Source organism: Fundulus heteroclitus, chromosome 20 (assembly GCF_011125445.2).
Source record: "Fundulus heteroclitus isolate FHET01 chromosome 20, MU-UCD_Fhet_4.1, whole genome shotgun sequence".
NCBI lineage: Eukaryota > Metazoa > Chordata > Actinopteri > Cyprinodontiformes > Fundulidae > Fundulus > Fundulus heteroclitus.
This window is the reverse complement of record NC_046380.1, coordinates 17,236,811-17,356,238: the sequence shown is the minus strand read 5'-3', so window position 1 is coordinate 17,356,238 and position 119,428 is coordinate 17,236,811. Positions and strand designations below refer to the sequence as shown.

At 40.8% G+C, this 119,428-nt stretch overlaps 2 protein-coding genes across 2 annotated transcripts; one reads left to right on the top strand and one right to left on the bottom strand.

Moving 5' to 3' along the window:
- Positions 1-16,405: 16,405 nt before the first annotated feature.
- mrps16 (mitochondrial ribosomal protein S16) lies at positions 16,406-19,933 on the bottom strand. The gene is made up of 4 exons (XM_012881367.3): positions 19,767-19,933; positions 19,537-19,567; positions 17,411-17,677; positions 16,406-16,757 (listed from the first exon to the last, which is right to left on the bottom strand). Exons 2-4 carry the CDS (start codon positions 19,547-19,549, stop codon positions 16,624-16,626), a joined length of 414 nt encoding a protein of 137 aa, XP_012736821.1. The 5' UTR covers positions 19,550-19,567; positions 19,767-19,933; the 3' UTR covers positions 16,406-16,623.
- Positions 19,934-44,096: 24,163 nt separating this feature from the next.
- Positions 44,097-104,630, top strand: pax7a (paired box 7a). The gene is given in 10 exon segments (XM_012881393.3): positions 44,097-44,683; positions 45,799-46,034; positions 47,076-47,205; positions 47,719-47,847; positions 70,767-70,942; positions 70,944-70,967; positions 81,915-82,080; positions 83,541-83,737; positions 98,660-98,909; positions 101,891-104,630. Coding segments are annotated over 10 exon segments (1,509 nt in total). The 5' UTR covers positions 44,097-44,598; the 3' UTR covers positions 102,007-104,630.
- The last annotated feature ends 14,798 nt before the right edge of the window (positions 104,631-119,428 follow it).

Sequence of the window (119,428 nt, the reverse complement as noted above, 5' to 3'; positions counted from 1 at the left end):
TATTGTTCTGAAAGCCACTTTTAAATAAAATGCATTGTTGTTATTTTATTAATAATATGCAAAGCAGAAGCGATGTTACTCCAATGTATTTTAGGAATTTGATAATAATTCACAAAGATTACAATAAACCTATTACGGGAAAAAAGCTAGTATGATGGAAAAAATATTTATATGGACTCATACCACACTTGAGATATCTGTTAAACTGTTTATTCTTATTATATTTGTATTATTTTCTTCTTATCATTCTTCTTCTTATTATTATTATTATTATTAATAATAACAATGATAATAATAATGTCTATTTCTCACAACAACATACATACAAACAATACTTAAATAGCTAGCACATACAGTAAATTAAATGTGTTGAATATTCAATAAGTTATAGTTTGAGCTTGAGTTTTAGAACAATTTTAGGACAATACATTTTAGAACAAGAAGTCAAAACTACAAAAAAAGTAATCATTTGCTGCGAAGAGCAAACAGAGTTGTACATTTTTGACCTGACATGAAATGTTACACGCTAAAATCTAATCAGGTATAAGAGGATAATTACATACACTGAACGCAAAGAAAGAAGCTGCAGTGGGTTGTGGCCACCAGATGGAGACAAAGATATTTTAATGTTTTCATTCAGATGTGTTTGTCCAGTCCTGCCAGGTGCAGTTTAAAGGTAATTATGCTTTCTCAGAACCCCCCCCTCACAAAAAATCAAAAACAAAACAACAACAAAAACTGTATATAATACATTTACGAATGCGTTTCGCAAAACTCAGGGTAACTGGATAAACAATAGCTAAAAAACAACAACAATGAAACCAGATGTTTTCATTCATGATCTTGAAGGTAAACAGAAGGATTTTAAATTTGGTTCTGAATTTGACCAGGAGCCAATGGGCGTTACTTTAGAACTGGGTTGATATGGTCAAATGAAGATGTTCTAGTGACGATACGAGCTGAGATCTGGACCATTTGGAGCTTATGGGGGAACTTTTAAGGGAGACCAAAAAGGAGAGAGTTGCAATGATCAGTACCGTAGGTGACTTAGCTGTGAATAAGAACTGAGGTGGAGTAAGAGGAAAGGACGGGACAGAGACAATCAAAAATGCCTAAATGAAAATATGACACCCAAAACATTAACTGAGAGAGGATAACTGTCTATTTTGGTAGCACAGATGCTGTTCCTATAAGGGATCTAAGTTTTATCACTGCATGACTTTAGCAAGTTTGAAGCTGACCAGGATTGTATTTCAGACAAACATGAGATGAAGGAAGAGAGTGAGAGTAGATAATCAGGTTTACTGGATCGGTAGAGCTGGGTAACTTTCAAGTAGCGATGGAAATTAATGTTATACTTACTCTAAATATTGCTATGGGGAAAAAGGTCAATGACGGAGAGCAGGGGTCCCAGGACAGAGCCCTGAAGCACACCAAATCTAATAGGAGAGGGGAGGGAATGGAAAAACTTGGACAAACTGATTGCAGTCAGAAAGGTAGAACTAAAACCAGTGAAGGGGGTGGGAGTGATGCCAAGCCAGGATTATCTTTTGAAGAGTAGGGTGTGAGAAATTATTTCAAATGCCGAATTCAGATAAAGAACAGATAAAGAAGTAAGTTAAATAGTAGCCATGCAGAAATAACGGAGCAGACACCTTTTAGTTCTTGTCTCCAGCGGCACAGACAGGTCAATGATTACTTCACACATGGGACACTTCAGGTCACAGGTTTGCCTTAAATCCTATTAAAACTGAATTAAATGCTTATAATTATTCTGAATGCTCGTGTCCTCCGTTTTTCTTTATACATGAACAAACGTCTCAGTAAAATACTGCCATCTAGTGACGGGAGAGTGTCATGGCCACTTGGTAAAGCCAGTGAAAATGTTTGGTTCAAATAAAATATAAATGCAAATACGTCAGCCCTAAATCTTGAACTTAAAATAGTAAGAAAAAAAAATACCCCTTCAACATAAAAAGCAGGCCTTTTTCGAAAAAAAAAAAAAGAAAACCTTTTCCTAAAGAAGCAGATACTTTTTTATTTAGATGCACTGATTTCAGGTTATAGGTGATAGTAGGTAGTTTATTTTAATTAAATTAATTTATTAGCATTTTCCTCTCTGCCTTTCAGATGTTTATAATCCTTATTATGATGACCCACAGCATAGGATTTTTCTTTTTAATTAGATTTCAGGAACACAGACTGATGTTTCTAAATACATCTTTCTGTTAATTCCTGTGTGCTATGCTGGTATTTTATTAGATGACAAGTTGGATAAAGACTCACTCTCTCAGTAATGAATTCCTGGTCAGCGTACACTGGCTTTTCTCTTAATCCCTCTTCTTATTTCAACTATAGTTTCTGCTAAGATTTCCTTTTTAGCTGCGTGAAAAAAAACTTTCAATCTCAGGAAAATACATTCAGTTACTCTGGACAGCAATACCTTCCCCTCCAGTTTGAACAGATTTTGTCCCTTAGCTCGAACATAGAACAGGGTTTATTGAATTGCCTTCTTTCATCTGCCTTTAATCATCCAAATCAGTCTTTTTCATTCGGACTTCTTATAAGACTGCATCAAAAATAATCTCAGGTCTACATGTGAAGCTCTCAATGAGTAAAATCAGCCATATCTTAAACACCCCACGGTTCCATAACCTTCAGTTTGAGCGCCCAGCTCACAGACTGCAGGCTTACCTCTGGATTATAGATTATCTGAGAGCAGAATGGGAGCAGAGGATTTAGATATCAGGCTCCTCTCTTGTAGTTCCGGCCACCAGCAAAGGGTTCAGATAGGGGACACACTTTCTGCTTTTAGGACCGGGGCTTGCTGTGGTACACTGCAAAAACAGAACTAAAAATAAGTACAATTTTCGTGAAATTAGTGTATTTCTCCTTGATTTGAACAGGTAAATAAGACTATTTGCCAATGGAAAAAGATTTTTCCACTTAAATTAGGAACAATTCATCTCCATAATCTTATTTCAAGTGCAGGATGTCTAATTATCTTATTTTAGGGGTAAAGATACACATTCCATTGGCAGATAATCTTATTTACTGGCTCAAATCAAGGACAAATACACTAACTTTGAGAACATTTTACTTGTTTTTAGATCCGTTTTTGCAGTGTAACCTGGAACCATCCATTTAGTTATAAGCCTTGGTTGCTGGGAAGACCTCCCGTGATGCTATCAGTAACTGTTTAGCTTGGCTCTTTTAGCATAAATTAACCAACACACCAACACCGCCTGGTTCTGATGGAGGTGTCCTGTTAAAGATAGATTTAATTTCTATAGCCCCCCCCCCCCCCTTCAACTACATCTATGTTTAGAAATGAAGATTGAATACAGGGGACAATTTAAAACTATTACTGTAAAATAGAAGATTATACAAATAGTGATTGTCAGAAGTTATCATTGGCAAGAGTGTTGGAAGCTATTACACAGGATCAAAATTATACATATGGGCTCAAAATGATCAACAGGACTCGGGATAAACCTTCTTCATATTTCTAAACACTTATGCACAATGCACCTCTGTCACTGCCAGCAAAGCAGACCCTCAGTCTGATGCTACCACCACCCTGGATAGACAGTGGAACACCTTCTCCAGCAGACATACTGTATTGCACCTCTGCTGTCCGAACTCACAGATAAAAGACAAATTTCCTGCCATATGCCACCACCAGTGCCAATAATTATTACTGACACTGGTCTGAAGCACACTGCTCACCTTCACTTGCACATTGCAACATTTGCTTGTTACTTTTGATTTTTGATGCACAGTTCCCTCTATGTAGCTATAGGATGCAAATACATGAAGACATTTTTTAGATCATACTTTCTACTTCATGTGTTTAGGTCTTACATAGACCTGGTCATTTTCTGTTTTCTGTATATTATGCTGCTGCCCAACAATTTCCCACTTCTGGGATCAATAAAGTACATCTTATCCTATCCTATCTTTTCTTATCCTATCTTACCATGCTTGTCTATTGGTGCATTTGTTTAATTTTTGTCTTGTGTGATCATAAAACTTTTCCTCATTTCTTCATTCAAGCTTTGGCTCAAGCTTGAAGGTGTCAGTTTTGGTGCAGAGATTTTTTTTATTCTGGTCGTCACCATCTAAATTCATGGAATTGTAAAACTTAGTTCATTGTGGGTGGTGACATTGGTGTTCCAGCAGCTTCCAGTTTATGAAAGACTTGGTGTATAGTATATTGTTAGTGATCTTTCTATCCAACTTCCTTTCATCTGAGGGTGACAGATTTGGTCAGATGGTTAAAACAATGGAGCTAGTTTGGCATCCCAAAAACAATGACCCTCCCATACCGGTTTTGAATTAGGTTACCGTGAAGCTTCTGGAATGGCACTACCAATGCACTGACCTCAACACTGCTGAAAATACATGAACTATGCTTAAAAAGGCCCGTGTCAGAAACAAGAAAACGTGAAAAAGTGGTCATGTATGTGCCAGAAGCTTGTTGATTGCTACACAAAAAATGCGCAGTTGCAAGGCTGAATATATAATTAAGATCATGTGTGGATTAGGGAACAACCATATAATCAAACTTGTCTGCCCAATCCTTGCTTTTAAAATGTTGTGATGTATACAGAGGTAGGTTGTTACGGCCAATGGCCTTGGTTTTTTTTTTTCTCTCATAAATTCAGGTGCAGTTGCTGCTTCCTGCCAGCTAGCTCCGCTATGGGATATTGATGTAGACCTTCTCTTGATTAATTTCTTGTATTTCCTCCTGCAGGACGGTCTACTGGCTCTTACAGAAGCTGCGGCAATTGTCACAGCTTCTGTAAGAGCTACTTGCTTTCTGAAAGTTCTGCAGGACTACCAGCCGACAAATAGCACAACAATGCTTTTCTTTAACCTACAGAAACAAAAGAAAAACAACAACTTTCTGATAGTTTATAACTTATTTAGGAGTACATATGTGGAAATAAGGAAATAATGCCTCACTATAAGGCGTTCTTGTTCTTATGGTATTCTCATAAAATATGAAAGTACTACTAATCAAACATGGAAATGTGGATCTAAATACAAAAGAAAGATTGACTAGTTTCTCCTAAATGTTTTTCTAAATACCCTTTCACAGGTTGGTGCTTTGACTAGCAAATTGACGATTCCCTGGAAAGAAACACTATATTTACATATAGGCCTTTTGATTTTCTGAGAAGCTTAATTTTCAAAAAGATTGGTGAATAGCCTAATGGTGCATTTACACTGAGCGCCAAAGAGGCGACCTGAGCGGGTGAAATTTGTTAGCTAAAATAAACACCTTCAATGCAGCAGTATTTGTCCCAAATCAAACCACACTCTTGTCTTACATTTATTTTATATGAGGCCACATAAAGGGTACACTGAATTACAGTTACCTTGAATAATATCGCAAAATAAAAAAAATGTATTAATTAAAACTAACATTTTGCAAATATGTTCCTTAAAGTGAAATACATTGTTTGCACCTCACAAAAATCTTCAGTTGCTTCCGTTTTTAAGGATAAAAAAGCTTACATTTCTTAAGTATGCAGAATAATTTTTTCTTTAACCTACAGAAACAAAAGAAAAACAACAACTTTCTGATAGTTTAGAACTTATTAATGAGTACATATGTGGAAATAAGGAAATGACGCCTCACAAAAAGGCGTTCTTGTTCTAACTTGCGGTGTTCTCATAAAATATGAAAGTACTACTAATCAAACATGGAAATGTGGATCTGAGTACAAAAGAAAGATAGACGGGTTTCTCATAAATGTTTTTCCAAACACCCTTTTGCAGGTTGGTGCTTTGACTAGCAGATTGACGATTCCCACGAAAGAACAAATTTATTTACATATAGGCCTTTTGATTTTCTGAGAAACTTAATTTAAAAAGAAATGTGGGGAATAGCCTAATGGTGCATTTACACTGAACGGCAAAAGAGGAGGCATTAGTATGTGATTTACATATTATCCCTATGCAAAAAATGTAGAGGTCAGGAACAGTGTAGCGACCCGTGATGCAATCGGCCCAATTTGTGCAGAACCAGCGTAACGAGAGGGAAGTAGAACCCGTGGTGACTTAAAGTTTAAAGACCTTTCTGTCAAATCGCATGGCGTCAACCAATTAGGGACAAATTGTTGTTGTGACATTCGGTGAAAGAGCACAGCAGAAAAAAAATAAGCTTTTTTCAATCAAAATAGAAGATAGGCAAATTTAGGTTGACATGGGATGAAGTAAGGAACCCTCGTTCATAGTTTATGGGTGGCTTTAAAAAAAGCTGTTTTAATTTAGCCCTCATAAGGGCTTAACTCATTCATCAGTCATTCTCCTCTTGTAGCTCCAGAACTGGGCCGGCCAGCCGCTGCTTCTGCAGCCGGGTCTGGTTCTCTGTCAGCCTGGTCTCTCGCCCTGCCCTCTACCACTGCTTCTGTCTGAGCTTCATATTAGGGCCGGCCAGCCCCCACATCTGCCCCGCACTGGTGCTCTCTCTGTCCGCCCTCTTGCTCTGCTCTCTCGCTGTTCATCCATCCCAGAACAGGGATAACAATTTCAGACTGAAGCACTACGAGAAGCGACCACGATCCCATCTCTGGAGGATCTGGTGGACCCACAGAGCTGCAGGCGCCGTTGTTCAGCTTTCCCCATTAAATGCAACAGCTGTGACTTGGTCGGTAAAATCCCAGTCCACCCGGGTGAGTTGAACGGACAAGCGGATAGAAGCTCCTCCTATTTGACGACACGGTGAAGCACAATAAAGCTGCTATCCTTGTTTATGTATGCGTAGAGCACAGTTAACAACACCACACAATTCAGGCAGAAATTTCACAGGAATCGCGTTTGGTGTGAATGCACCATAAAACATAAACATCACCGCAGCACCTACCTCTATTGGATAAATCAAAAAAGTCTTCCTCAAACGGCAGCAATGTGTCATTGGGATGGCTTGTTTGCCTAGAAAAAAAAAGAAGAAGGAGAAACATAATTGTTTACTCTTAATTATTACAGACAAGAAGGAAATTCCTACGCCACACCACTAGTTGTGCTATGTTGCTTAAAACTAAACATTTGACTGCATACTGCCCATAAACTAATAAACGTTTGAGATGGCAGAGAATAAAGTTTTCCTATATGGACAGATGATAAGGTTCAACTGCGGCTTAAGGTAACTTTTAATTATCCATGCCCAGTCGTGGTTATATTCAGAACAGTCAGCAGCCAAAATTGTATTCTGCTATAGGCCCGTTTCTTCTTCTTCTGTGGTTTTTAAGACTGTAGGCAGCCGTAATGATGTGCCTGTGCATTCATTTCTACTGATTCTCTGCCATACAGTCATACGCATGAGCCATGGGACTTGTAAGAAAAAAAACATTTGCCGTTCTCGTGTAAATGAACAGTACAAATGCAACTAAACTGTTCCGTTTTCAGCAGAAAACGTAATGTAAACTGGGCCTTAGTCCATGAGGCAGACACATTGTCTACTTTTAAGGCTAGGCTTGAAACTTTCCTATTTTGAAAAGCTTTTAGCTAGAGTGGCTTAGGTTTACCCTGCATAGGGATCTCTGTAGTTATCCTGCTATAGGGTGTGGCTGCTGAAGGACATACTGACCACTTTGATTTACTCTGCTACATTCTCCAACTCCTCTTCTATTTTGCATTATCTGCTGTTATTCAAACTTTTAAGAGTTTTTTTCTCTTTCTCATTGGAGATGTCTGGCCTGGCATTCGGTTGAGTTGTGATAACATCTTGGAGGGGTGCATCAGCTTCATCTTCTCCTATAGATGATACAATTGGCCCTGTCTTTCAGTGTTTGGCCTTTTGTCTCTCCTTGATGTACTGGGACCATTGGCTTAGCTTTTATTACAATTAAATGTATGAGATCTCATATCCTCTTGCCTTGAAAATTTACTTGGAGCTTATTTGTTTAGCCATGTGTCTTTAAAAGATGAAGCCATTGATGGAGTTAGTGCTGCCATTACCCTTTAACACTTCCCTAAGATAGAAAGTACTCCTGTGTCAGTGCTTCTGTGCTTCTTCTCAAACCCCCCTGTCGCTCGTGGCAGGTGGCAGATGGCCCTTCACACTGAGCTCGGTTCTGTTGGAGGTTTCTTCCTGGTAATCCTCTCCACTGTCTCTACATGCATGCTATCCACTACATGCGACAATCCTGTGTTGGATATATATATATATACATCCATTTTCCAAACCGCTTTATCCCTCATGGGGTCGCGGGGCTGCTGGTGCCTATCTCCAGCGTTCACTGGGCGAGAGGCGGGGTACACCCTGGACAGGTCGCCAGTCTGTCGCAGGGCAACACAGAGAGACAAACAGGACAAACAACCATTCACACACACACTCACCCCTAAGGACAATTTGGAGAAGCCAATTAACCTAACAGTCATGTTTTTGGACTGTGGGAGGAAGCCGGAGTACCCGGAGAGAACCCACGCATGCACAGGGAGAACATGCAAACTCCATGCAGAAAGACCCAGGGGTGTACTCGAACCCAGGACCTTCTTGCTGCAAGGCAACAGCGCTACCCACTGCGCCACTGTGCAGCCCTATATAATATATATATAATATATATATATATATATATATATATAGTATATAATATATAATATATATATAATCTATATATATATATAATATATATATATATATATATATCTATTCTATATATCTATATATATATATATATATATATATATATATATATAGCCAAATGATGAACTATAACAATATAAGCCACATTTGTTTGCCATCAACAAAGTAACCTAAAAACTTGAACCTGAGAAAAAAGAGTAGAAGAAAAACATGAACGAAAACAAAATTGGCAGATTTCGTTTTCCATTTTGGAGTCCTGGTAAACCAATAATGAAACAAAATATATGGTTAGAATTGCAGATACATGTTGAAATTCAATATTTCCTCAGAGCTTCTCCAAAAGTCACTGACTGCAAACTTTCAAACTAGTTTTTTTTTGTTTGTTTTTTTTTCCTGGGCAGTAATTGGATACATAACCCCCGTAGGCTTCTGCGTCAATCTATTCTCCCATTAGTAACCTGCTATTGGTTTTCAGTCCAGCTTTTGAAGCTAATATCTTTTATGTGAGTTGTCTTTTAGTATGCATGTCTATATCTGAGGGCAGGTATTTTTCACCCATCTCTGCTGTTCTTGCTCTACCACCTACATATGTTTGCTACAACGTAGTTATACATTCTATATTACCCATTCACTCTTGAGAGGATTATGCTAATTTTTGTCTTATTTCAGCTGCAATTTGGGAGTATAGAGGACTAAACCTATTTACATGCAAATTTGAGGTCCTTCTGCTTGCTGGAGTTTTCTAAGGGGAACGCACATCATACAATTTGACAATTTGACTAAAACAGAATGGTGGGAGGAACAGTACAGAAAAAAACAAGGGCTAAGCTTCAAACTCAGCTTTTAACCACATAGATTAGGTCTATCAACACATCCGAGTTTATGGATGTCTGCGTGTTCAGGAACCAGCCTTCTTCCGTACCCCTCCACCACCAGGCGTGTTAATCTCTAACAATGCGTCTGATTCAGGAGCTCAGCTATATTGTTACATTTCAACTAGGGACACTCAATTAATGCAGCGTTTACATTCATTACTGTCATGGAGGGGTGGAGTATACATTTTAGAATTTTCACGAGTTACATGTTCTTTTAAGATTTTTAATGTGTTACCTCTTACTGATGTTATGGAAATATATAATCAGTTGTTGTATTAAGCATGTGTTTTTTTTTTTTTATTAAAGCAGTAAGAGTTACCTAAGTTTTTAATAATATAGTTAAACTATGTGGCCTGAAGTCTACATAGGATGGGGTCTGCAGGGTCACTCGAAGTTATAAATTCACCCAACTTTCTTGTGGAATACAGTCACAGGATGTTTTGTGGTGGGTACCCGTCAAGAAGGTTTATGGTAAAAGCTTTTTTTAAATTTTTCTTCGATGTTATCTTGGTAGACTCTATGCTTTACTAAAAGGGTTTTTTTAGGATAGCGTTGTGTGTGTCTCCCCTCGGATTTTCAATTGTAATAAATATATGTTTATTCCAAGTGTTTTGTCTTTAGTAATTGTTTTCTTCCTTTGCTGCCAAATCTACAAACCGGGTGAGGCGGGCCTCAGTGAATGAGGCAGGAAGAGCGAGAGGACGCCTCGTCACTGACTTCCGCTAACTCATTACATGGCTTAAGGTATGTGGTTTTAAATAGTTGAACAGTTGGTATACACATTCAACAGACTGAAAAGATTGAAAAGATGTGCATAATTGATGCATTTTGGCCAGTCTGGTCCAAAATGCTAGGGCAGATTTTTTTATGTCCTGGTCCGCCTCTGGCTACAGCCGCGAGGAAGCAGTTAGATAAGCTTATCAGAAAGGGCACAGCTGTCCTTCAAGTTGCCTGCCACTTTGCTCCTGGTACACCTGTATTTCCCCTGTATTCAAATGGCATCTATTTTAAAAGAGTAATAATCACAGACTTATCTCCAGGGAGCTACAGCCAGAACAATAAGCATGGTGGAAATTGGATTCAATAGAACAAAACGTGAAACCCAAACTCAGAAGAAAACCTTCTACAGAGGGACTGGAAATGGAAAACAACAGAGACTCAAATATTTTATCACGAACGGCAAACAGGCTTAAATCGGAGACGTTCCAACACTTATCCGGGAGTCTCTGGTAATTCTGCCGGCTCATGCCTGAGCAACCTGCAGTTGGAGCGCTGCTGTTTTTAAGTACATTTTAAGCATGTTTGTCGATGCCACTACCCGGATAACTGAGAATTTCCACAGGCACTGTATCAATAACTTTAGAGAGGTGTGGATAAACAAATGCCCACAAACATGAACTCATTAAACAATGTTGCAAAGAGGAGGAGACCAAAAAGTCTTCAAGATGAGACAAAGCTGAAGAATAAAGAAAACATTTAGTTAAAGGTCATATTTAAATTACCTCTACAAGCTATGAATTAATGCAGGGTTCCAGTTTCTTTACATATTGCTTCCAGGATTTGGCTTTGTTCTTGTTTTTGTTTTATGAATAAACTGTAATGAATCATGTTTCTGCTCAGCAGGAGGCTGTATTTACCTTCTACCCATTTATTCACCCAATGCCAGAAGCATTTTTAACCTTTTACCTTGACAGCAAACACTGACTAAATGTGAGAAAAAAAAATAGCCTTTATGTCTTCAACAGCTTCACTGCATCGTGCTTCTTATAATATTGCAGCAGCATTGTTACTTCTGTCAGTGACAGACTTGTAAACTGTTTTGAGTTTACAAGTCTTGTCATAAGTCATAAGAGGTGGTTTCTCTTTTTAAAAACATCTTAAAATGGTTGAATGATTTTGCCAACACCCCCCATCTACAAACACACTTCGTAGCTTTGAACTGACATTTATCATAGACTCCAAAAGATTGAAAAGATGTGCGTTATTTATGTATTTTGGGTGGGCCTGGTCCAAAATGCGAGGACAGATTTTTTTGTCCTGGTCTACCCAGACTACAGCTGTGGGGAAGCAGTCAGATAAGCTCATTAGGAAGGGCAGTGCTGTCCTAGGACGCCCAGTCGGCTCAGCACAGGTGGTGGCGGACAGAAGGACGGTAGCAAAAATAACATCACTGTTGGACAATGCCTCTCAACCCGTGCATGAAGCTGTTGCAGACCTGGAGAGCTCCTAAATGCACCTTTCTTTTAACCTGAATATGCTATTTTGAATAATTCCACAGTATTTTCATTCTTATTCTGCAAATGTGCTTTCTGTGACTCTGCATGCTTCAACTTGCCTGCCACTTTGCTCCTGGTACAAATTTGTTTCCCCACTGAGGAATAATCAAAGATATTTTCTATTCTCGATAAATTAAACTGCATAATCATTCAAATGTCAACTATTATAAGAGGGTAACAGTAAATCATGGACTTGCCTCCTTTTTGAGCAGCTACTGTAGCACCTGGAATCCGCCCAGTGAGAGCTACAGCCAGAACAATAAGCAGGATGAAAATGCTCCTCCGGTTCCAGGACTCCACATTATGCATTGTTTTCATTTTTGTCTGAATTACGATCAACACGAACCACTAAATATATCTGGAGACTAATGACGTTCACCTTCAGAGAAGGTGCACAGAAAACTGAAGTTGAATACAACAAATGCTCTAAGTAGTTGAAGCCTGTAGCTCAGTTTGATCCTTTGAGCGATTGCAAGCCATTAAAATAATTCCCGTAAGTGTCAGATCTGCTCTGTCATTGGTGATGGCAGATGGTAAACACAGTTTGTTATTGATGTAGTTCCCACCCTGAGCAAACTCCTTCTGCATAATGCCGCTGCAGAGATTTTGCCAAAAGTACACTCACTCACGCCCTGCACTTATTTACAAAGTCAAATCACAAGAATAAAGGTGTGAAAGAAAGGTAATACCACAAATTATGTGTTGTTATACCATAATTTGTTCTCAGAGATGCTAATCGCTTGCGATGTAATTGTCAAACATTGGCTCAAACTTTCTATAGGCTAAATGCTTTTCAGTAAACTGGAGAAAGTTGGAATCTGATCGAAAAAAAAAACAAATAAAAATTGTACTCCTGGTAGTACGAACTCATCAGTTTGATTGACTTTGCTACATGCATGGCTTTTCCAGTGTCTGGACTGCCACACAATAATCTAACAAAAAAAAGATAAAACAAATATTATAATATACTATTGACCCATCTCTTGCAGCTATAATAAATTTCCTCAAGGTTCAGAAGTGTGTTTATGGGAGATTATCTCCATTTTACCAGGACAGCATCGTCCCCATAAAAAAACGCAGGAATTAAAAAAAAAAAATGATCACATCTGTTACCTTATATAAACGTGTCTGACTTTTGATTTTTTTTTTCAGCATTCCCATTTCATTTAGATTTTATTAGACTTTATGTTTTGTGTAAACCGAAGCAGATATGAATGTTCCACTGGTGATGAACGGCAAACAGATCAGAGCGTATGTAGGATCTTAAACCCTTTGGCCTCCATGTGGCTTCATGCTGGTCTCTAATTGCTTACTTAAATTGTCTAATTGTTTTATCTTTTAACCTCTTTGAGCAGGTTTTACACTGTTTTATTTCTAGCCGTCCGGACTACTGCAATGCACTTTATTCAGGCGTTAGCCAACGAGCTCTCTCCCGTCTGCAGTTAGTCCAAAATGCAGCGGCTCGTCTTTTCACGGGGACCAGAAAACATCAACATATTATACCAATTCTTGCGTCTTTGCACTGGCTCCCTGTTCGTTTTAGAATTGATTTTAAGATTTTATTGTTTGTGTTTAAAGCCTTGAATGGGATGGCTCCTAAATACATCACCGACCTCCTCCAGATTTATTCTCCGGCACGTGCTCTGAGGTCTGAGGGCCATCTTCAGTTAATAGTGCCTTAGACAAGGCTAAAAACCAGAGGGGACAGAGCCTTTTCTGTAGTTGGCCCCAAACTTTGGAATGCTTTGCCCCTCCATGTACGGACTGCCTCTACGGTGGAGTGTTTTAAGTCTCATCTTAAGACCCACTTTTACTCTTTGGCTTTTAACACCGCGTAGTTGTGTGGTCCTCTGTGTCCTTTTAGTTTATTTAATTAGATTATCTTGATTTTATTTTTTGTTATGTACAGCACATTGGAAACTTTTTCTGTCGTTAAATGTGCTATATAAATAAAGTGGATTGGATTGATTGGACTTAAAGATTCTCCTTGGGGTGCTGCTCTCTGCGCCCGTGGCCAATCACCGCTTTTTGTGTCATTTTTCATCCATCAGATTTATTTATATGTGTCAATCAAAGTCACCTCATCTTGGAGCTTAGATGCACAGGTGTGAATGTCACTCAAAGACACAGATGCAAACGGAAGAGTTAACAACAACGACAAGACGTAGCGAACGAACATTTAATTATAAAACTAGAATCTCACAAGGGTTTTGCCGGAGGAGAAAAAGCGGCTAAATAAATTTGGACCGGAGCAATCAAGACTTTAAAATCCAGCAGCAGGCAAGTGATTGTTGTGTGGTATTCTCCGATCCCTAGTGCGTTCCTGCTAAATCTGCTGTCACCAGCCACCACTGCCACAAAGGTGCTCTAATGAGGGGGCCAGTCAAGTTCTTCCCCATCAATCCCAGTCAACCATGTTTTTATTGAGGTGTCTTTGTATGGTGGAGCACAATTGTGCAGGAACTGGCAGGAGCAAACTTCTTACAAAGTTGGGAGCATAACAAATTGTCCAAAAGGCCTTTTTGCTGAAATATTAAGAGTTCCTTTTAAAGGAGGTGAGCTCAGCTCCAATTTTAGGTGTTGCTTCCAATTACTCTTATATAATATCAATAACGGATGACTGTATTTAGTATCGAGGACATTTCCCCACTGGGCTGTTCCCACAATTAACATCCTATCATGTCTAGGTGCTGGATTTTATACACCTGTAGCCTTGGAAGTGACTGGAGTACCTGAACTCAACTGAATTTGGATGATTTAATGAATGATCTTTGGTCTTAAAGAGCATTAAAACCATTAATGTATGACTTTTCAGACCTTGTGAGAGCACAAAATAATACTGCTTGCATATTAATGCTGGTCTAAAACTTTTTGGTGGATCTTGTGTAAAAATGTGAAACCTTGTAGTAAACAATGTGAATAAAATCAGTTATTAGAATATTGAGTTAAAGCTTTACCTAACAATCCATAAAATATTCTTTATCTCAAATGTGTTGATATAATTTCAGCATTTTAATGATTTTTTTTCTTTTATGACAGAGACGCAACTCACTGGAAACAATGGGGAAGGTTTATATGACTCTTACTGCAATTTTACTCAACATTTGTTGACATTGCAGTTAAATAATCCAGCGTCTATTCCATAATCAAGACTATTTAAGGCGATCAGAGTCCGTGTAATTATTGATCTCAACAGCAGCAAAAACAAACAAGGTAAAACATAAATGTTTCTCTTGACCTTGAGGTTTGAAGGGGTTTGGGTGAATTCCTCCACGCCTCTGTTTGCTTATTAGAAAATCATTACTCAAATGTCACGCAACAGAAAGCGTAGCTTTCCCTGTTAGCCAGGGACACATATTTAAAAAAAATAATAATTTAGCAAAGTGACTTTTGCCAAGCATTCTCAAAATAAATCATGGGAATTACAGTAATTTGTGTTTGATTTTTAACATGAAGGGAAAATGTTATAAAACAGGTGTTCAGATTTGTCCTACTTTCACCCGTCTGCACGACCTACTTTGTGATACGAGGCTGATAACCATACAAATAACACACTGGCAGTTTTATAAAACCTGCAGACACCAGCAAACGTGTTCAACTCTTTGTTTTCCACATATTTGTCTCGTCACATCCACAAATCTTTGCGTTTTAAAAGGATTTTATGTCATAGATCAACAGCAACGGAGCACAACTGTGAAGTGAAACGATATGGATACTTTGTCGTTGTTGGTCCACCTGTGTGTAATTAAACCTGAGTATATATCCAGCTGTCCTGTAAAGGCCTCGGAGGGTTGTTGGAGAACATTAATGAGTAAACAGCATTGTGAAGAGGAAGGGACACAGCAGATAGGAAGTTGTAGAGAAATTCAAAGTAACTCGTTCTCTCTCCTGGGGGTGCATGAAGAAAAAAAACACACCTTGCTGTTCTTGGATCTGTGAATTTGGGAGTTCTTGATAATTTTTTTTTTTTTTTTTTTTAGGATTTAAACAATCCTCTGTAAGTCAAATGCGATACTCTCTTTCAAGCAGCTGAAGCTTTGGCTTAAATTGGATTCAATGGAACAAAATGTGAAAACCAAACTCAAAAGAAAACCTGTTTTTTAACAAATACAATTTAAGCCCAGATACTGATGCCGTGAGTCGGATAACTGAGAATTACAGCCACTGTATCAATAACTAATTAAACAAAGAGGTAAAGATGAGGAGACAAAAATGTCCTCAAGATGAGACAACACTGAAGAATAAGGAAAGCATTTAGTTACAGTTCCTATTTAAATTACCTCTACAAGCTATGATTCAATGCAAGGTTACAGTTTCTTTACATATTTTATCCAGGTTTTGGCTTTAATCTTAATAAACTAATGATTCAAGTTTCTGTTCAGCAGGAGGCTGTATTTACCTTCTACCCATTTATTCACCCTATGCCAGAAACGTTTTTAAACTTTTACCTTGAATGTGAGAAATAACAGTCTGTATGTCTTCAATAGCTTTACTGCATCGTGCTTCTAATAATATTGCAGCAGCGTTATGACTTCTGTCAGTGAAAACTGCTTCTAGTTCACAATATTGTCATAAGTCCATGAAACTCACTCCTTAGATCTGAATTATTTTAATTATCCAATTTAAATTGGAAAAGATTATTATATTAAAAACATGTATAGCTTTTTGCAGTTTTTTTCACAAAGATTTTAATGACAAAACAAAAGCTCAACATTTCCCCAAATAAACACAAGATGTCAATCAACAATCAGCTCAAAGCTGTTGTTTCTTTTTAAGATTACGAGTTGTTCACACTTTTGAGCAGTCCATCAACAAGAGAAAGAAAGGATATTTAATAGTTCTCTTTCATATTAACAGCAGCTTCGCTTTGATCCGATCACACACCGGCCCGGTTCTCCTCCTCCTGAGAGTCCTCCGTTCCTGCTGTCGTCTCCGCCAGCTTTGCCTGAGCTCTTCGACGCTCTGCCTCTGTTACCGTCATGGGGTGGAGGGGGAAAAACCCAGACAACCCTGTGGAGATGAGGAAGGGGTTTGTTACGTTAGTGAATGAACAGAATCAGGAAGACCGAGCAACAGACCTGACAGGCCCCTCGGCTTGTAATAAAAGGAACATTTTGGGTGAATCTCTGTTATTATCTTCTAATTTAGGTTACTGCACATTGTGACGCAAGACAAATGATCTGATTCATATGAAGTTTTAAGGTGCTTTAAATCTAACCTCATGCACAAAAACATGAAATAGATTCTAAAAGATCACCATTTGTGAATCACAACCTAAACCCTTTGCTTTATCAAATCTATCAAACATGCAAACGTGTTCTTGGTTTTACCCACAACTGCATTGACAGTTGTGGGAACTTAGTTTTTCCCATGACTGCAACCAATCCTTTGAACCAGAGGACATAAACAAGGTGCTGGAGGTGATACCGAATGCACAGAAATATTCAAGAAGCAAACATGAAAAGAAATTCAAACGGAATAAAGTAAAGACCATCACAGCAGTTTCTAAGATGCAGTCGCTGTTAAAAAGTTACAGAAGGACCAAACCTCAAACTTGATTTAATGATTCCTAACGAACAACAGGATCCACTGGACTGGCCGACATTACAGTTGTGAAATCTTGTCGCGCGCTGCGACACGTGCCAAAGAAAGTGAGCACACACCTAGAAGTTTGGCCACGGGTTTGGTCGGGTGCGCGCCGCAGCCGATCCAGTACTTGATCCGGTCGAAGTTGAAACTGACGAGCTTCTCGTTGTAGATGTTAGGAAGGGGGTCAAAGGTGCCCAGCTGCTCGATGTATTTGCCGTCTCTTGATCTCTTGTTGTAAGCCGCCACGATGCGATAAAAGGGTCGGTTGGCTTGTTTGTGGCCTGCCATCGCGAGCCGGATGACGACGTAGCCACTGTGGTACTTCTTCAGGAGGAAGGACGCTGCAGGAGGAAATCAGGACAAAAAGTAGTCAGAAGGGAAACAAAACAAAACAAACGAAAAAAAAAACAAACCCTTCTTTTAACGGTAATATAGCTCACTGCATCAGTCCGATCCTGGAAACTCACACACTCATCATATTGTTCTTGGAATGTCTGCTTGCATTAATGAAAATCCCCTTTTAGACTAGAAAAATATTTATATTTTGGATTTTATTTAACTAGATTTTTTTTGTAGAGAAAGGATTGATATTGATGTAAATTGAATGCTGTGTGTTCTTTTCTTTGTCGCCAACATGTGCAACATACAATGCTGCTTTCTATGCACCCGGATTCAAATAAAATAATTCATGGGTAATTGCTGAGCAATAACAGAAAGATTTACTAACATTACTCTTCAATAAGTGCAGACAAACAAATATCCTCCCATAATGCTTTTTCTTTGTTATATTAGTTTCAGCTCAATGTTCTTCCCTCTTGCTGTAGTGACTGACACACAGCTCTGTTTTCATAGATAAGAAGATTATTAACCAGCTTATTGATCACAGCTTTGAGGTGAAATGCAATGTTAAAATTAACAGGCTTTACACTCAAGGTTGCACATTTACAACATTTTCAGTTGGAGAGGACGTCCTGTAACATGTATGTGAAGCTTTAAACTTTAAATTTAAAAATTTTTTTCAAACATTTGGAGGCACATTCTGCAAATAACCAAGGCGTTTTGTCATTTAACATTAACCAATTCCACCTATTAATTTGTTTAGCATAAAAGTAAAACTGTAAGGAGTATGGAAGCATTAGTAATATCTTAAACATCTAACTGTTCTTGCAAGTTTGTGTAGAAAAAAAGAGATTTCTATATATTTTTAATCTTTTCAGTAAAAACTGTCTATGCTACTGTGCAAAAGTCCTGTGTATAATCTAATTCTTTATGTTTTGCTTCCTAGCAAGGCTTTCTTGCAATCTTTAATGTTATCGAAGGATGAGGCATCAAATCTTGTGTCTTGTGGTTTTTGATTCATTGCCCCCAGTTTTCTAAAGACATAAGTTTTATGTAATTTATCATCCATAGACAGGATTTCAGACCCAACACTTTCAGCGTTATTTAAGTAGTTTTCAACTTTCTCCGATTTCCGATTTGCAGAAAATTCACATGGGGTCAGAGTCCCATTTGCATTGTATTAATCAAAAATATTTCAACTGGATACTAATTATGAATCATTTTAAAGGATGTCTCTCTTATGCTATGATCTACCAAGATTTTTTTTGTTTTCTTTTGGAAAACAACCAGGTCAATTTCCAGGTAATATTTCAAAAAGTGTTGGAAATACACAGGATGGTGAAATGTCACCGTAAACATTGTTTACATCTCTATTGTTTACATAAATTGCTGCTGCATCTGGATAGCGTGAATAGCACACTGTCTATTTACCATGAATTGTTTACATTGTTACATTGTTTTACATTTCAATTGTTTACATAAATCGCTGCTGCATCTTTATCTACTGTGATTCTTAGAGCGATTTCTAGAGTGATTTTTCAAGCTGTATGCAAACCAAATTTCGTTCTGTACGCACTTTGTGCATACAAAATGACAAAGCTATCTATCTATCTATTGAAAGAATATTTCTTATGTTTTTTTTGTAGTGGTTTCTCACTAATAAAAGGCAAGTCATAAACTATATAAATGGCACTAAGTATGATGCCATGGAAATGAAGCTGAAGTCAGAATAAAGACATTTTTAGGTGGTTTATATAATTTGCACATTAAATGATATATACACCTTTGTGAATGTCCTCTATATTTAAGCTATAGCCTAATGCTGCTGTCTTCACACAAGGAAATTAAACTTTATACTCACATAAATGCACCATGATGTCCGCTTACACACCCTGCAAAAACAGGAAATTCTTAATTAAAACGTGCATAAATGTTAATATTAATGCATCTAGTTACACACTAAACCCGTTTAATCCGTGAGAAAACGATGCAAATGTCAACCTCTATGGCAAAACACGGTTCAGCTGACGCTAAACTCTCGTGACGGTCGGTTCGGAAGAAAATAAAGGTGCAAATAAAGAAATGAGAAACCTCTGAGGACGGAGACTGACACGGAGAAAAGTATCGCAGCTTTTTTCTTTCCTTTTAAAGCTCTGCTGTTGATAGGGAAGCCGAATTTAACTGGATGTTTTTAGCCAAACAGATAATGTGACATTTGTCAGGGCGCAGCCATGTTTTAGCCGGAAGTGACGTAGCGTCGTCGTCGTTGTTGAACGTTCTCTACGCCAGATGGCGCTGTGGGACCGCTGAGCCGTGAAAGCTTCCGCTTCATGGATGGTTGCAGAAATTCAAGGGTTTTGGGTTGATTTTTTTTCTTCTGCCGCGGCTCATTATTCTGTTTTAAAGGCCCGACGTAGTTTTGCAAAATGCAAGCAAATAAGTTAAGTTAAGTTAAACCCGTTAAAGTAAGGAGGGTAATGAATTTCAGATGCGGGAAGTCTAATTGTTGCAACAAAAATTTGCAAAACAAATGTAATATTTTGTAATAATAACCAAGACAGCATAATAAAACGTTAGTTAAATCCAATAATGTTTAAATTGTCATATTTATATGTTGTAAAACATCTTAGATTTGGTGAGAATGAGGTAAATTTAAACATGTGTGTTACCAATAGACAATAAAGCAAGAAAAAGTAATCCTGATACATATTCGGAAATTAGACAGACAACAAAGCAAATCATTCTCTTAAGCAGTGAATTATTACTTTAGCCTTATAATCTGAGTCAACAACATTAAATATTTTTCTTAAGAATAAAGATCAAAATATTTTTATTTTTTTTCAGTTTCACATTTTCAAAGCAAAATATGCATTGTACGAACTGAAAATATGTTGGTTGTTTTTATTCACAATGCTCAAATAAAAAAACTGTGTATAACATGCAGAATCCTTCCCCTTTTGTGTCTCTTATTGTTTGTTACAAAGGAATATTCAATGTTTCGGTGCTTTATTTTTAATTCAGATAAACCTTCTCAAAGAACAAATTCAAAAACTTGTCACTGAGAACAAAGCTTACAATCATTAAAACATAAAAATTCATAAATCAATATGAAAAGTGTAGCATCTATGTCTTTTAGCTATATTTATCCTATCACATAAAATATATGTTTTGTTTATATGTAGTTTCATTATTTATTATTATCATTGCTATTATCATCCTTATTGTGTTGTTTTAGTTTTAATTTAATCTAAAATCATAAAAGTTGCTGATTTTTTGGAAACTGGCTACTAATTCCAATTAAGGCACTAATAGTCATTATTACTGTAAAATGTAATAAAACTGAAATAAAAACAGATACCAAATACAAATATCCTACTTTTTCCCACAAATATAAAGAAGTAGAGCCCTTGTGTATGTTTATTCACTTTTTCTCACTGATATTTATAACAATGGCATACGGTTTATATAATAATTAATTGTCTTTGTTTAGTTGAGGTTATAAATCTGTTATTGACAATGTATAAAGTTTACTAATATAAGATCCTGATGAGATCACATATTACTTTTATACTTAAATAGAAGTACGTTGTGTCTTTAATTGAACTGTTTTATATCATATCCCTTGGTCGACTTGTGCAGAGATGTAAACAGTGTTACCTGAGGCTGCTCATTAAGTCAGGACTCTTTGTTTGTCCCTCATGTTGTCCGAGTACAGACACTTTTTCCCCTCTCAGCCCGCTGAGAGCCACCCCGCCACCACTCCCAGTCTTGGAACATGGTGATTTCACACTCCTGTTGTGTAAAGCTTGTTTTCCACTGTGTGACAAACACATGGTTTTCTGTGAGGAGAGGTCACACAAAAGAGATGGGCCCTTGTTTGTAATTCTGAAAATACCCTCATGTCCCAGAGTGACTCTTTGTACAGGAGGCCAGAAATCAGTTCTGAATCGTTTCAAACAGACAAAAGACATAATGCAGATTCGTACTGTTAATGTGCTTATTTGGTGAAACCAAACAGGAGGGTGCCTTTAACTTTGTGGCGATTAGAAGTGAACGAGGAAGAAGTTGCATGAAACAGCTGATGTGTTCAAGTTATTTGGGAATATTGTGGGAATATGAAAGGATGGCTTTTTACATCTGTTTAGATGTTCACTGGAGGTTTAAATTATCTGTAGTCATGAAGTTCTGCTAAAACCTAATTATGACCACTTTCTTCTTGATTGTCCATGTTAAACCTCAGTACTTTTAAATGATCTGCCTGTTTGTTAAACCCTAGTACTCGTCTAATCAGTATTGCTAAGGTCAGTACTTCTGTTTTAACTACATCTTTACCACAGGTGTCAGTCAGCTCTTATAAAACCCATTTCCAATCCTAATGTGTTAACCAAGTGTTAACCTTGACCTAATTTCATTTTTCTCTTAAAACTCCTTAAAATGAATAACCCATTTAGAAAAAAATATATATAGATATAAAAGTAGGAGGCTATTTTATTATTTTCCAGCCCTGCTGGATCTTTGATGTCATCGGCAACTCGAAGAACTTTGCTTTAGTTTAGCGTGCTTCACAAACTGCAGTATGACCAGGCTTTGACTAGGACAATCTAACACGTGAATATGCTTTGATCTAAACTGGTCCACTTTAGCTCTGGCTGAATTTGTAGGGTCCTGCTGGAAGGTGGACTTTGGGTCTTTTGCAACCTCTAGCAGTTTCACTCTGTATTTAACTACATCTTCTTTTTACTCAGACCAGCTTCTCCTTAAAAAAGCTAAACGTTGCTTCCACTGCATTTCGATTGAGGGTGGTGTATAGGTGCAGTAGTTTTTCTCAACACCTAGTGTTTTGCATATTAGCCAAAAAATCTAATCTTGCTCTCCTCTGACCAGAGGAGCATGTGTTTGCCATTTCCCCTACATGGTGCATGGCAGTGTTTTTTAACCCTGGCCCCCAGGACCCACTGCCCCGCGTGTTTTAGATATATTCCTGCTGCCATAATCCTGAGAGAAATAAATGGGTGATTAGCAGGGCTTCTGAATTCCTTGATGACATGCTGAGGAGGTAATGTAGTCACTTGAATCAGGTGCGCTGGAGTAGAGACTAATCTAAAACAAGAAAGATGGAGTCCCTGAGGACCAGGGTGGAGAACCACTGGTGTTTGACACAGTGCAAACAAGACTTTTCTTCCAACAGTGGCTTTAAACTCTTCCTTAAAGCCAGATTTGTGGAGAGATTTGTCTAAAATTGTCCCTGTGAACAGATTGTCCTTCCTCAGATGAGGAGCTCTGTGGATCTTTGGATTCACCATGCCGCTGTTGGCTTCTTTGGTGAGCCCATCACCCTGACTTCCCCTGCAACAGTTTGGTGGGTTTTGGCAAAGATTTGTGTTGCAGGACTGATCTTCCAGCTTAAACATAGGCAGAAATAAATCAAAACCAAAAATGTAGACCAAGACATCTATTGCCACATCTGGGGCTCCAAGTAATCTTCTAAATATTTTATAGCAAATCCAGAAAGACTAAACACAAAAATAATGTCTTTTACCAGCAAGAAAAATCCTATTTTTCCTACATTAGAGCTTCCTCACATCCACTTGTGGAGATTGTGCTATTTGGAAGTTTTGGATGTTTTTTTTTTTTTTTTTCCTCAAGAAAACCATTGATCTCTCTTTCAAATGACTTCTATCTAAATTCTTCAAATCTGGCTTTTTATTATGTAAGGGATAATGTCCGACGAGGTGTCCATTATCAGAAATTAATGGACAATGTGAAGACATGATCCATCCGACGTGAAAGGTCCATTAATTTCTCATTATGGACACCTCCAAGGGCATTATCATGGTCACTTACGAAATAAATGAATATTAAATTAGTTATTAATACTTTAATGTTTTTTTCACCTGTAAACTTGTAAGCTTTTCACAAGAAGCAGCTGAGAAAACTATTTAATATCAGTCATTGTGACCCAGGGTCAACTGTCTTGGCGTTACCAGCTAATGTTTGAGCCAGCGCAATAATTTAGAACAATCAGGCACTTTTTTATAGGTGTACTATAATACTTTTTAATAGACACCCTGCAGCCAATCGGAATCGAGTATTCACCCAGACCATGATATAATTATTTCTTTGTTTCTTTCTGTTTCTCTGTATGTTGGTTGGATAATCAGGACAACTATTAGCCCCTAACTGCAACAACCTGGCCTTCATGGAAAAGTGGCAAGAAGAACCCCATAAAATGTCTCACTTAAAGTTTCCCAAAAGCCAAATAGGGGACACAGCAAACATTTGGAAGAAGATCCTTTGGTCAGATGAGACCAAATTTATCTACAGATCAATAGTTCCTTAAAAAGTGATTATACCCATTTAAGATCTTCACATTTTCTGACATGCACCTCAAACATCAATCTGTTCAACTGGGATTTTATGAGAAATGAATGCAAAGTAGTGGATAATTGTGAAGTGTAGGAACAATTTATAGTTTCTGAATTTATCTTTATGAATAAAATGTTAAAAGTCTGGTGTGTATTTGTATTCGGCTCACGGTACTTTAACACATCTAAATAAAAACCAGTGCAGCCTATTGCCTTCTGAAGTTACCTGATGACTAAACAGAGTCCTGCTGTGTGTAATTAAATCTGAGCATAAATCCAGCTGTTCTGTGAAGGCCTCACAGGTTTATTTGAGGACATTAGTGAACAAACAGCGTCATGAAGACGAAGAAACACAGCAGACAAAGTCAGGGAGAAAGTTGTGGGATTTGCTGGCTAACTTTATCTTTTAGCTTGTTGAACTGGGACCATATATAGGAACATTAGCCTAAGAGGAAAACATGCTTTATTTGAGAGTTTTAGCTCTCAGGGCTCATTTACATCTGCACTGCCTGACACACAAAGACATAATACTTAAAAAAATTACAAAAAAGCAGTACTGAAGATATACCCTGGTACAATCATGAAAGTGTCGTCATCAGCTCACTACAGAACCAAGACAAACAATTTATATATAGACCACGTCTATATAGAGAATCAAGAGCATCTAAGCCAGTAAGATGCTCTCGATTCTGTATATAGACTTTGTTTGTCTTGGTTCTGTAATGAGACGAAACCCGTTCTCTTGCCCCTGATTAAATTTATGAAGCACCTATGCTGGTTTTCGAGATTTTTCTTGTGTTATTCTAGAGCCAAACACCCACCAACTCTCCCCTTTTTGTATTTTTACACTTGTGCACACTTATATCCCTGACAATAGTGACACTGTACCTGATAAGATTTAGAATTGAGAAAAGAAAATATAGAGACGTTAAAGTTACTAAAATTACTGTTACAACGGGTAAAGCAGGGTTAGGTCATAAAACAACATCCCAAGCTTTAAACACCCTACAGACCACTACTTAATCAACTATCTGTCACTCATTCCTGGTTTGATTTGTTATAGATTAACTAACGATTAATTGCCAGGCATTACTCCCTAGATTGCTTGTTCAGCTCCTTGTTTAAACTTTTTATTCCTCTTTGGGAAGCTGTACCACATATTTTCTTTGTATAATGGGCAAGACTGTAACTTATGCAGCAACAACTTTTTCCCCCGATAGCCTAACCAACTTGACACATCTCTGAATCAATAATGGAGCATTGCAGATGTGTGTTTTGGAAATTACGCTATTTACACGGAAAAAATGCAAAATTCACTCAATTTCAAGTACGAGACATGCTTAATGGTATTTCAAACAAATCTAATTGGCTCTCACACGTCTTTAATTGGAAAGAATAACAAGATTACAGGCGTATTAGTTTAAAAAAGATTTGAGAATTTTGTCAGTCTGGTTTGTCACAAGAATAATTTGAGAAACTGAAACTGCACTTTAGTCAACAAGCAGGCTGGGATTTCAAGAGAGAAGCATCATTACTGGGCTGACCACGTTTTTTTCCCCCCTTTTCTGTGGAAAATTCACAAAATGAATAGAGGCTTTACACAGTTAGGCAGCAAACAAAATGCATCTTACATGGTGAATCGGTGATGCATGATTATCTGAACGGTGACATTGATTCTGGTTGTGGCTCACCCTCTCTCGTGAGGACCTCATGCTCTTTGGGATACCAGGATGAGTTGTTCCTCCTCTAATTGTCTGTGACAGTTGAGTTAGGGACGCTCAGATGACCAGATATTTTACTCGGAAAAAAAAAGGCGAGACTGCTCTAAATGACGAAGGCTGCTCCAGACGGTTCGGGCGAATATGTTTGAATTTGATGTGATTATGTGGAACGTGCTTCTCCTACCTTCTAAACATTGAACTTGATGCGGAATTAAGGCAACCTGCTAAATAATCAAATATCTTTATAAAGATTCTTGGATGATTTCCTTTTGTCTCAAAGTAAATCATTTGTTAACCAGGTTTATGTAAGAAAGTGCAGTGTTTGGAGTCGGTTTGATTGAGCTAATTAAAACAAAGACAGAAATAAGACACGAGGCTGTTTTGACCATGTTAAGTAATGACGAATCACCAAAATTAGACCGAGTGAATCAGGAGCTGTGATTCATTCAAATGTCTGCCTGGGTTGCGTTGGGATTATGCTTTTGGGAATCCTGTGTGAATCCTTGTAAGACAAACACGTCTGCTGCAGTCAAATGTTCACCTTAGCCTTAGTGCTGAAATCCGTGTTTCACACTTTCACAACAGGCCTTCTACACTCTAAAAAGAGAAAACTTAAATGAATTGCTTCAACTGATAACAAGTAATTGAATTAAATGTATCCAAATTATTTTATTTAGTTCATAAATTTTCAAGTTAAACCATTGTAAATAGATTACGCTGGGTAAACTTAAAGACTTTTTTCGGCTTTGAGTTCCGGGGGGGGGGGGGGGGGGGGGGGTCATGTTATCTTAGTCATTGTGACACACTCATGTAACACCGATGTGCGTGCTCAGAAGAAAGAAATAAGACCATTTCAATCCCCCTGGGGAGTGGAAGAGCAGGTAAGACGGAGTTGCACATGCCCAGTTATTCAAAAAGGGACCTGGACGTTTCTTACCTACATTTACAGATAAATCGTCCACCATACTTGTTACCGATTTAAGTAATTCCTTTAAGTTGTTTCAACAATCTCTTCTTAGAGTGTAATCCCCACACTCTGTTTCACTGTTTGCCATGAGAAAAAAAAAAGATCAAGAAGGTCAATGCATCGATACATCCATCTGGGTGAAGGCAGGCTCCACCCCGGACAGGTTGGTACACAATCACAAGGCAATGCAGAGACGTTTGAATCCAATAATCTGTTGAGGTGACAGTGCTAAGAAATGCTCTCCTGCGCAACCGTTGTCAGATCAAGGGAGAAAACCCAAAAGTATAAAGTCTAGAACATTATTTAGGAGAAAGTTTCACTTGCTGTTGAAGGGAATACAAATTAATTGGTTTCTGACTGATTGACCAGTAGTAAGATGTCACTTTTTTATGGATTATTTAGTTAATGAGCAGAAATGATTAAAGCTCAAATTCGTCATCTTATTTCCACCTCATCTGTTCTCTAATCTTAATGCATAATTTTGGACTGTGAACCGTCAAGCTCCACAGAGAAAGGCCACAGACTGGATTCAAACCGAGGACATTTTTGCCACATGACAGCAGCGCCTTCACACAAGCCCAGTTTAATTATATGAATGCTTTATAGGTGGTTTCAGACTTTGGGCCAGTTCAGTTCAGTTCAGCAGTGAAAATGTAACAAAGATCTGAAATCACGTTATTTGCAGTCATTCCAGAGGCACAACTTTATGTTCCAGTGATGCCACAGAGATGGTGTGTCATGTTAACCTTCAAGTCATGGAGATTTTGCATAATTCAGCAGGACCAGCCTTGTCCACCTGTGGCACCCGTCTTTTATTCCAGACAAAATTCTAAAGAGGTTTATTTTCGCTTAAATACTTAATTCTGTTGGATTTAAGATTAGTTGTTAAGACTAGTTTGGTGAAATTTGCAGAAATTCATCAATAAAGTTTCTCCTCATTCATATTGATGCAAAACATAACTCATTTGTACCATTGGAACTAAGTCAAAACAGCAGAATGAGGATGCATAGTCAGGATTTCCTCCAGCAGCCTAATTTATCTGAAAGCTGGAGGTTTGGAGCACCACTGAAGTACTTTCCATGCACATCTATGAAAGTTATTCATGGAGGTCATTAGTCATTAAACTACATTAGTGTCCAGAACCACTATTCTGAAGAGCAAAAAAGCTTTGATGATCCATAACTTTCACATTTATTAGCCATGCAGCTTCTTTAGCTAGCCTGCTGAGATGAGATTAGCTCAGAGTGGATCTGCACAGAGGAATGGGGAGACACATACAACCGGCCCACAATCATGACATTTTCACATTGCTGCACCATTTACTTCCCAGAGAGGGTGCAAGGAGAGTCGAATAACATTTAGTGTGTAAAGATTCTGTCTGATCATGCCTGAAAACACCCTGTTTCCAGGCTAAATGACTTCCTGCTCCAGCTCATTGTGCCTGCACAGGTAATCAAGGTCTGAGCAGTTACACCTGTGGCGGCTCCAATTAAGTGGAGTCGCTGCACCTGGGAGCAGCACTATATAGCCCAGGCTCTGCCGATGTGTAACTTCAGGCATTCACCGTAAAGTTTACAAATAGAATGTGATCCCTAGGTAAAACTGACCCCATCAGAATAGGGCTTAAAGGCATTGATAATTACATTTTATTCATATAGCTCCAATTCACAACACGTCATCTCAAGGCACTTTGCAAAGTCAAAATGAATCAAAGCTAAAGTTTCCCACCTAAGGAAACCCAGCAGATTGCATCGACAAGCAGCATTCACTCCTCCTGAAAGAGTGTAAAGCCACAGTGGAAAGTCTAGCGCTATTAGAAAGGACATCTAGTCATGTATCCTTTGCAGCGACATCTGAATGCTTCTTCAGGTTTAACTCCTTTAGTGAACACCGACGGTCATTCTGTATTCCCTCTTCAGTTGTGTTGACATCGAGCACGAGCGTGTCAGGCCGAGCGACAGATTTACATGATATCCTGATGCACAGGTGCCACACAGGAGCGGCGTGACGCAAAGCGACGCCACACGAAGCCGCACAGACAATTGTAATGACGCAGTTTTGCCGATTAAAGGGAAGCCAGAGTGACACGACACTTGCGATGGATGCAAAGCGACAGTTGTTGGAGCTGAAAGAGCTGAACTTTTGTGTCTTGTCACACTGTGTTGACCAATCAGGACCTAGATGCGGCTGTGACGTGGGGTGAAGGACTGCAGCGGAGACGAAGCTGTTTTCACTCAGCATGGAACAAGCTGATAATGGTGGCTTAAATTTTATGACTCAACCAACTATTGCTACCGAGACGAGTCCAGAAAGGACCAAGCCTGGAGAAGAGCGAGGGAGGAGGCTGGAGTGGCGGTTAAGTGAAAGTGTCACTAGATGGCGCCATTGAACTTCTTTGATGTTAGGGAGTGACGGAAAGCAAAAGTGGCGACATTGTGGCGCCAATGTGAACGCACCTTTCAAATCAAATTTTGCTCTTTTTAACACTTGATCTAAGACTTTTCTTTTTTTTTTCCGCAATTCTGCTGGGAGTTCCACACTCGCTCACCTCCATTGCTGCGGCTTGTTGACCAATTGTACACATGTGCAGGGGCGTACCGCTGATCACGTGGTGTTATTACAGTAAATATAGAAAGAAGGGCTTTATTTACCAACAAGTTTAGCAAAAACAAAGCATACAAGGCAGAAATAACTAATATTGCAACCAGGGTGAGCTAGTGGTGTATTGATTTTGAAAAGTCATATTATGTGTCAACGCTCCTTTAAGGGACGGATTAGAGAGTGAAAGTGATGGTGGCTGACCCGAAAAAAGGATCTACAATGGAGGGACGTGCAGAATGTTTTTTCCTGGTGGATACGGCAGTGGGTTGTAGGTTAAAGTCCTGAGGTTGTTTTTTCTCTTCGGATGAACTTAATCATATTTACATAATATAAAGCCAAATGAAATCAGCTCTGGAGCTCCAGTCACAGCCCACTGAGATGTTCAGACTCAGGTGTGCAGCCACAGCCTGAAATTCCCCACCCAGCACTGAGGAGTTAAGAGACACATGCTGGCATACACACAACCGTCCCACGATAGCATTTTAATACTGAAGTTCCCCATGCTTGATGGCTAATATGTCAAAATGTTCATGGAGAAAGGGGCCGAGGAAACTCCGACAACATTCAGGTCCTGGACAGCTGAGTGAGGAGCTTCTCAGCACCCCTCACTATCCTCTGCACTTTTTGTCTTGTCAGCTACGCTCAGATGCAGCACAGCGACACAGGCAAAGGCTGAGCATCCAGCAATCCCTTCAGATAGAATCATGCTCAGGGTTGAATTATTTGGAAGAGCATTACTCTTGTTTTAGTTGCTTTTTTTAAATCTTCTGAACTGAACTACTCAACCACTATTTTGTTCTAAATTTTGCCGTATTTTTGCAAAACCTTGCAGGGCTGCCAACCATAATGCAATGATTTAAACTGATATGTGATCGGCCAGCTGGTAATTTTAAGTGTCTCCTGCAGAAGTAAAATATGGGAAAAGAACATAACACGCGTCCTAATTTTGACTTTTCATTTCCTCCTTTGCGAGAGTGCTGGAGGAAGTTGAAGCAGGAGGAGGAAGGTAAGTATACACCTTGGAGAGAGTTTACCAGCTCGTACATACTATACAGGTTTCACTTTTCTACAGTTGCACCAATGTTGTTTCTCCAATTCAGTTGTATGTTTTTGAAATGTGCAACAAAGTCACATGAGTATTGGTAAGAAACCCACATGCTCACAGCGAGAAGATTCACATCCTGACGTGCAATACTGGAAATAATTCTTGGAAATATGCGAACCCTGTGATGAGCCAACAAGCGATGCCCCGAGACGATAAAGAAAAACAGTTTTTAATATCATCCGGTGATTGCTGCAAAAAACCCGAAAAGAAATTTGCTCTTGGTATATATGTGACTTCCAATTTTCCAGCAACGTCAAGAATACCTCACCTCCATGTTTTTGGTTTTATGAAATAAATGTGATTTTTTTTTTTTTTTTTTTTTTTTTTTTACAGGAACAAAGAAACTGATGACGACTTTCATGTTGGAAGCTTTAGATCCCGTCTTGCTATGCTTTAAGTAAGGAGGCCTTCACCTTCACATCAAGGATGGCATTTCAAACTCGAGGACGTCCCGACCACATGGCAGCTTTATGTTGTTTTAAGTTTGTTTTTGAAAGGAGCAGCATATTCACAAGATTCTTGGGCTTGGTTAGTCTGAATAATGGACCTTTTCAATCACAGGCGCCGTGTGACTTCTACACTGTCAGCTCTTTGTGATGCCCTCATCTTTTTTAAGCATCTGTGTCCAGCATGAGGAGAGATAGATGTTATGGTTGCAGAGAGCACCTAATGGGACGATGGGATTCGGTCACAGATGGGGGGTCAAGTGATCTGCCTCTTCTGGAAGGATCTTTCAGATGGTGGTGGTGAGACTAATTGTGATAGCATGCAAAATGGAGCCATTACTTTTATCTTTATTAACAAAGAGACTTTTTCTTTCACTGTTTTTCTTCTATATTTTTTTCTGAGATTTCTGAACCCTTCCACCAACCGATTGAGCCAATGATACTCTGTGTTCTTTGTAAATGAGAGGCATGTGTTTAATTGCCGTGGCCAAAAAAAAAGCACTGCATGATGTAGGAATAAAAATAAATAAATAAGTTGTTTGAACTGACTGCTATTTATAGTGAATTTCACAATATTATAGGACCTCCATAAAAATATCTTCCATTATTTATACCCCAAACAAGGCCGTCACACTGATTGCCCCGACTATGATTAATCATTTCATATTGGACTTAAAGCCATGGAAGCCCAAAATTAACCTTCTGAAAAGCAAAGCCTATTGGATAGTTTATTGGTCTTCATGGTCAAATTGTCACAACAAGGTTGTAAACTGTGCTTTCCCTCTACTTTGTCTCACTTTCTTTGGAGATCGTGATCTCCAGAGACACTGAAAATAGTTACACGAAAAGAGCAATAAACTTTGTCTTATGACTTTGTAAAAAAAAAAAAAAAAAGTTTTAAAAGCCATGACAAGAAAGAATGCTACTATTTTATATCCTTAAGAAGCCATTTAATTAATAAGCAAAGTATTCAGAGAAATATGCTCCAGATAAATAAATTAGAAAATGTCACAAATTAATTCATTATAATGTATCTTAATGTTATATTGCTACATATTTTTAAAGAATTTTAAAGAATATTCAAAAAGTGACTAAAAACTATAATGCAATTTCTTTGTGCAATTTAAATTTAACTTATATCTTGATAAAACCAGTTGATACAAAACCTTCTATTATATTTGTATTTTGGTATTTCTAAGATTTAACATTACTGATTTAACTAACATTTAAATCAATAACAGTTTCTCCCTATGTGATCCATGTTTGTGTTTTACCAAAACAAAGAAATGAATATAGCTATTTGACTTGGATCAGCGGAAAAAAAGGTGCGGGCAGATCTTCAAAATGAAGGTGTCTTGCAGCAATTGCCTGTAAATAAAAGGCAGACATCCAGCATAAAATAAAGCTGCTGAGATCCCACAGATGTTTAATAAAAAATGATATCATATATCTTTAAAGCACATTTAGGAACACTGATTAAACATGTAGTAATTAAAGTTAAAACTGTGAGGAAATCATTTTGAATTGAAATAGTAAAACCGCTTCATTTTTTACTCTAATTCAAATTAGAAATATATTTAAGGGTAATAATAGGGCAGAGTCCTCCATCCAGGCCAAGTTGTTTTAAATCAGAGCCCAAATTTGTTGTTCATTTTGCAGGCACATCCGTTCTAAAAGTATTCACACCCCATTAAACTTTTCTGACATGTTACAATCACAAACTTCAATGTGACGTGAAAAGAATACTAATAAAAATCGGAAAATGTGGCTGTCTTGGTTTAATCATTTCTGAAACCAGCTTTCACTGCTATTACAGCTGCAAGTATTTTGAGATGCCTCTCTAAAAGTTTTGCAAATATGGGTATTAAAAGTTTTGAACATTGTTTTTGAAGTCTTGCCAGATAATGTAAATTTGTGTGATGAATGGCTGAATGTTCAGGGTCGATGTGGAGCTTTTTTAATGTGTATGAATGCTTGAATGTTCAGGGTCGATGTGGAGCTTTTTTAGCAGCCCTTAACAGGTTTCCTGCAGGGGAGCCATTAAGTTAGCTCCCTTTTAACAAACCCATACCTACAGCGTGATGCTGCCACCACCTTGTTTCACGATGAGGATGGAGTGTTCAGAAGGATTTACATGCTACGTGTTTTCCATGTGGCCCAAAATGTTAATGTTTGGACTCATCTGACCAGAGCACCTTCCTCCACGTTTATTGTGTCCCTTACAGGACTTATGGCAAACTGAGAACCATTCTCCAAAAAAAGGCCATATTTCTGGATTGCACGACTAATAGTGGAAAGTTGGTTGCACTGGACTTTCATTTAAGGGTACCAATCAAGGGAGTGGAGTAAAAATGCATCCAAGACTAAAAAGGATGTGAAAGTGATCTAAAGTTTTCTTTCCACTTTTGCTACTCTATTATTATAAAAAAAGGCAATAAAACACAATGAAGTTTGCATTTGTAACATGAAAAAATGTAGGGCAATTTGAAAGGGTATACTTAGTTTTGCACGGCAAGCTATATTTGTAATAAATATTAATAACAAGACAATGAATTAATAATATAAATCAATCACTCAAAATGTATTCATTGAGCCCTTTTCATACAGTCGGCTGTAACAACAAGGCCTTTATAAAGGTTAAAACAGAAGAAAATAAATTAATATTTTACTCAATACACATTATACTTGTGCTTCATTTAAATTTAGTCCAGCATTTTTTTTTTAAAATCCCACAGAATAACAGAAAATGTGTCAAAACAACAACCGGCATTCCCCAATCAAGAGGAGATTATAAAACAATTAACAGCAAGCAAAAAAATAAATAAATAAATGAAACAAAATAAACAGCCCGGGCTCTGGTTGTAGGGCACATTCGGTGATACTGAGCCAGCACACCGGCTGTGTGATTTCTTCTATGAGAGGTTGTGACCTGCTTCCTACGACGCCGCTCTCCCCAGACCTCCGCTGGCAGAGCTGAAGCGGCGGAGCCACACTGGTAGGTTGTGTGAGAGGACAAGCGGATTTGGCACGCACATCAGAGCGTGATACCCAAGCATTTCGTTCCTATCACATGCCACACACACCGACTCTCACACACACTAAGAGAGCATTTCTGGTCGCATAAAATGGATTGTAACACTGGCCACTGTTATGAAATGATGCCAGCAACTCGTAGTATTCAGCCGACCCGACCAAAAGGTCTGAGTGCATTCGAGTTGTGTTGTTGAGAGAAGTGGTTTCACAGCTGCAGCTATCTTTACAGTTTAGAGCTGCTGTTTGCTTTAGATTGTTACGCCGTCGCTCTTTGTCTTACTTGTGCGGGCAACGCTCAAGTACAACTGAAACAGCATATTTGCAGGATAATGAGGGAGATGATGTTTGTTTTACTTGTTCATTCTCAACTGTTTACATGCATCCAGATTAATACTCTGATAAACAGCCCTCTGTTAGGTTCATTCACAATATGCGAGTTGACTGGAGGCATTGCCTCAAACACACATCTTTCTTGTGTAACATAATGAGGAAAATCTAAAGAAGCCAGCCAAGGTATCAGGAAGAGGGACACGGACATCCAAAGGGTCTGATCCGTCCTTGGGTACAATCAACCGATGCAATCTGTTTAAATAATAATTTGTGAGTATGAACGCCGCGGGAATCTCCGGCAACCACTGAGTTTGGGAAGGCGACGGGATCTGGGGTGCAAGATGTCGACGTGTTTAAGTGTAAAGATAAAAAACAGAACGAAAGCAAAACAACTCGTGAAGATGCCGACTGAGGCTGGCTCTGAGTCCTGAAAACAAGAGAAAGAGTGGCCCAAATGAACATAAAAAGCCAAAATGCAGTGTCAACATGACAAGACACTCATTATTTCTTTTTAGAACATGCTGAGGAAACTAAAATTAGACTTAGACTTAGACAAAAAAAAATTTTTTACTGTTTACTTTTAAATCACTGCTGCACCTTATACTGTAGTTTAATTTTTACTGCAATTTACAAGCTGTATGCAACGAAATTTCGTTCTGTACGCACTCTGTGCATACAAAATGACAAATAAAGTTGTCTAAGTCTAAAATTGAAGTGTTTATCCATAATGGCATTTGTTGAATTTGGAGGAAAAAGGTTGCGTAACGCAGGCCAACCCAAGAGTGAAGTACGGCGGTGGCAGCATCATGGTGTGTGAGGTGTTATGCTGCTGGAGGAAGTGCTGCTCTTCATACAATGGATGGATGGCATCGTGAGGAATGCATGTTATGTGGAAATACTTACGCCACATCTCAAGACTTAATCAAAGATGTAAAATAATTGGACGGATATTTACATTAAGCATAGCACCAGTTAGTTCAAAAGATGCTCAAGGACAACTAAGTCAATCTTTTGGAGTGGACATCACAAAGGCCTGATGTCAGCCCCATAGAAAATGGCTGCCAGCGCTGAAAAGGTTTGTGCATGCCAGGCGGCCTACAAACAGGATTTGGGACATGTTCTCTTTTGCGGAAAGAAACAAGATCCCAGGAAACTATAGTGAGACGCTTGTGGAGGGAAACACAAAACATCCGAGCCAGGTCATACAGTTTGAAAGACATTAATGTCTTTCTGAGAAAATGCATGTTACTGCTGAGTTTGATAAAACTAAAAAATCTTTAACAAAATAAAATTTTCTCTCATCCTTCTGGCATTTAGCAGATAGAAACAATTTAGCTCATCCGAACTGACCTAAAAGAAGAAAAGTTTAGTCCGATTTGACGTCTGACATTCAGGGGAAAAGGTTGCGTCTTTTTATACAGCTCAAGTAAATATCTGGTTTCATCTGGAAGCTTCAATTTGACAAGTACGTTTGGTTTAATTAGATCAGCAAACATTGTAATCACTAGAAAAACCCTTCTGGTTGTGTTCTAGTCAAAGCTTTGAAGGGATTTTGGGGCTAGTGACGGATATCATCGAGGACGCATTTTTCTAAAATGCTAGTTGACTGATTTAGTCTCACGTACGCTTCGGGGAAATCTGCTCATCTGTGATCTTTAGGTGTTCGTGCAACCTGTTTGTTCAACACCCAGTAGCACCATGTAGATTGTGTTTTTTTTTTTTTTTTTTTTTAAAGTGTGTAACTGTAAAAAATGCCCGTCTCTGCGGATCCTGACACTAAACCCGTAACAGCCATATCTTAGGGACATTGTAGGCGGCCATGACAAGTTATGCCCCATTTAAGATGTTGCATTATCTCAACGCGTTTGAGCCGGTCTGAAGCAAATCATCAAAGACATGAAATCAGCGGTTGGCTATGATCTGGTACCTTGTTTACGTGCGACGCAAGATGAGCGGGCTTCGGCATTGAAACTCTAACATCATCCTCGCGTAAACAAGTGGGAAATAAAGTGGTGGTTTTTTTTTTGGAGTGTAAGTGGGATTTCACGTGACAGAGGAGCAGAAAGGAGAGCTCCTTCGGCGTTAAACGGAAGAGGGCAGGTGAGCCCTGCTGCGGGGTGATAAGAGCCTCGGGGAACATCCAGACAACGCGTTTCTCTGCGTTTTTGCTCCAGTGAAATAAAGAAGAAACTGTTGCACTTCCTGAAACACTCACCATCATGTGCTTTGTGTGTCCCCCCCCCCTCCACCACTTATTTAATCCCTGCCCTGTGAGACTGCCCTCATTTGCAGACTTGAGATGGTTTGTCTCCACGCAGTGGATGGTCCGCCGTCTACCTTCCATTCCTCCTTCGTCAGACCAGGTTTGAATTTTCTATCTTCTCCTCTCAGGTCTCAATCTGCAGCGTCAAGCCGCGGGTCTGTGCCGTCTGCTGCCAGGAGAAGGTGTTACTCGGGATAAACAGAATTCACACTATAATGAGCAGCGACAGGATGTCACCCAGTCTGACACAAATCAAACTCCAGCCACCGCGCTGCTTCCACCTCTGTACCCACCTGCACCCAATCCAGCTGAGACACCCCCACACCCCTTCTCTGTTTCTGTGATGCCACCCGCTAAACTTACTTTGGCAGATGCTGCTGCAACAAAGGGGCAACATTTACTATCACATCTTAAAAGCTTGGCCAAACATAATGCAGGTTTTTTTTTATTTATTTTTGCTTCTTGCTAAAGTCTTACCACCTGCTCTGTCTCACAAGTCCAGTCTCATGGGGAGAGGTTCCCTCGCTAAATGGATCTTTGGCTGCGACTGATCCTTTGTTTGAGTTGCAGATTTTTTACACGTCTCGTAAGTCAGAGGCGTACTTGTATGTGAAATTAATGTTGTTTTTCCTCTCTTCTTCTGTGCATTGCACTGTGCATGAGTCTAAAGCAGTAGCCACCATCCATTTTGGGCTTACTGTTCAAAACTCATGCGCAGAAATTAAGGAAGGATGGAACCCCTAAATCTGGAAAACTAAGACTCCCCACAATAAATCATTGGAGGAAACCTAACAATATCAAAAAAACAGAACAGCAAAAAAGGAAATCCTCTATTCATCTAAGATACAAATGATTTTTATTACAAGGAGGAGCAGAGTAGCTGCTGTCCATGAAGCACAAATAACTGGCCTCCAGTTCATAGCTACCTAAAACAAAAGACATGCCACACATTTTATTTCTTTCCACAACTCAATACAGTGAAACGCGTGCCTCGTTACTTTGGTTAAACCTTGTGACAGACTGCTTTGTAACGCCACGTAAACCAAAACTAGTTCCTTTCTTCTGACAGATGTGAGCTTTCCTTGTTGACGGTAGCAAATATTGATTTAATTTTAACCCTCTAAGCAGTAAGTTTTCAAATACTCTGGCGTCTCTGAGAAAAGTTTGAAACAGGTAGAAATCCTCCAGCGTCGCTTGGGGCAGAGCGCCCAGGAGACCCAGAGGAGCGAAAGGAGAGCGCAGAGCAAGTGACAGGGATGGAGTAAAAAAGAGAGCAAAAAAAAAAAAAAAAACAGCAAAAACACACAAAATGGTGAAGCAGTTTTTAACTACAGCTGAATTATTTCATCGGATGTTGGCCAGTTCTCATTCAGAGGGTAACAAGGTTAATGTTATGTGCTTTAACGCATTGTGCGTGATAGACCAGGTATTGCATAATTGCTACTGGTGGAAAATGTGGTTTCAAAGCTTTTAACTGATAAAAATACAAATCTGACCTAAAAGGTGGTATGTATTTCTATTCAGTCCATTTTCCTCTGATGCCCCTAAATTAAATTACGGGCCACCAGTTGCCCTCAGAAGTCACCTAATTAGTAAATAAAGTTACTTGTGTCTGACAGGTCAGAGATAAGAGGAAAGAGGGGGAGAAGCAGTCCAGAGGCACAAGGTACCTTTGGAGGAGCTGCAGAAATCAGCAGCTCAGGTGGGAAAACCTGTTGACAGTTTACAGCTGCTTGTTGTACAGTCTGCAATATAAAAGCGCAAGAAGAAAGACATTGTTGTAAGAAAGTCAAAGCAAACATGTAGATGAAGGCTCTCCAGTCAGATGAGACCAAAGCTGAAGTTTTTGGGCTAAATCTATGTTACGTGTGAAGGAAACTATCCCTCTGCATCTCACTGTATATAACCACATACAGGCTGAGTAACAGTGGTGGCAGCAGCGTGCAGCGAGGATGCTTTTCTTCAGCATGGACGAGGAAGCTGGTCAGAGCTGATTGGAAGACGGATGAGCTGAGCACAGAGCGTTCCTGAAAGTAAACCTGTTAGAGGCTGAAATAAAATACTTCAAGACTGAGGAAGAGACTCACCTCCCAGCAGGACGGCACAAAACACACAACCATGGCGGTGATGGGATGGTTTAGAGAAGAACAGCTTCATGCATTAGAATGGCCTAGTCAAAGTCCAGTCCAGATTCCAGTTGATAGTCAGTGATCAAACTTAATCAGAGGCTTTGCATTCAGTCTGACTGAGCTGGGGTTACGATGGAAGAAAGAAAGACAATACTCTAAAATGTGTGGTTGTAGCATAACTGAATATGAAAATGGTCAAGGAGTGTGAATACTGTAGTGAGGCTCTGTATACTGCAATAATCCTGATACCCAATACTGAGAAATGATAAAATAATAATTTGGATAGAAAAAAATCCTACCTTCCTTCTCAGACAAAAGGTAATGTTACATTTCAACAGAAGAAATAACATTTTAAATCATAAATTTCAATCTAAGTCACACATCCAAGACAAAATAAGCACGGGCTGTTTATTACCTCCACACGACACTGAATTTGACATATTTGTGGGTTTTAGTCAAGCAGCAGTGAAATGTCACAATAAGCTCCCACAGCAGCTGGTAAAGGTCCCACTGAATTGCATTTTAGGGCACATCATTCTGTTTACTTTCTTCACAATTATGGCGTCTGATAATTGACGTAAGTACCGCTTTCAAGAATCAAAGAATCTATATTTATAAATCAGAGAGTAAAAATGAGGTTAAGTAATGTAATAACGAGGCTAAACAGATTAATGCATTTTGAATGTTGGCCAAAAGGTAAGATTTTTGCATGTTCTTCTCTGCATATAAGTTCAATTCTCTTAACCTTCTTCATATAGCAAAATGCAGGACCTCCACTTGCAAGAGGTTAGAGCGCTTGTCCCAAGCAAAGCATGCACCAGTTTTATGGGAAAAGGACTCAGCGTTTATAATCCAGTGTGAGAATGAGCTTCAATTTAATGAAATCTGTGATCTTTGGTCCCTCTCACTGTATTTCATTGAATTGGTTTTCCTTTAGCTCTATTCCCATCTACTCTCTCCAGCTTCCCTGTCCCTGCTGGGGAAAGGTGTAGACCCCGGCATGACACTGCCACCATCATGCATTTCCATATTTTACAACACAAGTCCGAACAAGTCCCTCTCAGTGTTTTTTTCTCTTCATTTCTTTACGTACCACATCTTTATTTTCACTCACTTTCACAGTCCCTTCTGGTAAGAGTAGATAAAAAACAAAGATGTTCTTGGCAAGTCTTGAAACTGACCATTTCATTCCTGTTTTCCTTAGCGTTGAGTCCAGATCGATCCATTCTCAGCACAAATATGGCGCGGTTCCAGAGGAAACCTCATGCAGTATCTGAAAAGTCATAAAATATATGCACTTTTTTCCCCATCTGCAGAAATACAATGATTTTTTATGTTTTTTAGTTGATCATGCCTATTTCACAATTTACCCTGGGACCAGACAGGCTGGATCATAGTCCAGCTAGCTGTGGTTTCTCGTTGAAAAAAAGTTACATTGCTCTCTTGGCTTGTTTTCCCTTGTGTGTTTTTAGCACTTTTCTACAGGCTTGAAGCGATGGAAGTTTTCTTGTCAGTAAAAAAAAAGGCTTTATATTTTCTTTCCAGTGTTTAAATCTATTAAATCTCTATGAGAATTACTTCTTGAAGACCTCCTCAATAGCCTTGAGTGCTTGCGGTTGTAGGCTTATCAAATGAATTACTGTTAGATTTTCAAACATATTACCTTAACCTGCTTCTTTACCTTATTTTTACTCTGGTGTTTCCTTGAAACGTCTCGTGTTATCTGCAGTTGGAGACTGAGTAGTGAAATGTCAGTCAAGGTTCACATGTCAGCTAACTTGTTCCAAATGGATTTTTGTTTGAGGAATTCCTGAATCCCTGCTCTCCTTATTAACCAAACATCACCTTGTTAGACCCTACATGCCTTATCAGAGCTCCTCCCTGCGCCACACATAATGTGATGGATATCTGCGATCAGCTTTCTTTAATTACACTTACACAACCCATGGCAGGGCTTTACACTAGTCTCCTCCTAAGAGACCATTTTATACGCTTGCTGTGTGCCGGGATAAAAGAAAAAAAAGTATTCCCCATAAGGAGGTGATTACACATTCGGATAATTCTGAGCAGATGTGAAAACGTCTCAACAAGTTAACAAGTCTTTGGCCAAAGTGCAGACCTTGTCGCTGCCGAAACAGCGTGAACAATCCTGAACAGTTGCGGTTTCTGTTTCGAGGAGATGCGGGGATGACGGTTAAAAATAAGGACACTGTTTTTGGTCTTCGTGCACGGTCCTGAAGACGTTGGGCTGCCGTTTTTTCGTGTTTGCATCTGTTCTAAATGAGTTTTCATGAAACGTTTTTAGGAACAACCGACCCTGGAGGGAGAAGCAGCAGATGCACCGACTACTTTTGCAGAGTTCTGATTGTTTCTAGAAGCTCTTATTGTTTTCAACAAAGAACAAAATGCACTTAACGTGGAAAAGAAATAATCAGACTAATGATTTTCTCTCTGCTCCTATAATCAAATGGCTTTTTTTGGCTTCTTTAGGACCAGAAGAATAAATGTCTTAACCTTGAATTTCCGGTTAGTCTTTTTCTGGTTAGTAATTATTTGTCCTTCCAATCCTGTCCTTCTTTTTAAAATGTACTTAAATTACTAAAACATGTATAGATCAGAAAAGGATTTTTGTATTATATTCAGCGCAACAAGAAAATGTTAAAAACGTTTGAACATGTACTGTTTTATATACTTATCTTGCTGCAGTTCTTCTCAGAAACAGATAAAAGACCAAATTGGCAATGCCTCTCATCAAAGGTGTTTTCTTCTTTTCTGCTCCTCATAGTGAATAACTAAAAGTACGCATAAATAAAGATCCATAGTGAAATAAGAATGAGGAGGAGGAGGAGGGGTGTTCACCTACAAGCAAGAAAGAAACTTTGGGTAATTGCCATAACACAAATAATGGGAGGCTAAGCAGGGAAGTGTTTGAAGAGCAGTCGTGATCAAGATAAGATTGGAGACATTATCATGTTGGAGAGGAAGCTCTGTTTTTTTTTCTGTCTGCCGTAGCTGAGAGGAAACTTTAGTGACGGAGTTGCTTATATGAGCCAGACGTTGAGGTGAACCGTGCGGAAAATAAAAAAATATGATAATAATGCTTTACAGAAGTCCTAAAACAGAGAGACAAGGATGAATCTTCGGGTGCAAAACAGGCAGCGTGGAAACATTTGGAGTCGGGCGTGATCAGGAATCGCACAATAATAGACACACAATTCCCTAAACAATTAATAAAAATGCATTTTTAAAAAGAGCAGATTTGAACTGACGAACATCCGTTTCTGTTAGTGTTGGCGCTTCTGTCATCAAATATGACCAAATTCCCTAAACAGTTTAACCACTTGGCTCAATCATATGCAAGCTCGACTTTTCAGAATGCACAACTTTCAGGTTAAAATTGTTTATTTTATTTTCACTGCACCACTTCACAGCAAGGCACTTTATAAGACAAACAGGTTTGATTATTTAGAAATGTATACGCCAAGACAATTATAAAGACAAAATCCAATTTACTTACATACAGTAAAGTTGTACTCTTGATATTATGCAATAAAGACAAATTCATTTTAGAATATAACAGAAGTTTAATGTTAAATACGTCAAGAGTTTGACATTGCTGCGACCCCCTTTACTTTCAAAGCAAGTGTCTTCACTGCTTTTTGGGGCTGTTGAAAAAAGTCAGTCTATCAAGTGAAATGTCCTAAGATCCGGCATGCACTGCACTTTAAGCTCAGCAGCATTTGTTGGTTTGTTTTAGCGTGCAAACGTTTCAGGAGAGCTCCTGAGCAACTGCAACGCATGTGTAAAATGATTCAAACAGCTTCTGACAAACCTTACGCTTACTTTATGTTGCGCAACAAAATAAAAAAAAATACAATACAATACAAATGATTGCAACTATATATATATATATATATATATATATATATAAAAAAAAAATATTAACCAAGAAAAAAAAACTCCACTGTCTGGCTGTTAAATTCTCCACCACCTAAAACTGTTCTGCACACCCCTAATGCCTTTCTTTTGGGTGTAATTATAAACAGATGCACAGCAAATGAATATCAGGCTTGTAATGATTTGGATAACAGAGGCAAGACCTTGTGGTGCTGAACCAATGGCATTCTCGGGGAACACGGAGCCTCATTTAAAAGACATACCTGTTGTAGCTCCAGAGAGGTGGGATATTTGTGCCTCTTTTTTTATTATTTTTTTTTCCTTGAAGATAAATGCAGTTTGGTTTTCCACATGATTGATGCTCGACTTAATCCGGCGCTCTTTGCGCCTTCCCCAGGAGGTTGAGGCGGTCTCTTTGTGCCTCCTCTGTCCCATGCGAAGCAGACCAAAAGCGGGCAGAGACGAGGGTCAGAGATCCGTTCGGCGGGGTGGCTCGTTCCCACCGGCGCATCTGCATGTGAAATCGCCATTTCACCCCTCCACACTCCCTAATTGTTGCTAAAATTATTTGTGAAATTGCCTTCCACCAGGAGTGTTTTCCACGGCAATTGTCACACGATTTTATATGCACGGTGGGCCCACAGAGCCGGCACACACGCGCACACCTCCTCTCCTCCTCTCTCCAGCCATATGCGCTCCTTCTTGTTTAGCTCCAATTGGGACGCACTATTCCTCTTATTATTTTTAAATGATTACCTTCAAAGGGTGCCCTCTGTACTCGACCTGTTGTCATCAGTATCGGGTGGATCCAAATGTTGCAGCCAATTACAACAAAAGCAAGAGGAGCTGACTGGGATGTTCCCGCAGCGCGCAGTTTGACTAATTGAAAGGTTAACAAGCGAAGGGCCGCGGTTCCTCTAACCTCCGCTTGGTAGGGCGGCTCCTGGTTGTAGGGCACACACACAAAAAAAAGCTGCAACACTTGAAAACAAAGGCTAAATAAAACGGCACAACTTTATTTGCATGTTGCTGGGTTTTTACTATTTATTTTTTTCTGTTATTGTCTTAAATTATTCAGAAATAAAATAGAATAGTTTGATCTACTGACCTTTTGCCTAAGCATATATATGTATGTATGTATATATACATATATATATATATATATATATATATATATATATATATATATATATATATATATATATATATATATATATATATATAATGTGTTAATTAAATTGTTAAATAAATTAGCAAATAAAATAAACAACAAATCAATATTATATGAAGCAGTCCATAACCTTATCATATGGACCACTTTTTTTTAAATAGGTGAACATAATTATATATATATATAAAAATGTAAACTTCAGACGTTTGATGTTCTGTTAAATTTCCCCCAACGTGTTCTTCTTATAGCATCTTCTATGTGGTCCTCTAAGAGAGGCAGCAGTGAATTAAAAAAAAAGTTAAAATGTGACGATCTGATTGGTCGCCCGGCTGTTGGCTAAACCCACTCCCTTTCATCCATAAAAGAAAGGGCAGCGAGCCTATGGGAGCGCTCCGCTGTCTCCTCCTACGACATGCACGAAAGTTGGCCACTTAAACTACTTCCAGCCAGCCGGCAGACATTATACCGAACCCAAACTACACCAGGGGGAAAAGAATAACACCGCGTTTCCCACAACGCATCATCATTTAGTCGCTTGCGCCTCTTTTTTTTAATTTTTGTCTTTTGCAAACTTACCTCTGTAGAGGCTTTCGTTTCATCTGTTGCTGCATTTAATCGTCCTATTTTTTGGCATATTTATCAAGCAAGAGGAGAGCATCCCTTTTTATTATTCCCCCCCACCCCCGGTGGAAGAAGGGTCTGTCCAGATTTTCTCCGCCTGGGATTTGGGATTTGACAGCGCCTATTCTCTGATCTTTCCAAACACATTCCGTTTTACCCTTTTTTTTTCTTTTTCTTTTATGTTTCTTGACTTGGACTTTCAGAGTGAAACAGGTTCTATAGCGCTGTGATTTTTTTTATTTATATATATTTTTTTGCCTCAGTAGCTACAGGATGGCTACTTTACCGGGAACAGTGCCTCGGATGGTGCGCCCTGCGCCAGGCCAGAACTACCCACGAACCGGCTTCCCCCTGGAAGGTGAGGAGAAGGACAGCCCTGGGTGCCTGATGTTTGAACTTGTGCCGGTTTGAAAATTAAAACTGTCCGCTCTGTGAGCTTGTATACGGCGCGGCGGTGAGCACAGTTTGTCATCGGCGGCATGCTGGGAAATAAAAAAGATGGGTGAACAAAACGCGCCGCAGTCAGGGCTGCTTAAAGTTGACCTCAAGTCACGGTCAGGGGAGAATTAGAGCTGCCGTAAATGCAATATTGTGTTTTAAAAACGCGGCTAATTCACAACGGTGCAGGTTTTTATTGAACTAGTGTTTGAACTGCGCTTTTCAGGCAACATTTAAGGCAATTCCCTACTTTTTTTTATTGCTTCTTGGAAACGTTATTTCAACGCAACGCGTATTCGCTAATAATAATAATACAAGCAGTTGTTGAATGCACGAAAATCATGTTTAAATCTTTCATGACATTACTGTAAATTAATTTGGCACTCGGATTTAGAAGCCTAATTTGCAATTTAATTCGATTTTCCTCCTTTTCTTAGACGCGCATAACACTCAGATCGTCTGTACATATGTGCTAAGGGTAAAAAAAAAAAGAAAAAAAAAAGATCATTGCATTTGCATGTATATTTGCGGGAAACTGTTTCCTCCCCATTCTACCCTCGCTTCGTGCTCAAGTGCCCTGGACTGAAATGTGCAAAAACCACGTAGCTCGCAAGTGACTCGAGCCGCGGGATTTGTTCGAGTGGTCCGGCAGCTGGAAATGGCAATAATACACACGGCAAAGAGCTGGCTCAATGGATCACATCAATATTTGTACAGCATGACTAGGAATAATCAAGGTGGGGAGTGCCATCCTCTCTAGTGTCTCTCAGATGTGAAATTGCATCCTGGAGTGGATCCTTGGATGCATCCTGTCAGGATGAATTTGGCACGAAGCACCCTGGAAAATGGTTAATATGATAATGTGCGTAAACTGCGTCCGAATGGAAATAAGCAACAAATGCTTCGTTATCCAATCAAATTAAAATCCAATCTATAGGTTTACTACCCTAATTTGAATAGAGTATTGTTGAATTTGAACGTATTTCTGACATTTCTGTTTTTTTGTTGTTGTTGTTTTTGCTTGTTGCGACGCAGTGTCCACCCCTCTGGGCCAGGGTAGGGTGAACCAGCTTGGTGGAGTCTTCATCAACGGCAGGCCCCTGCCAAATCACATCCGACACAAGATAGTGGAGATGGCCCACCACGGCATCAGGCCCTGTGTGATCTCGCGACAACTGCGAGTTTCTCACGGCTGCGTCTCCAAGATTCTGTGCCGGTACCAAGAGACCGGCTCGATCCGTCCGGGGGCCATAGGGGGCAGCAAGCCCAGGGTGAGTGGTGGTCTGTGGTCACGGGAGTGGGTCACAGCAGGCATAAAACACCTGACTGAATGTACACATTGCTTTATAACTTCCAATAATAATAATAATAATAATAATAATAATAATAATAATAATAATAATAATAATAATAATAGGGCCTACTTCAGTGCCTTTTGATATTATAGTTGTCTATATAATACAAACACATCTTCGACATTCTGTCTATTGACTGATAAAAGTCCCGCTTAGATTAAAATGTGATGTGAAAATATCTCTCAATTTACGAGTTAAATTAATCTTTGCATATAAATAACCTAAAAACTATATTCAAATTGAGGAACTATTATGCTCAGCTTAGCAAAATAGGTGCTGCTGATAAATCTAAATAAACAATATTATTTCACCATGCTTATTTATCTAAAATAACTGGCTTATAGAGCTGTTACTTTAGATTTAATTAAAATTTGACGTAAAATTAAAGCAATTTCCACACTTTTAAACACCTACGAAACTCCTAAGGGAGGGCTTTCTCTGCTATAAACGTCAATGTAATAGAACTCATGGCACTGATTTATTTAATTATAGGATTTTATCATAGTATTGATAAAATTGTAAATGTTAATTTATATTTAAATTGTTTACAGAGCTGTTTATTTATTTTAGTATAGGTTTTTATTTTAATCCACTTTTTTATTTACAAATACGTTTAAGTCTCATACTTTCAAAAGCTTTATGAAATAATAAAAGAGGTAAAAAATCTCGCAAATTGGAAACTCTGAAAATTCACGTTTTGTGCTATAAAATTTGGTTATGATATCTGTGGAAAATGTTATTTCTTTATCAAATTAATGTATATGTTAAATGATCAGTTAATTGAGCTAAGATATTCTATGTCTTGTTCTAATTAAACGAATTTTATTTGACCCTCTATAGTTTATGTTAGTGTATTGGATCATGTACGTTCAAACTAAAATTCCTTTTCTTTTCTTTTTTTTTTCTTTTCTTTTTTTTTTTTTTGTTTCGCTTGCCATCAACATTTCAAACCTAAAGCAGGTGGCAACTCCCGACGTGGAGAAGCGGATCGAAGAGTACAAGAGGGAAAACCCGGGTATGTTCAGCTGGGAGATCCGGGATAAGCTGCTGAAGGACGGGGTGTGCGACAGAAGCACTGTTCCTTCAGGTGAGGCTTCATCTGGTAAGCTGCACTTTTTTTTCCCTTACTACCAGCGAACACCGCAGCCTCACCTCTCAATGAACATCACTTTGAATTCAACATGTTTTAAGCCCCCACCCCCTCAGCTACCGATAATAGAAGGCCCCTGTAAGCGAACCCACAGAGAAAAACGTGTACATGTCCTGTTGAAATGTGGCTTCAGTGCTCCAGCAGTTCGTTACTTTTTTTCTTTACTTTTATTTATTTATTTATTTTTTTGCTCCCTATATTATGAATATTTTCTCTAAACGCTGCTGCTTCATGTGAAAACTTTTCCTGTGCCATTTATGTTTCCTTCAGAGAGAGAGAGAGAGAGAGAGAGAGAGAGAGAGAGAGAGAGAGAGAGAGAGAGAGAGAGAGAGAGAGAGAGAGAGAGAGAGCGAAAGAGAGAGAGAGAGAGATAAAATGTTTCATGGGATTATTATGGTTCTGTTATGGCTTTTAGGCCTAATCACCCATTTACCTTTTTGTTGCCATTAGTGAGCTCCATCAGCCGCGTTTTGAGGGCCCGATTTGGCAAAAAAGATGACGAGGATGACTGTGATAAGAAGGATGAAGATGGAGAAAAGAAAACAAAGCATAGCATCGATGGCATCCTCGGTGATAAATGTAAGTTAACAACAAATAAAAATAAAACTGTATGTCATATTATTATTATTATTATTATTATTATTATTATTATTATTATTATTATTATTATTATTATTATTATTATTATTATTATTATTATTGTTATTATTGCTAAGGTAAATTTGCAGCCTTGCAAACTGGAAGCAGGCGTATTTTTAAATTGACTTCCTACTCGAACGACCTCTGGGGAAATCGTCCCACATCCGAGCCGCGGCTCCGAGCGCAGACAATTTGTTGCCGCTTTAAACTCCGAGCCAGCGCTTGTTCACTCCCTTCAATTATTTATGAGCGCCTTGGCAGAAGGTATTTAGCTGCCGAGAATTAATTTGCGTGGCGCATTCCTGCTCATTTCACTCACTCATTCAGGGGGACGTCTGAAACGACAGCTGACAGTTGACCCACTTCAAGCGCTCCGACGCTTCGCCGCTTGCCAGTCAAAGCGGAAATAGATGCGCCTGTTATTGTTTTTTTTCCGCTCTTAGTGATGTGTGGGAAAAGCGGCGCAGGTATTTTGTCTCCAAATAGCCCTGAAAAGATAATCGTTCTCCGCCCGTGGTCGCCGTTTTCTGAAGCATGTTGCGATGCATTTGAATTTTCAAATCGAGACGAGGCTCTAATGATGGATTTTTTTTTTGCACTAAAAGGAGGGGAATTTGAATATATACAAAATGCACGGAGTGAGCGCCTTTTAAGCGGCCTTATACATACCGACATACACTGTAAAAAATGAATTTTCAAGGGAATTAAATTTTAGCAATTAAAATTATAAAACAATTATTCAAGCATGCCACTTGTAAATATAATGCTCACTAATAACTGGGTTCTAATAACATTAAGTGTTTTTTATCCTATTTTTTTACACTAGATTGGAATTTAACAGAAGGTGCTGCATGGTTCAGCCAGATGTTCTCATTTGTCGTTTACAGTGTCCAACCGGAGCAGGCCGACATGTTTATGGCTGTGTTGTAAACGGAAATACCAACTCAGTGAAAGCTAGGAGCTGTCATAAGGCCTGTTGCAAGAATTTAAGTTTATCTTTCACTTATGCTTTAACTATTTTAGCGCTAGCCCCGCTGCTAGAAGAAGCTAGCATGCTTAGCTTCTTAAACCCCAGCCAGCCGCAGCCAAATGTACATTTTAGCTGCGGCTAACAGGAGCAAGATTTTCACGACAACTTCTATGACTCGCTGTTTTTTTTTTTTTTTAAATTATGTTTTCTGAGAGCAAACGTTTGGTACGATAGAGCAGGGGGCGCTGCAAGCAGCAAGCTGCGTAGCTGCTAAAGATGCAGGCTGTGTGTAGCTACTTAAGTGACTTTGAAACGTTGGCCAGACAAAACGTCCTGCTATTTATGCAGACAGTCTCTGCTTGAATTTGTGAAGATCTGCAGGAAAGTGTTAAAAAAATTACCCCCCCCCCCTCATCCCCCAAAACTGTTTTTCAATACAAATACCAACTAAATAAATAATATGTATGAACATAAACAAATATATTAATAAATGCAATTAGAAGTGACCGAAAAAATATTTTTATTATGAAAGAGCAAATATATATTTTATAGTTTTGGTTTAAAATTTTAATTATGTGTGCACACACACATCATGAATAGCGATAAATATGTGTGTGGTTACCACCCATACGTGTGGACATATAATAGCAAAAATAGGTTCTTTGTGTTGATACAATTCAGGAAATACAAAGTTATACAACTTCAGATTCATCCAGCCTATGGGAGAAGTAGCATTTAGGTGACCACACAGTTTGTGAGATTGTTAAACATATTCTAATTGTTTATGGTAAACTTTTTAAAGATGTGACACATGAGATATTTTAGTAACTTATAGTTTCTTCAATTACTTTGTGAAATATGCCCCGCGCTGTAAACTACTATTTCAGTGACTTTTTAATACATTGTTTACAAACTCTTTACATGGCACAATAAACCAGCTAAACAATGTAATTAATTTAGCTGAGTAAGTACAGTTTAGTTGTTAGATAAAAAAAAGCTATGTGAATTATTCCACCAATTTTATTGCTGCAATTCTAACAGTTTGTTTTATCAGTGTAAATCCCGCTACTTCTGAAGACAAACCGGGAGAAAAGAGTCGGGTTTTAAAACACACACACACACACACACACACACACAATAGCTATTTTTATCTTTAAGAAGGAGACTCCCAACAATTTTTTTTTTCAAACTTGAAGATGAACTTCATGAGCAAAACCTCCCCTCTATTGAAGCTTTTCTAAAGCGAGGATTCCGGGGTACAAAAGCAAATCCTGGAAAGCACGGCTGCGTAAAGCAGAGCGTATATGGGCCTGCGTCCATTCACATTCAAAGAGCTGCTAACAGAGAGAGAAAAGTTTGGACAAAGGGCAAGGAGCGGCATAAAAGGAGATGAATTATTCAGTACGCCCCGCTGCTAGATAGTTTTGTAATTTAGTATATAATGGCCCCGTTGGAGAAGAATCGGTATGTGGCGTGAAAACGGTCGCTTTTTTTTTTCGGTCACAGCGCAGATTAATGTTAGGAGAAAAATGTCAGTCTTTTCTTGCAAATATCTCCAGTGTCTTGTAAACCCTGCTGGCTGCAAATGACCGGCGTGTATGGCGCTGGAGCCTGGTCCTTTACGCACAACGCGCACCTGATTGATTGGTTTGGGCTTCAGCTGCATCTTCAGCGCTTTATTGTTGAGTCCCTTGGTTTTATAGCAACATTTCCACATAACGTCGCTGTCTCGTTTTTTTTTTTTTTAGAGGCGCTTGTTGTTGTAAATTGGGATCGAATTACGTTGCTATAAAAAGAGAGACTCGCCCGGTGCGTAACGCAGTTTAGACAAGCAGCATCCGGATGGCGTTTAATAATGTTAATACTTATTAGAGTAAAAGCGCTGGAAACGATGCTCGCTTGAATAGGTGCCTGTGTTCGTGCCGGGTGTAATAGCTCGAAGGCATGGTAAGAAATGTATTTATCCCCAATCAGCCCCTCACTCTGCGAGTTTGAAGCACAGCCCTTATGTGGAGAGGGGTTTTTAAAGCAGATTAAATAGAGCCTTTTATTTCTTTTCACTTTCATCTCAGAGCGGAGCTCACTGTGGCTCGCCCTGGGCACCAAATTCAAACGATTTTTTTTCTGGTTTACTTATCCAGATTTTAAGACTTTATTTATTTATCTATCTGTTTGTTTATTACGTCTTCGCATTAGTTTTTTTTTTCAGAGGTTACATCGCGCATTTATCTTGGTACTAATCTTGCTCTAATAAAAGTCGATTTAAAATCCCAAACAAATTAATGCACGTTGGATTTCCCCGCAAACACGGGCTTTCTGCATAACAAACTAAACTGAGCGTGTAAATAATCCTGAATATTCCGGGGCATGCGCTATTCACGAAAATGGCGCAAAGGCTACATCGCGCAAAAACGCGTGCATGTTTATTTTTTTTTTTTTTTTTTTTTTTTTTTTTTTTTTTTGCGTCACGGGAACATGTATCAGATGTCCGGCGTCGATTTGCTACACATGACGCATCCTGTCCGACCGTCAGATGAGGTGGAGACAGGCGATGGACACTTCAACAAATCGCAGGATTACCTGCAGGTCGGTCTAATTAAACAGATGCCAGGTAGGATTATTTCTGCGCATTGAGGAGGGAAACTGACAGAGCTGCGCAAAGGTGCGATGAAGTGAGACAGCCAGGCCGTGTTTGTTTGGATTTGCAAAGTGGAGACGATCGGTGACGAGTCTATTTTATTGCAGAAAAGACGTTTGATTTGCAAATTGCAATATCGGTTCAGAAACAGAGAAATAATTTCTCCTTAGATTTGGCGCGTATTTTATCTTTAACGACACAATCTAAAACACTTCCATTGCTAAACAAAGAAGCCGTAGAATAAAAAATCTGCTGAAATTGGATAAAACTGAAAAAATATGCCCCCCACTGCCCCCATCCCACTTCCGCGCGCATATTCACTTGCGCTCGGGCGCGCGCTCCAGCGCCACGCACGCCGCAGTCTCTAAGTGTATGGTAATATAATGTAGCCATATTTCGGGTCTAAAGCCGCGCTGAATGAGAAGGACAGGGGGAATGAAGCGAGAGACCACTTCAAACAAATCCATCTGGAACAGTGTGTGAGAGAGATTCAGTGAAAGTATGGGGAAGTTATTTAGCTATTAATAACGTTTTTTCCTCAGGCATTCAGAGTGACTCCATCTGCACTTTCTCGCAGCTATTTGGCTGGGTGGAAATTGAGGGAGACCCAAATGTTGGGCAGAGATAACATACCCATCATAGCCCAGACCCTGCGCTGTGCTTCACTGCATTAAACTTGGATTAACCTCCCCTGTCCCCGCAGCCACTCAAGCCACATTTCACTGGAATTTACATCGGTAGGCCTGCATTTCCTATGGAGGGGGCATGGAACTAAAAAGACCCGACACAATTATTATTATTATTATTATTATTATTATTATTATTATTATTATTATTATTATTATTATTATTATTATTATTATTATTATTATTATTATTATTATTACAATTTGCATTTGAAAATAATAAGTGACAAAATGCAGGCCATCATTATCATTGTTGTTTTTATTATTAATATTATTATCGTTAATACTTCGTAAAAAAAAAAAAGCTCGTCTTCCAAATTAATACAAATTCATGAAAAGCAAAAGCTAAAAACCCATTGGCTTGTAAATTCTAAGGTATTTTTTTTTAGTCAGTAGGCCTGTTAGGCTACTATTTTTACAATAGCTTGTGAACAATAAATACTGCATGAACGAAACAAAATGCATGCAAAAATTGTTTGCTTACAAACAGTGAACAATGTAAATCGTAATGCTAATAACTGTGAACTTTAACATACTGCTAAAATAAAGCAGTCTAACCCTATAGCTCTGGTTTCAGAAAGGAAGATTGTCATTAAAAAATGTCCCTGTTTCTCTCAGAAGAAAACAAAATATGTTTAAAAATTTTTAAATATTAAACTATCTAAATAGACAAAGCTGTCCTATTGCTTGTAGGCATATAAGCTTTATAGCAGATGGCACGCTGCCTGTATTTTTTGCTTTTCTTCTGTGATGAACAAGCAGTGGCAGGTGAACAGTAGCAGGAGAGACAGATTAACATTTAACCTCAACAACCGCTAAATAATATCCAAAAATAATCGGTGGCACGTCATATGGATTCATCATTAACATATTTATCCATTGCAATTGGCTAATATCACTGTTAGCTAAGCCTAGTGCTCCGGTTGCTTGGTGAGACGTTGCCTAGGAACCTGGGCAGCATCCTGACCTTCACTTTAGCCTGGTGGGACTGATTCAAACGTGATTCAGCTTGATTATACTAGAATATAGTATGCCAAAGAGTATAAGTAAAATAGGAATAAGAATTTCACCTAAACCACTGATATAATAAAAAAATTCTGTGAGATAAAATGGATTTATGAAGAAAGCATTTATCCCTTGTAGCTTGCTAATATTCCCTTTAGCTTAGCGTTATTCTTTAGCTGCATGCAAGACGTTGCCCAGAAACCTGGAAAATATCCTGAAATTCTTCGAGTCAGTAGGAACTGATTTAAAAAAAATAATAATATGATGATGAATAGCTACAAAGTAGGATGACTGATTAGCAGTTAACCAAAATAATCTATAAACATATGAAAACATAATCTGTGAATTATTAAACTGATTTCACAGGAACATCTTTAGGAGCTTACCTTGTAGCTCAATAATATTTCCTTTAAATTAGCCTAGTTCATCGCTACTGTATGTTGCCTGGGACTGATACAAGCATTAAATAATCTATTTTATACTTTTGGTGATAAACCAAACAGTAAATTTAGAACAGGATAATTTATTGTCATTTAACCTCAAGAACAGCTAAACAATATAACATATAATTGTTGATATATTTCACTGATTGCTAACATTCCTGCCTAGCCTCGTGGTTGCTGGTAAGATTGTTGCCTCTCAACCACAACAGCAGTCTGATGTTCTTTCAGGCAAGGCAAAGATAATGAAGCACCAATTAATTAATCTGTGCTTTTAGTGATACAGCATCACAGCTTTTAGTGAACAGCATTTAATTCAAAGCTAACTAATATAAAAAGAACACGTTTACCCATTGTAGGTTGCTTGTATTCCTATATTATCTCAGCCTTGATCTTAAGTTGTTATGTTTAGATGTTCCCCCATCAACCAGGATAGACTCATAAAGTTGCTTTTAGTCAGAAGGTGCTGAAAATACTGACTATTTTTTGCTCATCCTTTCATGCTGAGGAGCAGATTTAGAAAGCGATGACTGATTAGCATTTAACCCCAACAGCCGCTACATAATAAATAAAAAAATAATCAGCGACACGTCAAATGGATTTTATTCCTGTTAGCTTAGCTCAGTTCTTTGGTTGCTAGGTAAGGCGTTACCTAGCAACCCCAAAGGCATGTTGATGTTCTTTTAGTCTGTAGGGATTAATAAAACACCGACTAATTTCGCTTGTACCGTTGGTTGTACGCTGAAGAGAAGATTTAAGACGCAAAACGCCGTTCACAATGGGTTAGCATGGGTTCTTATTGATTGCAAATTAACATATCGTGAGACCTGACGACAGAATCAAATACAAGTAATTGCTTTCCGGTTCGAGCAAAGGTAAGGCGAACAAATCGTCCCGCACAATAACGCGACACCTCCCGCTTGTTAGTAATGAGCATACGTTTTTAAAAGAGCACAATTTAAGCTTGTAGACCTTCCAACCCGGCGAGACATTTCAGTGTCAGGAGCTTTAAGTGTCAACAGCATGGAGGGGGGAAAAAAAAAAAAAAAAAAATGAAGTAGGCTTAAATTCACTCTGTGCTGGCATTTGACTTTGATCACATGAGAAATATTCATGGAAGCACAAACACCAGCTCTGTCACCATTATCCAAGCTGACAGTGATACCTCTCAAGGCTGTCCATTAATTAAAGTTGCGCTTACCATGTGGGACGACTTCCTATCTGGGCACAAAAATGGGTTTTTTTCCATCTCTTGTGGGGGGCTCTTGAAAAGGGGCAATCTCTCCTCTCCTGCTTCTTGTGGGAAATTTAAAAGTGTACAGAGAAAGACATGGGGATTTCTAGCTCATTTATAAAGACGAGTTTATAATCCTTTCCTGCTTAATAACTTAAAAGGATTCAATTTCTCCCCTCATTTATGGGGTTATGATCACACATTGTTAGGCGCAGATAGCACCATTTCAAGGTTAACGTTCCTTGCTCGAAAAAATATCAGAATATAAGCAGTAAGCCCATAGGTGCCTCCTTTGTTTAGCCTGCAATCCCCCCCCCCCCCCCCCCCAACACACATAAATGCAGATAGGCCCATTTTTAGATGTTGTTACTTTCATTGTGATAACAACGAGGAAGTTGATAAGATGCCTCTGTGCACCGAGTATTTTTTCCCCCCCATTTTTTTTTTAAATGATGTGATATTTAATTATAGCATATAATTTCACCATCGAGAATTAAATTCGGTAGGCTTACGGAGGCTCTGAGAATTGAATGACTGGTTGGGGGTCTCAAACCATATGAGACAAATTAAAGAGGAAGCGCTGCCCTCCAGGTATCCTGTCACAACAGTAGGGTGTTTCAACGCGGCTCTCATTTCTGTCTGTGTTTTATTCCGCCAATTTTCACTATGGGACTGTGCCGTGGCCGCAGGGCTGCAGGACCAAAAGTAATAGAGGAAAAAAAAAAAAAAAAAAAAAAAATCTCCATTTTTCATCTTATTTCCATATGCAAGCTTGAGTTTGATTTTTCTCTTGCTTTTTCTCCCGCTTCTTTCACTCAAACCATTTCAATTTTGTGTCAACAAGTAAAAAATTCTAGACACTCTGAAATGGTTAGATTGACATAAATGTAGATTTTTTTTATTTCACTTTATATTGTTAATTTCATAAAAACTGCAAAATTATTTTGTTTTATTTTAAATTATTTAAAAAAATGTCATTAAATAGATAGATACAATTTATTGGGAACCCAAAGAAATTTTATCAACAGAAATATATTTCAAAAATATATATGTCCTTTTATTTTATTCTATTAAATGCAACATATTTCTGGTATTGTGTTTTGAATTCTAAAGTCTAACTATCTTTATTACAAATATTACTATCACTGTCGTTTTTGTTGTTGTTCTTAGCAGTCGTATGATACGTTTCCATTTCCACTTCAGGCCTTTAATGTATCCCCCCTCCTCCAAATTGTCATCGCTTTGTTAGCATTAATGTTTAATTGGCTGGAAGAGGATGAATGAGGCTGACAGGAATCAGCTGTCCAGAGATTCCCCCTGTGAGTCTGACTCGGAAATCATAACCTGACCAGCTTTTCCTCCTCTGAAGCCGGCTCGTTGAACTTGTCACATCTAATTAGGGTGTTAGAACGCACCCAGTGCATCGGTGGGAAACAGTAGGTGGTTAGTCCAGGGCAGCCAATAAGGCCTTTTTTTGGGTCAGATTGTGGAGGATGGAGGGGGGGTTTGGGGGTGGGGGGGATCAGCGTGGTTGGATGGCAGTGTTGTTGAATTGGATTGCTGTGGGGTTCTATTTCTAAGCAGCCCTCCTTTTTTCCGCTATTACTTCAATTATGACCATCCAGGGGGCTAAACAAGCGAGCATGCACGGACTGTGGCCTCGTTTTAATTAGGTATGAAATTAATTACACTAGACATCTATTAGAGACTTTTAAGTTTGGCTCATTTTTTTTTTTTTCTTTCTTGACAGAGTTTAAAGGTATAACAGTGGATTAATGGCTTACATCCAAAATTACTTTTTATTGCATCCCATCATTTCAGTGCTGCTTGTCTTAAGCAGGTGTCTGGCTCTCTGTGAATTCCTAGACGTTGAATAGAAAACGAATATCTTAAACGCGTTTTTTCCACTCCCCGGACATTCACTTTTCAATCACAGATAAAAAAAAAAATATTGGTGTTTAGAAAATCTTCCGCCAACTTTTTCCATTTCAAAGGTAGTTTCCCGAACCTTTGTTGCCACTTGGACATCTTGCAGATCTGCACAAAATTGCAAACACAACAGTGTTTGAGTTGCATTTTGAGAAGCTTTCTTTCCCTTTTTTCGAATGCTTTTTTTTGTATTGCTACAAAAAAAAAAAGCCCTGTGATGTCTGACAGCCTGCTCTCACCATTGTTAGACAAACAGCCACTAGAAAAGGAAGAGGGGAGGAGAAAGGACCCTTCTGTTATTTTCTGTCTTGAGACTTGCTGCATCGGCTATTCAGGCAAGTTGATGAACTCCTCCAAAAAGTTTATTAAGGGGGGAGAAAACAATACGAACTAAAGCCTTTGGGTGCCTGGGCAGACAGTTTATAAACTAGCTGCTATTGTGCCTCAAAGGCAGATGCTTGAATACTCCTGAATGGGGGCCTTCAAACTGACACGATCAGGCTGGACAGCAGCAGTTTAGAAAAAGGGGAGACAGGGCTCTTCTTCTGCTGCTGCTCAGATCTCTGCCTCTCTATTTTTTGCATTAATGTACATGTGCAAAGGAAGAAAAGAAGAGGAGGAGCTGGACACTGTCTGCTATGGACACTTGGTTTCTTTTTTTTTCTTTTTTTTTTTTTGCAACATGTGTTTACAAAAAAAAAAAAAAAATGAAAAAATTTGTAGATGTGTAACACGATCCTACCAGAAAAACAGCATAGTTGCAAGGCAGCATATAAACACGGATGTTTTTACTGGCTAGCAGATTTTTTTATTTATTTGGAAAATCTAGTTGTGATTAATTGGGAATACATTGGCGAAGCTAAGTTATAAAGAATTATCTGAAATTTCTCTGCGTCCTAGAAATCTGTGCAACGCACCCACTGTTGATGTTTTTCATTCTTTTATTTTCTTTTATTTTTTTTCTGAATGGGGCGCACTGGCTATGTGCACGCAAGAAGATACATTATTCCGCTCCTTTTCAGGAAACAATAGACTGTCACTCTTTATCCCTCTTCCCTCCTCTGTCCCTCCCTCTCCAGCTTTCCTCTTTTTTTTTTTCTTAGGCCTCTTAGTCTCTGGCTCTGTGCCTCACAACATCAGAGGGAGTCCAGTGATTTGTGACCCCCAGAAACCCACACTTAATCTCGCTAAAGAGTGGAGGAGGAGGAGGAGGGGGGGGGGGGAGCATCCAGTTTACAGCTTTGGCGGGCCCCAAATAGGGCCAAGCCTGCTCTGGCAGGTGTCAACATTAGCAAACAATTGGTCCCCAGCCCCATGCCTCGTACCCCAGTGCGACGCTGAACCTAAACTATTCGAAGCTCGCTAAAAGGAGCCACATAATGGGGAATATGGAAGGGGAGGGGGGGGGGGGGGGTTGGTGGACAAGGGAGAGATTACATTTTCAGACAGCTATTAGCCTGGATGAGTTTCTAAACAAACAAAAAGAGAAGAAGAAGATCAATATTGTTTCAGTTCACCAAGTGGACTCATCACTGTGCCTTTGGAGTATTTATTTTCAGCTCCATTGTTTGTCTCAGCTCCTCAGACGTCTGTGGGCCGTATTGGCAATCCAATTAAGTTTCAGGGGGTCCAGCGGAGGCCCATTTCTTCTCCTGGACAGTTGTGTGTTTTGCGCGTGCAGCCGGCAGTTCGCTCACAGATTCGCCGCTGTAATGAATCCTGATTGGCGACTATTGCCTTTCGATGCTGGGCAATGAACAAGAGGGGGAAAGCAACACTCAGGGATGACAGAGCCCCGCTCGGCCCTGTGGGATGGCAATCCCTCTAATTCATTAGACAGAAGTGTCTCGGCGTAGAGAGCTGAGGAAACGAGGAGAGAATGAGTTGACATGAGTGGACTGTCGCTGCTCTCAAGAGGGTATGTGCCTTGACAAGAGGGTCAATGTTTGTGGGTTTTTTAAAGGCTATTTATTTACCTCTCAGTGCTGATTCTGAGCCATGCCACAAGGAGAGACAAGTGTTCCCAGCAGGGTAGATTCGTTTTTAAAAGCTTCTAATGGGTAAAATCTGTGGTATTATTTTTTTTTGCAGCTTAATTGCTTTGAGATGTTCTTGCGATGCATTTGGGTGTTATTTTTTTTTTGTGACGTTGTCTAATGTTTTCAGTTTTACCATCAGGCCATCGTATAGCAACCACAAAAACCTTCTGTAACACAGACAGCTGGGAAAATATCATTAAATTAATTTGTGTGTAGCCATTACAGTGCATGCAAGACTGTTTTGTAGATAGTTTATATTCATTTTGGATTTAAGTAGTATGAAATTAGGCATGTAATTTCATAAATTGAAGTCATTTGCCTCCAAAGTTATCTACAAGACAAAGTAAAAAAAAAAATTGTTGCCAGCTCACAGATGATCTTACGTAATGACAAAAGCTTGCAAAGCAGTGGATGTTTGGGGACACAAGTATAAAAGATAGACGTCTTGAGTCGGCTTGATTAAAGGAAGGTTTTCATCAGTGACGGCGTTTGATATGGGTCGTATAGGCAGTTGCCCAGGGTGGTGTTGGAAATGGGGCGCCATGAAAAATATAACTTATCAGTTGCCCCGTGAGCATGTTTTCTATTGCTTTAATGGATGTGCATGTTGATTTCTGGCCCGTGCTTGTTACTCATGCGCTTTGTGAAGGTTTTCCATCTTGTATCGGCTGGTTTTATTTGTGATGAGCATCTCTTGTTGGTTTTTAGAATCACTTTGGAAACTGGAGCAGATAGCCTGACTAAATAACCAGCTAGTATCAGCTTATTATACCTATTATTCTATAAAGAGCAAAACAGCAAACCTGTTTTTTTTATTGTGTGCAACAGGCACTTAAAAAATGCAGCTTTATTTATAATAGTTTGGCATCAGTAGGAATAATGGTTGTTTTTTTGTTTTAAGCAGATCAGCAGTTGTTTTGGCTTCTAAGTTATCTGCTAAAACAAATAAAGACACCTCGTATATAGACGAAAAGCTTGCAAACCTGTGAAATTTCTATTAGCATAGACGGTTGTTTTGATGTCAATTCTAATTAAAGGTAACTAAATCTTACCATCTTGTATTATTTTGGCTGTATAGCTCAGGGGTGTCTTCTGTTTGGGTTAAAAATTGATCAGCATGGTTCAACTTTTAAATTCTAGATTGTAAATATGTTAGTACTATAGAATGGGTTTTAATCGAAGTGTGCATTGAACGAATGCTTTAGTCCAACTGCGTTTTGTTCTTATCTAAAATGTCAAAAAAATGAAATGAATCAGAATATTCAAGACACAAAATTGTGTTTTTCTAGGTAAATAAGCCATTGTTATGATGTAAAACAACACAGCATGGCAGAATTGAGAGCGGGGTACATGAGGACATCTTAGGTTTTATCATCATTATTATGTCTATGCGAAATCGTGTGACAGATGAGCGGGTCAGAGCCGCATCATTTGCTGAAAGAAATGTAGTTTCCTCCAATTTGCCTTGCCAGCTAAGGTTGTCAAACTCTGACAGCTGGCACGGATCGGGACAGTGTGCTGCATTACAACCATCCACTGGTGACCGTGGCGCTGCATTAGGAAAGACAAAAAAAACATTTCTGGCTAATTTTATTACAATACAGGAATAGGCCACATAATGTGCAACAGTAATTATGTTTAGCACACTGCTCCCTCAGTGATGAATGAGGAACATTGACCATGGTCTGCTGGTTTAAAAAATCGCCATTAGTCTATGCTACTTAGGGCCAGAACATTTCACATTTTATGGTCTTGATGGGGCCACACCACTGAAATATTCATTTGTTATTTAATTGTGCGTGTGTTTTTTTTTTTTTTTTTTCACAGCCACAAAGACAATAAACATGTTCCCCGAGTGTTGCAAATCAGAAATGTGTTTTTCTTCTACCGAGTAAAAATGTGAAAAGCGCTTGTCCAAACAGTGGGGTGGAGCTCCTGTCCTCGCCGACAAAATAACAACTTCAAATGTTGTCCCCTCTTTTCAACTAATGGGCTTATTTCTGCATCGTCAGTCATTCTCTCCTTGGGGAATATGTAGTCGCAGTATAAAAAGCTTTTCTGCTGTGCACATTACAACCTCTCAATATGGAGCGCTCTTAGAAATTAATGCTTGACTGTGCCCAGGAAAGAAAAAAAAAAAGCTCTTATGACATTGTTGTAAATAAAAGCGTTTTTTAGAAGTTTGTTCCTTTATAGAAATATTAAGTGGATTTTTTTTTTCTTTTTAGGAAAACACTGCATTGTTTCACACATTACTCGTAGTTTTCTTTTGTTTTCTTTGGATATGTAGGCAAAACAAAGGAGTAGCATGTCATTTTAAAAGAAAGATTGATTTTTTTCTTTTGTTGAAAGGTAAAATATGAGCTTCTTGTTTGTTGACTGAGCGCTTTTGGCTTCTTTTTTTTCTTTTTTTTCTTGCCATTTCAACATTTAGTTGAAGCTTCACTCATTTTTCCCTCCTGGTGTCCTCAATATCCCCAACTTTTCAAGATTATTTGCTGGCCAGCCTTGCCCATAAAATTAGAAAACTTCCCTTGGGCACAAAAAAAAAATAAAGTCTGCTGTGCATTCCTATACGCTCCCCAGTAATCTCTCCTTGGGTTTGTTGAGGGGAAAAAAATGATTTGTTCCTCCAGGAGACCTCGGCCCAATGCCATGAGACGTAGCTGTTTGATTTCCTTCATCGTTTTTTTTTTTTTTTTTAGTGCTTCTTTTTTTTTTGTTGGGGGACCGGGACTTTGGCTGTATTTCCATTTGGCGGAGAGACCCCTGTGGGCTCCTCTTTACTTTCTCGTATAGTTTTAATTTCATTACATTCGCTGTGACCTCAATTAGCAGCGAGTTGGGCTCAGGCGCTGACATTCTGCTTAACTGAACAGAAAGATCAGACTTAGCAAAGAAATAAAAAGGTAGCAGCAGCTTATATGCTTACAAGGTACATAACAGGTTTGCATCTTGTGAAGTATGAAATCCACCGCGTTCTTTTAGATCCTCTCTAATCCAGCATTGTTCTTCAAAATTAAAACAGACATATAATGTATCAAACAACTTCCCACCTTGAATCGTGTAAAAGGAAGAAGAGTGAAACGTGCGCATCCTTTTGAAGCGAGCGAGGAAGAGTTTCTATTTCCATTGCTAAAAGTGCAACTAATAACAGCCGTACAGAAACAAAGCATTACTTAGAGTCAAAACGTTTATATTGTTGGTAATATCCCACTTTTAGCCAGTAGTGCATTAAAAGGAAAAGAATCCCGCCCTTCCAGCCCTTCACGCTTTCAAAAACTCAGGCAGCGCAGAGGCATGGGGAGTCAATATGTCAGCGTTTATGGATGCCCTGCAGAGCTGCACAAGGCTGTCAGTCCCCCATTCATGCTCTAATGGCCCCCTGAGATGCTCGTCTCTCGGGGCTGAAAGGGGCCGGGAGGCCCAGTGGACGCCCTGTTGTTGAAGGTGAGCGTGCGCTCTCATGGACGCGCTGCGCCGTCATCCATATGACAAGAGCAATAAAAGAGCATCGCTCTCCCTCTTCTCTGTCTCCTCTGCTTTCTTTCAAGCCCCCCCCCCCCCTCCTCCTCTCTCTCTCCCCCTCATACAGAGAGAAGGGGCCTAATTGTTTGTTGTGAGAGCCAAAGATTATAGAGCCTCCCATCTTTCTTCTTCCCTTGCCTTTTCCTCCTCTTTTTTCAAGCCCGCTACTTTTTTTTCTTCTTCTTCTTCTTCTTTTTCTGTGATTTTGTCAGAGAGACAAGGGAAGAAAAGTGTTGGAATTCCTCTGAGGAATGCAGACGCGAGAGAGAGCCCCGAGATTCCCCACTTTGGCTGTCAGACGTTCCACGTTCGCTCTGAAAACAGGGACAGCGTTGTCCAGTTTTCTCAGATAAAAAGTGTGTCAGTTTTGCATTAAGGAGAGTTCCATGCATTCAAAGCGTTCACGCGAAATGCATTCTGGCAGGAGTGTCCTTGGCCCTCAGCCACCTGCTACAAACCAGTAATTGACGTGATAAGCATGAGATAAAGCTGAAGCCGCTGACATCTGTCCATAAAGGTGAGCAGGGAATGATTTTATTCTAGATAAACGAGGCCGGTTTTAACATATGGCCACACATCTCGCGGAGATTCAATTTCGCCTAAATGTCAAATTATGACCGAGAGAAGGTCAAAGACATCCGGCTTGTAACTGGACGGAGTAAACAGTTAATTTGATTTATAACTAACATTTTAATATAACATTACCGACTAAGCTCAAGCTGAGCCGACGCTACGATCACTTAAAGTGGATTCGTGATTCTTTTCTTCTCTTGCATGGAGGGATATCCACAGGAAAAGATTACTCCAAAACAATCTGTCCTTAAACCCTTCCACTTATCGCTGTCGTCTATCTTGTTTTCGCACAAGGGTCCTATCTCATACATCCCTGGGTAAATGCTTTGAATCGCATTCCTCCTTTTAAATTGGCAACCCCTTCAGGACGAACAGGCAAGTGCATTAAACAGAGACGGCGCACCATTCTCAGAGAAATGCAAATTGAGAAGTTGTTAGTTATTTGATGTCGCTTTGCGAACACCCCCCACCCCCCCCGCCTCCGATACATCCCTCCAACTCCAGTGTTGGTGGTTGAATCGCATGCTGTCCTGGGGACAGGCAGGGCTGTTTATATGCAGGCCTGGAGCAGAGAAGACAGCGCAGAGACAGATGCATGTCAGAGATAGCAGATCCCATCTGAGGCAGATGCCTCTTATCGCGGGCCTGTTTGCATAATTAGGCCTTTTGATATTCACCCCCTCTGACTGACAAAAAGTATAATTGCAGGCATCAAGTACGACAAAAGGTGGGCACAAAATAAACAAGTCAACACAAACAGGGAGAAAAGACGTGGTGTTATTTTTGTCCTGTGGGAAAAAAAGAGGGAGGAAAAAACAGCATTTTTACCCAAATCTGCTGTCAGTCACAGTCAACTGGTGTGACTCGGTGCTCAGAAGCCGGTCCTGTGAATGCCTGCAAAACACAGAGCGTGAGGCCCGATTGTAATTATGCTGGAACTAATATGCTTTTCAAAATGAGCCATTATGAGCTAATGCTGCACTGCCAAAGCCCTGTCTGTTTTTGTCCCTCTGTCTTGGAGAGTTTGCAAAGGTATGGCTGATATTGAGGCCATGTGTTGTGATATCAGAGAAATACTACGGGAGGGGGTGTCACTTTACTTCACGCTCTGGCCTCACAGGTGAGGCTGAGATGAGTGATTTAGGGCACCTGCACTGCTAAAAAAAAGAAAAAAAAAGAAAAGCCTAACTCTTTTAAACTTTCAAAGTAGTTTCTTTTTCTTTCCTGCATTTCAAAGACTGCTTTTCCTCTTCTTATTTCTTCTTCATGTAAAAGAGTTGTATGATTTGCCAGAGTTCTTAATGATACTGTTTAAAACACACAATTAGATGTGCATCATTGCTTTAAAAAAAAAAAAAGCTATAATACCTGGTTGATGCCCACATTTATTCACCCGCAGATACTTCTGGTCTGGTAAAGATGTGCAAAAAGCCATAAAATAAATGCATATTTGATTGGATTAGCACAATCTCACATAGAAAATAGAAAAAAAATACATTTGATTTGAATACATTTTGTTTCAGTAGGGAAACTTAAATTGCTAATAAATAATTGTTTTAAACAAGATGCCACAATTGTTCATGTCCTGTCAGTACCTTGTGTACCAGCCCTTTGATTGTGTCCTTCAACATTTATCTTTGCATTTATTTGTGTCTGTTGAACCATTTCTGTGTTGATCTAACATATTTTTGGATCATTACATTGTTCAAAGTTCACCAGTTTTCAGTTTTTTTTGGCAGCGCTCGCTAGTTCAATTCAATTCAATTCAATTCAAGGCACCTTCCAAAGTCAAAATTCACTCAGATTATAAAGATTGGTCAAATTTTTTCCTCTCTAAGGAAACCCAATAGGTTGCATCAAGTCTTGACAAGCAGCATTCACTCCTCCAGGAGAAGTGTAGAGCCACAGTGACAGTCGTCTGCATTGGCCATGGCTTTGCAGCAATTCCTCATACTGAGCAAGCATGAAGCGACAGTGGAAAGAAAAACTCCCCTTTAACGGGAGTTAAAATCTGCTAGTGTTTGAAAGAGTTTAAGATGTTCCCAGCGCCGTTGGCAGACAAACCCACAGCATGACAGACCCTTAACCATGTTTAACAGTTGGCATGTGCTGCGTTTCCGCCTAGTTTAATGGTTGTTTTGGAGTCTTAGTGACCGGAAGAATCAGAATCAGAATCAGACATACTTTAATAATCACTTAATTACTTAAAAGATGCTACTCTTTGCTGTACATCTCTAACAGTGACATGTTCAGCTTCCTCCTCTTTGTGCATTGCAACAATATCGCTTGAGATACCTCTTCCAGTCTAGCAGCTAAAAGAAACAGACCACTGTGTCACGTCACATTTGCACCCCAGGGAAACAGGAAGCTCAGAAAGTTAAGTATGAATTTAGGAGAGCTGCTTCAGACACATTTATTATGAAGGCATTTTAGGGGTTCCAACAATTGGGCCATCTGTGATTTGGTTAAAAAACATGTTTTTATTATTCCTCATTACCTTATAAATGTGCTCAAATTATTGGGTGTATTTTTAAATTCCGTCTGAATAAAATGACACTCTTGCAGTGAAATTTTAATATATATTTCATCACGGATGCCGGCAAATTGTCCGTGTCTGTGTCCCACCACCCTGAGGGACATTTTGGTTGTTAGTGTTGTCATAACCTAACAGATCGCTTGTTTATATCCACATTGGGTGAACAGCTGTCTATTAAATTATCGTTATCTCACAAAGTTGGGGGGGCTTTAGGTGAGGCGGTGGAGTCTGAGGAGTTTGGAGGGAAGTGGTGGCAGGGAACGACGGTTCACATGATGCTCACGATGACTGGTGTGATGAGGATCCCATCTGTCTGAGGTCTGTCTGAAAGGTCAGAAGAGGAGCACGAGGGGCAAGAAAAGCCTTTAAACCTCACAGCAACCTTCAAACTATTAACTAGCCGTTCAAGTCTTTCAAGGGGGAAGAGCTGTGTTTTATCTGAAAGGTCTGTTCAGAATTAAAGCATCATTAAAGCCCAGTCACAGCAGGGTGAAGCGACCCAACGCGCTTCTTCACATCCGCAGAGTTCATCTGCAGTATCCACTACTTTCACAGTGATTAAACACTGTTAACTAATTGTTCATCGTGGAAATTGAAAATTTGGATTCTCACCCACCCCCCCACCCCAAACAAGATACAAGTATAGTTTATACAATGATTACCTTTATTCTCGTACATTTTTATTAATGTTCCAAAACATTTAAAAAAGATTGCAAATTCCCCCTAAAAGATTTAAAATGTATATTTCTGTTTTATAGGAAGCTGTCCAGATTAGAACACAACATGGCCATGATTCTGTTTTCCTGATCATCTAATTTTACGACACTTGATGAATTCAGAATGGCAATGATTCCTGTAGAAAATGTGTCATTCCTATAAACGTGGGGAGGCAGCATGAGCTGTGCCTGCCTGGTGTGTTTACGGCACTGTGATTCTGAGAAGGCGCGCTTTATTTTTTTTTCTCCAAAATTTTAATGCACAAAGGAAATGAAGGAGAGAAAGAAAAGCTTATCACATCTGGAAGGTATTTCAAACTAACTGTAAAAGGTTGTGAAACATCTCCAGGAGCTAAACGAAGTGTTTCTTCTTCGTTTTCTTTGTCGTTTTTTTTTTCAGTATGAAATATTTTTTCATGGCTATTTCACATGATGCATTAGTAATTTAACTCTCTCTGTTTATCAAGCATGAATTTGTACATATACTAGGCATCTTCCACACACCAATCATTTCTATATCTGGTGCAGATGTGGCTCCCCACCCTGAATGGCATCCTGTTGTGGGGCGGCACAAGCAGTCAGTCAACCAAACCCCTCTTTTATTGCTTCTTTGCATATCCATCCAGAGTAGGGTGGGAGCCACTTGTTTAGGCACTGCAAGAATTTATTATTGTTATTTATTTTTTAGATTCTTAGAATCTCTATCAAAAGAAATTAGCTAAGATACAAGCGTATGAATTATAGGAGATTTTTAGCATTCATACGCCTGTTTTTATTCCCCCTGCTACAATATCCAGATGCTCAAAAATACCTTAATAACGTCACATGGAGAGAGATTTAGTGTCCCAGAGATGAATGTGTTTTGGTGCAAAGTGTGTATATTAACTCTAAAACAAAAGCAAAACCCCGTGTGAAGATGCTTGATGAAGATTGGGAAAAGTTAATACTATCCACTTTAAAACATGTCTTGTACTGACTCGGTAGGAGAAGCTCCTCACCCAGGAGGAGCCGCCATTCAGTGACCAAGCATGCATATGTGTAAAAATCATCTGTGTTGTGTATTGTAATGTGTGCTTGGAGCGTTTTTGCTTTCGCTACCCCCGGAGTCCTTTCTTTAGCCTAATCAGGCTTTTACCTTGACAAAGCGGAGTGTAAACCTGATTAATTCCTATTCATGATGGCCACAATTTTAAATCAATATTGAGGTAAAAACCTCAGAGGGCCCCTGGAGCAGGGCACACGGCACTAATCGTGCCCACTGGATGCCGCATAATGAGATTCTAATTGGACAATAAGTAATGAGACAAGGCATGATTGGTTTACCAATATCTCATGAACCTTTGAATGGAAATTACAGCGACCGTATTATGAAAAGGTCTAATCAGAGTTTACCTTTTTTTTTTTTTGCACTGACCTGAACACTCCTGCAGGGTCCTATTTTGTCTATTTATTTAGCCCTTATTTTGCATAAAACAGCCCGAAAGGCGCTTATTTCCTCTCTCTATTCTTGCCGGTGCCTGCGTCTCAAGCTTGGCCCTCAGATCAACGCAGAGAGCAGCCATGTGTTTCGGGATCGTTTCTGTCCTCCGCTCACTAAATGTAGTCGGCATACAGATGCGTTTCACATCAAGTCCCGGTCCCATTTGGCCCCAAACAACATGTGCCGTGTTCCATTTTCCTTCACTCATTACGGGCAGCGCCGTTGACCTTGTGCCTCTGGTTCATGTACGACAGCAGATGTGACGGCTCAGCGGGCTTAATGACAAGCAGCAGCACAATACGGAGACCACTGAGGTCCATCAGCCGAGATGCTGTTGAAACCACACATTTACATACACAGTAAAATTTGTCTGAGTAAAATTTACTCTATTTTTTTTTTTTACTCAAAAAGATTCTTCTATTTGAGCACCTTATTAATTTTAATCAAATTTTTTTTTTAAAGATACACAACCCTTTTTTTCCCCCTCAATGTTTGACATTAGATCCTGTTAAATGTTTCAGATAAATTTGGATTACCGAATGTATTTCTATATGAGAAATGCCAGAATGATAAAGCATCATCTTTTTTATTTACGTTTTCCATATTCAGAGGGTTTACAGAAATTACTGCAGAGTTTGACAGAAGTGTCTTTCAAACCGTCTGATTCTGGTCAGACATTTTTTTGTATTCTTCCACAAGCATTTCACAGTGGTTTGCAGGAATTTTGGCCCATTCCTCATTCACATGCACCTTTTCAGCTAAGGACAAATTCGCAGAGGCTTTGCGAAGGCCACTCTGGGACGTTGACTATCTTGATCTCAAGTCAGTTTGTAACTAATTTGGCTGAATGCTGATATGGTCATTTGTCAGACTTAATTGTGTCTAAGCTTTAACTTCTTGGCTGATGTCCTGAGGCGTGAAATTAATATTTCCACATAATGTTCCTGTTCTGTTAAATGCACCAGTACCCCTGCAGCGACACTCCCACACAGCACCATACTGCCACTGCTGTGCTCAACAGCTGGGATGATGTTGTCAGGCTCGCAAGCTTTCCTGTCTTTCTCCCAAATCTAATGATGGTCACTGAAGCAAATCGATTCACGTTTCATAAGACCACAGAGCATGTGCCCCAAAATTGAAGGTGGTTGTCTCTGGGTACATTTGCAAATTGTAATCTGTCTTTTGGAGTTGTGGCTTCTTCTTCTCTGATTGGCCTTTCAGCCGACGTTAGCAGGGCTGGTTTCTGGAGGGAGGGAATTTTACCAAGCCTTGGCATTATGTAACTTCTGACTCTGAAGAAAGCAGCAGAAAAGTATCTGAATAAAGTCTATGTCGCGTCATTTTGGCATTTATCAAATAATCCCAGCAGCTGACTGAAAACAGGGCATTTTAGTCTGAGTGAATGTCCACACTGTCTTGTGTCTCATTATAAATTGGATGGAAATACCTGGAAGATCTAACTGTAAATGTGACACAAACTAGGAAATAGGTGTGCTTGCTAGCTGTAGTGTGTGAGAGCATCTCACACGAAGGACAAAGCAAAGAAACGTGATAACTTGAGGAGGAAGAGAAGACTGTGGAGTCTCGCTCAGAGCCCCATGTGTCGACTCTGACCCCGACGTCCCCCCGCCGGGGGACACGGAGGTGACTTTGCAAAGTGATCCGCGGACCGCTGCGCTGCTCTCAAGTGTCGTCATGGCGAGTTACGGAGCAAATGGATACTCGCATCCTCATGAAAACCAACAAAGGGATATGTGCTGTATGTACATATTCAACTTTGTATGTTCAAGGGTGTTCTGCGGCCCGAGCGCGCTTGTGCTTCAAGAATCAATCTTTATTAAAAAGGATAAGACTGAAGAATTGATTTAATGAATGCGGCCTCATGTCCTGCGGCCACATGTAATCCGCACGGAATCGTCGAGCGCGAGCTCAGGGGGACAAAAAAATGTTCGCAGAAGACTCGTGGAGTGGCCTGTAATGATAGTCTCCATATAATCCCCATAATTCCTTGTTTAATTAAACTCTGAAGCCGGCCTTGAGACTCTGCCAGCTCTGTTGCTCTTTTGTTCTCACAGTTGTTATTTGGAGGCGAGGTCTGAGTGTTCTTTTGTCCACTTACGGCGAAAGATTCGACTGGAGTGAGCTGAGACAAAGAGCCCGAGTCAGGTGTGCATTCTCGCCGGAGCCGGATGGCAAAGGGGCCTCTGTCGGGAAAAACCGAAATCTATTCACGCGGGCCTCTTCTCCAACATCTTCCTTTTATTTTCCCCTCTCCCACTCTTTCTGGACTGAGCGTGATGCAATCCAACAAGGCCCGGAGCAACGCTGGCACATCACTCTGCCTTGTCAATGTCTCAATGAGGAAATTATGAAAATAAGAATTTTATGACATGAAATGAAAAGGGCCATGTAGTTTGAATAGACATGCAGAGGAGGTGAAAATGATGCAATTTTCTAAATTCAGTTATAATGGTAATGTGCAATGGTAATGCGTATTTGCTGTCAGAAATTTCCCTGTCGGCCCGGATTGTACAGCTTTGTGCTGGATCTGTGTTCCTCGAGCAAAAATTCAGCTTAGTTGAATGCCTGAAAAAGTAATGTAAAATACGCTTTAATTCATTCGGTGACAGCAGGTGGAAACAGACGGGACTGAATGGTTTTGGTGCGATATTGTGCTCTATTTTGTGCACTTTGGCTGAGCTGTGTATGAGCGGTGTGCCCTGGGCCAATGGCGGAGAAAAGCAGGGTGAGGAGCAGCAAGGTGGCCTCTGCAGATTAACCCCTCTACCCACTGGCAGCCCACTCCCCCTCAGCTCTCTGCCTTCACAGCCTCTGGGGCCCCTCTCACAGGCAGGATTGCATATCAGCGCCTCTTCTATATTAAATAAATATCCACAGATTAAGATAATATTCTCCCAGTTGTGTATGGAGAGAAAAGTAGCTGTCATTTGAATCCTCTCTGATGCAAGCCCCTGCACTCGCGAGCGACAAAAGAGGCCCTTTTAGAAGGCAGATAAAGCTGTTATTTTTTCCACAAACAGCCAATCGCTCCCAAAGGTTCTCATTACGCTTCTCCTCACCTCAGGTAACCGCACAGACGACGGCTCGGATGTTGATTCGGAGCCAGATTTGCCGCTGAAGAGGAAGCAGAGGCGCAGCCGCACCACCTTCACGGCGGAGCAGCTGGAGGAGCTGGAGAAGGCTTTTGAAAGAACGCATTATCCCGACATCTACACCCGAGAGGAGCTGGCTCAGAGGACGAAAGCTCACAGAAGCCAGAGTACAGGTGAGACCAGCGCATCTGTGCTCAATTTAACGTTAGTTCAAGCTGGACAGAGTTGTTAGAGCTCGGCAAAGACTAGCCCTTCTTTCCAAAGCTTCTGAACCTCCTATGCATTGTTATTTTTTATCTGTGCAGGTAAGGTGAACTAACTTTTAAAGCCTTCTTTAAAAGGGCTACGGGCTGCAGAAACATTGACAATAACATGAAGTAAAAAGCAGTATCTTTCTCTATAAGCCCAACGTAGTTTCTCTCTATAAACCGAGCCGACATAGTTATTTGTCAAAAAGTGCTTACCCTGTGAACTTTTTCACATTTGGTTCCCACTATGACCACACATTTCCACGCATTCAATGGGGAAAATAATGTAATCAGCTGTCAAATTAGCCCATTGTGACGAAGAAGGAGAAGAATATATGGTTTTTACATGTTTTTTTTACAATCCTTTAGACCCGCTTCTCTGTCACTGCAGAGGAAAAGCATCCCCTCAGCAAGATGCTGCCACCACCACGTTGCACCACTGTTTTAGCTTGTTCAGTATTTAGTTTTTTTTGCCAGTATTTTTGCATGTTGGCTGTGTATACTAGATGACTTTTGACAAATTGAATATGGAACTTCTGGTGTTTTTTACTCATAGCTGGTTTCTTCCCACTTTTTAATTAAGGCCAGATTTGTGGAGAGCAGGATTTAAAGTTGCCCTGTAAGTCTCCCACCTGAGCTGTTGGATCTCTGCAGCTACTCCAGAGTTGACATGGGACTCTTGGCTGCTTCTCTGATTAGTGCGCCCCCCCCCCCACCAGGATTTTTAATTGGAGGTGGATGGCCATGCCTTGCTAAGGTTTGGAGCTCTCCAATACTCTTGCTATTGTATATTCAGCAAGAGTATTGGACAACTCGGAGCATACCAATATATGGCCATATATATGCTATACTGGGATATTGATTTATAAACTTATGGTGCTTTAAGCCTCGCCACAACGCCATCTCTGACCTCTCTACTATGTTCATTGTCCTCCATGATGCTGTTTGTTTACTAATGTTCTCTAACAGACCTCTGAGGCCTTCACAGAACAGCTGTATCTATACTGACATTAAAACACACACATATTCATACTCTAGGTTGTAAAGGAGGCTGAATAAAAATCTTTGCCAAACATTTCAGATTCTAATTTGTAAAAAACACATGAAAACCATGTATTGTTTTCTTGCCAGTTAACAATTATACCCCATTTTGCATTGGTCTATCACATAAACACTGAAAAACGGAACTAAAAATAAGTAAAATGTTCTTAAAATAAGTGTATTTGTCCTTGATTTGAGCAGGTAAATAAGATGATTTGCCAATGGAATAAGATTTTTGCACTTAAAATAGGAACAATTCATCTCCATCATCTTATTTCAAGTGCAGGATATCTAATTATCTTATTTCAGGGGTAAAAATACTCATTTTATTGGCAGATAGTTTTATTTACCTACTCAAATCAAAGATAAATACACTAACTTTAAGAACATTTCACTTATTTTTGGGTCCGTTTTTGCAGTAAAATCCCAGTAAAACACATTGTCGTAAAAGCTTAAGGAATACTTCCGCAATGCGCTGCAACACATTCATCCATCATGCACACGTTTTCCTTTTTATCATGCTCTGTTATCCTTAATGTCGAAGCGGTTTGACAGAAACGCTTCCTTATTTCACATCCTAGACTAAGGAGCCGACTCTGACAGCCTAAACTCCCCACAGTTGTGTGCAAGATTGAAGGAAGATGTGTACAGTAGAGTTACAGCAGCAGCTGTTCTTCCAAAGATGGGAAGGGAGCAAAAAAGTAGGAGAGGAGCGAAAGGGAATGCATTCCTGATGGATTTCTCATTTCGGCCTTTGGCCAGGATCTCATCCCACCACTTTCAAGCTCGCCGCTGCTTGTAAAACCCTCAACATATCACACAGAGTTCTTCATCCTCTCTGGGGACCCTATGCCCCGACAACAACATTAATCAATCAACTGCTAGTAAAAAAAAAAAAAAAGAGGGGGAAAGAAAAAACGTCTGGGGCACTGCTCTCCTCTTACCCCAGTGGTTCACACTCGCTCTACTACGGCCCAAACGCCGCACCGCATGCTAACTGTTCATCACACCACAAACACGCAGTGTTGGTAACTGATTCCACATATGCCACTGTCCATCTTCAAAACCCCCCAACATGCACGGGTATCCAGTATTTCTGAGCAAAGGAGGAGTGCAGTTTGTCAAAAACTAAGAGCCTTAGCAGAAGCTCTTGCCGTTTGGAAAGTTGGGTAAAAGCAGTCGTGATATTGTGAAACTAGCTGGCGAGGGTACGAGTTTTTGTATATTGCCTTTTATAATATATCAAACAAATTCATTAGTGTATCATTCTTCAGGCAGAGCCAAGCCAATGCATAAGAAAACTAAACAGCTACTCAAAAACATCTGGATTCACCGAGACCAATAGAACTGACACGCAAAATGGGGTTCACAAATGTAAAGTTTATTTGCTAAAGTGAAAAGTTATCAGCAGTCAACCTGATCCGGATATTTAAAATGTATGTGAATCGGTAATTTACTGTAATTTACTGTAATTTTCATGCTGTATGCAAACGAAATTTCATTCTGTACGCACTTGGGCATACAAAATGACAAATAAAGTTGTCTAAGTCTAAGTCTAAGTCAGTTCAATCAGACTAGAGGACAATCTACTTAAAACTCTGTCAGCATCAGGCTTTGATGAACATTATCTTGATCGGGCTATTTATCCTCATTCCAGTCTCCTCCTCCAAAAGTTGTGACTTCTGAGCTACAGAAGCCACAACAGTTTCTGTAAGAAGTGAACACTTTTTATTTTCATCTTTGGTATTTCTAAACACAGTTTCAGTATATAAATCATGTAAAGTTAATGTAAATCAAGCACTCAGTTGTTGAGTGACTGACATTTCTACCTAGTTGTAAACCATAAAATGTTATACATGACCTGTAAAATGTTATGACATACATAAATGTTGATAAACAAGGATGAATTAACAGGAATATTAGTGGAGATGTGGGGACAGATGTTGGCTAGTTGCCCCAAAAATTCAGATTAGGACCACTGTGACATAAAGCAACGCAACTTGGATGTTTTTTTAAATTCAAATTCAAAAATACTTGATTGATCCCAAAGGGAAATTAAATGTTATTGTAACTCATATTAATCCAAATGTAACATTTTTACAAGTATACATGAAGAGGGTGTAAACAGCTTGCCTGTCCCTCCTATAGAAAAGCATTCCCACAGCATGATGCACCCACCACCTTGTTTTACTGTGGGGATGTTATGGCTAGGGTGGTATGCAGCGCTTGTTTTTTTAGTCTTTTTCATTTAAATCAAAACATTTATTTTAATTTTATTTATATTGGTACCATTATGGTAGATGGAAGGCTCTGTTCTTCAGCCTTTGAGGATTGTGACGCATCATCTGAAAGATTTCTTTATTGTATTAATGCCAAGGGTTTATAAAACAGCAAATAATCATGATTGAGCCCGAGAGAAGTGGCCAAACATTAGTACGGTGGTAAAAAGCCACTAACGTCTGTCCCTTTGCTGTTGGATAATAGACTTAAATGATGTCATGTGAAAACCTGAGGAATTTGAGCCACGGCTGTAATTTGTTAATGCTGTTTTCCTCATAATCTAATTCTTGGAGGCTTTGAAAGTTTCAAAAGGTCAACTCAAACCTAATTTTCTGAGATGTTACAGAGAAAAGGGTACGAGCGGCCAAAACAAATAATAACAAAAGTGGTGCCACAGTCTGCATGCTTCAAGGAACACGTTTTTTTTTTTTTTTTTTTTAAATGGCTTTGTGTTAAAGCCTAATAGTTTTTCTTTGCTTTTCTTTACGATCGCTTCACAGCTTTAAAAGCCGATTCTGAATTGCTGCTCACATGTGCACATTTTACTCCTTTTTTTCCACCTTGGACAGCTGATAGTGGGAAAGATTGCTGCTGAAATATGAGTTTACATGACAAGATGTCCACCAGCTGGGCTCCCTACAGCGGTGCCCGAACGGGCCGTCATAGGCCAGGAGAAGAGCGACCCTTTGGCCGGAGCGCAAAGCTTCTCCGGCACAGCTGCAATGACGCATCTTCCAGATGTCATCCAGAAACCGGCCGAGGTTTGGGGCCGAGAGAGAAATTACGGGCAGGGGTCCGCGCAGGGGTCCCACAAGCTCATATTTTAAACTCAGATTTGTGTGAGCTGTCATGGTTCTCCGTTGTCCGTTTGTCTTTTAAGATGGCGATAATGCGGAAAGCAGTTTCTGGGCCGGGTGCGGAGGTAAACAGCGAGGCTAACACCTCTGTAAACAAGGCCGCCCCGCACGGCTGTAAATTAAAGGCCGGGTTTCTGGGATGAGTAATGAGTATTAGGCTTAGCGCTGACTCACAACGTAAACTCGTAAACAGAGCGTCTGCCCTCGTCTGCCATTTTAAGACCCTCTCAGCGTCTATCTTGATCGGCTCCGCTGCCCCCTTTTCAGAGGAGTTCCTCTGCGCTCCTTTACCACCACAAACCGTGCGATGGTTTTATCACCCGGCTGACAAATTGCGGGATGTGATCCATATCTCTCAGCAATTAGTTCCAGACAGCCTCTGTAGGAGGGGACGCTGCCAAGTCTACCTTCTCTATATGATGCAGTGTGCTCTGCCACTTTCCATCTGATAACCCCTCGGTTTTAACAGGAGCAGGCAGCAAAGGCATTGCACGAGGGGGCTGCTGAGCGGCTGATCAGGTGGGGAAGCGCCGAGAAAGGGGAGGGATGCGCAGGGAATGGGCAGCGGATCGCTGTAAATCAGCTCTTACACATGAAGCAAATTGCATTTGCCTCCTACTTAGGCTGAAGTTTTTAAGAGACAGACTCTTGCGTCTCGGCCAGAGCTCATCATCCCAGGACGCCGGCTCGCTTTACCAAATCTGTCACATAGGTCCTCTTTCATTACCAATAAACATCCTCCGTGTAGCTTTTATAGTTAGTGGAATCTAATAAGGCATAAGCACAGCTTTTTATGAAGCATGCAAATCAATTTGTTGAAAAGTTTCTTTCTTTAGCTGCGGCGCGCGCTGCATCCCGCAGCAAAGGCCCATAAGTGGCGGCGCACTAGCACGTCCTTAGCTGTATGTGAAATACATTTAAAGCCGGCTTCAGCCTCACGCAGGTGGCTTTAAGCAGGTTAGCGGAAAGGTAAGGTTTTCCAATGCGAATATTTCCTCATAGTTGCGCTATCAGTCAAGTTTCAGCGCCGTCAAGGAAAAGAAATCCCAGTAGCGTCGAGCGGTAGCAACCAAACCCAACAGGCAACTGTATTCCCGCCAGTGCGGGTTTATTTCTCATAAAGGGATAAATAGGATTTGTGTAGATTGTCGGGAAGAAATTGTTGCAGTGCATCGCTGTGAATGTTCTAACACTTTCTTATTATTAGAATTTAAATGACTTTGGTACAGTGCTTCTGTACTCCTGATACTTATCAAGCTAATCCCACTCTCCTCACAAATTCACACTCCTAGCTACTTTAATTAGCATAGTGCCAGTCTGGAAGGCAAGCAGGGAGGGAATCAGAGGGGAAGAAAGAGGAAAAGGAAAGAGGAGGAGGATGTGTGAGGCATGGGAAGGAAAGGGAAGGGAAGGGAAGGGAAGGGGGGGTATTGCGTGGTATGAGGCAGAAGAGGATTTGGTGTGTTGTTGAAGCCAGTTGCATCACCTCTTCTGCGTTTTTATGGGTATGAAGTCAGCAGCACATTTTGTTTTGTCATTATCTGTCGGCTCTTGGTATTCATCTACCGAATGTTGCAAATTGGCTCCTGAAAGGCGTCACATATTCAGGACTTGTCTTTGGTAAAAGAATTCATGGAGGATTGCGTAAACGGGCAATTCTCAAATGTGAATGATCCTGTTTAAGGGAAGCAACACACTGTGTTTTGTGTTTTTTTGTTATTTTTTTTTTTGGTCTCTGCAGTGCACTTTCACGCCTTCACAATGTCGGTGTGCGTGCACGCTATCGCTGATCAGCTGGCAAAAAAAGACATTTAATCGTTAACAATCAATTCTTTTGACTAACACTGAAAGGAAGATTAGGAGAGATGAAGCAATATGGAGCGTATTATGAACCAAGGATTCAAATTTCATCATTGCACCAAAAATGTCATGTTTTATCAGATTGTAGGTTTAAAGTTTGCATATACAGTGCCCTGCTAAAGTATTCACATCTTTAGAACTTCAGATTTTGTCAGGTTACAACCACAAACCAACACCAACAAGCGCAAAACTGTGAAGTGGTGAGCTAATCTGCAAAAATGGAACGAGTCCACCTGAACCAGAGGTCTGCAAACAGCATCAAATGAGCCATTTTTTGTATTTACTCTAAATATAGATCGAAATGAAAAAGACCAGTGTCAATAGTTTTCTTAGTTTATTTGTTTGGTTGTTTTTTGCCTTTTTTTTTGCATATCCTTTTTTTTTTTACGACATATTGACAGTTTTGGTGCAAAACCTATTTAATATTTTTTTATTTAACCATAAAACAAACAAAGCTGGGATTTAAGAAAATCAAAATACTCTTTATTTTGATGGGACAATCCGCTTTCTGTGGCTCCAGACAAATGTTATTCAGAAGAAACATGTTTCTGAACACTGAACTAAACTGACAAGCAAGGAAAAGCAAAGCGAAGAGTGTTAACCGGGGAATCAGCCAAGAGGCCCATGATAGCGATAGAAAAAAAAAACACGTGACGAGCCATTTTAAGTTTGGCAGAAATATAGGGGACACTTTAAAGATCTGAAAGAAGGAGCTCAGATCCGAAACCTGCCTAAACGAACCGTCCCAACCATTAAACATGATAGTGGCAGCATCATGCTGTGGGAACGCTTTTCTTAAATAGGTTACCAGGAAACAAACAAGTCACTCTACGCAGTCGCTCTCCCTCCTGTCTGACTGAGCTCCAGCCAAAACAACTTTAGCAATTTTGCAAATAAGAATGGGCTAATCTTCAGTCTCTGGACGTGCAACAATTGTAAAACGGACTTCTAAAGGCTTGCAGCAGTAATCGCAGCAAAATGAGGTTCTGCAAACAAATGCCACAGTTTACATTGTGTTGGAAATGTATAATTTCCCTTTTACTTCATAATTATATACTACTTTGTGTTGGTCAACCAATTTTCTGATTGTAAAGTGACAAAATGCAAAAAAAACTCAAGGGGTGTAAACACTTTTTAGGATGCACAGCTGCAGCTCAACTCTCCCGCTTTCTTCGTTGTTCCTTGCTCTTCCTCCTTTCTTCTCTGGGTTAAACTTGACTTTTGATGGTCTGTCTTTCTCCCTTTTTGGCTCCCAAAAACGTTCTCCACAACGATCCAGCGATACATGGGCGTTCCAAGCGCTCTAGATGCTGGGAAATCTTTTAGTCCGTGAAAATGAGACAGAAGTGAATTCCATGTGAATTCTGACCGCGTACTCGTAGGTAAACGAGGGTAACACAGAGGAAGCTCTGCAACTGTCTGCGCTGCTGCAGAGAATTAAACCGGATTGGGGAGAGAAGAGGAGCATTTCTGTTCCAAGGTGACTTTGTGATCAGGTTCCAGAGCACACAGCCTCAAATCCTCAGCTTCGGGCTGTGTGTCGTAGTCGGTGCGAGAGCCGATGTGTGCATGTACGAGAAGACTGGGCTGGTAATATATGCATGCTGGTGATAGGGTATGGGCACATGTGCAGGCCCACTGGAGTGCTTGTTTATCCCCGTCTGTGCAGAGAGTCTGATGACTGCTGGAGAAAGCCACTCAATCTGTGCCACATGGTTTCCTCTTCACCCCCCCGATATATTAGACTGGATATACTGCATATGCTGTCTGTGCGTCCTCACTCGACAGAGCTGGCAGACTGGCTGCATTTATCAAAGTAATGCTGCACTTTCCAAAAGCAAACCAATTTCACATTCCAATAGATGTTTTATGGTAAAATAGGCTTTATTTAACCATACGTGTTTGAAGTTGTCTGACAGCTTGTATAAGATGCTGTGGCTTCGGGTCAGTTCATGTCTTCACCATTTCATGCCCGTGTATTTACGGTTTCATCCCTTCCTACTTCATGTTTGTACCCTGAAACAAACAATTTGCGATAATTAACGAGAGCTAGGTTCAGTTACATCCATGTGCCAAACATTTTTGAGCAGCTTCGTGAAATCTTAAACATGAACGCTGAGGGGTAAGATGATTCCCTGTCTCAGGGATCCATGTCTTTCGCCTAATTTCAAGGAGGAGCAACTGAGATTTAGATGTTTCACAAAAATAGATGCCGTTTGGGAATTACAGCGTTGACACAAAATGCGAAACACCAAAAAACACAAAGTCTAAGGACTGCTTAAAAAGAAATCCTAAAGGAAACTGAGATTGAGCAATCAGTGTAATATCGTCAAGTCTTACTTTATCAAAACTATATCAAACATAAAGGTTCCCTGCATAGCTGGGACTTGTTTTTTTTTTTTACTTGATTTGAGACAAAGGGAGAAGTTTGAAAGAGAAAATGAGGACAGAACTCCAACTGAGCCACCAACCCCGCCAAAAAAAAACTAGGAGAGACTCCTTACATTGGTCCAAAATCTGTTGTGTCACCTCTGTCTGGGTTCCTAATTTGGACTTTAGAGCTGACTTGTTACTGGTAAAAAAAATATAATCGTGCTAGACAAGCTGGCTATAGTCAACTCAGTTTAAAGTCATGGTGAAGGCCTTCTTGAAGAGCCTTGATCAGAGAGGGAAATGTGTGCAAAATGTCAAACTTATGAGGATCCATATTGCCACACATTTCCACCCATAACCTTAACCATTACAGAGCAATAGTCTTATTGAGCAAAATGCTCAAGTTTCACGTATAATTTAACTTAATGTTTTCAGGAGACTTTTTATTTGACCCAGTTTAGACCTACTCTTTAGTCGACTCTTGTGCAATATTTTTGATTATAACCCCGCTGACTCTATGAAGCCTAACGCCATCAGATGTTGTTCATTAATGTCACGTAAGCATATTTTCTCACAGTATTCTAGGAGTAGATGGATGAGAAAAACTTTAAAGCATTGGTTGTCAACGCGGGTGCTAAACAATCCTGTGGCGGCTATAAATTAACACGTGTTTAGTGAAAAACGTCCCACGGTAGACGACACGGCAGAGCTTAGACATGGTGTAGGGGCTGAAGCATAAAAATCAATGATATACATGAAGAAGTATACATTTTTACAGCAACTTACTGCAGGCTGTCAAAACAAACAGAACATGTGGTTGAATGTGTCTTTTAAGGGGAAGCAGAAACTGAAAATGCAAACGAGTGAAAGTGAAAAGTAACTTTAACATTCAGGTGTTTTTGTGTCCACCATAATGAGGCTCCGCCTTCCTGGGCCTGGAGGACAAAAGAGGGAAGGAAGTTAAAGTGAGCATGAAAGAAGGGGTGGTGTGAGAGGATCAGGTCGAAGGTGATGTGGCACCGCGGGGTGGGGTGATAGGGAGTGTGTGGACAGAAAGGGGTGTGCCTCCTTCAACCCCTACCCCCAACCATGCGTCCCCCTCCCTCCCTCCCTCCCTCCCTTGAGCCAGGCAGCTGTTTGTCTGGCCCAGTCGGAGCTTAGTTCAGACCTCGGAGCACGCTCCACTACATCCCAATAGCAGAAATTTGGTCGAGCTACACCTCGCATTTGTTTTGTAATAGCTGATTGAATAGATTCAGACGCGGTCTTTAGAAGCAGTCGGGCTTGAGGTAAAGATTTCCTGTTGGTTTTCCACTCGTACGCCCTGAGATTTGGCCTTTTCTCGAGAGCTGACACAGTCGCCGCCTGTTGCATCTTATCTCCTTCCTTGTAAACTGATTAAAAAAAAAAAGTCTTTGTGGAAGCAACAACTGTGTGGAAAAAGAGCCACGTTTGAATTAAGATCTCTGCAAGGCTGAGATCCCTTGTAGGCCCTTAGGAGTTTATATGTATATTTGTGCGCACAAAAAAAGAGGCAGGCCCCTAAAATGCAGAGTACGTCTCTGTGTAAGTCCCCTTGAAAGTGTCCCTCCTTAAGAGCTGTTTAAAAGGGACGCCCCCTCTTTGTGTCCACTGTTCTCGGTGGCGTACGGAGGGCCCTTTGTCCCCCTCTTTCATGTGCTCTCACAATGGTGCTGGCCGTTTGAAACACAACAGTAGATGAACTGCGCTGACAGTGTATTAAACTCTGATGAATTGCCTGTGCGAGGCATAGATCAATGTCCTTCAACCCCAAGCACACAGCGAAGCCCGGGCCTTGTCTCCGGCTAAATGGAACAGGTTGCTGGCTCTTTTCAAAAGGCACTTGATTATATTCATGTTTTGTTGAAGCTAGAAGCCTTTTTAAAATGTGTAAATCTTTGCTGTTCTAAAGACTCCCCATTTTTTTTTTTACCCCCCTTTCATTCAGAGAAATGACATTGTGATGCTGCTCATTTTGTCAGCGTTCTACTAGAGATGTTTTTTTTTTTTTTTTACTCCTAAAATGCACTGTTACAACTTCTAAAACAGCAAAAGTAAACTTGTTCCAGCTGAGTCCCGGAAATCCAACACTTTTTCCCAAAGTATCTTAGCTTTCCATGCATACTTGGGTGTTGTGATGCACACTAGAGGCCTGTCTCTGACCTCTCAGTGACTTCTTCCCTCTGAAGGAAGCTTAGGGCTGCCTGTTTACACAGATCACAACCACTTAAGAGCAACAGATATGGGCCACTGAGCTCCCGAGGAGGGCTGCACACTTACTGTCAGCTAGCCGCAGTGTGCAGCTACTGTTCACAGCACATTAATCAAAGGTGGCGGACCTCCACTGGGACTCTGAGCCGACAGCTTTTAAAATAAAAACTAAACTAAAAGATGAACTGAAGCTTCCTTTTGAGATCGTGTGTCTTTATCCGTCTTGCAGGTGTGGTTCAGCAACAGAAGAGCTCGGTGGCGCAAGCAGGCCGGCGCCAACCAGCTAGCGGCCTTCAACCACCTGCTTCCAGGGGGGTTCCCGCCCACAGGAATGCCAACTTTGCCCACCTACCAGCTGCCGGAGACCAGCTACCCCAGCACCACGCTATCGCAGGGTAAAGACCGACGCAAAAAACTATACACGGTCCTCTGTTCAGCGGCTTTAACCCAATTGCATTAGCCCTGTTTATTTGCGGCACGTCATCCATATTTCGCGTACATGTTAATAAAGTTGCATGAATCATGTGCCGCATATAGGAAGCGTGAGGCAGCTGGTTATCGTTCTAATCGCATCTTTGTAACAGCGAAAGAGAAACAAGCCTTACATTACAGGCAGGGCTCAAGTGGAAGCAAGACACTTATTATTAAGAAACATGCTTTCTAAAGATTATTGGGGCAATGCAGTTAACACGCGGCGCCTTGCAGCAGCGTTCATGCCACTTTCACGTATTTTAGCGGGATTTTATCTGACTGAGCAACACAAAGTACTGCATAACTTCCAAGCGGATGGAAAATGATATATTTTTTTTTTAAATGTTTCACAAATATAAAAATAAAAAGTGTAATACGCATTTGTTTTTACCCCCTCTGAGTCCGCTTGGTAAAATCACCATTTATTGCAATCGTAGCTGCAGGAGTTGTGGACTATTTCTCTCTGCAAAATGCAGCAGCTTAAACTCAGACAGACTGAATGGACATCATCAGTGAACGGCAGTTTTCCAGTCTCTGTTCTCGGTTGTATTTACGTCTGGAATTAGACAAGGACATTCTAACAACTTCCTCTAAACCAGGCCATCGTAGCTCTTTACCTGAGAGCAGTTCTGTTTGTAGGCCAGAAAGTGAAATTTTGGTTTTATCTGACCTGATACCCTTCTTCTAAAAGTTTACCGTGTCCCCTACATTGCACACTTTAAAAGTCACTTCTTGGGGTTTTATTTCAACAATAACTTTCCCTCCACCACTGCTCCAAGAAGGCCACTTTTTTAGAGTTAAAGAACACTAAAACTTGGTTGCCTCTGTGATCGACACTCTCCTTGCTTAAACCACTAAATGCTCTAGTTTAAGTGCCTTAGTAGGTCTGCAGTTATTCCCTACTCTTTTACACTGCAAAAACAGAACTAGAAATAAGTAAAATGTTCTTAAAATTTGAGTATTTGTCCTTGATTTGAGCAGGTAAATAAGATGATTTGCCAATGGAATAAGATTTTTGCACTTAAAATAGGAACAATTCATCTTCATCATCTTATTTCAAGTGCAAGATGTCTAATTATCTTATTTTAGGGGTCAAAATACTCATTCCATTGGCAGATAATCGTATTTACTTGCTCAAATCAAGGATAAATACACTAACTTGTAGAACATTTGACTTATATTTAGAACCGTTTTTGCAGTGTATTCTCATGTTGTTTCACATGTAGCCACTGGACCATTTGTTTAGCGGTATCAGAGTAAAGGTGGATGAGTGAAAACCTACTCTACGCCTCAGCTAGAGGCCTTTATCTTAAACGTTGCAGTTTCTCGGTGCCGAACTTATCGTTGTGTGTGCTGTTTTCCTGTTTGTTTCCGTCTACGTCAGAGGGCAGCAGCACATTGCACAGACCCCAGCCCCTTCCGCCGTCTTCCATGCACCAGGGAGGCCTGAGCGCCGACAGCAGCTCCGCTTACGGCCTGTCGTCAAACCGCCACAGCTTCTCCAGCTACTCCGACACGTTCATGAGCCCCTCCGCTTCCAGCAACCACATGAACCCCGTTGGCAACGGGCTCTCCCCACAGGTCAGACCAGCAGCCCTACCAGGCCCACTGCCATGTCTTCTTCTCTCATAGGTGTTGATAACATCCTTTTATTCCAACCGCTTTCCTCCTCCTCCTCCTCTCTTGGCTAAGGATGTGTAATTGCATTTTTTTCTTTTTTCTTTCACTGAAATTAAGATTCAGAAACAGCGTGTTCAGCGAAAATAACTGCCAGTGTGGGCTTTTATGTTCGCCTTTCCAAAGCCCTGGATTTATTTTAGCTACTCCAAATTGCTACATTTGTAAAACAATTGGATTAACATCAACAAATTAAAATTCATCTTGATAGCAACCAGAAGTGCTCGAGCTGCTCCAAACAGCGGTTTTCTACTTTCCTGGGACGTCTAAATCCTGCACCGCGCGCAGAGAGCACATGCAGATGAAATAATTAGCTAAAGCTTATAAATGTGGACCCATAATCTTCTTCACGTAATTGTCTGCAGCTCGAAGACTCCAGTGCCTTGTGTGATTTTCTGTTCCTTTTTTTTTTTTCCTTTTTATTTTTTGCATGTGTCTTACGCTGCATGTTTTTTTTTTTTTTAGGCATCTTTATATCCAAGGTGAACCTAAACATCTGCTCTGTCCACTTAATGCTTAGGCTTGCATGTAAAGATTTGTTTGTGTGCTTTTGCTGAAAAGCCGCTGGTTTCAGCTGTTAACATCTTTTAGACACCTCTCCATTAATGAGCGTTTAAATGCGACTCTCTCTGGTAAGGGTTGAGCTTTAAGTAGCACAGAATGAAAAAATGATTTGTATTGATGCAAATCGTGTGTACGGAGTGAATTATACACAATTACCCATCAATACTGGCCAGTCTTGCCCACCCTCACCAACAAGATGTGGTTAACAGGCAGAAAATAAGATTGAAATGGTGTGTAAAGAGTTGAAAATGAATTTCAATGCCGCATTTGTCCACAATTACCCCGTCGTTCACACATGTTTTATTGGGAGTTTTTTTTTTTTTTTCTTCTCCTTCTTCCTTCAAATATTTCTCAAAGCAGATTGGAAACATTCTCGGTATTACCCTCTTTCTTCAGAGAAGAAAGAATTAAGGATTTTGTGACAAAAAAGAGATTTTCTCTCCTGCTGGAGCGACGGAGGATAACATGGAGGCTCACAGCGTGTTTGATTGTTAATCGTGGCACAGGGGTTTTAACTGCTAATGCTCTCACTGCAAACCTGCAGAAAAACACCAGGAACACGGAGCCTTTTTTTTATTATTATTATTAATGGGTCTCTCTAATACTGGCATGGGGTGCACTGTCGCTTTCCTCTCGCCCCCCCGTCAGAGCGGTTGAAGAATGTGCTGGGATATTAAAGATTTCCTGTCACAGTGGGGATTAGGACGTGAGCGTTTGGGCAGCTGTACAGTGCGGATTTCCAGTTTTCAATTACTCAATCAAAAGTGATTGATAGAGCCCCCCATCTAACGTGCATTTTTTTTTTTGTGTGTGTGTTTTTCCTGAAGCATATTTAAATATGTCAAAGTTAAAGTGTTGGTTCTTTCCCTGCGCTCCTGCGTGACGTTTGTGCTGCCCAAACTGAGGTGAAATGATTTGAATGGAGCTAGATTGCTGTGTGGCATTCCTATCAGTGTCCCAGCATGGAGATGGATGCTCCCGCTGATAGCAGAATCAGAGTTCGCTCACTGGTGCAGCTTCCTGCTGTGCCGGGCAGACCTTTGCTCTCCACAAAGAAAAACATTGTAAACTCACATAACAAACCCTTCAGGTTAACTGCATACCTTGATTTCTCTTATATTTAACCAAATGCCTGTAGAAAAAAAAGCAAAAGTAGTTGCAGTTTTATTCTAAAACTCATTTTCTGGATTTTTTTTTTCTCCTTTTGTGTAATGGCGGGACAAAAAAAAAAGACATATCTTTCGAGATGGAAATGAGAAAGTGATATTGTGAGTTGCAGACGGAGTCTGTTTGCAGGAGATATGCTTGTGCATTGGTATGTGCGAGCCATTCCTTCAAGTGTCTGGCGCTGATGGCCTTGCAGTCGCTGTAAAGATTGACAAAAATTCTGTGATTCGCAGTAAATGGGCTGCGGTCGCGAGATGCCAAATCTGTAATGGAATCCTGCAGCGTTCAGCGGTCCCGACAGGAGCCGGCGTCCATCCCAATTCCATGACCCGTCCCAACAGCACACAGTTTTGCCCATTACAGGCGGTGGGAGAAAAGCCATTCGCTCCCCATACCAGGCCGCTGTCATTGTGGGGTATACAACATGTTTGGCTGGTTCAGGGTGGAGTGGGGGAGTTAGACGGGGGGAGTCGTATATTAAGGGATGGTGAGAGCAAAGCTGTGCCTGGCTGGGCAGAAGGTATGAAACCAGAAGTGTGTTTTGTTGTTGCTCGTGTTTCATTTAGCAGCACAGCAGGTGTTGGGGAAAAAGCAGAAAGCAGGGGCATGAAGGACGGCCATCCCCGTATCTTTCCGCCGTGCTCGGCTGAACATAAGGTCAGAGTGTCTTCTAGACTGACATTATGAGGTTTTGATTTTTCAAAAATAAAGAAAATAACAGGCTTTACTCATCTTGCAAGCAAACTGTATTTTTCCAGCATTAATGTTAGGATTCTTGTCAAGTTATTGTTGCCTTAGTATTAAAAGCTTTGGGGGTAGATTAGTCATTACTGCATGATAGCGACACATTTTAAAGATTGAAAAAAAAAACCTGTTGTCAAAACAAGCCAATTTTACTCTTGGACAGCCCAGAACAGTCATTGACCTGTTGGAAACCAAAAATTTTAAATCATACATTAATATGTGTAATTAATATGCTGACAACAACAACCTCCTGCAGGAAAAATACTCAAAACCTTCTGCAATGGACCTTGTATTTTGCACAGAGATCCGTCAGCTGTCTTCTCAGGCCGCCGCAACAGAGGGTTAAATGTGAGCCGGTAACAGGAAGCAGCAGGTTTTCTCTGTTTGATCCCTTTTGAAAACTCTAATACTTTCCTGTGACCAAAGAAGCTGGATTACAAAACTCTGGCAATCATTTGGAAATCTGACGGTCAAGGTGAGAGCCGGCCAACTCTACAGGGATTACAAACAGAGCCATGTTCGCCGACAGTAATGCCGACGTGCTAATCATGCTAATTGTGCTAAGCGTTGATATTGGAGGTAAAGGAAAAGGTTAAGATGGGAACTGTACAAACATTTTGTTTTGATTTGAAATAGTAGTTAGAACCTCTTTAATGACACAGCCGCGTAACACTGAAAGCTTTCTCTAACACACACAGTGTGACATCGCCTGTGATCCTTATGTAAACAATGAATAGTATCCTTATTTCCCTTATTTCCCTAAAGCAATCTTTGAATACAATATATGGCATCATTTATAATTGAAATACTCAGATATTAAAACTGTAAAGGTTAAAAATGAGCAGTATGCCACCTCTAATTCTTTATAGTCGAGTTTTATTTCTACAGACGCCTCAACCCCAGAATCTATTTTATTGCAGTTGTAGATTATCAGGAATGGAGAGCTTTGTACATTTTGTTTAATTGTCTAAAATCGGTACCGGCCGGTCAGAGCTTTAAAGAAAATAATCAGTAATCGGAAATTGGCCCCAAAGTCTGGGATCTGTCCGTCTCCAAAGAAAAACAAATGCAAGAAGGGCTGGCCGCAGCAGTCTAAGGCATTTTCATGACACACACAGGAGCCGCGAAAGCCAGCCATGAGTTGCATGGTGAAAAGTGAACGTCACAGAAGGGCGTTCGCAGCTATCTTGCTCCATGTAAAGAGGCGCGATGGAGCAAGGGTGAAGCCGTTAACTCGATAGGTACGGTGGAGATTTCGATAAAGGAAGTTCGCGAAGTTTCTAAAAAGAAACTTTTCTTTCCTGTTTTGCAGTTTTGTGCGAAACTGTTGTGTGTTTTGGAATGACAAGGATGTGCATGTGTGTGAGGAGGGCCTTTGGGCTGTGTGAGTGGGCCGGGCCTACACACTCACACACTCACACACACACACACACGTACACGGGATCAGAGGCAGAGCGGCTCTCACCCCTGCCTCCCTTTGATCTGTGTCCCCAGGCCTGCCTGCCCGCGCGGCGCTGCACCGTACCACGCACGCTGACACCATGCTCACCAGCGACTCCCCACAACTGTCTGAGCGAGATAAGCCAGGGGAGACTCCAAACTGTGCTGCTGCTCTTCCATTAGCTAGTGCAGACGCTTCTTTTAAAAATGGGATGAATTATTTTTAAGAAGCTAGCTCGGCTGTTGCCAAAAAAATAAATAAAAAAAATGGAGAGGGAGGGAGGGAGGGAAAGAAGGGGGGGGGGGGGGGGTGAATGTACAGAACAATCCAGGGCTCTGGCTTGATTCCGCCTCCCTCCCTGACTTCTAACAAGACACCCTGCACCTGAATACCAATGAGAGGGGGAGATTCATGTAGTCCCCCACATTATTAAAACTTGGGCATTAAGCCTCTCACCGGGCACCGTGTCAGCTGGCAGCCTCCTCTGACAACAAATCAAAGGGGGATGAGCACATAGCCCGCATTCACAGCTCAGCCACTCTCGCGGAGCAAGTGGGGGAATACATACTGGTTAATTAGAACTCCCATTAAAACAAATACTGTTTCAATTTGGCAAGTATAAAAAAAGATGTAAGAGGCTTTAGAAAAAAAAAAAAAAAAAAAAAAAAAAAAACAGACCTGCTGTCGGCACTTGCCAAGAAAAATCCAGGGGCTGCAAATCATATCCACTGGCTATGCTGTTTCTGAACAGATTATTGCTCTTTTTTAGCTGTTGTTTCGCAACACTTTCGAACTCTGAGGAAAGATTTCCACCACGAATGTTCCTATTTTATTTTATTTTTTCTTACATGAAGCGCGGCTGTGTCGTGTGGCCGGGTTCATGTTTGCTGTTTGTTGATCGTTTTTTTGCTTCTCGCTATTGAAGCTTTCATAGGTGAGGCTGCACCTGAGCCATTTGTTGCTCCGTCTCTTGAGCCTCCCGAGCTCAACCCGGGCGCTGCCATTTTTATGTTGGTTCCAAAATATTTCTGCTTGGCGCTGGGTGCATTCATAATCTATTTTTCCTCACCTACCAACCTTGCTTCCCCTCCACTTGGCGTTCTGTCATCCAGCGATGCCTTGCTTGCCAATGGTGCTCCGCGTTCCCTTCCCTCTCCCCGCCTTCCCCTCCTTGCCTCTCCAGCTCTCTCCCCTGGAGAGGCAAGCTCTTCTCCCCGCGCCCAGATGAAAGGCTACGGCGGACAATAAAAATGCTATTTAAATGCAAGGGTGTTTGTGTGCGGGTGAGAGATATTTCCTGCTGAAAGTGAGCTGCTGCATCCTGATAAATAGTAAATATAAGGGAATGTGATTTACATTTATCTTGCAGAGGCAGCCAATATGAATTTCAGTAAATCCTGGAAGATGGGGATTTAAGGAGGAAAATGACTGAGGCTGATTCACATGCGGTGTGTCCCACGCAGCTGAGATGCCTATGAGGTGGAGAGTGCCACCGCCGCACGCAGGAGGCGCCGACTGCATCCGAAAACACTTATTACACACAGGGATACATGGTGGAGATATCCAGCCCTTACACACCATGCATAATAATGTTAATGATCAGAGATGGACCCATCAGACCTTTTCTGGCTGATATCTATTCCCATGTTTCTTTGAGGCCTGCAGATTCCAATATTAACCGATTCAGATTTTTTTATTTTTTTATTTTAAGAATAATGATTAAAACATATAAACTGTGCTAGATGTTGTTGGTTTTTTAATAAAGCTTAAACAGAAAATGAAGAAATTATGAGATCATCCCAATTTGTGCATCCACACATTTGGCCCTGACCTTTTTCACTGATCTAATTTTATGCCTTTAAGACCAAAAATGGTGAGAGTTCTTCGTTTTGATGCATTCAGTGAACAGGAAATAAAATCCGAGATGCGTCTGTCAGGCTTTTACTTGTAAACCGCGATTTTTTGTTTTTCTTTATTGCCTGATCTGCCGATTCTGATGTCGACCAATTGTCAATTTGTTGTTCTAAGCAATCTAACATTTGAAAGAAAGAAACTTGGGTGCATGTTCTTTGTCAGTGGTTGTACATTCAATTCCAACAGATTTAATTCCCAATTGCCAGATTATTCCCATTTATGCAATCAGGCATGTCTCCCTAAATGTTAACAGGTTTTTATTAGGCATGCTTCAGTGTGCAAGCTGTTGGTTGATGTGGTCTTGGTCTGCATATAATTAGTAAAAAAAATAATAAAAAAATCAAGATGCACCGGTCAGGCTTTTGCTCGACGATACCGATTTCTTGTTTTCTTTCGATATCAGACGTTTTTATCCTGATGTTGACCGATTTCTAAGGGCCAGGACAACATGGACGCTGAAAAAAAAAAGCCACAGGCTCGCTGATAGAGGTAGTAAGTGAAGAAAGTACAAAATGATTGCTAATTTACTAAAACATCTGTGCTGACCCGTACATTATGTTCCTCTGGTGAAGACTGAAATGGGTGGGAGTTCTTAGCTTTGTTCAAAAATCTGATGTTTCAGCTTTTGAGCCTTAGATAATTGATCAAAGCAGACCAAAGAAAAATCAGCTGATTCCCCTCTCTGGTCAATCGATTGGTGCATCTCTAATAATAATAATAATAATGGTAGTAGTAGTAGTAATAATAATAGTATTAGTGGAGGGAAAATGTTGAGTGAGGTGAGGTCAGGGTGCAGGGGGGGCAGCTGGGGGGAAGAACCTGCCCTGCACGGCCATCGTTTTGGGATGTTGTCTGGCTGCATGTGGTTCCTGTTAGTTCCAGATGCCACTCTGACAGGTGCATAGCTGTGATTAATAGACTCTGACTTCTTCCCTAAGCCATTCTGTCGCTTCTTTCCCTCTGTCTCTGTCCCTCACCGCTTCTCCTCCGCGTCGATTCAGCACAGAAATACAAATAATTATTTTTTTTTAAAAAGCAAAACTAGCCCGGGAACGTGAGTATACTGCCAGCCAAGCCTCATTGGACTTGTCTCTTTTCGTCTCCGCTCGCTGACAATGAGATGAGAATAACGGGGAGGTCGGAGGGTCCTCAGCTGGTTGTCTCACGCAGCAGCTTTCCCCTCTCAGTCTCCAGCTGAGAGCTATTTCACTATTTATTTACATGTAATTATGGCTATGAGGTGCAGATATTAACACTGTCAAGAACAATTTGACCTGACATTTTTCAGTAGACCTGGCCCCTGCTGTTTTCAGCAAACAACCTCCTCTGCTCCTGCTCCTCCTCCTCCTCCTCCTCTCTCTCTCCCTCTTCCTCGCTCTCTGGCCCTGCCTCGCTGAAACCACTCTCCTGGAATCAGAAAATTTGCCGTTTAATTTAGAAAGAGGCGTCGGTGCGAGGTCCTGAAGAGTCGGAGTCTGCAGTGTGTGCACAGAGAGGGGGTGGATGGGGGGGAGAGGTGGGGGAGGAGGGGTGTCTCTTGTTCCCAATGGCTGAATCCATCCCATAGTTACTCAAGCATATCACTAGCAGAGAATAGAGGATTGCTCCCCACACGTTCTCCAATTGCAGTCCAATAGACGGCATATTAACCTCTGGTTAGCGCGGGGCCGAGTTTATAGCTCAGACTGGGGGACGCTTTTGAAGGGAGGGGGGTGGGGGGGTCGTTCCGCAGCTCGAACAGCTGGGCTTTCTTCAACAATGAAGCGAACAGCAGCCAAAAGTGGACCGAGCGGATTCAGCTTGATGGTAATTTGCAAAAAAGAGGAGACGAGGGGAAGTGTGGAGAGGCCTAACATAAATATGAATCATATTTCATTTCCACTCGTTTAGGCGTCCTTTGTGTTGCATAAACAGCTCAGAGAGAAGAGACATAGGCGCGGAGTGGGTAACACGTTGTGAGGAGTGACAGCTTGTTTCAGTGCCCGCTAATCGTCCTCATCTGGGCCTGACTTGTCAATGCCCAGATTCTGTCACTGCCAATCAGCCACTTAATTGAACACAATTAGCACCCTCCCCCCCTACCTCAGCCTCCCCACCAATATGCACTACAGTCTTCAAAGGCCCATTTCTCTCCCTCCAGTGCCACATCCTCCACCCTTCCTCCCGTTCTACTTCTTCGTCCTGCGCCGTGAGGACACTTTTCAGTTTTTATTAATGTGCTGCGGCCAATTAACGCCGTGGCACGCAGGCCGGGGCCCGTCATCTGCCGCCTGCCACCGGGCCCCGGCTGTCTGCCGCGGCCCCCTTTTTTCGCCGCCCCTCGCGCCACCTCCAACCGTGACCAAAACGCTTTAATTCAATTTATGCAATCACTGTTATTTTTAAATAGTCATTTTGTCTGCTCAGATGAGGGGCCTTGCTGCCCGCTGGGCCGGCCCTCTCATGTGAGGGATGAAGAGGGGGAGGGAGGCCCGGTTGCTGCGAGAGACTTTTGGTGAAAAAGTCTATACGTACATAAGATATTTTCATTCAATTTGGTCCTTGCTATTTGTTTGGTTAAAGGGATAGTTCAGGATTTTTCATGATCTAGATTAATCTGTTGTGTTCATTTAGCATAAATCCAGATTAGTTGGTCCTGGAAGCTAACGGTGTGAAAGGGTCCCAGACTTAACAGGCTTCTGCCATACACCATAGAGCAGACACCCCAAATACGGAGGCTACACGGGGTACAAAACTTGACTTCACCGCTTTTCTTACATGACTTTTCCTCTCCTTCTGGATACCGTCATTAACTACCCCCAGTGTTGTAAAATAAATAACAGAAAAAGGCAACACTAGTCTCAAATGGTACAGAGGGTATTCATTCAAATACTTTTTTTTTTTTTATTTTGAATTCCTGAAGTATTGTCAAGTTTTCAGGGAACAGTTGTTGTTCCACAAACCAACGATTATTTACGCTGGAAATGGTGGTTGGTGCCAGTGTGCTACCAGTGGGTTAAACACGTACTGAAAAGGGAACATTTACAGCATTTCTTGTCAAAATAAGTAATTTGAAGTAAAAAGATTTACACGCTATATGATGTCAATCGCTTCAACAACTATGTATGCAACCATATATATATTTACATTTCTTTAAACCACTTTAGTTATGTAAAACTTAAAATTATTCTGTCCGGATATGCTTTACATCAGGGATGGATAGTAAATTTTCCCAAAGGCCAACATTAGTATATGTGAGCGTTGTTGAAGGCCAGATCACTATCTGATCTCAATAAATCCAAAAAAATATACAGAATGACTGAAACTGAACAATAAATGCAAAATGCCCACAGAAACTTTAGACCGTCTAGCTCTGATTAGACATCTTTTAGAAAAAGAGTGTATAAAGTCATGATAAAGTCCCTGAAAGCTACTGTCGACTGCAGTAAGACTCCATCCAGTAGACTGAATATCTTATTGGCATGCAAAATGTGTGCATTTGCTCGCAGAATTTAACACTTTATGTGTTTTAAATGTTGGATTTTCTGTTGAGGAAACCACAGGCAAGAAATGTGTTTTTCTTAAATGCAGTTATGTCTTTGAAATGTTGAAAACTTCTCAATTTACATCGAAAACCTGAAAAAGCTGTGAGCCCAAAACGCTATAAAAATGTTACACACTCCCATGAAATGCTTGTCAAATACTCTGTGATAAATGAACAGATTATATGTCGTTTTAAGTGACTTTTAACTGACATTTAAACTAATCCTAATCTGGTCCTTTAAAGTCCTTTTTATGAAGCCAAAAATCATGTTTGCTACTGTAAAATTAGATTTCTTAACCAGCAGAACCTCTACAGAGAACATTCTGCAAACTAAATCTAACTTATTTTAAATAAAAATCTATAGGTTTCCCTTTTTGGCTTTTTAAAAAAAAAAAAAAGTAATTTGAAATAGTGGAGAAAAAAAATAGATCTTTATTTATCTTAATGTTTGCATTTTGGGCTTTTTCCAAAGTCATCCAGACACTAGTAAGTGCTTCTGTGTCACTTCTGGGTCACAGAATTAAGCGCTCTTCTCTTGCAGTAATCACACCCTCAGGACTGGCCTTCAAATATTGATCTCAAACTCGGTGTCATCCGCGCGGATCTTTAATCGTTCCCCCGCTGCCGAGCGAGTATCAGCCGGCCAGATCTGCTAAGGTGCACAATGCTGTTCTGCAGCGCTCAGATAACTTGCAGACATTTGGAGTGCTCTTTTTTTTTTTTTCCCCCCCCTCAGCTCGTCTGCCCCGCTGACCTGCGCCTAACTTAAAGGCACATCTCGGGGGCATTTTGATTTGGGCAGAGCGGGGAGGTATCGGTGACAGAGGAACTAATCCAGTATTGCGCAGATTAAGAGTATTTGTGGAAGTGGGGTGTGTTGGCGCTGGGAATGGAACAGAAGGGGTTCCTATCAGCTCTGCAGGCAGGCTGGCCCTCAGGCCAACGCAGTCCTACAGGAGTCTTTGTACTTCCCAAAGCCTCCACTTCCCTCTTCGCTCACTTTCTCTTGTGTCTTCTCTCTATATTTGGCTATCAGGTTTTCGGCTCTCCATTTTTCAGTCGGTGCATTGGAGAATCCGTGTTGTTGTAATGCAGCTAAAAAAAAAACACACTCTTATTGAGACCAGGTGGAGGCTGTGAAAGTTCAGATATGAGCTTCTGACAGTTTTAGAAGCATTCAAACTATTTTTTTCCCCCCACCATAACTCACTCTGGGGGGGGGGGGGAGAAAAAAAAGCGGTTAAAGTGGAATAAAACCAACAAGTAACCCATAATAATATTTGTTCTAATGCAAGAAAAGAAATCGTGTCTAGCAGCTTCTTGTATAACCACTCTGCTCTGCCTGTATCGCATTGTTTTATTCTTTGCATAAACGCCAACAAAGAACAGCTAATCAAACATTCATGCAAACAACAGTAAAAAAAAAAAAATGTAATTTGACTGTTAAAGAAATTAGTTAGCTGTGAAAAGGGTTCCTTTTTGTCTCAAGTCTGCTATTTATTTATCTGAAAGGATGCACATTGTATCAATTTACACTTCCCCACTCAGTTTGCCACAGGCCGCAGGGCTGAGAAGTTGAGAGAATTAATTACTTTTTTATTATTATTTATAAAGTAATCTATCTGTAGAGAGTGAGAGAGAGAGAGAGGGGGGGGGAGAGAAAGAAAAAGAGAAACGGGGTGGGTGAGGAGGGAAGGGGCTGTGTGTCTTTGTGAGTGTGAGTGTGTGAGAGAGAGACAGGGAACGCCCTGGAGCATTGTCCTTTAAACTGGGTCCTGGCTCACATTATCTCCCAAACCAGCACTCACACAACGTCGCACAACAAACGAACTGCAGGCTGCTGAGGACGCTGTATATGCAGGCGGCTGCTGGGGGAGAGGAGGAGGAGGAAGGAGGAGGAAGACATGAAGGGAGAAAACTCTGTCATATAGGAAGGAGTGTGTTTGGTTTATGAAAAAGAGATAAAAAAAAAAGTTTCATTAGTTTGAACACAACTTTAAATTTTGAGCCCAAGACAGGTGCATCAGTCAACGTAACATTTATAGACTAACAGGTGAAAAGTGATGAGTTAGATTTTATTATCTTCTAAGTCTGAAGAAGTCAAGGAAAGAATAACGCCGTGCATGAACAAATGTTTGAAAATCCAGACTTTGTTCCTCATTCCAGTCCCTTAAAGATGAAACTTTGATATTTTTTTTAATAAATTGCTTGTAATACTGATCTTTTTAATAAATGATTTATTCCTCTTTGATTTGACACATCACAACTTCTAGTCCAACTCGTTTTAGGTTTTTTAATCTTTGAAAGAACGCGGCAGCTAAATGCACGATCCATTAAAAATCCACTAAAGGAGTTTCAATGATTTTTTTTGAGCTCACATGAGCTGGTGGTTCCTAAACTGGGTCAGGTTTAGAGGCCAAACAAAGCTTGGACACTCATGGTGTGTCCTTTGTTTGTACTCCAAAATTTCCATTCAGAATCACTCAAACACCCCTGAAGTTATGATATCCTGATTAAAAAAGAGAGAGAATTGACGAGTTTATTATCAAATATGGATTCTGCACATTTAAAACAGTGATCTTTACAAGTATTAACTGTTTATGTGCATTTTTGACCGTTTGTGTTTCATTTGCACCAGTGGTTAACACGCTTCTTCAACAACCTCTATTTGTGGAAATGCTATTTTAGAACACCAAAATGTGGAACACTACATTTTTACCAGAGCAAATACTAAATATCAGAGGCTCCGACCTGCAAGAAGAACCCAAGTGTGAAATCCAGTCCCTTATCTTTCACCAACCCAGCACACACACACACCTGTTGCTGCACACTGCCGGTCAGCTGGTTGCTCCTATACGTTTCCCATTCTTGCAAGAAAGAGAAAAAACCATGGTCGGGGAAAAGTTGCACTCCCAATAAAAGACGTACAGTCACGGAGTGGAAACCCATCACTCTCATCAAGGCGCTGTTAAATTAACGCTGGATAAGCTGCTGTCAGTGAAGAATGACTGCAGGCGCTACTTTAAAATTTAACACCAGATTCATAGACTCCCTGTTTTGCTTGAAAAAATGCTAAACGGCAAATAAATAACACCAAATAACAACAAAGACCATATATAACATTGTTATAGCTGTACTCAGCAGGTATTTATTACTGATATTCATTATTTAGCAAAAGTAGGAATACTTGGTGTGTTTGGCATTAAATAAAAACAGTCAGAACATAGTTTACATTTTAGTTTAAATAGTTTTTTGTTAATAAACCGTGAAATTTACCCAAAGTTGTCACACCGTTAAGAACTCATCCTGACCCCTGTCTATCCAGGATGCTATAAAACAGTTTGAAAACCTTCAGATTTGAGACTGGAATCTTAAAATAAAAGCTTCTTGGCGCCCATTTGGCTTGCTGTAGTTTAGATGTTTAAAATCAGTGCTTTGCACCATAACTTGTCATCTGCACAGCGTGATGTTTCAGGTTAAAATGAAAATGCATGGAGTTGCAAACACTTTCCTGAGCTGAACCCCTCTCTGATTAAAACCTACACACGTTGCAGAGACGGCTGTAGATGTAATTAAAGCAGACTGCTGCAGTTCTGACTCCAGCCTCTGTCCTGTCAGATAAGTTCACCCTCTATCGGATGCTTCATCAGGCTTAAAGTATTGCGGTGAAGCTGTATTGATTTTTATTTAGCAGTGTGAACACAAACCAAATGAGAATCCCACCTTTCCAATGACATGTACCTCTTTCCCCTCAAGGAAAACCTGATTTATTAACCAAGGGATCTTCTCTTTTGTCACGAGGACGTCTGAAGGATACGCTCGCACATGTCAACTCTTGTCACACTCTGCAGCCGGCCCCATCCCAATTTGCCAAAGTAGCAAAACTGCAACCCGGCAGACGATAAGAAGTCATCTTCTCTTGAAGAACTTTTATGAGCGTGAATAATGATCGGGCCAATTGTTGGCTATTCTCTTTAATAAGGAAACGATGTAATCGAGCGTTAATTAACCAGTAACTGAAATGGACTCATGCCCTCCAGCTGCCTCTCTCAGGACACTTCCCTCCTTCCCAACTCGCTTTAAGCAAGCCGCCCTCTCCTTCCACCCTGACATGTTCGGCTCCATATGCGAGGAAGCAAAACATGTGTCCGACACGAAGAGGGCCATGAATCTCTCTCTTATAGATAAATGTCACATGCTTTGTCCGCAGATGTGGGGAGGATGATGGGGGGGGGGGGGGGGGGTTTCCTGACTGATAGAATTAACATGTGGAAGTGACTAACCAGCCTTTGTGTTTCTGATGTGCTTCAGGGTGCTCCATATTTCCAGGGAGGCCCTTTAGAAATGATTAATTTGCAGAATGTGGTTAATTTCCCCTCTCAGCGGGATAACTCCTGGCCTGTGCACGTCGGACCGTTTTTTTTTTTTCTTACACGTTGTTTTGCTGCATGCTGGAGGGTATGCGCGCGCACGCTTGCAAACATATGCGTGGGAGTGTATCAGCCCCTGTTTAACTACCTCCATGATGGGCTAATTGGTTTAGCAGCAGAGGGGCCAAAGGCCAGCGCAGCATAGTGAGGCTCAACATGAACCTGATGTTGTAGGGAAGACAGAAGCATGTGTGGGACAGTTCCAATCTTTTTATGTTTTTTTTTTTTCCTCTCACACCAACCTTTTTCTCTCCCGCAAACCCAGCAAGGAACTTGCAGCGTGAGGGGAAACGACATTTTCCGGCGTCCTTTGCCTCATATCGGAGGTGGCGTAATCTCTTCCACTTCGCCGCAATTGGAGACCGTCTGACGAGTGTCACTAGCTATTACACTAATCTACCGCACTGGAATGGAAAGGTTTTATGCATTATCGATAATATACACGCTGTAATGTTCAAGGCGAACTCAAACTTGCGGGATCAGTGGCCCCCTTCGCTTGGGTTTGCGGAGCCTACTTTGTGTGGGGATCTGAGGGGATCATTTACCAGTTCCAACTCCATTACTATTCATGAGATGGGTAGGCTAGGGGCGAGGGATTAGGGACTCCCTTGGTGCTTGTTGTGCCACAGGCTTGGGCTCAGGCCTCAGGCTCTGGGACACAAGCTGTCTGGCAAGGATGGTGGGTCTATTATCATACTGGGACCCTTCTGTCCCACAGAAGAACAGTGGCTGTTAGGACCAGCTAATGGAAACAGTGTCTCTTGCTCCCATTTCCCTGTTTTTCTTTTTTTTTTTAACCTCAACAACCTCCTTGTTCTTTTCCGCTTGCTCCAAAAAAAGAGATGAAGAAGTTCCTTCCTCATTTTAAAGTTTGAAATGTATGCATTTCTACTGACTTTCCTCGCCATGACGTGCAAGGATGGCGCTATACTTGCAGAAAAAAAAAATATATATATATATATATTCCTGAACTCTGTTACTCCTTTGATCCTCAATTTGTCCAACTTTCAAACATCTTTCTGTCCTCTCCTCCCTCGCCGCAGGTGATGAGCATCCTGAGCAACCCCAGCGCTGTACCCTCGCAGCCCCAGCACGACTTTTCCATCTCCCCGCTTCACGGCAGCCTTGAGAGCTCCAACCCCATCTCTGCCAGCTGCAGCCAGCGCTCCGACACCATCAAGAGCGTGGACAGCCTGGCCTCCTCCCAGTCGTACTGCCCTCCCACCTACAGCGCCACCAGCTACAGCGTGGACCCCGTCACTGCGGGCTACCAGTACAGCCAGTATGGCCAGAGTAAGCAAACCTTTCTCTATTTATTCTGTTTTTATAAACGGAGCTCCTCGTTCCTTTCTGTCTTTTATGACTGACTAACACATACAGAGCCTCACAAAAGCATTTGGGCTCCTTTTTGCTTTTCACGTGTTTTATTCGAAGTGATTGACCGACACGAATTGGAGCATAACCCGACAGTAGCTATGTTGACTTGCACAACATTTCACGATCGGATTAAAACGTATTCGGGTTAAACAGTCGGGTTGTACCGTTTATGTGGGCACGCAATCAATTAATCCGATCATAATGTGCGTGTATATGAACCTGGCTCTATTCAGGATATAACCACACTGACATGCGCAGTTATCAAATTCCCGTAAAAATAAAAAAACTAAAGAAGAAGAAGAACTTCCATTTTTGCTGAACAACAACAAAATAGTAAACAAAGCAGTATTATACGAGTTTGTTTGTCTTCAGAGCGACCCAGGATGGACTTGCAAGATGTTGTAAGTACGGTTGAAACGTTTCTGAGTAAATAATAATTTTGAGTTCCTTTATTTTTTCGAACTGACAAGTTGTATCAGGAGCCCCGACAGTTTTACTTCCCGACGTATTCCCGCCACTCAACAACACGGAAATACGTCACGTTTACGTTGGACGCACATGCGCACTCCGGTCAGTTTGCCTTATTCGGAATAAGTTGAGCCTGACAAGCGTTTATATGCACTTTGACCAGATTATCAATCAACGTAAACCACTCCTCTCATTCTGATTACAATTTCATTGTGATTGAGCTAAATCCGATCATCATATTCCGATCGGCCGTTTATTTCGATGGCTTTTGTCCATGTAAACGTAGCTACTGTGAAGTACATTATGAAGGGCTTTTAAAGCAAAAACACAAAATAGTGTGGTTAACATTTTATATTACTACCATGTGTGGCAGGAATGGCGTGATCGGAGTGATGTTTGTATTTAATTTAAGACAGGATGGAGAGCATTTCAACATAAATAATCAAGTATTGCAGAGATTCTCAGACATTAACTGGGGTATTGTTAAGCATAACTATGCTTTATTTTAAACTACACCATTATAAGCCTGAAGCCTGCGCCAGTCTTAAGAACATTAAGAAGTCTCAAACAACGTTTCTTTCAAGATTGCTCCGTGTTTAGCTCCGTTCATCTTCCAGCACCTCTTGTCCAGCTTTCCTGTCCCTGCGGAGGAAAAACATGCCCACAGGAGGATGCTGCCTGTCACGTTTAACATGTTCCCCCATAGAGATGTTGTGTTCAAGGTGATGCGGCGTGTTAGATTTCTGACTAAGATAGTGTTTGCATGTAGGTGAAAATATAAATTTTCGGCCTCATCTGGTCTGAAACACCTTTAAACTTGCTTTCGCTCGCTCTAATGTAGCTTATGTCAAACTTTAAAGGGGTTCTCTTCTAACCTTTCATCAGCAATCGACTTCTTCTTGCACTGCTAGAGTGCACAGGTAATAGTTTTTCCACTGATATATTCTCCCACCTGAGCTGTTGATCTCTGTAGCTCCTCCAGAGTAATAATGGAGCTACTTCTCTGAGCGTTTCTTTGCCCAGCTTGCCGGTTTAGTTTGGCGACCGCGTCTTTCTAGGTTCACGGTTTTGCCGTACTTCTGAAGACAGTTTAGGCTAAATGTTTTCTTTTTCTGTAGGGGGATCGAAGTAAAACGGTATGAATACAAAAAACGTGCCACAATTTTTTTACGATTTTTATTTGTTTAAAAAGAAATCGTAAAGCATGCACGAGTTTCGTTCAGTTTTGCTCCCGTTTGTTGGTTTATCACGCAAAGCCCCCCCCCCCCCCGGGGAAATACAGTGAGGTCTGATGTGGCAAAATCTGAAAAGCAAATGTGATGAAAAGAAGATGCCCAACTTCCAGGCAGGAGAGCCCCCTGACCTTTCCAACCCTGGATAGTGAAGGCAGACACGTGCTCTTGATAAACCCCCCCACCCCCACCCCACCCCCCCACCCCACCCCCCAGCCCCCGTCTCAAACCGTCCACCTCCATCCTGGTACAGAGCTACCTCAGTCACACCCCACTCCACTCGGGTTGAAAAGGGAAGAGGGCCACTTCAAAGGACGGCTCGCCCTCGGGGGCCACAGTGTCCTCTTGCCCACCTCTCCTTCTCTTTTCTCCGTCTCTCACACACACACACACACACACACACACACACACGTCCCCCCCCTCAGGACAGGAAAGAGTTTGCTTTATTAGATTAGCATAATTGACTGATGCTGTCACAGCCATTCATGGGAGCTAAATTGAAGCACACTTCCCCAAACAAGGCAGCCAGCAGCAGTTATCTGACATTTGTTTGTTATTTACGTGGAGGCTCCAGTAGTGACGAGGCGCTTTGTGCACCGAGGATCTGCACAAAGTGAGCCCGTGCCAGTCTGTCACGTCCCCGCCGTGTGTGTGTGTGTGTGTGTGTGTGTGTGTGTGTGTGTGCGCTCAGCGGCGAGAAAACTGATGGCAGCGCGGATGTGATCTGATGTGAGGTTAATTAAGACGGTGATTGAGCACAGTGGATGGGTAATGAATGGAGGGGAGAGGAAAGAGCTGCTGACTGACGATGAAAATGATCGGCCATGTGGAGTGTGGAGGGCATGAAATCGGAGATGCCAGTGGTAATGAAGACTGGCACACAGAACACACACGGGGGACCCCTGTGACTGACAGCACCGAGACTCCACCAGGATGCGCGTGCTCCGTGCCAGCGGCGTGCCAGCCTCAGACAAGTGACTGGGGAGAGGGTTTTTTTTTTTTTTTTTTATCTTTCACTCATGCTGTCTGAATTGTTTTTTATTCGACTCAGTCTTCTCTGCCACAACTTGTTTCAGCCTTAATCAGAGGCGTGAGATGAGAGCGAGCGAGCGGGACGGGCGCCGCCCATGTCCACCACCTGTCTCCTACGCGTGTCTGATCTGTTCCCCCCCCCCCCTCTCTCTTTTCTCTGTGCAGCTGCCGTGGACTACCTGGCGAAGAACGTGAGCTTGTCCACCCAGAGGAGGATGAAACTCGGGGACCACTCGGCGGTGCTGGGCCTGCTGCAAGTGGAGACGGGACAGGCCTACTGAAGACGACCCATCATCCTCTGCCTCCGCCTCCGCCTCCTCTCTCTCTCTCCGTTTCGCCCGCCTCTGCCTCAGCTTGTTCCACGCTCTTCATCAAGTCTGGACTCCAGGTCGCCTTCTCCGCTGCCCTGCCGTGACCTTGGAGAAAGCAACGCTTTTTTGGGGGCGGGGAATGCGAACGGCATCGTCGGGCAACCTCCAATCCTTAAAGAGTATTTTGGCTCCGAGGGGGCCCCCCAAACGGGAGCCAGAGGAGGGCGGATATGCGTCGCCTCGGACTCCCTCTGGTTCACGGCTGCAGTCCGGCACACATTTAGAGCCATCGACGACACATACTTTGACCTTTTGCTGTTCATAGTAGTTAACGAAGCCGACATCATTTTTGAGTAACTCTTATTCCTCGTTCCCTTTTTTTGATATTGTTAAGCCTATTGTTGCTGTTATATGATTATGGTTAATGTGATTTTTGTTGTCGTTTCGAATCCGCTCGTATCTCTTTTTTTTATCCGTTTGATGTCGACGGGTTGCGAAAGCCCGCGGAGGACGACTGAGACGACTGAGACGGCGAGCGTGTCTGTTGCCCGTGCGTGTACGCTCGCGTGTCGGGACGTTCACACAGCGAGAGGAGATGATTGTTTTCCAAGCTGCTGCTCCCCCGAGCTCCGGCGCTCGTGAGCGATTTGACCTTCCCACTTTCATATTCCTCTTGACATTCCTAAAGAACTTGGCCACTCTGTGGGAAGTCTGGCTGGATGGATTCAGCGGGGAATTTAAGCAGCGCACTGGCGGCCAACAGCTTCCCCGCCACCCCCCCTCCTTCTAACCTCCATCCCATCCTTAGCCGCGGCCCGTAGGGAAAGGGGAGCATTGTTTGCAAAAACAGGATTGGGGAAATTAATGTGTTTTGAAATATGGACCTTGCCAAGGAGGGCTAACTCACTGAAAACCACCAGCTCCTTCCTCCCTCCCCCTCCCCACTCCTCCCCTAGAAAGCCCATCTTCCGGGGGAATCCTGTGTTTGGCTTAAACACTGTAAAGCTGATTAAATCACACAAATATAATGTCAAAGCTAATTCAGAGTGACCCTTTTTCCATTAATAGCCCCAGCATTTCAGTTCCCTCGCCCATTTTGTAAATGCACCTTCGGTTCGTTTCCGCTCCCCGAATAAAACAACCATTCCTTCGAAAACATTCCTCACGCTTCGTCTATTAAAGAAAAAAAAAAAAAAAGAAGAGAAATGTAGGAAAGCATTCCAGCGGTTTCTGGTTCTGTTGTGAGATTAAAGAGAAGACAAGCTGTGCCATTCACGTGCACGCTGGAAAATCACATAATCCAGTCAGCTGTGAAAGGGCACAGGTAACGCCGCTGATTGGCCCCCCACTTCGGTTTGGACCGGAGCCTCGCTCTGTAATCCTCCAGCTTTGACGAACCTCGCCAAAATGTAGAGAAAAAAGGAGGAAAAAAATTGAATAGTTTGATATGAGACATTCGTGTAGCACTCATAGTTGACTTCTAACCATGATGGAGGACCAGCTATTGGTTGTAGGTGTTATTATTTTTTACGGACGTCGCTGTACACAGAGGATTCGGCCCGCCGTCGCCTTTTTAAAAGCAGTAAAACAATTGTACATTTCCAGGAGCAGATTGTGTATTGTTTGGTTCTACAGAGTATGTTTTCTACTAAAATAATGAGTGGGAGGTCAGCGAGGGATCTGTGAAAGTAAATGTTTTATTTGGCTTTCTTTGACCGGCCTGTTTTCTGTTGTTGTTGTTTTTTATTTAATTGGTTAAGTTGTTTGAGCCAAAAAGGTTTTTGTTATCGTTTTTTTTTTTTTTTTTTGGCCCCAATGAGAACAAATCTGTATAAATTAGTAAAGTATAAATTACAATTAAAAAGTTTAAAGTTAAACGGTGTTTAGGAGGATCCAACTGAGCTCGATAAAAAAGGAAGACCTTGGTTTCTGGGATGGACTCCACATGGACCACATTGTACATTTGAGAAGTGGCAGGAAGAGACATCCTCCCCTGCCAGCTGGTTTCATGGACTGATAACGAATGGACCACGGACCTAACCGCCTGCACCCACAGCCATTTTGGTTGTGGCACTGCTGATGGATGCGATGGACAGTAGCCCCCCCTCCCACCTCCCACCTTCCTCCCTCCCAGGGGGCCAAACTGGAAAGCCAGGTTTTGATTTGTGGACCAATAAGACTTCAGGAGAACAAAGTTGACTCCGCACTGAACGGCAGCAGCCGCTGCTGCTCTACTTAAGACACCTCACTCTTGTACATTTAAAAACTGAAGAATTTTAGAATTGTCTTTAGTGTATCGAACCCATTTCTAACACTTGGATATTTAAGGCATACAGCTCCTTACTCCTCCTCCTCCTCCTCCTCTTCCTCCTGTCTCTTTGAGCCTAACCTCTTTTAGTTGCTTTCTGACATCTGTGCTTTGCTTTACTCCTCTTTCTGTTCCGCATGTGTGTATATTATCATGGTATAATTTATTCTGCTGTATGATGTATTAGAGTAGTGGGAAACTTGTATTGGTATTTACTACCTTCAGCCTGTTGGTGTGTTTAATGTAACACTGGCGTAACTGTTATCAATTAAAGATCCAAAACTGACTTCCTGTGTGTTTGATTACAGAATGAATCCAGTTAGCGTTCTCACAGATGATTAATTCGCTCGTGGTAAAAGAAGTACACCCTGTGTCAGCTCTAGGGTTTATATAAACCATCTGGTTTTTACCAGGTTCTAAAATGATCTAAATCTAGCCTCAAGTGGGAAACAAAAAAACACAAAATGGAAAATATGTGATAAATAAAGCCCTGTAGTTGTGTTCATATGGTGTGATTTCTATTTTCTTTTCCTTATTATAACTAGATATGCACCATTATGGCTCATAACCGATTTTAAGTGTTCTTTACATCTTTAAATTTATTTGTTAGAAATGTGCTGGATTGGAAAGGCTTCAAGTCTAACAGAAAATGAGGTGAATGTGAGACTTTTCTCATTCACACATTAAAGAATGTGTCTCTAAAAGTGATCAGATTTTTTTTTTTAACTAAAAAAAAAAGACCAATAAAGAAAACGTTTGTTGACACGTTTTTATAATGAAAACTGTGAGATTTTTTGGGGGTATTACTATTACAAAACTAACTCCGATTTTCAGCATCTGAGTAAGTTTAAAACTTTAGTTATGAATTAATGTGTCATATTTAGGTGTCAACTGCATATCTTTTAATTACTTATGCATCCATAAAGCAAGCAGGGTGAAAAATCTCTACTCTTTTCTCGCATTTTCTTACTTAAAACACAAAAAAAACTTGATGACTCCTAATAAAACCTCATAATATGCTGTATTTAAACCCCAGCCCAGTAAACCGAGAGCAGCATCTGGAAGAATGATCACCTTGAGGTTTAATTGCGGCCCTCTTGTGAACGACGCAACGAGTCATTGACAAATCATCTATGCATCCCCAAAGCTTACACACGTGTGAGTGTTTCTCCTCCGTGTGCGTTGGGTGGGGTCACCGGGCCACCGTTGACGTTGTGGAGGGCCGCTGATGCGGTTAGCAAGCGATGAGAGTTCAGACGTCTGCGGCAGAGAGACACAGACAGAGTGTGTGTCTCTCTGCAGCTGTAGGAAGTAATTCATTTTCTGCCCGCTGACCGGCAACGCTCGTCTCAGGCCCCGCTGCCGGCCAGGGAATGCAGCCTGCAAATCTCTGCGGTATGGCGCGAATGTAGGGGAACTAACCGGTACGGTATGGCGGCATCCGCTGTGTTTAATATTACATGACAGAACACTGGAGCACAGTTAGCGTTTTTTTACCAACAGCACTGCTGGAGACATGTCAAACAGGCGTTAGGTATGTTCTTTTAGTCCTGGCTCACCTTTGAGAACATTTCATCATGCCGGATCTGACAGCAGACATTATGTAGTGCAAAACAGAACGGATGTTTTTTACAAATGAGAACCTGTGTTCATTCGCATATTGCACATTTGCACATATGCCATCAGACCGTTGAACTGCAGAAAGTTGGACTCTGAACTGCTGAAGCCACAAAATGGACACTGTCATTTACTGAAATTTACTGCATTTTACCATGATTTTCCAAGATGTAGGCAAACGAAATTTTGTTCTGTACGCAAATAAAGTTGTCTAAGTCTAAGTCTGTGCATGTTTGGACTCGTCCTCGTTCATTCTGACGCCACAAAAGAAAATCCAGTGCGCCCAGTTGCCGTCGCCTTATCAATAGATTGCGTTAATCTGTCACATAAATGCCCAAAAGTATCGCTTTAAGTTTGTTTGAATGGCATTTCCACAGCATTATACGGCCACCACCATGTTTCACAGTGGGCATGGTGAACTCTAGAGGATCTGCAGTGTTATTATTTTTTTGTACTCCATATTGCCTTTGGCATTAAGCCCAACTTTGGTCTCTTTAGGAAAAGTTGTACTGGATTTCGATAAAGGGCGTCAGCGTAAAAGGCACAAAAAACAAAAATGCATGCTATGCATTTCCAATGTTTGTTTACCGCAAAACTGTGAAAAGCCTTTTTCGTTCGCTTCATGTTTACGCACTGCCACGTCTTGGCCTGTCGTGGAACATTTCAATACAATGAAGTCTTCTCCAGGAGTGAATGCTGCTTGTCGGGACTTTGATGCAATCAACTGGTTTCCTTAGATAGGAAATTTTTGACCAATCTGTATAATCTGTAAAGTGCCTTGAGATGACATGTTTCATGAATTGGCGCTATATAAATAAAATTGAATTGAATTGAATTGAAGTCTACGGCTGACACGTGACAAAGTGTGAAGATATTTAAGAGGAATACGAGGCACTTTAAATGATGAAGCAATGCTGTTAAATGTAGTTGCTGCTGATCTTTATTTACTAATAAAGTTTACTGATAAAAAAATTATACTGATGAAGATAAAGAGAATATTAAGCATCAGGTTTAGATTGGGATACAAGCTTTCTATCATTTAGAGTCGACTGTTATCCAAAAACAAATGTAGATTTAGAAAAGCTGACAGCGTCAGGATCCAAAGCAAGTTTTCTCTGTCGGTAACTTCAGAACGTAACGACAGATCTTCTCAGCACATTAAACGCGTATTGTTAGGAGTCTCTTTGCCGCCGCGGTGTCATCTCTCACACATTGCCCTAAAAGTTTGTTTTTTTGTTCTGGTTGTCCAGATTAGACCTTGGCATGTGGCATGGCTGTCTCCTTCGCTCCTGCTCGTCTCCTCGGGAATTTTTGTCTCCCTCCGGTCGGCTGTCATTCGGACTGGGTGGAGGTGGAGGCTCAGGCGGAGGCTTCGTTTTTTTTTTTTTTTTTTTGTGGGAGAGCTTTGTGACACTTCCCTCATCTCCTCCTTTGATCCCCTAATTGATTGACTACAGGAGCAGGGGATAAACAGAGCCCACAAGAGCCCATTCCACTCGCCTCTCTGGAGTGCTTTAGATAAAACGGAGAAGGCCCGAGCTCTCCGTTCCCCCCTTTTTTCCCCGTCTCTACGCGGACACACGGCCATTGAAGGTAGCTCCGTGTCATGGTGGCTTAGCTGTGGGCTTCGTCCTCAGGCCCGGAGCTTGCGTCCTGCCCCCTGAGCATAAATGGCCTGCGGTAATGGGTTTGTTTAGATCACAGGGATGGAAATGAAGCTCCCGAGCCCCGCTGTAGAGACCAGGAGGCCCTATCTCTCAGGAGGTGCGACTCCAGCTCGGTCATACTCGCTTTCACCAATGGAGCGGAGGATGCTCTGATTCCAATCTGATTTAGGACCCGACTCGAGGAACCTGGAGAATCAGGCCAGACAGAAGAAGGCAGAGCACGAACAGAAAGGCTCGAAACATCTTCATTTTTAAAAAAAGAAAGCGGCGTTTGGAAACGCACAACTTTAGCAACATTTCCCGCAGATATGATAATTATATTCTAATTTTACAAATTTGTCTTCAGAAAGACTTCAGAGCCGTGTGCAGGTATGCTAAGAAATGATTAAGAGATGCTCCGGGGGTCTTGGTTTTATTCTTTGAGATTATGTGTCACAGGGAGTAAAAAGCTCCCAGCTGTCGCCATGAAAGTACTTACAGTATAATAATCCCCCAAATCCTGTAATTATGCCAGCATACGCTGTGTACCTGAGCCTCAGCTTTGTGCTCGTCACCTCGAGGATCCCCCTGACACAGACACAGACGCGCAGCCTGCCGTGCATACATCTCCTTCTCAACGACGGCGCTTGTGCTAGGAGGGAATCTGATTTTCAGAATATTTCAGGTATTTTGAATTTCATGGTTACCCCTCTCAGGTATTATAGACAGATGATCTGCTGCACGGAAGTAAAAAAAAGAACGAGCTCAAACAAAGACTGTTCCAGACGGATGTCATCTGATTGGATGATGAGATTTTTTTTTTTTTAACCTTTATTACGTCCTATCTGTTAGCTAATACTTTATAATATCAGTCCAGACACTTGCAAAGCAAAAGTATTCATACCCCTTGAACCTTTGGACAGACAAAAACGTCAATACTTTTTTATTGGGATTTTATTTGGACAGACCAACACAAGGCAGAATTGTTCATTTCTTTATATTTCACCTTTATTTAATCAGGAAAATCAAGTGAGATCAGAAACGTCTTTGTTGATGTTCCACTGAAAACGCTGCAGTGGGGATGCCAACCTCTTTGGTGCCACAGTGATAACGCCATAAACGCATGCAAAAAACAAAGGGCATGCCCATGCAAGTCGTGAAATAAACACAGCAACATGGCGGGGGACCAGATGCAAACATTTACACATGTTCAACGTGATCTTTATGTGGGTTGGCAGGATACAAGCAGTGGAAAAGGGAGAGTCCGAGGACGCCACTAACAGCATTAATAATGCTCCTATTTAACTTAACTTGAACGCAACACTGAACCAACCGTGTTTGTTGTTATTTGTGAGAGTGAGACACATGCAGGTTATGGAGAAAAGACGGTCATTCGGAAAAGATGCGGCTCACATGTACACACAGAAACACTAAAATAAAGGTTTGAAATGTATCCACTCTGGGACCCGATTTCAAACGTGTCTCCCAAAATGCTGGATCTGTGTGGACACACAGCCTAAACGATAAAATACCTTTTGCGGATGCACATAACCTCGTTTCTGTGTGGACGGGGTCTTAGGTACCTAAGGTCAATAAACTAGCAGTTATCTTCTTGGACTGTGGGAAAAAGCCGGAGTACCAGGAGAGAACCCATGCGTGCACAGGGAGAACATGTACACATGTAAACCATGCAATATTTGAACCCAGGATGTTCTTTCTAATTTTTATCAGATGTGTGGTCCATGCTAGTCCAAAACCTATGCGTCCTGTTTGTTACAGCTGTGCACAACGTTGACTTCTGACAAAATGACACTTTGAGAAACCTGGGTAATCTGCTCCAAACTGATGGAAACACGGCTAATCTGCATTTTCAGTTGTTGTTTTTTTGGATGTATGACTTTTGTTTTTTTGTTTGTTTTTTGTTATTGTTTTATTATTATTATTATTATTTTGTTTTGTATTTTTAGCCCCCCATTTTATTGTAATTTTGAAGTAACAGAATCTTCAATATTATACCGTGACACTGGTGCTTGTTGGGAAAACGTTGCATCAAAACCCTTGAAGCAATAACTTGAAACAATCTATAGCAACCACCCGGGGGTAACCAAATGGTTACTAGCTAATAGAAGGCTGGGTTTTGAGGCATAAACAATGTTTTCTATGAATTGTAAACAAGGTCCGACTATACAAATCGTTGTGAATTTTAAATGATACATAGTAAACTAAATCCAGGCTTCTTAAAGTAGAGGAGGCAGCAGATGCGATCTTACACAGAAAAGTGGCGTCAACCTGGTTGTTTTTTTTTAGCAGGGTTTTTTTTGTTTTGGTTTTTTTGCAAAGAATGTAAAGCCATTGTCCTTTTCTGAAATTAAAAAACCCTACTAGATACCTAGAATAGACATATGTACATTCAGCCTGTATTGCAAAGTCAGATGAGACCATTTAAATTTGTAAAATGATCCAACGTTAACATACCTAGATTTACTATGTTTTGCAATTTGGCTTCTGATAAATCTTGTTTTTTAGTGCAACTAAAACAAAATTTTAGACCCCTAAAATCCGCAGCTGAAACAGAGTCTGGATTTCCTCTATCACCTGTAAGGAGAAGACATGTAGACAACTGTACTGATACAAATCTGAAAAGTGCGACCTGACTTCAGACATCCTTTACTCTGATGCCATTAAACAAAATCCAATGCAACAACTTGCCTTTAGAAACCATCTGTGTAGCAGAAAAAGATGCTCCAGTCAGACGAGGCTGCAAATGAGAAGTTAGAGGTGACTGTGTCTCAGTGGGAAGCCGTAGTTGTCTTGCTGTTGGGAAGATGTGGGTTCAGTTCAGTTTTCTATCCCATTTGACCTGCGCATGTCAAAGCACCCCTTGGTAAGGCCCTTCTCTCCAAGTTAACTCTAGTCTTCATTACAATGATGGCCAGAATAGCTCAACAGTAATTCAGTCCTTTTGCTATTTACTATATGTGGTGGAAAACTAACACTGCACTTGACCGACCATCAAAAGGATGAAACGTGGCGGTAGTGGCAGCATCATGCTGTGGAGATGTTTTTATTTAGCAGGGACAGAGAAGCTGGTCAGAGTTGATTGGAAGATCGATAGAGCTAAATAAAGAACGATCCTGAAGGAAAAGCTAGAAAAAGACTTGAGACTCAGCCCAAAATGTACAGCCAGAGCTACAATGAGTCACAACAAATATGGACCGCTGGTTACATGAGACCTAAATCAAACTTTTCAGCACCTAAACAAAACTGTGTGTGAGGAAAACCAAGCGCTGATCATCCCTCTGATCTAGAGGTGTCCAAAGTGCGTCCCCTGGACGGATGTTGTGTGTCTCCCAACTGCAGTTTGAGAAGGATCTGACCCACCAACACAGGTACTTGATGCAGATGGAGACGTTTTATTTTCCATTAGGGCAAAATTAGTACAGACGAGTTAAAATCTTCTTACAAATGAAAACTTTACAACATAAAGTATTGCTCTTTTAATAACCATATTTTTCTATTTAATTTCATAGTAAATAGGACCACATCCATCTAATGACTTTTTACTAAAATGCAGACTTTGGTGCACACTTTTAAGTCGTTTATTAAAACTGGTAAATACAGCAGTGTTTTCAAGGAAAAACGGGCACATTTCCTGTAGTTGTTGCTGAAAACAGACAATTATTTTCAATGAAGCTCAAAAGAATTGGTCAACTGGATGACCATCTGTTAATACGGCAAATGTGTAAAACCCTTTTCTAGGTTTTGGATCCACAATGATTTAAGTTGATTTTAAGTTGCTTAATCAAAATAATGCATGCTCATATTTTAAGGAGCAGGTTTAAAAAAGAACCACAATGTGATTTCTGAGTAATTTTACCTTTTTGTCCCTGAAGTGCGTTTGACTTGACAGTTTTGGCCCTCGTGACAAAAACTTTGGACATCCCTGCTCTAAACACCACCCTGACCATTAAACATGGCGGCACCATCATACTGTGGGCATACTTTTCTTCGGCGGGGTGCACAGATTCGCTCTACTCTGACTGAGTTGGAGCAATTTTTGAAAGGACAGTGGGCAAAACTTTTAGTCTCTAGACGTGCAAAACTGTGAGAAAAACCCCAACAGTCCGCAAATAGTTGTCCTACAGTACAAATCATTGGATCAGGGGGCCGAATTCTAATGCATGCCACACTTTTCAGATTTTATTTGTATAATAGTTTGAAAACCACGCCTCATTTTCCTTCTCCTTCACAATCATCCACTAAGTGGTTTTGGTCTATCGCTTCAAAATCCAACTCATTACAGAAAAAAAATCTTTGGTTGTAACGTGAGAAAATGTGACAAACTTTGAAGGTGTAAAAATACTTTTGCAAGTATAACTATTGCGGCAAACACCTCCCTGAGAGCAGCTCTCAATTAAAAACAAAAGGAGAAGGAATAAAGTCGGAGCAAAGTTATGAATCTCAGATAAAAATCGCTGTGAAGCAGAGCTCAATTTTGAAAAATCTGAGCTGCATTCTCAAACTAATTAATATTAATAACAAAAATGGAAATGAGTGCAGAGGCAGCCCTAAGTAAAGAACAAGCTGGGTGCATTCAGTCAGGAGATTCATATACAAGCTCCTTTCTCAGGAGAAGTGGGCTCCAAACAGGCGTGACGGGAGGGCATAGACCGCCATACACAGAGACAATTTTTCTAGATAATAGCCTATCACGCAGGATACAATTTAAATTAAAAAATGCAATTTTCACCTTGAAATGAACAAATGATTACAATTTCTATACAAATTAAGGCATCCAGGCTGCGCCTCAGTACTGTGCCAAGGCCATGAAACCTGACATAATTACCATGAAATACATTTTCAAATATTTGTATTTTGTCCATCGCTTTAAAACATGCCACTCTGCCTTCTGCGGGGTTTGTGATCTCACCTTCTGGGGGAAATACATAAAAAAAAAAAAGAAAATCATCAGAGATGAAAAGCTCTTCAACAGGAGAGATAAAAATGTAGGGAAGAGAAGAAAAAAAAAAAAACAACCTCCCATACACAGAGTAAATCGGCGCGGCTCAGCACAGCGGCCCCCAGAGCTATCTCTAAAAGCCAAATTACTGCTCCTTATCTAAGGAATCATATCTACCAGTTATCTGCTCCTGAGATAGGCTCCCTCTCTCTCTCTCTCTCTCTCTCTCTCTTTCTCTCCTGTGCCTCGGCGCTCATCGCCAGAAAAGCTATTTATTCGTGATTACAGACACCCTTTGAATAAAAGATGTTTGTGTTTGAGATCCAAAGTTTTGACGGATTGCGAACTCCTCAGATTCTTCAGAGAGAGGGGGAGGATTTGAAGGCAGAACACCTTATTTGGGGCGAGGTTGCTGGGAGGTGGTCCTCGGCAGAGGGAGAGAGAGAGAGAGAGGAGGATGAAAGTGTAGCCGATGGGAAATACGAGACAAGACCCGAAACTTCTCTGACGCTTTCTCGTATCACACGCGCTTTCAGAGCGGATTCGTACTGAGGCGAGGTGTCGAATTGACTTTAAATGCTGAACTTTGTGTTTGAGGGACACAGAGGCTGGAGGTTCCTGCATGTGTTCTTTAAAAAAAAAAAAAAAAAAAGGAGGCATCAAAAGTTTGAAGTTTCTCATTGATGAGTAAAGGTTGGAGAACATTTACGAGTGTGGGGAGGGAAAAAAATGAGACTCTGGCAAATAAAAGCATCATAAAAGTACTACTTAAAGCTGGTCCCTGAACGTTTAACATCTCAACATTCACTACTTCTGCAGAAAGTAGAAAAGTAGAAAGTAGTTAGAAAACACTTACAGTGTCTTGCAAGGCCACCTTTTTGCTGCGGTTACATCTGTAACTATTTGGGCGTTGTGTCTCAATCGATACTGCACTAACAGAGAATAAAATCTTTTTGAGGTGTTTCAAGCTCAGTCGGACGAGACGGAGATCATCTCTGAACATTTTGAAGCCTCGCCAAAGGTCATCCACGGCGTTTAAGTCCGGACTTTGACTAGGCCTTTCTAACACACAAAGGCAAGTGGCTAGTGTGTCCAGAGTGAAGCGCAGCTTTCCCGTCATTCATAGCATTTTACATGTGGACAAAAAAGGTTAAACTTTAATCTCGTCAGACCAGTCGCCTTCATGTTTGCCTTGTTGGAAACTCAGAATGAGATTTTGTTTACCAATGGCTTTCTTCTGGCCTTACTTCCATAAAGGCCAGTAATAAATAATACACAGGAAGTCTATTGACTATTTAGGCCATGAAGGCGATTGGTAACATTTGTTTTTATTTAGGGGTGTTAGAGCAAAGAGAGATGAATACAATTCATGCACTTTTCGTTGTTCAGTCACATGAATATAATTAATTTGGGATTTTAACACCACTAAATGTGAAAAAGTTCAATATAACTGCAATCCAGTTTTTAGGCATTCGACAAACCATGAAGCAACACAATGTTGACATATGCCTGTTTTTACAGTGGGGGGGGGGGGGGGGGGTCGGGGGTAAAGGACTGTTTCACAGTTCGTTATTATTATTTTCCTTGGGAGCATCTGAGTTACCTCCAGTAATCTTCCACATGCATAACAACCAGACCTGTCAAATCTTTAGCTGGAATAACGTTTACTGAATAAAGATTATTTAATACCTTTAATACTTTTAATCTGTTTGCAAAAAACAAACAAAAAAATATATCCAGTTGCAACCATTCGATTCAGAGACAAAATCTCCATTAAGTAGAAATCAATGTATAAAGTTGATTTTTTTTTTTTTTAGAAATATTTCTTTAAATCTAGAATGCAGGAAAAAGGAATAAAGCTCAAATACAACTCAAACATTTTTCCATGCTTAGTATTTTTTTAGGTCTATCCACAACTGAAAAATTATGAAAGCAATTTTCAGACTTTTCCAGATTTTCCAACATTAATGAATGTGAGTATTTTTTTTAGTTTAATACTAATAATGCTGGTCTTGTAGGACACTATATAAAACCAGAAGCAGGTATTATGTATATATTATGTATGATCCCAATTAGACATTTTAAAAACAAGTGTTTAAAAGCATGTTTACTTCCATTTTGTTCTCTTACTTCAAAAACAAAAGCGCGAAATGGAAAGACCTCCACCCAGCACCCAGCAGACAATATACCATCCCCAATTCACACAAAAAAAAGAGGCTATCAGAGACAACTTGTTAATCTTAAAGCGCCTCCTTTCTCCCTCCTGTTCACCTCCTTTTTTCTTCCCCTTCCATCTGTTGAAGTCTCTCAGCCAGAGAGGCGCACATCAGATTTCAATAGTTGACCTCTTAATGCTGAGGTCAGTGCTGCACCGGCAGCGATTTCACACTCAAGATGAAAGGGAAATGAACACTGAGGACGCTGGGGGGTGACATGGGGCCCTGACCACGGCGGCCATGCCACTCGAACCGCTCCGCTGCACCGGGCTGGGGATCCGTGCTGCAGCCGCCGAGGAGGTGCTGAGATAAAGTCACCGACCAACAGCAACACACGCACCGACTGGCGAGCTAGTTTAGAGGTAAACCGAAGGCTCAGCGACACAGGCATGTATGCAGCGAGAATTTTTTATTGCTTTTTTTTTTTTCAGATAACGTGGCTTCACAAGTTTCAACGTGTTTTTTTTTTTTCAGGTTTCCCATGAAGTATTTCCTTGGTGGTGATTTTTAGTGCTGGTTTGAAGGGGTGGGGGGGGGGGGGGTAAAAAAAAAAACTGTTTTACAGTGAAGTTGGGACTTTTTCCAAATTCAGAAGTAGTTTCCAGCGTTGAAAGAGGCTCTTATTCTTCTCCAATGACATGGCCATGTGGAGAGCTGGATGGAGGAGCAGAATTTTTCATTTCAAAGGTGAAGAGGCTTACAAAGGGTCAGGTACACTCATGTATTACACAAAGGCGGGGTGAAAGCCCTTTTCAACGAGTGCAAGGTCATAAGATGTTCTATACAGCCAAAAGTAAAAGGCATTTTTTTCCCTTTTCTGCAAACAAAAATAACACAATCCAGATAATACTAGTAACCAAGTGTTTAAAAGAAGACAAATTACAGTTATTAATGGAAAAATATTTATCGTATTTCAGGGTTATTCTTGTATGTTGGTATAGTTGTAGAATCACAAATTAAAAAAAGCTATTTTATTGGGGATTTTACATGACCTAATAACACAAAGAAGTGCATAATTGTGAAGAGTGGGAAAGAAAATGGTTTTCCTTCCACTTCACAATGCACGGTGCACTACTTTTAAAAATAAAAATTGTTCTAAATGTTCAACGTTAACAAAGAAAAACGTGAAAAGTAAATATTGGATATGCATTCAGGACCCGCCCCCCCCCCCCCCCCACCACCACCACCACAAGTCAATACTTCGTAGGACCGTCTTTCATTGCACTTGCACATTTTTTTCTCAGTCTTCTTTGCAAAATCAGTCAAGCTGAGTCAGACCAGATGGAGAACATCTGGAAACAATGATGTTCAAGTCCTGATAGATTTTCTGTTGTATTTAGACCTGGACTTTGAATGTGCCAAATTTAACACATTAATATGCTTTACTTCAAGCCTTCCCACTCTAGCTGTGTTGCTCAGGGTCGTTGTCCTGAAGAAGAGTATCCCCACAGCATGATGCTGCCGCCTCCGTGTTTCACCATGGTGTGGTCAGAGCGACCGTGCACTGGTAGTTTTCTTTCAAACAGTGTTCGCTGTCTTTCTCCACATGGCTTGGGGCAAATTTCGAATATCATTTCTTCTTCTTTCATCGGTAACCTTTCTCTTACTATGCTTTCATATATAATATTTCTCCTGAAACAGATTCTCCCTCCTGATCTGTGGATTTCTGCAGCTCCTCCAGAGTTACCGTGGGCCTCTTGGGTGTTTCTTTCTATCATCTTCAGCCTTGTCAGATTAGGTAGAAGGCCTAGATGGACACTGGCAAATAGTGAAATATTTCACTGGGTTTGCAGACGTTTTATTAAAGTAAAATGACAGCAGGTTGCTTAAATGAATCAACTCAAACAGCATTAATAATTTGGTTATCTATTTCTATGGTAAAAAAAAAAAAGTACAACTTCTTGTCTATTTTATACCGTTTGGGGCATGTTAGATATAAAATTCTGGCTCCATTTTGCTCCAAAACTAAAAGTGACGAATCCTGTTACCTTAGCCTCCACACTCCAGACCTGAGTGAAATTGAATATAAGGTTATTCTCATGTCCATCCTGTCCAAAGTGAGGAGGTGCTGTTATTATTCAGGAGATGTGTCACCCCCAGTCAGCCTGAATCCATACATTATGCCCAGGACAGGCAGCAGAGGCTGTCAGATTTTATTTGACTGGCAAATACAAGGGAGCGGAAACAAGAGACATTTCTGTGTGAATACCTTAAAGTACAGTTAGATGTCTTGTATGCAGACGTTTGTCGTTTCATATTTGTTTAACATAAAAACAATATGTTAAACAATATTCAGCAGAAGTTCATAAAGTGTTATTCACGGGCCGATTTTTTTTCCCCCCTGCGCCGTTGAATTTCATTCAGTTACATCACTTCATTAAATGAGCTACGATAAAACTCAAATAAACTTTAACGCGCTGTTGATTTCTGACGCAGGAAGTGGAGGATAAGAGCAAGCGGAGGCAGATAGACATCAAGCTCAGTGACTCTGCCAGGAAGTATAAGCTGCTGGACCCCAAACAGACCGCCCCTTTTCCCACCAATGAGCCGGGCCCATTTTAAAGGTACCCTGATCCCCGGCGCCTGCCTAAACCCGCCCGCCTACCCGGGAACGGGCCGCTCGCTCCTTGTGCAATTCCCAAAGACCATTATTGAATGAACAGTGAGACAAGGCCCCGCAGTGAATGGACAGTTTGGTTACACCGCCATGAGGCTCGAGCTCCTCGGAGTAATGTAGCGCTTAAGTACCTGTCAGCTTCATAAAAGAGGGAGTAGACGGAGTAAATGTGTGTGTAAATAGAGTGTCAGATCAGGACCCCAGGGAGTGGAGGTGGGGGAGCAAGCATGCGTGTGTGTGTGTGTGTGTGTGTGTGTGTATTGTGTGTGTGTGTTGGGTGTTTGTGCACCTCATTTGTTCGCCGATACGCATACGTGAAGCATGTGTGTGCCGGCGCGTCCGCGCTCGTGAGTGTCACCGTAATGATCATTTAACCCTGCTCAGCATTCCCCAGGGCTCCTCGTCCCTCCTTTTTTTTCTCGTCTCCACGGTGCTGCAGGCTCTCTGCCTCTTCTCTGTCTGCTTCTCACGGCTGGGCACAGTCGGGGAGCGCCTCCTTATTCATTCATGAGAGAGGCACCGGATAAATAAAAAGGTTCATTACTGTGCTAAAGTGTTACTAATGACATGTACCTGCCACTGAGCACCTCCGAAAATCTAATGTGACACACCAGAATGGAAAATCTATTCTGCGGCGCCGAGGCCTCCAATGGCGCCTGCACATATACTCTATGGAAATTTCCCCTCCGCTTGCCCTCCAATTGTGTCTCTCTAAAACCAATATTTACAATCCCATAGCCATTATGTCCTACTACGCCCTCTGCGCCTGCTGTTGCGACCTTCGCATTAGCTGAAAATTGGACTTTGGCGAACTTAGCGAGGGGGAGAGAAGGCGCGTCGTGCGTAAACCAGGGGGCGCAGCATGATGAAGCATAGGGTGCCTGTCCTTCAAGTCCCTGCTGACCCAAACTCAAACTGACAACAAAGTCAGAAAAGGCTCCTCCGTGCTGCATACCATTATCCAGGCTCCCCAAAGTGAAAGTCTCTTCACAGAAAATGCCAATAAACCATTAGCCGATTCCATGATTGTCTGACTTTATATCATGGACGCGCTGACAGTCTGGGGGTTTGTCTTTGCTACAAATCCGGACTGGAGGAGGAAGAAGCTTCTGGAGCTCAAGCAGTAACACAACTTTGATGCACACTTTAATACAACCAAAAGTCTCAACGTGTTGGTCTAAAAAAATATTTTAACTGTTTTATGGCGTTCACTTACTGAATCCTGATAACATTACAAAGCACAAAACAGAATATGAAATATTTCAAATAAGATGCGGAAATTAAATTACGAAATCATTAAAATTTAATGCATTTAACCTGAAAGTTCAGAGCTCTTAGAAGTGAGGTTCTGTTAAGAAGGTATAAGCAGTTAATATCTTACCTTACTACTCTCTCATTTTCTTTATTTAGTAAAACTCTAGATTGGTTTGACGTGGAGTCTTACAGCTAACCAAAAGTGGACTCCTGCCATCTTTAAACAACTCTAATTTAACTAACATCATGGCGGTTTATGCTAACACTACTTTATTAACCTTTTAACTGATCTTACATTTGCATTAGTTGGTAATTTGGACAAAAGGAAAATATAATTTACACTGGAAATGGAGGTCCCCTGTGTGATTGTTCTGTGTAAAACATGTACTGAGGACAGAACGCCTAAAGCAGACCTTGGCATTTACCAATCCATGGATCACATGGTTGTGTTTTGAGGAGAAAAAAAAGCTTTTACTTTGAAGGCGATTGTTGTAATTTCTCTGTTTAAGTAGCTAAATTAGCATCCTCCTGGTTGTACCAATGTCAGCCTAAAAAATGTTTTAACTATATCATCATCACAATATCAGTGCAAAAGACTGTTTGATAATGCAGTATTTTCTAGATGATGTTCCTCATATAGTTTTCATGGATTTAACCTTGAATTTACATTATCAGAATGAATATATTGTATGGTGACATAACAGAACATTTGCACATTTGACTTTATTTTTATGTTTTTTATTTATCAACATTTTTAGAAGACATAGACCATGA

Coding starts and splice junctions, on each gene's coding strand:
- mrps16 (XM_012881367.3), bottom strand. Junction 16,758..17,410: donor ACCCGTGGCCAAACTTCTAG/GTGTGTGCTCAC, acceptor TCATCTCCACAG/GGTTGTCTGGGTTTTTCCCC.